The sequence below is a fragment of the Vanellus vanellus genome (genome assembly GCF_965231255.1).
Source record: "Vanellus vanellus genome assembly, contig: HAP1_SCAFFOLD_89, whole genome shotgun sequence".
Lineage (NCBI taxonomy): Eukaryota > Metazoa > Chordata > Aves > Charadriiformes > Charadriidae > Vanellus > Vanellus vanellus.
Window position 1 is genome coordinate 173,804 of NW_028126694.1, and position 141,222 is coordinate 315,025.

At 52.3% G+C, this 141,222-nt stretch overlaps 6 protein-coding genes and 4 pseudogenes across 10 annotated transcripts in view; 5 read left to right on the forward strand and 5 right to left on the reverse strand.

Annotated features, from left to right (window-relative positions):
- LOC309685851 (olfactory receptor 14J1-like) overlaps positions 1-718 on the forward strand; it is a gene marked incomplete at both ends in the record, with an annotated part of 930 nt that extends 212 nt beyond the window's left edge. The window contains one exon of the mRNA XM_082501554.1: positions 1-718. This exon is cut by the window's left edge and continues 212 nt beyond it. Within this exon, the coding sequence (XP_082357680.1) occupies positions 1-718 (718 nt within the window).
- Positions 719-25,819: 25,101 nt separating this feature from the next.
- On the reverse strand, positions 25,820-26,755 carry LOC309685852 (olfactory receptor 14A16-like; the record flags this gene model as incomplete). The annotated part of the gene is made up of 1 exon (XM_082501555.1): positions 25,820-26,755. The coding sequence occupies one exon, from the start codon at positions 26,753-26,755 to the stop codon at positions 25,820-25,822; it is 936 nt and encodes a 311-aa protein (XP_082357681.1).
- Positions 26,756-52,275: 25,520 nt separating this feature from the next.
- Positions 52,276-53,241, forward strand: LOC309685853 (olfactory receptor 14J1-like; the record flags this gene model as incomplete). The annotated part of the gene is made up of 1 exon (XM_082501556.1): positions 52,276-53,241. The coding sequence occupies one exon, from the start codon at positions 52,276-52,278 to the stop codon at positions 53,239-53,241; it is 966 nt and encodes a 321-aa protein (XP_082357682.1).
- An 11,861-nt stretch (positions 53,242-65,102) lies between these two features.
- Positions 65,103-66,032, reverse strand: LOC309685854 (olfactory receptor 14I1-like; annotated as a pseudogene). The gene has a single exon. The product of its transcript is annotated as an olfactory receptor 14I1-like (transcript).
- A 13,992-nt stretch (positions 66,033-80,024) lies between these two features.
- LOC309685855 (olfactory receptor 14J1-like) lies at positions 80,025-113,866 on the reverse strand (annotated as a pseudogene). The gene is made up of 2 exons: positions 113,773-113,866; positions 80,025-80,631 (listed from the first exon to the last, which is right to left on the reverse strand). The product of its transcript is annotated as an olfactory receptor 14J1-like (transcript).
- On the forward strand, positions 80,685-89,872 carry LOC309685836 (olfactory receptor 14J1-like; annotated as a pseudogene). Its single transcript has 3 exons — positions 80,685-80,693; positions 86,706-87,610; positions 89,852-89,872. The product of its transcript is annotated as an olfactory receptor 14J1-like (transcript).
- Positions 99,938-100,873, forward strand: LOC309685837 (olfactory receptor 14I1-like; the record flags this gene model as incomplete). Its single annotated transcript, XM_082501541.1, has 1 exon — positions 99,938-100,873. The coding sequence occupies one exon, from the start codon at positions 99,938-99,940 to the stop codon at positions 100,871-100,873; it is 936 nt and encodes a 311-aa protein (XP_082357667.1).
- Positions 113,867-118,389: 4,523 nt separating the features above from the next.
- On the forward strand, positions 118,390-119,319 carry LOC309685856 (olfactory receptor 14I1-like; the record flags this gene model as incomplete). Its single annotated transcript, XM_082501557.1, has 1 exon — positions 118,390-119,319. The coding sequence occupies one exon, from the start codon at positions 118,390-118,392 to the stop codon at positions 119,317-119,319; it is 930 nt and encodes a 309-aa protein (XP_082357683.1).
- Positions 119,320-130,059: 10,740 nt separating this feature from the next.
- LOC309685858 (olfactory receptor 14C36-like) lies at positions 130,060-130,995 on the reverse strand (annotated as a pseudogene). Its single transcript has one exon. The product of its transcript is annotated as an olfactory receptor 14C36-like (transcript).
- A 5,689-nt stretch (positions 130,996-136,684) lies between these two features.
- Positions 136,685-137,644, reverse strand: LOC309685859 (olfactory receptor 8A1-like; the record flags this gene model as incomplete). The annotated part of the gene is made up of 1 exon (XM_082501558.1): positions 136,685-137,644. One exon carries the CDS (start codon positions 137,642-137,644, stop codon positions 136,685-136,687), a length of 960 nt encoding a protein of 319 aa, XP_082357684.1.
- Between the last annotated feature and the right edge of the window lie 3,578 nt (positions 137,645-141,222).

Below are 141,222 nucleotides of genomic sequence, written 5' to 3' on the forward strand. Positions count from 1 at the left end.
CATCTCCACCACGCTCCCCAAAGCCATGGCCAACTCCCTCTGGAACACCAGGGCCATCTCCTATGCAGGATGTGCTGTCCAGCTCTTTTTCTTTCTCATTTTTATTTCAGCTGAGTATTTTCTCCTCACCGTCATGGCCTATGACCGCTACATTGCCATCTGCCATCCCCTGCACTACGGGACCCTCCTGGGCAGCAGAGCTTGTGTCCACATGGCAGCAGCTGCCTGGGGCAGTGGGTTTCTCAATTCTCTCCTGCACACGGCCAATACATTTTCACTGCCCCTCTGCCAGGGCAATGCCCTGCACCAGTTCTTCTGTGAAATCCCCCACATCCTCAAGCTCTCCTGCTCACACTCCTACCTCAGGGAAGTTGGACTGATTGTAGTTTGTGTCTGTTTAGTATTTTTGTGCTTTGTATTCATTGTGCTGTCCTATGTGCAAATCTTGAAGGCAGTGCTGAGGATCCCCTCTGAGCAGGGACGGCTCAAAGCCTTTTCCACATGCTTCCCTCACCTGGCCGTGGTCTCCCTCTTTATCAGTACTGGAGTGTTTGCCCACCTGAAGCCCCCCTCCATCTCCTCCCCATCTCTGGACCTGGTGGTGGCAGTGCTGTACTCGGTGGTGCCCCCAGCAGTGAACCCCCTCATCTACAGCATGAGGAACCAGGAGCTCAAGGATGCCGTACGGAAACAGGCCCAATGGACACTGTTTCGCTGACAATAACCTGCTGCCCCTTCCATGCACATTGCCCAAGGCTTATCTTAGGCTGTGAGTCTGCTTTTTTTCTCTCGTGATAATCCTGCTTATAGATAATTTTCTGAGTTCACACTGCTTGTCTTAAGGCTTGATCCTACTGTGTCTGACCCTTGCACAACAGTGTGTCAGGTGTGGCCTGACAGATAATAGCTCTTCAATAAAAGGGCATCTCCCAAGTGCCGTGCCTGAAGGATGGGCTGTTCCTCCAAAGTTCCTTCCAAGAACATGTTCAAGGAATCAATATTTTAATGAATCTCTTCTCCTTGTGTTTTCAATGTTTCTGGAGCTAAGCTCATGGTACAATTAGTTTCCACTTCACCAAATATTCTGGATTTAAAAGCGCTCTTCTTAGTAGCCAATAGAAGGGGAGACGGTCCATGAGCTCCCATTATCTCCTCAGTCTTCTTCATGTATGACAGGACTGATGGCATATACTGGACGTTCTGGAAATGTATATCAGGCAGGAAGAGAGGCGGGATTAGGGACTCAACACTTGCCCTTGAGATGGAACGGATGGAGACTCTGAAGGTGAAACACCCTCAAAGTTGAAATCCACTAATATAAAGCACTGAATCAATGTGTCCACGCACAAGGACGCTGCAGTGCCGAGGGAGTCAGCAGGGCCTCATCAGGCACAGGGAGGGGAGAGTGGGGAGACACAGGAGGTGCCTGAGGGAACCCCAGGGCCAGGACTGCTCTGCTGTCCTGGGGCGTGGGGCTGACTGGGGAGAGAAGGGGGCAAATTCAGTCAGGGCTGGGGATCACGCACAACATGAATTCCGGAGAGGCAGAGAGTGACCAGCCTCTTTTTCCTCATTCCCTCGGTACCAGCACGAGCCCCGGGGCTGATGGGCAGGCTGACCTCCTTGTCTGCCCCCCAGGAGCTGCTGTGCCCTTGGGAGGAGCTGGGGCTGTGCGGTGAGTGCCCAGAGCTCTGCATCAGCCTGCGGCGGGCACTGCTGTGGGGCCAGCCCAGACTGGGCTGCTGGGCTGGGCTGTCCTGGGGAGAGGGCTGTGAGGTGGGCAGAGCTGGGGAGGGCTGGGGAGGGCTGGGAAGTGCCTGGGAGAGGACAACGGCAGTGTTAGAGCCCTTTCCAGGGAAGACTGAGGCAAAGAAGTCGTTGAGTACCTCAGCCTTCTCCATGTCCCAGGTGACCAGGTCTCCCGGTTCCTTCCTGGGTGCGCCCACGTGTTCCCTAGTCTTCCTTTGGTAACCCACATACCTATAGAAGGCTTTCTTGTTGCCCCTCATGCTCCTGGCCAGATTCACCTCTACCTGGGCTTTAGCTTTCCTAACCTGATACTTGGCTGCTCAGAAAATACCTCCCAGGCTACCTGTCCTTGCTTCCACCTTCTGTAGGCTTCCTTTGTTTCTGAGATTGACCAGGAGCTGCTTGGTCATCCACACAGGCCTCCTGCTGTCTTTGCCTGACTTCCTCTTTGCCAGGATGTATTGCTCCTGAGCTTGGCAGAGGTAGCGCTTGGATATTAGCCAACTTTCATGGGCCCCTCTTCGTTCCAGGGCTTTGTCCCAATGTAATTCACCAAGCAGATCCCTGAAGAGGCCGAAGTCTGCTCTCCTGAAGTCCAGGATAGCGAGCTTACTGTGTGCTCTCCTAGCCACTTTAAAGATCTCAGAATCTGCCATCTCAAGGTCACTGCAGCCAAGGCTGCCCTGGACCATGACATTCCCCATGGGCCCCTCTTTCTTGGTCAGGACAAAGTCCAGCATGGTACCTCTCCTCATTGGCTCTGCTGTCACTTGGAGAAGGATGTAATCGTTAATGTGTTCCAGGAACCTCCTGGATTGCCTATGCGCTGCTCTGCTTTCCTTCCAACAACTATCAGGGTGGCTAAAGTTCCCTCTGAGGACCAGGGCTTGTGAATGTGAGCCTACTCCAATCTGTCTATAGAGGACCTTATCCACTCGGTCTTCCTAGTACCCCCATGTACTTCTTCCTCCTCAGCCTCTCTGTTCTTGACCTGGGCTCCATCTCCACCACTCTCCCCAAAGTCATGGCCAATTCCCTCTGGGACACCAGGGTCATCTCTTATGCAGGACGTGCTACACGGGCCTTGCTGTTTGTCTTTTTCATTTCAGCAGAGTTTTCTTTTCTCACCATCATGGCCTATGACCGCTACGTTGCCATCTGCCGTCCCCTGCACTACGGGACCCTCCTGGGCAGCAGAGCTTGTGTCCACATGGCAGCAGCTGCCTGGGGCAGTGTTTTCCCTATGCTGTGCTGCACACGGCCAATACATTTTCACTGCCCCTCTGCCAGGGCCATGCCCTGCACCAGTTCTTCTGTGAAATCCCCCACATCCTCAAGCTCTCCTGCTCACATTCAGACTACCTCAGGGAAGTTGGGCTTCTGGTGCTTAGTGTCTTACTAGCATTCGGGGCTTTTGCTTTCATTCTCTTTTCCTATGCGCAGATCTTGAGGGCTGTGCTGAGGATCCCCTCGGAGCAGGGACGGCACAAAGCCTTTTCCACGGGCATCCCTCACCTGGTTGTGATCTCCCTGTTTAACAGCACTGCCATGTTTGCCTACCTGAAGCCCCCCTCCATTTCCTCCCCATCTCTGGACCTGTTGGTGTCATTTCTGTACTCAGTGGTGACTCCAGCAGTGAACCCTCTCATCTACAGCATGAGGAACCAGGAACTCAAGGATGCCCTGTGGAAACTGATGACTGGTATCTTGTCAGAAGCAGCAATGAACTGCCCATCTTCTACATATCACACATGATGTAACTCATTACAGGCCCAGATGGTCTTTAATACATTTTTCCTTTCATTTATGTGTTTTTTAGCTTTTCTGGGGTTTGTTAATGCTGTCAATAAAAGTGAAGAATCATCCTTTATCCTATTGCTATGTCAGGGTCTGTCTGTGTTGTGGGAGCCACAGACTTTGTGTAAATAAGAAGCTTTTCTCTCTTTGTTTTTAAAAAACTGAAGGACCCTGCACTGACTTGTTTGTCTGAGATCCTTTCCCTGAGAACTTCTCTGGAGCTGCAGGGGCCTCATCTGTGTGCTGAGGTGGAGGGGGCAGGAGCCACCCGAGCTGGGTCTGCCTCCCAGCCTGACCAGCATGGCCCTGGGCACCACAGCCCCCGGCTCTGCAGAGCTGCACCACCAGCTCGGGGGCTGTGGGACGCCTGGAGAGGGGTGCAGGAACGGCTGGCCAGGCCAGCACGGATGAGCTGTTTCGGGAAAAGGCTCTGAGGGAAGATGGGCCGTGGCAGGAGAAGAGCAGGGCACCGCGTGTGTGCAGGACAGACATGGTAAGAGGAACTCTTTGCTGCGGTGGGGCAGCTTGGGGCAGGCTGCCCTGTCCCTGGGGCCAAAGGACCTTCCTGAGGGTGCCCTGGGCCAATTCTCTCATGCCATCCTGGGAAGGACATTTGGCAGGGGGGGCTCCAAGCTGCCTGGGGTGGATATCTCCTCAGCATGAAGGCTGGGTGGACCATTGCCAATGGGGCTGCTCTGCTGGTCTGTGCTGGGAGAGAGCAGGAGGTGTCCAGATTCAGGGAGGGTGTGAGCTGGCGGGGCTGGCAAGTGCCCCAGAGAGGAAAAACCTCAGGGAAGAGCTGAAGTGGGGGAGTGTGCAGGGTGGGGGCACATAGCAGTGTGCTGGCACAGCCGGGCTCCTGCGAGAAACATGACAGACCAGACAAGCAGGGTCTGGGCTGTGCCTGTGCTCAATGGACACCCCGGGGAAGTTGTCCCAGGGCCATCATCACAGAATCACAATATCACGGAATTTCCTATATTGGAGAAGACCTGTAAGATCACATAGTCCAATCATTAACCTAACACTGACAAGCCCACCACTAAACCATATCCCTCAGCACTATATCTACACGACCCTTAAACACCTCCAGGGATGGGGACTCCACCACTGCCCTGGGTAACGCATTCCAATGCCTGATGACCCTTTCAGTAAATAAATTATTCTTAATATCCAGTCAAAACTTCCCTTAGCGCAACTTGAAGCCATTTCCTCTTGTTCTAACACCCGTTACCTGACAGAACAGGTGGACCCCCACCTCTCTGCAACCTCCTTTTAGATATGTTTAGAGAGCGATAAGGTCTCCCCTCTGCCTCCTTTTCTCCAGGCTAAACCACCGCAGTTCCCTCAGCCGCTCCTCATAAGACATGTGCTCCAGACCCCTCACCCGTTTCGTTGCCCTTCTCTGGACACGCTCCAGCGCCTCAATGTCCTTTTTGTGGTGAGGGGGCCGAAAGTGAACACAGTACTCAAGATGCGGCCTCCCCAGTGCCCAGTACAGGGGGAAAATCACCTCCCTGGTCCTACTGGCTACAATAGTCCTGATACACGCCAGGATGCCGGTGGGCTTCTTGGCCACCTGGGCACACTGCTGCCTCACTTTCAGCCGCTATCAACGAACAAGAGAGGTCCCTCTCTGTGAGCAGCTTTCCAGACACTCCTCCCCAAGCCTGTAGCGTTGGCGGGGGTTGTTGTGGCCAAAGTGTGAGAGGTGGCGTTTGGCCTCATTGAAACTCCTACAGTCTGCCTTGGCCCATGGGTCCAGTCTGTCCGAATCCCTCTGCAGAGCCTCCCTACCCTCAGGCAGATCAACACTCCCCCCAGCTTGGTGTCATCCGCAAACTGACTGAGGGTGCGCTCCATCCCCTCATCCCGATCATTGATAAAGATGTTAAACAGGACTGGCCCCAGCACTGAGCCCTGGGGGACACCACTCCTGACCGCCCGCCAACTGCAATTAACTCCGTTCACCACCACTCTCTGGGCACGCCCTTCCAGACAGTTTTTTACCCAGCAAAGTGTGTGCCCATCCGAGCCATGAGCAGCCAGTTTCTCCAGGAGAATGCTGTGGGAAACAGTGTCAAAGGCTTTACTAAAGTCCAGATAGACAACATCCACAGCTTTTCCCTCATCCACTGAGCGCGTGACCACGTTGTAGAAGGAGATCAGGTTAGTCAAGCAGGACCTGCCTTTCACAAATGCCTTTGCTAATGTGGCACTGAGTTCAAACTCTCTGTAATAGATTTTATCTCACAGTGAGGGACTGCAAAACTAGAAAGGGCTACTGCGAATGTGCCAAGAGAATTAGAAAAAGCCATTAATGAAGAGGCAGACAGTGTGACAGCCTTAGAAGAAGAAATCAAATTATTATCAAAAATGGTAATATAGAATGGCTTAGCTCTAGAGCACCTTTTAGAAGTGCAGGACAGAGTAGGTGTGTTCTTGAATAACAGCTGCTGGGTTTTTTATGTCAGTCATATATAGCGGCCTTCCAGTATCTGAAGGGGGACTACAGGAAAGCTGGGGAGGGACTTTTCACAAGGGTAAAGAGTACGTTAAAAAAACTTAGGGGTAAGACGAGGGGGAATGTTTTCAAGCTGGAAGAGGGGAGATTTAGAATAGATATTAGGAAAAAAATAAAAAATAAAAAAATCACACGAGGGTGGTGAGACACTGGCCCAGGTTGCCACGGGAAGCTGTGGCTGCCCCATCCCTGGAGGTGTTCAAGGCCAGGTTGCATGGGGCTTGGAGCAATCTGGTCTAGTGGGACATCTCCTTGCCCAGGGCAGTAGGGGTGGGACTTGGTGATCTTTAATTTCTTTTCTAATTAAACTATCCTATGAGTCTATGATTCTACCATTCTACTCACACCGCTCAAGCTGCACCATCTATTTGATGCTGTGCACTTCCCATACTGCCTCTACAGGAGCAAACACAGAAATTTTCCTGCTCCAACCAGATAAAGCATTTTCATCGTGTTTTCTGTAAGCTCCAATTCCAATTCTACTGCCCTTCAGAGTTCCGTTAGTTTGGAGCATCCAGAGAGCCAGACCAAAAGCTGCGTGGTGGGTCATGGTGGTCACCACCATCACCCACAAACCTTCCACTTTGACTGCAGAGAGTATCTCTCAGTCTACAGACCACGGAACAAAGTTGGGATGAGGCTGTTCCTTCAGACGGCTTCCCAGACAAATTGCTGTTTGAGTTGAGCCAAGAATGTGTCAGGGACAATTCCTCGAGACAGCCAACCAAATATTAAATGAACACAAGTTATTTGTGGATGGAATTCCATGTGCAGGAGCAAGGACTGCCATCAATCCAACAGTACAGTTCCCTTATTCTTACTGTCGTTTGGGCCACACTGGCCACTGCAGCAAACAACAGATGCTCTCCCCTAGCTCTCTCTCTATGGACAGGAAGGAGAGAGAGCAACAGACTTGTGAACTTAGAAGGAAGTCAACTACTTTAATGAAATATTAATAATAAAATAAAAAAAGAAATAATGACATACATACTAAACTGGATCAAGCTCCCAGGATGATGATCACGTCACAAGTAGGCATGGGGAAAGTCCCAGGCTCAACTCTGGGACAGATGGGAACTGCATTCAGGAATGCACAGATAGGCATCAAAGGCAAACAAACAACCAGAGTCCTCCCAGAACACCAGCCACTAAAGGAAAAGAGCTGACCCTTTGATCCCTCAGCTTTTATACTGAGCGTGAGGCAGATGGGATGGATTACCCTGATGGTCAGTTTGGGGTCACCTGTCCTGGCCCCTCCTCCCGACAGGTGCGACTCCTCTATGCTCTTCTGCTTCTGACCCTCCAATGGGGCAAAGAACCAAGTCAGCTGGCCTTGGGGGTTATACCAATAAGTATGAGAAAGAGAATTCTGCAGACCATTCCTTGGCATACATTACAACTAATCAGGTTTTATCACTCTGAACAGTGTCACCACAATATGCTGTTAATTTCAGAGAGTTCAGTTAGTTTGAAGAGGCTCAGCTGCAAAGTAAAGTTGCGGAACAGAAGAGGGGTTCTGTTTCACCTCAAACCAGCACAGGTGGGCTGTTCTTTTGGGAGGGTATAAGGAGAAGAAAAGAGAAGCACTTGTGATTTCAGGGAATGACAAGAGAAGCAAAGGATGCTGTTGGCTGTCTTTACTGAGGGCTCCTGTTTTACCAAATGAAACCCCAGGACCACCAGAGTTTTTCCTGTGGAGCTGCTACCCAGCCGCACAGCCCCTGCCATTGACAGCGATGGAGTCACTGCGAAGGTGCAGTAGAAGAAATGAAACAGTTTGTGGTGCTGCAATGGATGGGCACATAGTTCTCAGTACAGACAGGCTGGAAGGCTCAGGGGTGGGGGTCCCCTCTTGTGGCTCCATCTCTGGAGAGAGAGGAGCATTAGGAGGGCTTTGGAAGAAGCTGCACAGGTTATGGGGAACTCATTGGCAAAAGCTCAGAAAAACATAGCTTTGTGTTTGAAGAATTAGTGAAGACAGAGAGTCATGAGTAAAGCTTGGGCCAGCACGGGGTGGGAGTGAGGTGGGGAAGCAGGGGTGGTGGTTGAAATCTGCAGAGAAACAGGAACAGGCAGAGGAAAGTGTAGGACAGCCTGTGGTCAGGATGCAAGACAACCCCCCCACCCCGCCCCAACAGAACTGAAATCCTTGTCCTTTCCACAATGGCTGCAGACTCTTCCACTGGAGCCCCTGAGAGCACTCCAGTTCCCCACAGACACACTGCTTCGCTGCCTCCTCCCCCACCCTCCAGACAGCCCGAGACGTTTCCTACACACACACCCTCATCTCACTGCTCCCAGAAAGAGCCCTGAGCATCCCTTGAAGGAAAAAATCCCCATTGCCAGGGTGTGGGGGTCAGCGCTTCAATATCCTGCTTGATGAGACACATCAAGGGCTTTCACAGACAGTTTCACATTTCATTTCCAACTGGAAGCAGTGCCTCTGGCTTTCTGCTTCAGGTACAGTCAGGGACGGCCCTCAGTGGGGACCGCTGATGCCCTCAGAACCTTGGAGGCTGACTTGCACTGCTCTAGAGACCACTTCAATCCACCCTCAGTACCTGCAGTTCAGGAACTGGGCACCAGAGGGCTCATTAACATGCAAAATGCCATAACGAGCCACGGCTCTGTGCATAATTTTCTTATTATACAATTCTGCTGTAGTTAATTAAAGAGATTTCAGAAGAGGAAAGGTTTCAATAGTAAATAACAAGAAGAAAGGATTTCTTTTTCTTTTTCTTTATTTCTCTGCTTCATTCATGTGTCTGTCTTCATTGATATCAGCAATTTCCAAATGACACTGAAACTGGACCTCTCCAAATGGAGTCTGACTGTATAGGGCAGTCAAGACCCTGTATGTCAGACACTCTGTGGGCAGCCTTTGTCCCCACCTCCAACCCCACCTTTCTCTCATCAGCCACCTGGGACTTACAGCACCTTTCCTCAAATCTCAGCTTTCTCTGCTACACTCTGGAGTTGCAGGTTTCAGCCCTTTGGCACTAGTTTCCACCTGTTTCACGTAGAGAATGAACTGCACCCAGACACAGAATTTTCTTTGTTGCCCAAAAACGAGACCAAAGGAAGGCATGGTTCAATAGAAAATAAAATACTCTGTTGTACATTAAGTCCACCTTTCCTCCTCTGAAGTCCACTCTCCACAGAGGACAGCCTTAGACCAAAGGCAAACACATTTCTGTGCCAGGCACGGATCCTGAGAATCCCCAAAGAACTCATTGCCCCAGAGTCTCTTGGTTCATATGCGCTCACAGCGAGGCACACGCTGAAGTCACGAGCTCCCTCCATTCACAGAGGGAAGCAAAGAGACAAAGTGAACGGCATGCTCTCTTTGGAATGGCCAAAGGTGCACTGACCCCAAGGGGTCTGGGTTACAGGAGCATCTTCAGTCAGACTCTGAAACATCCACACCCACTCCTTGCCCATCCTCCTCCAGCGCTGGACAGCTTGGGTGCAATTGCCCAGGCTTCCTTTTCTCCTGGAGGGAGAGAAATCTGTTGTCTCCACTGAGATGCTTTGCCCTACCCTGCCTGTCCACCAACCGCAGCTCCAGAACTGCTCCCATCAGCCCGGGGTCACATTTCCCAGTCCCACGTCAGGGCTTCAGCTATGCCTGGGAATCTGGGAGGCAGTGGGCACCTCTGTGTGGGCATCACCCCCTAGAATGACGATGTGAGGCAGAAGTTGAAACATATGCAGAAAAGGCCGCAGTGTAATAAGTGTGTAAAAAGTCTTCATTTTCAGAACTTTGATACTGTTCTGTAAATTGTCATATTTTTTTTGCATATGTCTTGGACAAAGACCAGACAGCTGAGGACACTTTGTCTCCCTCTGACTGTTTACCTCTGGAGTCTTGACTTGAGGTACAGTGGCTGAGAAGAACTTGTTTCTGAAACATGAGGCAAAGAGGGTGTGAAGTATACATCTGTCTCCACCTAGTCTTACTGAGATAAGCTGTGACCAGACATTGTCTTTATTTCTTCTTCAAGTGTTCCTGAAATAATGTTGAGTTCTTGAATTCTCTTCCATGTTTCACGCAAATTTTGATAGACAAGCTTGCTGTGTTTGGAGAATGCTGTCCTTGAAGACCAGGTATACTTAGCTTTCCTGCCCACCGGTGCTGCTGACCATGGGATACTGGCTACCTCTCCCCAAAATAAGCCAAAATCTGCTCCACTGATGACCGGCATCTGCAGTCTTTTATTCTCCTTTCTCCCTCTCCTCAGGAGATCGTGCCGCACTATTTCAGTGTCACAACAGACCGTCTTCACATCCCTGAGCAGCTCTTGCTTGCTTGCAAGTATCAGATCTGGGTTTGCATGACCCTTGTTTGCCCATCTGGCAGCTGTGTAAAGAAGCTGTCCCAAAACTGCTGGACTGTTTGCATCCTGCGGTGTTGCCCTTCCAGAAAATGCCAGGTCATTAAAGTCCCCGTGGAGGACCAGGCTTCTACACCCAGAGACTTCTTTGGGGTGCTTAGAAAAGACTATGCCAACTGCCCCACCCTGACTGTGGCTTCCTTATCTCCCACCACAAAAGCACCGTTACTGACACTTCCTCTGACCTCCACTCAAAAGGGCTCACCCAATTTGTCACTTGCCCCATGAAGGAGCTCCATACATCCAAGCAACTTGTTCCCTTTGAGGGAACCCACCCCCGATCCTTCCAGCCTGTCTGTACTGAAAACTATGAACCCATCCATTGCAGCACCCCAAACTCTGTGACTTCTTCTACCACACCTTGGCAGTTACTCCATCGGTGTCAAAAACCACAGGCTCGAGCTCGTCCTGGCTGAGGGCGTCAGTGCCCGTAAGGGCTGTAGCACCTCAGGTGTAGCACCAGGCCAAGCTCTGACTGAGAGAAACCTGGGACCAAGCATTCCAAACCCCCTGTTTGCAAAGGCTTTGCCTCAGAGAAGAGCCATGCCAAAGGGGATGGAAACCCAAAGCTGAAATGACTGGATGTCAAGAGAGTGAGCAAAGCCTGCCGTCCCCAAGGACAGAGAGAAATAGGGCTGGGAAGTGCAGCCCTGGCAAGATACGGGGGTGCTGTCAATGCTGTAGAAGGCATTCAGTGGACGTGGACTCTAGCTCCGTGAACAACAAGGTGCTGCTGAGCACCCCACTGTGAAAATTGTTGGTCTGTTCCTTGACTGTGTCTTCAAGGGGGTGAGTCAAGCGTGGGAGAGAGAAAACCCACCATTCTGAGAGCGTAGGCCCATGTGTGATGTGCCTCGTGTTCCTGCACTGCCTTATATCTACTGAATGGAGAAGGGACACACCTTGCCACGCTGTGGTGGGGGCAATCCGTGGCTGGCACAAAGGCACCGAACCTGTCTGCAGGGCCGTCTGGAGTATTTGTCCCACACTCGGTCGGAACGGGGATGGCTTTCCTGTGCGGTACCCGACGACCACATGTAGCGATGTGTGAGAGCCTTGGCATCTCGCAAAACTACAGGCTTCTTTTGGGACATCAAAGAGAGGAACTGCCCGGAATTTGATTAGGCAACGTGGGGATGAAAACCATCATCGTAGTCAATGGAGATCTAGTCAACCCAGCTGATGGAAAAGAGACAAAGTGAGCTCTCCCTGTGGTACAGGACACCATTTGGGTAGATGGCACATAGGCTGCAAAGGAAACAGTAAATAGGGACAGGTGCAGTTCTCTTCCACTGTCCTTGGACAACCTCTGGCACTCAGATGTCACCAGGTGTTTCATCTGAACAGCCAGCTCCTACCCTACATCTTCATTCATTACCATGGCAGCTGAGACAAGGAGCTCACATGCAGGTGCCTATTTAATGCCCGCCTGAAGTGAGGCAAGAGGAGTGCCACCGCCTGTGGGTTTGTGACAGGCATGGGAGGGAACTGAGTCCCCTTCCAGTGCTACCAATAGAAACGCAGGATGAGATGCCTCCATTGACTCAGCTGAGCCCTATCCCACACCAGGAGTAAAGAAGGTCCCTGCCAGCCACTGTCTGCATGTCCTGCCCAATAATAAGACAAGAAAGTAGTCTGAGTATCCTGGACAGGTCTTCCAGAGCTGGCACATGCCATGGCTGAGAGGAGCTGTCACGGTGTCTGTCTTGGCTCCTCTAGGGTGGAGAAGGAGGACATGCTGCAGAGCAGGGCTTCCCTGCTGCACCGTCAGAGGGAAAGGTCATGATGGCTGCCTTCTCCTGGGGATGGCTTCAGGGGTGGGAAGCTGCGGGTGCAGCTAGGGCTGCCCCGGGCTGTCCTTCACAACAGGGTCCGCGCACTCCAGGGAGCCCCCTGTGTGCCAGGGCAGGGACTTTGCCCCCTGCCAGGATCCCCACTCAGCCTGCCCACAGAGCTCCCCACGCTGCTGTGGGGAGAAGCTGTGAGTGGAAGGAGGGATCCCTTTAAGGGGAGAATCACAGACTCATGGAATGGTCAGAGTAGAAAGGGACTTGAAGATCAACTAGTTCCACCCGCCCTGTCTTGGGCAAGGGCACCTCCATCTAGATCAGGTTGCTCAAAGCCCTGTCTAACCTGGCCTTGAACACTTCCAGGGATGGGGCCTCAACAACCTCTCTGGGCAGCCTCTTCCAGTGTCTCACCACCTCAGAGTGAAGAATTTCTTCCTAAGACCTAATCTAAATCTACGCACTTTCAGTGTAAAATGATTATTCCTTGTCCTATCGCTGCACTCCCTGATAAAGAGTCCCTCTCCAGCTTTCCTCTAGGCCCCGTTTAGGTACTGACAGACTGCTATAAGGTCCCCACAGAGCCTTCCTTCTCCAGGCTGAACAACCCCAACTCCCTCAGTCTGTCTTAACAGAAGAGGTGCTCCAGCCCTCTGATCATCTTTTTGCCCCTCCTATGCACATGCTACAACAGGTCACAGAATCACATAAGAAGAGTGGTTGGAAGGGATGTCTAGAGATCATCTAGTCCAACCCCCCCTTTCCAGAGAAGGTTTAGCTACAGCAGGTTGCACAGGATGGCGTCCAGGTGGGTTTGGAATGTCTCCAGAGTCAGAGACTCCACCACCTCTCTGGGCAGCCTGTGCCAGTGCTCTGACACCCTCAAAGTAAACAAGGTCCTCCTCATGTTTAGATGGAGCTTCCTAGCCTGCAAGACTGTGATCTAATCGGCATTGCAGAGACCTGGTGGGATGGCTCCTATGACTGGAGTGTTGGAATGGATGGGCACAGGCTCTTGAGGAAGGAAGGGCAGCGGAGACGAGGAGGGGGTGTCACCCTCTATGTGAAGGACCAGCTGGAGTGCATGGAGCTCTGCCTGGGGATGGATAAGGAGCTGACCGAGAGGTTATAGGTCAGGACTTAAGGGAGAGCACAGAGAGGTGATGTTACAGGGGGGTTCTGCTACAGGCCCCTGACCAGGAAGACCGAGTGGATAAGATCCTCTCTAGACAGATTGGCGTAGGCTCATGTTCACAAGCCCTGGTCCTCAGAGGGAACTTCAGCCACCCTGATATATGTTGGAAGGAAAGCACAGCAGCGCATAGGCAATCCAGGAGGTACCTGGAACGCATCCTTCTCCAAGTGACAGAGGAGCCAATGAGAAGAGATGCCATGCTGGACGTTGTCCTGACCAACAAAGAGGGGCCGGTAGGGAATGTCAAGGTCAAGGGCAGCCTTGGCTGCAGTGACCTTGAGGTGGCAGAGTCTGAGATCTTTAAGGTGGCCAGGAAGGCACACAGTAAACTCTGGATTTCAGGAGATCAGACTTCGGCCTCTTCAGGGATCTGCTTGGTGGACTACATTGGGACAAATCCCTGGAAGGAAGAGAGGCCCAAGAGAGTTGGCTAATCTCCAAGGGCTACCTCTGCCAAGCTCAGGAGCGATACATCCCAGCAAATAGGAAGTCAGACAAAGACACCAGGAGGCCTGCGTGGATGACCAAGCAGCTCCTGGTCAATCTCAAAGAGACAAAGGAAGCCTACAGAAGGTGGAAGCAAGGACATGTAGCCTGGGAGGAATTGTCCGGGCAGCCAGGGATCAGGTTAGGAAAGCTAAAGCCCAGGTAGAGGTGAATCTGGCCAGGGGCATCAGGGGCAACAAGAAAGCCTTCTATAGGTATGTGGGTGACAAAAGGAAGACTAGGGAACACGTGGGCCCACTCGGGAAGGAACTGGGAGACCTGGTCACCTGGGACATGGAGAAGGCTGAGGTACTCAACGACTTCTTTGCCTCAGTCTTCCCTGGAAAGGGCTCTAACACTGCTGTTGTCCTCTCCAAGGCACTTCCCAGCACTCACCAGCCCCTGCACAGCTCTGCCCACCTCCCCTGCCCTCTCCCCAGGACAACCCAGCCCAGCAGCCCAGTCTGGGCTGGCCCCACAGCACTGTCCGCTGCAGGCTGATGCAGAGCTCTGGGCACTCACCGCACAGCCCCAGCTCCTCCCAAGGGCACAGCAGCTCCTGGGGGGCAGACAAGGAGGTCAGCCTGCCCATCAGCCCCGGGGCTCGTGCTGGTGCCAAGGGAACAAGGAAAAAGAGGCTGGTAACTCTCTGCCTCTCCGGAATTCATGTTGTGCGTGATCCCCAGCCCTGACTGAATTTGCCCCCTTCTCTCCCCAGTCAGCCCCACGCCCCAGGACAGCACAGCAGTCCTGGCCCTGGGGTTCCCTCAGGCACCTCCTGCATCTTCACCGTCTCCCCTCCCTGTGCCTGATGAGGCCCTGCTGACTCCCTCGGCACTGCAGCGTCCTTGTGCGTGGACACATTGATTCAGTGCTTTATATTGGTGGACTTCACCTTTGAGGGTGTTTCACCTTCGGAGTCTCCATCCGTTCCAGTCCAAGGGCAACTGTTGAGTCCCTAATACCGCCTCTCTCCTCCCGCCTAAAAGATGCATTTCAGGAACGTCCAGTATATGCCATCAGTCCTGTCATACATGAAGAAGACTGAGGAGATAATGGGAGCTTATGGATCGTCTCCCCTTCTATTGGCTACTAAGAAGAGCGCTTTTAAATCCAGAATATTTGGTGAAGTGGAAACCAATTGTACCATGAGTTTAGCTCCAGAAACATTGAAAACACAAGGAGAGGAGACTCATTAAAATATTGATTCCTTGAACATGTTCTTGGAAGGAACTTTGGAGGAACAGCCCATCCTTCAGGCACGGCACTTGGGAGATGCCCTTTTATTGAAGAGCTGTTATCTGTCAGGCCACACCTGACTCTGTGTTGTGCAAGGGTCAGACACAGTAGGATCAAGCCTCAGGACAAGCAGCATAAACTCAGAAAATTATCTATAAGCAGGATTATCACAAGAGAAAAAAGCAGACTCACAGTCTAAGATAAGCCTTGGGCAATGTGCATGGAAGGGGCAGCAGGTTATTGTCAGCGAAACAGTGTCCATTGGGCCTGTTTCCGTACGGCATCCTTGAGCTCCTGGTTCCTCATGCTGTAGATGAAGGGGTTCATTGCTGGAGGCACCACCGAGTACAGAAATGACACAACCAGGTCCAGAGATGGGGAGGAGATGGAGGCGGGCTTCAGGTGGGCAAACACTCCAGTGCTGATAAAGAGGCAGACCACGGCCAGGTGAGGGAAGCATGTGGAAAAGGCTTTGTGCCGTCCCTGCTCCGAGGGGATCCTCAGCACAGCCCTCAAGATCTGCACATAGGACACCACAATGAAAACAAAACACGCCAATGCTAAACAGACACCAAACACAAGAAGCCCAACTTCCCTGAGGTAGGAGTGTTTGCAGGCGAGCTTGAGGATGTGGGGGATTTCACAGAAGAACTGGTGCAGGGCATTGCCCTGGCAGAGGGGCAGTGAAAATGTATTGGCCGTGTGCAGGAGAGAATTGAGGAACCCACTGCCCCTGCTGCCATGCGGACACAAGCTCTGCTGCCCAGGAGGGTCCCGTAGTGCAGGGGATGGCAGATGGCAACGTAGCGGTCATAGGCCATGATGGTGAGGAGAAAACAGTCAGCTGAAATAAAAAAGAAAAAGAAAAAGAGCTGGACAGCACATCCTGCATAGGAGATGGCCCTGATGTTCCAGAGGGAATTGGCCATGGCTTTGGGGAGAGTGGTAGACAAGGAGCCTAGGTCAAGAACAGAGAGGTTGAGGAGGAAGAAGTACATGGGGGTGTGGAGGCGGTGGTCGCAGGTGATGGCGGTGATGATGAGGCTGTTTCCCAGGAGGGCAGCCAGGTAGATGCCCAGGAAGAGCCCGAAGGTCAAGAGCTGCAGCTCCCGTGTGTCTGCCAATGCCAGGAGAAGGAAGTGGGTGATGGAGCTGCTGTTGGACATTTGCTGCCTCTGGGCAGTGGGACCTGTCCAAGGAGGAAAAGGCAGTGATAAACTGGGAGAGACTTCTCTGAGGAAATCCCAATGCCATTCCTCACAGAAATGCCCCTCCCACAGCTGAATGAGGAATGATCCAGCTCATTCCCAACCCCACAAACTCAATGACACACTCCCTGATCGACTAAAATACTGCTTCGATACCTACTTTCCATGAGGACACCTCTGGGGCAGGACTCACAGAGTCAGAGGCAGAAGAGAAGCTGACCCGCAACCCCTCCCCAATTCCTGAGATGCAGACTTCAACAGAGGGGTGGGGAAAGAGGAGAAATGCCTCTGTGCTCTGAAAAAAGGAAGCGAGGAGAGGGAGTCAGACAGGTGTGCAGTGAAGCCTTCTCCTCAGTGACAGTGTCTCCAGACAGAGACACTGCAGGGCACTTGCTTTTATGTTGTGCATCACTTGTAGGACACACTCACTTCTCCTGGACTGGAGGTGCAGCTGCTGAGAAGACATCTCGGGCTCTGGACCCTGTGGCTGTGGGGCGGGCGGGAGAGGAGAGCAGAGGCTTCCTGCCGAGAAGTTGTCTGAAGGTCAGGGGATGGCGGGAGGTGCCGGGATCCCCCCTGCCTGGGCACTTCTGGCAGCAGCTCCCTCTCTGTCCCTGCCTGTGTCTGGGCTGCCAGGAGCTGCCCCTGCCTGGAGCTGCTTCTCTGCCCCCGGGTCTCCTCCCTGCCAGTGCCCCAGAGCCCATCCCACCCGCTGTGTGCTCAGCTCTGCCCTGCAGACCCCTCCTGGCAGCACAGCGCTGCCCGGGGGCATCTCTGGGTGTGTGGGGGCTCAGGAGGGGTTCAGGGAAGTGCTATCGAGAATGAGGGTCTCTGTGCCTTCTCCACAAAGGAGAAATCCACTCCCACCTCCCACTGCCCACCCAGCAGCTGAGAGGAGAAATCCCACAGCACAGACTTGTTCCCCTTCAGGGGAAAGGTGCCTCGATGTCCTTCTTCAAAAGGACTCTGTGCAAATGTCCTGGGAGTGATGGGGATCCGGGAGCAGCCCTGACCCACACAGGTCCATCTCAGCAACAGAAGGCATCTGCCTTGCTGGCAGTCACTCCTTCCACCCACTGCTTCTCCCCACAGAAGCTCCATGGGAACTCCCCAGGCAGGCGCAGAGCTGACCCTGGCAAAGTCCCTGCCCTGGCACACAGCCCCGGGGTGCAGGGACCCTGCTGGCAAGGACAGCCCTGCCCACCCCTGCCTGCACACCCCTACACACACCTCCACAACCATCCCCAGCAGAAGGCAGCCCTCGGGCCCTGTCCCTCTCAATGGGCAGCAGGGAAGCCCTGCTCTGGAGCACATCCTCCTCCTCTACAGCACAGAAACTGAGAGAGTCCTCCTGACAGAGCCCAGCAGCTCTCAGATGGACCAGCTTGAGGAGATCCCTCCAGGAACTGGAGCTGCATTGCCCGGCACCCCGAGACTTACCACACAGAGGGCGGTGAAGATTTCTGCCCCAGTGAGCTCTCAGCACCACCCACTCCCAACTGCCTTTAAGCTCTCTCTGCCTCGCAGGTCTCCCCTCTCTGCCTGCAGGCAGTGCCCCCAGCCCTGCTCCTGGGCAGAGCTGTCTCTCTGCAGCGCTGCCCGCTTGCCAGGAGCTCCCTCCATCCCAGAACCCTGGCCCAGCTCAGCAGCAGAGGACCAGCCCACGGTGGCACTCTCTCTGTCCCCTCTGGGCTCCCTGGAGGTGTCCCTGGGGCTCCAGGGGAACTGTGAAAAAGGCTGATGCAATCTCTGATGTTCCCTCCCTCAGCTGCGCAGAGACATTTACTTCCAGCAGTATTATTTCTCGCAGCAGAAGAAGAGATGGCCCTCTCTTCTTGTCCCATTAATAGCACACACTGGGTGTTGGACTCTTGGTACCAGGATTCCTTATGGCAAGTCACCGCTTGCCTGGTGCCACAGCTCGGGGGGCTTCCGCCCAAACGTGCAGCAATGATCTCAGCCAGGGGCACAGACAGGAGGAGCTGGAGCCGTTCCTGTGGCAGACAGAGCTGTGACATGGTGGCAGAGCTCAGTCCAGCTGGTCTTCAAGGACAGCCTCCTCCAAGCTCTGCTATAGTCCAGATCGCAATTCTATCTAACCCCCAAAGGCAATTCAAGGGCACCAGAATGAGTGTTTACACCTTCAGGAACAGTTTGAGGAGAAACAAAGCCACTGTGTGGCCACTGCTGAGTTTCAGAGAGCGGGTGGAGCTATATCGGAGATTCTCTACATCCTCTTTGCCTCAGTCTGCCCCAGCAAGGTCTCCCAGAGCTCTGAGACTCGGGGCAGGAATCTGGAGGAACGCCACCAGCAGTGGATTGTTCCCAAGTCACCTTAACTAAGACAATCCTTACCAGTCTATGGGACAGGAGGGGTGGCAGCTGAGGGAGATGACAGGGTAAGCCAATGTGCCAGCGTGTTCAATGACACTCCGTAATCATTGAAAGGCCATGGAGGTTGAGGGAGGGAACATAGAGGTACATAGACAGGCCAGAGGGATGGGCCAAAAGTAATATCATGATGTCCGATAAAGAGAACTCTGAAGTTCTGCCCTTGAGGTGCACTAACCCCGTGCAATGACAGAGGGCAGGGGCGGTGTGGCTGGGTGGCAGCTTTGCGGGAAATGCTCTGCTGGTCCTTCAGTTTCATTAGGCAAAACAGGAGCCAGGGGCAAAGAAGGCCAACAGCATCCTTTGCTTCTCTTTCCATTCCCTGAAATCCCGAGTGCTTCTCTTTTATTCTCCTAATACCCTCCCAAAAGAACAGCCCACCTGTGCTGGTTTGAGGTCAAATAGAACCCTTTTTCTGTTCAGTAATTTGACTTTGCAGCCAAGCCTCCTCGAACTAACTGAACTCTCTGAAATTTAATGCATATCGTCCATAAGCTGTTGGCTCTCAGAGTGACAAAACCTGATTATCTATAATTGATGCCAAGGCATGGTATGCAGAGAGGCTCTTGCTTAGACTTTTTGCTATAACAACCAAGGGCAGCTCACTTTGTTATATGCCCCGTTGGAGGGTCGGAAGCCGAAAAGTGTAGAGGGGATGCACCTTTGGATAGGAGCAGACAGGACAGGTGACCCAAAACCGACTAACTTATCTAAACTGACAAGTCCTTTCTCTCTCTCCTTCCTCTCCTTGGAAAGAGAGGTGAGGGAGAGCATCTGTCGTTTGTCGCAGTGGCCACGCCGGACCAAACCATAACAAGAGTGAAGGAACTGCACTGTTGGACTGAAGGCAGTCCTTGCTCCTGCACACAGAATTCCAGCCACAAGTAGCTCTGTGCTCATTTAATATTTGGTTGGCTGCCTCGAGGAATTGTCCCCGACACACCCTTGGCTGGGCTCAAGCAGCATCTTGTCTGGGAAGCTCTCCTAACAAACAGCCTCATCCCAACTTCATTGCGTGGTCTGTAAATGGAGAGGCAAGCCCTGCAGTCAAAGTGGAAGGTTTGTGGGTGATGGTGGTGACTGAAATGACCCACAATGCATCTTTGGTGTGGCTTTCTGGATGCTCAGAACCAATGGACCTCTGAAGGAAAGTTAATCTGGAATTGGAGCTTACGGAAAACACATTTAAAACTCTTCTACTGAGTCGCTTGGAGCAGCAAAATTCCTGTTAGTGTTTGCGTGTGTAAAGGCTGTATGGGAAGTGCACAGCATAAAACAGACCACGCAGCTTGAGCTAAAATATGCGTTAAGGAGGAAAAGGATGTTACAAACTCAATAAGCAGGTGATTGAACCAGGGCAATGCCCTAGGAGATCCCACTGTCTTAAAGTAGCAGATCCCACTTCTCCAACCTGTCAAGTTTACGTTAGTCATTGCAAAGTGAAAAAGGAAGCCGGTGCCATTGGAACCCTGTGGTGTGGCATGTATGATTCACAGGATCTCCTGAGAGAAATGGATGAGAAGGTAAAGAATGTGCAAAAAAACCCATCTGTAAATTGAAGGAGGAGGAATTTCCCAAAATAAAGACAATCATCTTAATCAAAATTTGAGAGGAAGATCTCAAGGTAAACAGACATAGACCCTGGTTACAAATCAAACAGCTGGACTTAGAAGTTGGACAAGCACAAGATTTAGAAACAGAACTAAAGGTTTTAGAAAATGAGCTACAGAAAGCTGGAACAGCAGCTCAGCTTCCAGCAGAGTAACATATCATCACGAACAGAAGTCACAACCAATCTTGACCCAAGGTGGGAAAATGTCATCTTCCAACCAAGGCAATGAAAGGGATTAATGTGAAAAGACCCATCAGGTCAGCCTGCACAGTAAGGGAAAGCAATATTTATTATGCTGTAGATGCAGAAGGCAATAGGCATTGGATTTTGCCTCAGAATATTCAAGGAGAGTTTATCGAAGTTCATGCGTGAGCTCAGACAAACACTCTGAGCAGCGGGTGGGGGCCTAACTTGAAGAAGGATGTATATCTCTGGTGTAGGAACTGCCTTTCTTGTGCCATGACCCATGCAGACAACCCTGGATCAAAAGCCCAACTCCAGCACCAACATATTGGAAGCCCACGGGCACAACTGCAGATCAATTTTGTGGGACCTCTGTAAGTGACAGCTTGAAACACCAAACACATCTTGGTAGTAGGAGATCCTTTTAGTATATAGACAGAAGCCCCCCCTTGCAAAACCAACATGATGGCCACCACTGCCAATCTGCTCTTTTAACTGCTCCACACCATAGAGTCTGATCTCAGCACTCACTTTATCACAAGAATTATGCATGAGCACTGCAAAGCTTAAACGTAAGATGTGCCACCCTGTCTCTGGCAACCCGTGGGGCAGAGGAGAGGGAAAAGCCAGTAACAGGGTTTAGACGTTGAAGTTGGGGTCTAGCAGAGATGAGGAGTCAATAGTGTAGATGGGGAGAGATAGGCAAAGGTGAGACAAGTTCTGATCTTGATTGCGGGGCCACTACTGTTGTAGGAGCATGACTGTCCAGCAGTTGGCCCCAGCAGTTTGGGGACAAGAGGTTTATCACAAAACCGCTCTACCCAGTAGAGCCAAGATAGGGTCAGAGGGAAAGGGGAGCAGCAGGCCAAAGGGAGATGGCTGGCATGGTGATGATTCTGAGGGCACTTCCACAGCAGCAGCCTGGTTGGCCCTCAGGAGACATGCTGGCCAGCAGGCATGCTGAGATCATTCAGCGCATCAGAGACCCCACCCAAGAGGGACTCCGTCCTTGGGGAGGGGAGGGGGTGAGGCAGGTGGAAGAGGCCCACCTGGGTTCTGATCCTGGGGGCACCTCTGTTACAGCAACCTGACCAACCATGGCAGACAGAAGGGCAGGCAGGGCTCATGGCCACCCGGCTCAGGACGAGCCCTGACACTGGGGGAAAATCTCCTTATCTCCAGGTTGAACATCCCCTGTTTCACCCAACACTTGTCTTTCATCCTCCTAATATGCACCGTGGTGGAGAGCCTATCTCCGCATTTTTATGACCTCCTCCTAGGTTCTGACAGGCTGCAAGGAGGTCCCCGTAACCCTTCTTTCTGCTCTTGACCTTCCTTGCAACCACTGGCTCAAGGGGAGCTTTGCCTTCCTAAAAACAATGACGTCAACAGAGATAAGTTTCTTCCTTGTCATGTCCTTGCTGTCACCTCCGGGCAGCTGCTTCATGGCCCCTGTCAGAGCCAGCCTCGTCCCTCTACTCACCCAGCCTCCCTCCCCCCCCCCAAATGCATTATCATCACTGGAGGACTTGTGGTACACAAAGAGGTGTCTAGGGCAATCAAAACCACAGTCAGTGGAGAGAGGGAAACAAGGGTGGGCTCTTTGTGTGCTGTATTATGTTAGTGTAAGATATCTACCCATATAGACACACAGCAAAAACGGATCCTTCCAAGAGCTGGTCTGACACCTTCCATCTATCCAGAACCTGTCCCCGGGATCCCCTCGTCCCCCTGATCCCCCCAGGCACAGACAAGCACATGCTCACACAAATGGCTCTCTCCAGCACAGAGTCAAAGAATCATTGAGGCCAGGAGCAGGTCAGCGTCCACCTTCTCTGGGCTGCCCCTTCATGCTTCATTTTAGTCAGGACCTCCTTTCTCACCCATGCCAGGCTCCTGCCAGCTTTGACAGACTTCCTATATGATGGGGTGGACTGTTCTGGAGCTGCAAGAGTCCATCCTTGACTAGCAAAGAGCTCTCTGCCCCCCTCTTCTCTGCAGGGCCCTATCCCATGGGATTCTTCTGATCAGGTCCCTCAGAAGGCCAAAGCCTGCTCTCCTGAACTCCTGCTCTTGGCCTTGTTCCCTTCTTTCAGGAGCCTCAACTCTACCTTCTCACCCCTGACTGTGACATCCCTGACAGTGGGAGATGGGAAATTTTTTGTCTCCACTCTGGAGCAGGTACGGAGACCCCAGTTCTTGTTAGCATTTGTCTGAGCCTCTTCTTATCCCCTTGGCATGTAGAGATGTCCCTGGGCAGTGCCCTGCTGCCAGGAGGGATCTGCAGGGTAGAGCTGAGCACACAGCGGGAGGGATGGGGTCAGTGAGCACTGGCAGGGAGGAGATGTTGGGACAGAGAAACAGCTCCCGGCAGGGACAGCTCCAGGCAGCCCAGACGTGGGCAGGGAGTCAGAGGGACCTGCTCCCACAAACACCTTGGGAGAGGGGACTTGGGCACCCTCCCTGCCATCCCCTGCAGTGCAGACACCCACTGATAATCATTTCATAGAGTGCTCAACCAAATATCCCAGCTGGTAAATAGTGCGGACTCCCAACCTGTACCGACCAGCGTTTTGGCAATTGAAGAAAAACGCTTTCCTAATAAACCTGTTTGAGAGAAACAATACACACCTGTCCTGGTGTGAGGTAAAACAGAACCAATTTTGTTCAGTAACTTCGCTTCTTAGCCGGGCTTCTTCTAACTACTGAAATTAACAGTATATTTTGCAGACAGTGTGCACTCTCTCAGAGTGATCAGACCTATGTTTACAGCGGATGCCCAGGCACGGTGTGCAGAGAGGCTCTTGCTTATACTTATTGCTATAACACCCACGGCCAACCAACTTTGTGATTTCCCCCTTGGACGGTTGGAAGTGGAAAAGCATAGTGGGGTCCCACCTGCGGGGAGGAGTGGACAGGACAGGTGACCAACGGGGTATTCCATCCCATCTGCCTCATGCTCAGTATAAAAGCTGAGGGATCAAAGGGTCAGCTCTCTTTCTTCAATGGCCAACGTCTGAGGAGGACTCTGTCTGTTCGTCTGCCTTTGATCCTGATCTTGAATCCTTATCTGGAATCCAGTTCCCATCCAGCACTGAGTCCAGTCTGGGACTGCCCCAGCGCCAGCCAGTGACGTGATCATCATTCTGGGAGCTTGATATGGTTTTGTATATATTTCATTATGGACTTTTTATTTTATTATTAATATTTCATTAACATAGTTTAGGTCCTTCTAAACTCGTAAGTCCCTTTCTCTCTCTCCTGCCTCTCCTCGGTAGGGGAGAGCATCTGCCGTTCTGCCTGAGTGGCCAGTCCAGCCCAAACCTCAATACCTACACATTCACCCTCCATTTGGAGAGGTCCAGTTTCAATATCATTTGGAAATTGCTGATATCACTTAATGCGTAAGCAGATAAACAAAGACAAGTGGAAGAAAAAGGAATCTTTTTTTCTTTTCTTTTCTTTTCTTTCATTTTTAAAATCATTTCACTTCTGAAATCTCTCGAATAAGAATTGTAAAGTGAAGAAAGTTATGCTCAGAGCCTTGGCTTGTTAGGGCATTTTGCATGTTAATGAACTGGCCTCTTGAGAAGTAAAAGGCAGCAACAAAGCTTCAAGTTTCTGAGCATGTCAGTGGGCTGCACTGAGGGCCACCCCTGAAAAGACCTTGGAGAGAATGACCAGAAAAGGGACTGTCCCTGGAGGCTGGTGAAGCAGGAAGTCAGAGGCACTGCTTACAGGTTGAAAATCAAACATGGAAGTGGTTGTGAAAGCCCTTGAACTGTCTCATCAAGCGGGATGTCCAAGCACTGACCCCCACACCCTGGGAATGGGGATCCTTTCCCACACAGGAAGCTCAGGGCTCTTCCTGGGAGCAGTGAGATGAAGGGGTGTGTGATGCCAAGGGCAAGACACCTCTCAAGCCCTCTGGAGGGTGGGGTGGAGGCAAGAAGGCCCCGTTGATGTAAGTAACTGGAGTGCTCTCAGGGGCCTCAGTGGAAGAGACCACAACCATAGTCAAAAGGACAAGGATTTCAGTTCTGTTGAGGGGTCCCAGCCCCAACAAAGGGACCATACCCCCCACAGGCTGTTCGACACTTCCCTATGCCTGTGGCTGTTTCCCTGCAGATGTCAACCACCACCCCTGCTTCCCCACCCCACTCTGACCCTATGCTGTCCCAAGCTCTACTGATGACTCTGTCTTCACTATTTCTTCAAACACAAGGCTGTCATTTTCTGAGGTTTTCCTAATGGCTGTGAGTTCCCCATAACCTGTGCGGCTTCTTCCAAAGCCCTCCTAATGCTCCTCAGATGCCAAAGATGTCTCAGCCCATAGACTCATTTGAATCCTCTATTTAGCTTCATGTCACCACACGGAACTGCACATCCTCCTTCTGCTGCTGCCTCAAAGTCAAAACTAGATCTATTTCACTTCAGTATGAAACCCTCCTGTTATCCCAAATCTGGGTTTGTTACACGGTGTGCAAGCCAATAACACACAGAGCAGAGGTATTTCCAAGTTTATTCCATTAATGCGCGGAAATGGGGTGCTCAGCCCAAAACGGGAGCACAACTTAGCTTCAAAAGACTCCACTTCTATGCATTGATATTTACATATTCAAACAATTCATATATATACTCATAGTTACTCATTGTTATTCTCTTCAAGGATTGGTTGAGATTTCTTTGTTTCCCATGTAAATTAGTGCACAGACTCTGTCTTCTTCTTCCATTGTTCTCTTTTGAGTAGGTGGTATCATTTGGGTAGGTGGTCAGTGAGTCAGTGGTCGCGATCTCCCCCTGGCAGAATTACCTTTTACCACTTCTCTGATCTTGGCAGTTCCAAGAGGTTTTCTTGGTTCGCTGACCCGCCCTACAGTTCATCACTCTCTTGACAGGAATCCCCTGCTTCTCAACAATGCTACATTGTCTGGTGGTAGTTCCTTAACTGAGTCATAGATAAATCATGTCTAGTTACTCTTTCTCTATTTTCATATTAGGAAAATTATTAAATAGGCTTGGGGCAGTACAGGGGACTTGAAAAGCAGCAGGTGTCCTTGGTTGCTTCAATTACAATGACATTTTATATTTCGTTTTCTTAGTTTATGTCAATTTTCCTGCAACAGAGAGAGCTGCCCTGTTATTACAGAGATGCTCCTCAGGAAGGCAGTTCTGATGCTGTGATGACACATTTACCGAAGGCCTCACTATTATCCAGCACAGTAGGGACAGCCTGTGAGGAGACATGGGCAGCTTACTGCTGCTGAAGGTGAACCCATTGAATCCCTTTCTTCAATGCTTCTTTGAGCTCCTGGTTCCTCATGCTGTAGATAAGGGGGTTCACTGCTGGGGGCACCACCGAGTACAGCACTGCCACCACCAGGTCCAGGGATGATGAGGAGATGGAGGGGGGCTTCATGTAGGCAAACATGCCAGTGCTGATAAAGAGGGAGACAACCATCAGATGAGGGAGGCACGTGGAAAAGGCTTTGTGCCGTCCCTGCTCAGAGGGGATCCTCAGCACCGCCCTCAATATGTGCACGTAGGACATCACAATAAAAACAAAACATGCAAAGAAGAGACAGGCACTAACCACAATTAGCCCAACTTCCCTGAGGTACGAGTCTGAGCAAGAGAGCCTGAGGATGTGGGGGACTTCACAGAAGAACTGGTGCAGGGCATTGCCCTGGCAGAGGGGGAGTGAAAATGTATTGGCCGTGTGCAGGAGAGAATTGAGGAACCCACTGGCCCAGGCAGCTGCTGCCATGTGGACACAAACTCTGCTGCCCAGGAGGATCCCATAGTGCAGGGGTTGGCAGATGGCAATGTAGCGGTCATAGGCCATGACGGTGAGGAGAGAATACTCAGCTGAAATAAAAATGAGAAAGAAAAAGAGCTGGACAGCACATTCTGCATAGGAGATGGCCCTGGTGTTCCAGAGGGAATTGGCCATGGCTTTGGGGAGAGTGGTGGAGATGCAGCCCAGGTCCAGAACAGAGAGGTTGAGAAGGAAGAAGTACATGGGGGTGTGGAGGCGGTGGTCGCAGGCGATAGCGGTGATGATGAGGCCGTTTCCCAGGAGGGCAGCCAGGTAGATGCCCAGGAAGAGCCCGAAGGTCAAGAGCTGCAGCTCCCGTGTGTCTGCGAATGCCAGGAGGAAGAAGTGGGTGATGGAGCTGCTGTTGGACATTTCCTGCCTCTGGGTATCTCTTATTCTTATCTGTGACTATCTGTTAAGGAGGAAAAGACAGTACTGAGTCAGAGCAGACTTCTCCTGGCAAAATGGATTGCATATGTCTTTGCAGCCCCACATTCAGACCCTCTTTTCAGGAGCACCTCTCTGCAGCTCCCTCACTTGAGCTCCGGCTTTTGCTGGCTGAGGCTGCCACTGGGAGCAGGGACTTCACAATGGGCTCCCGAGGAGTCCTCCTTGCTGTGCAGCAAGAGGGAACTAGGACAGAAGGGCTGTCTCCAATTAAATGTAATCGTGTTATATCAAAGAGCTTTTCAGTGTTGTTGTCAGCAATTTGCCCAACTGCACAGCAGAGGAGAGGGGATTTTGTTTTCTCTGTTTTGTTCTGGTTGTACCTGCCACATTTTGGAGCGGTTTGGGATGGCCGAAATCCCTGACATTTCTAATGCACTCCAGGTGAAGTCTTGTGGGTCCTGAGAGGCAAAGGGAGAGTCCCTTAGTGCAGAGAGAGGAGAGCAGCTCTGCCCATCAGTCCTCTTCTCCGCTGCCCTGTGCTGGCAGCTTGCAGCTGGAGGAGGATCCCTCTCAGGTGTTGCGATCAAAAGAAGCAGGACACTGCGGAGAAGAGAGGAATGCAGGTTCAAAGGGGAGATATACAGGCTCATTGCCTTTTCTCATCTCTCCCCTCCCAGACTGGGACCAGGAGGGATCATTGCAGCTGCCCACGTACAGCTGCCCAGCAGCATTTCCATGGCCTGAGCACCGAGATGTCTTCTCCATGTGGATCCGAGGGAGCACGGAGATACTATGGGAGAGCTGTGCCCTTCTGGAGAGCACCCTGCAGCCCCACAGGACTCCTCAGGGAAATAGTTAATGTCCTGAAGTTGCCTGGAGGAGTCCTGGGCACATTGCTCCCACAGACACGACTGCAGAGCAGGACCCAAAGGGTTGGCATCTGAACAGGAGCTGAATCTGCCACCCGCAACCCCCACCCCCCGCACTGACTCAGTTTATCCTCAGTTTATCCAACGGTGAGAACAAGGGCAGCTCAGGCAGGAGGGGACGGCAGTGAAATGCCACAACACTCCTGACAAGGGAGGAGGGACATGCTAGGCAGACGGCAATCCGGGGTTCGTCCTTTGCTGGGCTCTGGCTGCTGCAGGGTCAATGCGTGCCCGAGACCCCGTGGGCTGGAGAGCAGAGATGTGCCCTGGCTGGGAATGGAGACCAGGCAGGAGCTGCCCAGGGGAAGGTGTCTGTGCTTCAGGGACAGCACAGATGGGCCCACATCCCCCTCACCAGTGTTTCAGGCAGCAGCTCCCTCTCACTCCCTGCCCGTGTCTCTGCTGCTGGCAGCTGTCCCCCTGTCCCCGGCTCAACTCCTGCTCAGGGCTCACAAACCCCATCCCACTGCTGTGCGCCCACCTCTGCCTGCCAACACCTCCAGGGACGGGGCACTGCCCAGGGGCATCTCTGAGTGTGTGGGGGCTAAAGACCAGTTCACAGTGAACCTGATGTGGCTGCTAACAGGAAGATGCTGCTGAGTTGGTGTGCTGCTGAAGAGGTCCTCTGAAAAAAATCATGAGGTAGAGCTCACCTGTGCTGCTGCACTCTCTTGAGAGCAGAAGCACCATGCCCTGACCTGCTCATCCCTACCCTACCATGCTGGGGTCACTCCTTCCTCCCACAGCTTCTCCCTACAACGCCGTGGGAGCTCGCGAGGCAGGCGCAGAGCTGACCCTGGCAGAGTCCCTGCCCCAGCACACAGCCCCCGGGGTGCAGGAACCCTGCTGGCAAGGACAGCCCTGCCCACCCCTGCCTGCACACCGATCTGCAAACCCCGGAGCCATCCCTGGGAGAAGGCAGCTGTCCGTCATTGTCTCTCTGAAGGTGCAGCAGGACATCCATGCTCTGAAGCACATCCTTCTGCTCCACACCAAACAAGCCAGGAGAGCCGTCCTGACAGCTCCTATCAGCCATGGCATGTGCCAGCTCTAGGAGACACTGCCAGGAACTCATCTGCATTGCCCCACAGCCAGAGACTTACCATGTGAAAGGCTGCGAAGGTTTGTCCCCCGGTGAGCTCTCTCCTGTCCTCCCACCCCAGACTGCCTTTACCTCTTCTCTTCTCTTCTCTTCTCTTCTCTTCTCTTCTCTTCTCTTCTCTTCTCTTCTCTTCTCTTCTCTTCTCTTCTCTTCTCTTCTCTTCTCTTCTCTTCTCTTCTCTTCTCTTCTCTTCTCTTCTCTTCTCTTCCCTCGCTGCCTGCAGGCACTGCCCTCAGTCCTGCTTCTGGGCAGAGCTGTCTCTCTGCAGCGCTGCCCGCTTGCCAGAAGCTCCCTCCGGCCCAGCAGCCCGGCCCAGCTCAGAAGCAGAGGACCAGCCCACGGTGGCACTGCCTCTGTCCCCTCTGGGCTCCCTCAGAGATGTCCCTGGGGCTCCAGGGGAACCACCTGGGAAACAAGCTGAAGTCATCACTGATCTTTTCTCCCTCTGCTGAGCAGAGAAACTTCTTCCCTGCAGTGCCATTTCCCTTTCGGAGACAGAGTTATGTCCAAGAATCCCCTCGTCTTGCCCCACTAGGAGACAGCACACCCAGGCAGTGAAAGGCAGGAGTCTCCTGTACCTCCTGTACCCATGCAAAGCACAGGTGACACATGAGGTGCCAGAGGTGGTCTAAGACACGTGCTCGTAACTGATGGAAATATTAAGAGGGACAGGGCAGTGTCTGGAGTCATCATTTTGAGGCTGGTGGGGCATGGTGGTGACACTCTCCCTCCTCCACCAGCTGTCTTTACCTCATCTCCTTTGGCACCCATGGCCCGTTTCTCACAGACACCCCTACAGTGCCCAACCTCATTCAGGGCAGCTGCTCCATTGGAAGGTGACCTACACCCTGTGGCACTACGGGAGGTGCCAGGGCTCTCCTGCACAGCCGCATGCAGCCAGCAGGGACAGCACAATACCTGCAGGATGACGACCACCATTCAGAGCAGCCGTGTAACACACCCCAAGAGAACCTCTGGGACGTTCAGTACCTTTGTTCATGCAGCTGCAGTGAGGCAAGTCCTGTCCCATCTCCATCCAGCAGATGTCGGCACTGCTCCTCCAACAGCCTTTAGTCACCCCTTTTTGATGCAATCAAGGAATAGAGCAATGATTTTCCCAGTGTTCTTGGATCACGGGATGCCCATCGCTGAGGACATTTTCCAAAGCACCGTGTCCTTCCTGGAGATCAGCTTCCCCTGCACCACAGGCTCTGCAGGGCTGCAGAGACATCCCAGAGAGCAACGCCCTCTCCTGCCACGGCTGCACAGTCCAGCCCTGCGTCTCTCTGGTCCTGAGGGTTTGCTCTCCTTCGGGTCACCTCATTTCATCTTTCCATTGCCATCTGCCATCCACCCCTGCATGCTCTGAAGAAAACTTTTTCCTTGCATGGGACCTTGGGCACTTGGTACTGCCTTTCTTTGTTACACATCTGAGCGTGGTTCTGGTGCTTGGCTGAGGTCCAGTGTATCTGCTCTGATTTATTAATTAGGCAGGACATGATACGATGAGGGGGAATGGCTTCATACTGGAAGAAGGAAGATTTAGATTAGTTTTTAGGGAGAAATTTTTCACTTTGAGAGTGGTAAGGCACTGGAACAGGTTGCCCAGAGAATTTGTGGGAGGTCTTGCCAGCACATCCAGCAGCTCCTTCAATACCCTGGGATGAACCCCATCAGGCCCCATGGACTTGTGAACATTCAGCTGATACAGCTGTTCTCTGACAATTTCCGTCCCACAAATGGAAAGTCTTTGTTTCCACACTCGTGGTCCTCCGATTCAGGGGACCGGGCAGCCCAAGCTCTAGATGCGTGATTAACGAGTGAGGCAAAAAAAAGCATTGCACACTGCTGGTTTTTCTTCATCCCTATCAGTCAGTTGACCACCTTCAACAACTATCGGTCCAGCGTTTTCTTTAGACCTCCTCTTGCTATTAATGTACTTAAAAAAGCACTTCTTGGTTTACAGAATGCTTTAGGTTGGAAGGGGCCTTGAAGATCATCAAGTTTCAACCCCCCTGCCATAGGCAGGGACACCTCCCACTAGACCAATTTGCTCAAAGCCCCATCCAGCCTGGCCTTAAACACCTCCAGGGATGGGACCTCAACAACTTCTCTGGGCAACCTCCACCAGTGCCTTACCACCCTTAAAGTCAAAAATTTCTTCCTAATATTTAATCTAAATCCACCCACTTCCAGTTAAAAGCCATTGCCCCTCATCCTATCACTACATGCCCTAGTATAAAGTCCTTCCTCAGCTCCCCTGTAGGCACCCTTTAGGTACTGGAAGGGGCTATAAGGTCTCCCCGGAGCCTTCTCTTCTCCAGGCTGAACAACCCCAACTCTCTTAGCCTGTCCTCATAGGAGAGCTGCTCCAGACCGTTGATCATCTTCAGGGCCTCCTCTGAACCTGCCCTAACACATCCATGTTCTTCTTATGTTGAGGGTATCAGAGCTGGATGCAATATTGCAGGCTTGGTCTCACGAAAGCAGAGTAGAGGGGCAGAATCACCTCCCTTGACCTGCTGGCCATGCTGCTTTTTATGGACACCAGGATCTGGTTGGCCTTCTGGGCTGCAGTCTCACACTGCTGGCTCATGTTGAGCTTCTCGTCAATCAGCACACCCAGGTCCTTCTCCTCAGGGCTGCTCTCCAGCCATTCCCCGCCGAGCCTGTATTTGTGCTTGGGATTGCCCCAACCCAGATGTAGGACCTTGCACCGGCCTCGTGGAACTGCATGAGGTTGGCTTGGGCCCACCTCTCCAGCCTGTCCAGGTCCCTCTGGATGGCATCCCTCCCCTCCAGCATGTCAACCTCGCCAAACAGCTTGGTTTCATCAGCAAACTTGCTGAGGGTGCACTCGATCTCCCTCTCCGTGTCGCTGACAAAGATGTTGTACAGCACTTGAGGAATGCCACTCATCACTGCTCTCCATTTGGACACGGAGCAATTGACCACAACACTTTGAGTGCGACCGTCCAGCCAATTCTTTATCTACTGAGTGGTCCATCTGTCGAATCCATGTGTCTCCAATTTAGAGACCAGGATATTGTGTGGAACAGTGTCAAACACTTTGCATAAGTCCAGGTAGATGACATCAGTTGCTCTTCCCTTGTCCACTGCCGCTGCAAGGCCTTTCGTAGAAGGCCTCCAAATTTGTCAGGCATGACTTGCCCTGGCTGAAGCCATCTTAGTTGCTACCAATCACCTCCTTATTTTCCATCTGCCTCAGCAGAGTTTCCAGGAGGATCTGCTCCATGATCTTGCCAGGCACAGAGGTGAGACTGACTGGCCTGTAGTTCCCTGGGGTTTCATTTCTTTCCTCTTTGAAAACAGGGGTTATTCTTCCAATTTTTCCAGTCAGCGGGAACCTCACCAGACTGCCACGACTTCTCAAATATGAGGGACAGTGGCTTAGCAACTTCATCTGCCAGTTCCCTCAAGACCCGCGGATGTGTCTGATCAGGTCCCATGGACTTGTGCACCTTCAGGTTCCTCAGGTGGTCTTGTACTTGATCTTCACCTACAGTGGGCAGTTCTTCATTTTCCAGCTCCTTGCCTTTGCCTTATGTATCATGGGTAGTGTGGCTGCAGTCTTTGCCAGTGAAGACTGAGGCAAGTAAGTCACTGAGGACCTCAGCTTTGTCTCTGTCCCAGGTGACCAGTTCTTGCATTTCCTTCCGGAGAGGGCCCACATCTTCCCTAGTCTTTCTTTTCTCGCTGACATACTTAAAGAAGGATTTTTTGTTTGTCTTGATGCTCCTGGCCAGATTTAGTTCAATCTGGGCATTAGCTTGCCTAACCCAAACGCTGGCTGCTTGAACAATTTCTCTGTATTCCTCCCAGGCTTCCCGCCCCTGTTTCCACCCCCTATAGGCCTCCTTTTCACTTGTGAGCATGTCCAGGAGCTCTTTGTTCATCCATGCAGGCCTCCTGGCTTTTCTGCCTGCCTTCTTCTTTGTAGGGATGCATGACTCCTGAGCTTGGAGGAGGTGAACCTTGAATATTAACTGGCTTACTTGGGCCCTTCTTCCCTCCAGTGCTTCATCCAAGCTTGGCACTATACCAAGCAGATTCTTCAAGAAGACACAGTCAGCTCTGCTAAAGCCCAGGGTGGTCAGCTTGCTGCGCACCTTCCTCGCTGCCTTGAGGATCTCAAATTCGATCATTTCATGGTTATGGCAGCCCAGGCTGCCCTTGAGCTTGAGACAATGCCTACCAACCCTTCCTTGTTGTAAGGACAAGGTCCAGCAGAGATCCTCTCCTTCTTTGCTCCTCTACCACTGGGAGAAAAAAGTTGTCGTCAATACAATTCAAGAACCTCCTGGACTGCCTATGCCCTGCTGTGTTACCCTTCCAACAGATGTCATCAAACTTGCTGAGGGTACACTCTGTGCCCTCATCCAGGACGTTGATTAACATGTTGAACAAGACTGGCCAGTACTGACCCCTGGGGAGCACTGCTACTTACAGGCCTCCAACTAGACTCTGCACCGAACACTATGCTATCAGCCTCATTCCCCACAGTATTCTTGTGTCCAGTTAGGACATTGTGGTCTGATTGGGTGGATAAGTAGATGGGTAATAACTGAGATGAGTACTCGGGCCTGGAAGAACATGGTGAATGCATAGTGTTCTGCCCATACGGATGTATCTAGTCGGGTTCCACCATGTTTCAAGGGCTTTTAATTACCCAAAGGAGATGAGAAAATGCTTTTTTCATAACATTAGTAGCTGACACCTCATTGAGGAGAGCAGACACTATATTAGAGGGCAGGGTTGCCATCCCAAGGGACCTAGACAGGCTTGAAGGACAGGCCAACAGTAACATCATGTTATCCAACAAGGACAGATCTAAAGTTCTTTCGCTGAGGTTGACTAAGGGCCTGAAGTGACAGAGGGCAGGGACTGCATAGGTTGGTATCAGCACTGCAGGAAAGGCTCTGGTGGTCCTTTGGTTTCATTAGGCAAAATATGGAGCCGTCAGCAAAGGCCAAAAGCATCCTGGGTGGTAGGAACAGGAGCACAGCCAGTGGGAGTGATTACCGCCCTGGGCTCAGAACATTTGAGAACAGATCCAGAACACTCCCCCAGGTTCTGACCACCTGCAATGCCTGAGAGACACTGGTAAACTGGAGCCCGTTCAGTGGAGGGCCACCAAGGTTGTCAGGGTTGGAGCACTTGTGCTGTGAGAAGAAGCTGAAAAAGCTGGGCTTGTCCAGCTGGAAGAAAGGAAGATCTTGGGGGAACATGCAGCAGCATGTCCCAGTGGACAACAGGATGACGATGAGCCAGCAATGTGCCTTGGTGGCCGAGAAGGCCAATGGCATGCTGGGGTGCATCAAGCAGAGTGTGGCCAGCAGGTCGAGGGAGGCCATCCTCCCCCTCTACTCTGCCCTGGTGAGACCTCATCTGGAGTACTGTGTCCAGATCTGGGCTCCCAGTTCAAGAAGGACAGGGAACTGCTGGAGAGGGTCCAGAAAAGGGCTACGAAGATGATGAGGGGATTGGAACATCTGTCTTATGAGGAAAGGCTGAGGGACTTGGGACTTTTTAGTCTGGAGAAAAGGAGACTGAGGGGGGACCCTATCTATGCTTATATATACTTAAAGGGAGGGTGCCAGGGGGATGGGAACAGTCTTTTGTCAGTGGTGCCCAGTGATAGGACTATAGGGAACAGGCACAAACTTGAATGTAGGAAGTTCCATCTTAACATGAGGAGTAACTTCTTTCCTTTGAGGGTGGCAGAGCACTGGCACAGGCTGCCCAGAGAGGTGGGGGAATCTCCCACTCTGGAGACATTCCAAACTCGCCTGGTTGCCATCCTGTGCAACCTGCTGTAGGTGACCCTGCTCTGGGAGGGGGCTTGGACTAGCTGATCTCCAGAAGTCCCTTCCAACCCTGACCACTCTGTGATTCTGTGAAACTGGAGAGACATGGATTTGAAGGGTGGATTGTTTGGTGGATGAGGAACTGGTTGGATGGTCCCATCCAGTAGTGGTCAACGGCCTCACATCCAGATGGAGATTTGTGCTGATGACACGACGCTGAGTATTGCGATTGACACTCCCAGGGAACAGGATGTCATCCAGAGGGACTGGGAAAGGCTCAAGAAGTGGGCCCGTATGAACAGCATGAGGTTCAGCAAGGCCAAGTGAAGGGTCCTGCACCTGGGTCGGGGCAATCCCTGATATCAATACAGCCTGGGGGATGACAGGATGGAGAGCAGCCCTGCTGAGAAGGACTTGGGTATACTGGGGGATGAAAAGCTGGACATGAGCTGGCAATTTGTGCTCGCAGCCCAGAAAGCCAAAAGAAGCATCACCAGCAGATCGAGGGAGGGCATTCTGCCCCTCTGCTCTGCTTTGGTGAGACCCCACCTGGAGTGCTGCTCCAGCTCTGGAGCCCTCAACACAGGAGAGACATGGACCTATTGGAGTGGGTCCAGAGGAGGCCACAAAGATGCTCCGAGGGCTGGAGCACCTCTGCTGTGAGGAAAGGCTGAGAGAGTTGGGGTTGTTCAGCCTGGAGAAGAGAATGCTCTGGGGAGACCTTATTGTGGCCTTCCAGTACCTAAAGGGGGCCTACAGGAGAGCTGGGGACAGAGTTTTTAGCAGGGCCTGTTGCGATAGGACAAAGGGTGAGGGCTTTAAACTAAAAGGGGGGAAATTTACACTCGATATAAAGAACCTTTTAACAATGAGGATTGTGAGACACTGGCCCAGGTTGCCCAGAGAGACAGGAGATGCCCCATCCCTGGAAACATTCCAGGCCAGGTTGGCCGGGGCTTGGAGACAGCTCATCCAGTTGAAGGTGTCCCTGCTCATGGCAGGGGGTCTGCACTAGATGACCTTTAATGGTCCCTTCCAACCCAGACCATTCCATGATGCTAAACAGAGCCCGTTTTTACTGGGAGGGGACCAAGTCTGTACTGGAAGGGTTTAATGAAATCCAGTTTGAAATGGCACAGTGCCCAGTCGTACTGGGAGGGGATGAGAGGATGCAGTTTATACTGGGAGCGTGCTCAGCCTATACTTGGAGGGGTTAAAGAGGACTAGTTTGTAGTGGGAGGGGCCAAGTTTGTACTGGCAGGGGTTAGAGCGATCCAGTTTGTACTGTGACAGAGCCCAGACTGTAGTGGGAAGGGGCCAGGGGCTCCAGTGTGGACTGGGAGGGTGGCCCAGTATACCCTGGGAGGGTCTAAAGGGATAAAGTTTGTACTGGGACAGGGCCCAGTCTGTTTGTACTGAGACGAGGCCCAGACTCTGCTGGGATTGGCTCAGAGGATCCCGTTTCTACGTGGAGAGGGCCCAGACTGTACTGGGAGGAAACTGGGGGATCCAGTCTGTACTGAGATGAGGCCCAGTCTGTACAGGGCAGTGTTAAAGCGATCCATTTTGTACTGGTACACAGAGTAGTCTGCACTGGGAGCTGTGCTGGGATCCACTTTGGACTAGGAAGAGGCTCTTTCTCCGCTGGGAGGAATTAAAGGGATTCTCTTCATACTGGGACAAGGCCCTATCTGTACTGGGAGGGAATCAGGGGATGCAGTTTGGACTGGGACAGGGCCCAGTCTGTCCTGGCATAAGTTAGAGGATCCAGACTGTATTGGAGGTGGCCAGTTGGTAGTGGGTGGGGACCGGGGAGTCCATTTTGGACTCGGCATTGACCCAGTCTGTACTCGAAGGGGTTAAATGGAGTAATCTCTATTTGTTGACAGTCTGTTCTGTATTGGGAGTGGAGCAAGAGATCCAGTTTGTACCAGGAGGGAACCCAGTCTGTACTGGGAGGGGACCACAGCATCTAGTTCGTACTGCCACAGGGATCAGTCTGTAGTGGGAGGGGTTAAAGGGGTGCAGTTTATACTGTGAGAAGGCTCAGTCTGTACTGGATTGGGGATCCAGTTTGTACAGGGACGGGGCCCAGTCTTCTTGGGCTTGGTTCAAAGGGACCCATTTTGGACTTGAAAGGGCCAAGTCTGTGCTGGGAGGTTGCCAGGAGATGCAATTTGTACTTGGATGGTGCCCACTCTGCGTTCCAAGGGGATCAGGGGATCCCACTGCTACTGGGATGGGGCCCAGTCTATGCTGGGACACGTTAAAATAATCCACTTTGTACTGGGACAGGACCCAGTCTGTACTGGGAGGTGTTAAACACCAAGAAGGCAGATATCATGGTGGGAGTCTGTTATAGACCACCCAACCAGGATGAAGAGACAGTTGAAATATTCTAGAAGCAGCTGGGACAAGTGTCACGATAGCCATCCCTTGTCCTCATGGGGGACTTCAGCTTACTGGATGTCTGCTGGAAATGCAATACAGTGGAGAGGAAACAGCCCAGGAGGTTCCTGGAGTGTGTTGAGGATAACTTCCTGACACAGCTGGGGAGGGAGCAGAGGAGGGAAGCACCCCACTGGGCCTGTTGTTTGCCAACAGAGAAGGGCTTGTGGGGGATGTGAGGATTGGAGGCCGTCTTGGGCATAGTGATCATGAAATGACAGAATTTTCAATTCTTGGAGAAGTCAGGAGGGGGGTCAGCAGAACTGCCACCTGGGACTTCTGGAGGGTGGGCTTTGGCCTGTTTAGGGGTGTGGTTAACAGAGTCCCTTGGGAGGAAGTCCTGAAGGGCAAAGGAGTCCAGGAAGGCTGGACATTCATCAAGAAGGAACTTGTAAAGGCACGGGAGCAGGCTGTCACCATGTGCCAAAAGATGAGCCATAAGGGAAGAAGACCTGGCTGAACAGAGAGCTTTGGCTGGAACTGAGGGGAAAAAAGGGGTTTATGACAGTTGGAAGAAGTGGCAGGCAACTCGGTTGGACTGCAAGGATGTCATGAGGTTATGCAGGGAGAAAAGTAGAAGGGCTAAAACCCAACTAGAAATTAATCTGGCCATGCCATAAAAGACAATGAAAAATGTTTCATAAATACATCATCAACAAAAGGAGGGCTAAGAAGAATCTCCATCCTTTATTGGATGTGGAGGGAAACACAGTGACCAGGGATGAGGAAAAGGCTGACGTACTTAATGCCTTCTTTGCCTCAGTCTTTAAGAGTAAGACCAGTTGCTCTCTGGGTACCCAGCCCCCTGAGCTGGAAGACAGGGTTGGGGAGCAGAATGAAGCCCCCACAATCCAAGGGGAAATGGTGAGGAACCTGCTACATCACTTAGAAATACACAAGTCTATGGCGCCGCATGAGATCCACCCAAGGGTACTGAGGGAACTGGTGGGAGTGCTCACCAAGCCACTTTCCATCATCTATCAGCATTCCTGGCTAACTGGGGTGGTCCCAGTTGACTGGAAGATAACAAACGTGGTGCCCATCTACAAGAAGGACCAGAAGGAGGACCTGGGGAATTACAGGCCTATAAGTCCAACCTCGGTGCTGGGGAAGGTTACGGAGGAGATCATCCCGAGTTCCATCATGCAGCACATACAGGACAACCAGGCGATCAGACCCAGCCAGCATGGGTTTATGAAAGGCAAGTCCTGCCTGAGAAACCTGACCTCCTTCTATGACAAGGTGACCGGCTTAGTGGATGAGGAAAAGGCTGTGGATGTTGTTTACCTGCGCTTCATTAAAGCCTTTGACACGTTTTCCCACGGCATTCTCCTGGAGAAACTGGCTGCTCATGGCTTGGACAGGTGTACACTCTGCTGGGTAAAACACTGGCTGGACAGCCTGGACCAAAGAGTGGTGCTGAATGGAGTTCAATCCATTTGGCGGCCGGTCACAAGTGACGTTCCCCGGGGCTCAGTACTGGAACCGGTTCTCTTTAATATCTTTATCAATGATCTAGACAAGGGGGTGGAGTGCCCCCTCAGTAAGTTTGCAGATGACACCAATTAAGGTGGCAGTGTTGATCTGCCTGAGTGTCGGAAGGCTCTGCAGAGGGATCTGGACAAGCTGGATCCATGGGCCGAGGCAAATGGTGTGGGGTTCAACAAGGCCAAGAGCCGGGTCCTGCCCTTGGGTCACAACAACCTCACGCAGCGCTACATGCTTGGGGCAGAGTGGCTGGAAAGATGCCCAGCAGAAAAGGACCTGGGGGTGTTGGTGGCTGAATATGAGCTGGCAGTGTACCCAGGTGGCGAAGAAGGCCCACAGCATCCAGGCTTGTACCAGTAATAGTGTGGTGAGCAGGACTAGGAAAGTGATCGTCCCCCTGTACTCGGCACTGGTGAGGCCCCACCTCGAGTACTGTGTTCAGTTTTGGGCCACTCATGACAAGAAGGACACTGAGGTGTTGGAGCGTGTCCAGAGAAGGGCAACGAAGCTGGTGAGGGGTCTGGAGGACAAGTCTTGTGGGGAGCGGCTGAGGGAACTGGGGTTGTTCAGACAGGAGGAGGCTGAGGGGAGACTTTCTCACTCTCTACGGTTCCCTGAAAGGACGTTGTAGCAAGGTGGGGGTTGGTCTCTTCTCCCAAGTAATGAGAGAGAGGACTTGAGGGAAATGGCCTCAAGTTTCTCCAGGGGAGATTTACATTGCGTATTAGGAAAAATTTCTTCAGCTAAAGGGCTTTTGAGCACTGGAACAGGCGGCCCAGGGAAGTGGTTGAGTCACCATCCCTGGAGGTATTTAATGGATGTGCAGATGTGGCACATAGGGACATGGTTTAGTGGTGGACACGGCAGTGTTAGGTTTACAGTTGGACTCTATGATCTTAAAGGTCTTTTGCAATTCTCAATGATTCTACGATTCTTTTGGGACTCTGGATTTTGTTTTTTCCTTGCCCCTTTTTGGGAGGGCAGGAGTTGTCACAGAATTTTCCTACACTCGACCTCACTCACCCTCACACCCCACTGCCCCCAGGAAGAGCCCTGAGCCACCAGTGAGGGGCAGGACCTGCCTTCCCAGGGCCTGATGGTCAAGGTTTGGCCTTTCTGCTGCATCAACCAAGCCAAGGGGTTCCTCAGCGTTACAGCCACCTGCACAGTGCCTTTGCCTACCTGCAGCCACAGCCTCCAGTTATCTCCTCTAACGAGTCCCTGGGGAGACTTTGGCAGTAAGGACCCTCAGTGGGGCCAATCAAGGCTTCAAGGTACTTTGCTTCTGACTTGGACTTCTGGAGCACTTTGTTCAATCTTCTCTCAGTGCCCGAGGCTCATGGACTCAGCACCAAATACACCGTGGGGCTCATTAAAAGACAGAAAGCTCTAACAAGGTGTTCATAGTTCTTGTAATTTTCTTCGAATCTTCAAGACTTGTACAGCCAATTAGAGAGGTTTCAGAGTGTAATTAAGGAGGAGATTTCAAAGCGCACCTAAGAAAAATGTCTTTTTTATTTTTAAGGATATAATGTATTACTCCCGATTATCACTTATGATTAGGATAGAAGCATTCTCTGATTGTTCTGGATACAGGCTGTCCCTTCAGGGGGTCTGGACAGGGAGGAGAAGCAGTCCCTGGAGGTCTGACACTGTAGGACAGCTTTGCTCCTCACCTCCCCACCCTCCCCATTTCTGACATTGGCCACCTGGGACTGACACCCCTGGTCCTTGCATCAGACTTCTCCACTGAAGTCTGCAGCTGGATGTCACAGCTCCATTGCCCCATCTCCCACCTGCGCTCCTCAGAGCCCTGGCTGCACCCAGGCGCAGGAGAACTTTTCCTGTTTGTAAGAAAAGAAAAGTAAAGCATAATCAGATTTCCTAAACAATAACACACAGTCCGCAATCACACGCTCAGGACAAGCTACCTCTAATGAGGCTGCCTTTCTACAAGGGAGTTCTTATGAGAAAGAGTTTAGGAAGGTAGATAGACAAGACATATAAACACAATTAAGGAGTTGGCTGAGGAGACAATTAGATTGTTTAAAGACAGGCAAACTCTGAACTCCTTGAAAGTCAAAGCAGCAGCACAGGTGAGAGGTATCTGAGTGAAGAAAGAGTAAGGGGAGGAGAAAACTGGCGAAGAATGGAAAGGGCCTTTGCCCAGAGAGTCTACATCTGCAAAAATGACTTTAGAAATGAACATTGTCTCAGGAGAAGGGTAAGCATCTGAAAGATTAGAGAAAGTACACACAGTGTGTAACAGGGAGAAGAGTGGTAATGAGGTTACAGGGGAAGATCAATATTTCTTTGGAGTATCCCTCTTGAAAGGTCATGGGATTGGCAGAGGTCTCTGGTGAGAGAGGACAAGCAAGTGTAGCACCTGTCTTTGAAAGAGTCCAAATGTGCAACCCAGGGAGCCAGTGCCTGTACAAGCTCACTTTGGTGAGGAGTGTTGTGCCATCAGTCAGAGCCCTCCTTGGTGACATTTCTGGGCACCGATAACAGAAGAACATGTCCAAGAAACATCAGCATGGATTTCATAGAATAGAATCATAGAATCATAGAATTGTTGAGGCTGGAAGGCACGTTTAGGATCATGAAATCCAACCATTAACCTACCCTGACAGAACCACTTCTAAACCATGTCCCCAGGTACCACATCTACCCCCTTTTTTAAAACACCTCCAGGCATGGCAAATCCACCACCTCCCTGGGCAGCCTATTCCAATGCTTGATAACCCTTTCAGTGAAACAAAAATTCCTAATATCCAATCTAAACCTTGCCTGGCATAACTTGAACCCATTTCCTCTTGTCCTATCACTTGTCACCAGGGAGAAGAGGTCAGCCCCCACCTCTCTACAAGCTCCTTTCAGGGAACTATAGAGAGCAATAAGGTCTCCCCTCAGCCTCCTCTTCTCCAGGCTAAACAACCCCAGTTCCCTCAGCCGCTCCTCATAAGATTTGTCCTCCAGACCCCTCACCAGCTTCGTTGCCTTTCTCTGGACACGCTCCAACACCTCAATGTCCTTCTTGTAGTGAGGGACCCAAACCTGAACACAGTACTCGAGGTGGGGCCTCACCAGTGCCAAGTACAGGGGTATGGCCAGTTCCCTAGTCCTGCTGGCCACACTATTCCTGATACAGGCCAGGATGCTGTTGGCCTTCTTGGCCACCTGGGCACACTGCCGGCTCATATTCAGTCAGCTGTAAACCAACACCCCCGGGTCCTTTTCTGCCGGGCATCTTTTCAACCCCTCTGCCCCAAGCCTGTAGTGTCCATGGGGTTGTTGTGACCCAAGTGCAGGACCTGGCACTTGGCCTTGTTGAACCTGAAACCTTGTTGAACCTAAAGCCTTGTTGAACCTGTTCTTATGGAAATAAGAACAAATGAAGAGATGTCCTAAACCCAGAATTTAACAGACTACTGAAAGACAAATTTTAACTGCCTGAAGCTCAATGCAGCAGTGGGATTGTTGAGAGGTGTCTGAATGATGAAAGAGGAAGGGGAAGGGAAATGTAGAGAGCAATCACAAGTGCTTCTGTGCACGTGCACGGCTGGAAAGGTGCCTTCAGACATGGTCACTTCCTTTAGGATAGGTGGAAATACGTGAAAGGTGAGGGAGATTAAATTCAGAGGCTGAAAGAGAGAGTCCTGACAATGCAAAGAGAGGGAAAGGTCAGTAGCTCTCGTCTTGCTGTCAATGGACATCCTGAAAACTCCTCATCTACATCTCATGGGAGAACACCAAATGTTTATTAAAAGTATTCTCTTGTTTCAGCTGATGAGGTCGTGCTCATACACATGTCAAAATGTCTCAGGCTTCCAGGCAGCGCTCCGCTGTCTGACCATCAGTACCCAGTGGTACCTCCAGAGGTACCTGCCTCTCCGAAGCACCTGCCTGGGCCTGGCTGCAGTCCCAGAGGAGCTGCTGGAGACCAGAGCCCCTGGGAAGCTGCAGCTGGAGCCTGGGCAGAGGGTCCCAGGCACCTACACTGGCACCGCGCTCCCGTGTCCCTCTCACTGCATCCCACCCCAATTTTATGATCACTTGCCTTTGCAAACAGAGCACAAAAAATCGCTGAGAAATCACTTATTAAAACAAGACAAAACCAAGCAAAGAGAATAACAACACCAAAAATGTTTGAAGTTTAGAGTTGCAAGAGGAAATCAACCAAAGCACAAATACAGGCTGGGTGCAGAATGGATAGAGAGAAACCCTGAGGAGAAGGACTGAGGTGGATGAGAAGCTCAACATGAGCCAGAAATGTGTGCCTGCATCCTAGAAAGCCAAGCACATCCTGAGCTTCATTAAAAGCAGCATGGCCAGCAGGTCGAGGGAGGTGATTCTTCCCCTCTACTCTGCTCTTGTGAGACTCCACCTGGAGTACTGCATCCAGCTCTGGAGCTTCCAACAGAAAAAGGACATGGACCTGTTGGAGTGAGTCCAGAGGAGGGTCACAAAGATGATTAGAGGGCTGGAGCACCTCTCTTCTGAAGACAGGCTGAGAGAGTTGGGGTTGTTCAGCCTGGAGAAGAAAAGGCTTCAAGGAGACGTTATAGACCCTTCCAGTACCTAAAGGGGGCCTACAGTAGAGCTGGGGAGGCACTGTTTTCAGGGAGTGTAGCGATAGGATGATGAGTAACGGTTTTAAACTGAAAGAGGAGAGATTGAAATTAGATATTAAGAACAAATTCATTACTCCAAGGGTGGTGAGACACTGGAACATGTTGCCCAGGGAAGTGGTGGATGACCCGTCCCTGGAGGTGTTCAAGGCTAGGCTGGATGGGGCTTTGAGCAAGCTGGTCTAGTGGGAGGTGTCCCTGCCTATGGCAGTAGGGTTGGAAGTAGATGGTTTTTAAATTCCCCTCCAACCTAAACCATTCTATGATTCCATGAAATATAGAGATGACATAAGCTCTCTGAGAGATCTCCTCCAGTGCTTGACTATCTTGATGGGGAGAAAGATTTTCTTCATGTTTTTCAGCTGATGCCCATTGGCCTTCCTCCTCCCATCATGCACAACAAGGAAGAGCCTGGCAGCCTTTTAATGCAGGAAGATACTGGGCAAGTCATGAAAGAGGATGAAGAGATTTGTCAAAGTGTTGGTGATGTTCCCCATTTGCAGGAGGGGAAACTGCATCAAGGAGGTTTGATTGTCCCCCTCCCCTTTCTTGGCCAGAAAGCCAAGGAGGGATAACATAGCAGACAGAGGAATTGGTAATGAGCCTGTCCAAGGCAGGTGAGATGAACCTCACTGGGACAGTGTGGGTTGTTCCTGGAGTCAGTCACACAAATGTCAGGGCTGTGAGGTGTCCCCACCTCATTTGGCCTCATGCACTCCTCGTACACCTCGTACACACCTCATACACACAGGGGTGTTTGGAGAAACGAGTCCTTCCCTTCCACAGGCAGAGGCAGAGCATTGCAGCAGTCGTAGTGTCTCCCTGGCCTCCTGTTGCCAGTCCCAGAGGCTGGCTGGCACCTCAGCCCTGTGGTGTGTCCTCCTGCTCTTCACTCATCTGAGATGCCCCAAATCATGAAGAATGAACAGGGGTACCTCAGTTCAAGGATGCACATTCCAGTGCTGCATTAAGGGGGTTTCCCAGGGGACCTTACTCTCCAGGTGAAGTGACCTCAAGACACCGTCTGTCCCACAGTCCTTCATGGCACCCCTAAGAACAGCTGGTGGCGTTTGTGCTCACTTGGGTTCATCTTACCACCCGCACGCAATGTGTATGCTTCTGTCTCCTCTGTACAACGCAAACATGGTCTTCACACCTCGTCTTTCAATGTGCCTCTGTGGAGGGAAGAAGAACCTCTCTGAGCTGGGCGAGAGGGCAGTGCTGGAAACGGTGCTTGTTAGTGGCTGCCCTGTGACGATTGCCCCGGGGCAGCTTCCCTGGGGTGTCCCATCAACAAAGGCAGAGACATCACCCTGCTCTGCTGCTCCTGTGTGTCTCTCCCAGGAGCCCGGGCTGTGTGAGGACACTGCTGTGTGCCCCTACCCTGCACGCTCACACACTTTAGCTGTACATTGGTGTTTCTCCCTCCCCAGCGTTTCCGAGCCCAGCCGTCCCAGGCCCTTCCCAGCAATCCCCACTCCTCTACCTTCTCCCCAGCCGAGCAGAGCAGCCCGGTCTGGTTGGGCCCTGCAGCAAGGAGGAAACAGAGGTAAGTAGCAGTGTCTCTTCTGCTGTCATGTCCTGGAGATCCCATCCCAGGAAGCGTGCAGCCCCCGTTACCAGCGGCGCTCCCCAGGAAAGCACAGAGTCCTGGCCCCGGCGCTCCTCTGGCAGCTTCTGCTGTCCCAGCCGCAGGGCAACCTGGCCCAAGCTGGCACTCACAGCCAAGTGTTTCTCTTTCCATGTCTCCCCTGCACACACACCGTTCCCTGCTCTTCTCCCAGGACATCCCACCTGCCCACAGAGCCTTTCCCAAGGTCAGCACGCCTGTGCTGGCTCAGCCAGTCATTGCTGCGCCCTGTCCCCATGGTCCCCACAGCCCTCGAGCTGGTGATGCTGCTCTGCAGAGCAAGTGGGCTGTGGTGCCCAGGACCAATGGGCTGATTCTGCTGGGCTGTGCTGGTCAGGCTGGGAGGCAGACCCAGCTGATGGTGGTCACTGCCACTGAGCACCTCCCACACAAGCTCTTATGTGGCCATGGAAGGTGCTCAGAGGTACCCTGCCTTACTCCAGTGCTGTGAGATGTGTTTGGGTGCTGCGCTGGATCCAGTCTGTGAAAGTTCACTGAGGGTAAAATGAATCACTTGCCAGACTCCTTTCCCTGTGCCAGCTGTCTCCCTCGCGGCTGCAGAGCTCTCATTTGCAGGCTCATACACAGATTTGGTGTGTTGTCTGTGGGTGACACCACAATGGACAGGTTCATGCTCAGTCGGCACCATTCACTGCTGACTCCCTGGCACACGCTGTCCCTGCAGATCCCTTGTGCTCTTCTGGCAGCTCCCAAGTCCCTCTAGAAAAACGCTGCTCTGCCATCAGCCCTATGAACTGCTGCAGAGCCCCAGGCAGGTTCGTTGGAGACCATTCACTGTCTGCATGGGCCCTGGCCACCAACAAGCAACACCTGAACCAGCCCTAAGTCCCTAGAAGGCCATCCTGGGACCACAGTCTCATCACACTGAGCCCACAGAGAACAAACAAAGCAACAAGGCTCTTTAGAGTCTATTCCTTGGGCATGTTCTTGAGAGCAACTTTGGAAGAAGACCGAAGCCTTCAAGCACTGTGCTGAGGACATGCCCTGTCATGATGGAGATGCCGTTATAGAGGTCAGCTGTGTCACAGAAGTGCTCATGGCCTGTCCCTGCCTGCAGTCACAGGACTACCACACAGCAGGACTGTGACCCCTGAGGCCTTACACCTACACAAGGGCTCCAAAGGAGGGCGTGGGAGTGGCAAGAGAGAAGCTCTGGCAAGACCGAGGCTGGTGCGCCCTGGCAGTGCTGCTGTGCTGGGACTCGTTCCCCTCCACCTCTGCACACAGGCACTGCCCTGTGTCTTTACAGAGGTCTCAGAGGAAGGATCTAAGACAAACAAGTCACTGCAGGGTCCTTTCTTTTGTTTGAATACACAGAGAGCACTGCACCTGATTTACACAGTCTGTGGGTCAAATTCTACAGGTACACAATGAATTAGAAGTGGGAAGAATAATACAATTTTGCTGAGCACAACATTATAACAAGAAAAACAAAGAAACACACACACACAGCAAAAACCTGAGAAAACATTCTGGGCCTGTAATGAGTTACACTGAATGCTGTGCAGAAGAAAACAGGCACTCTGTTGCTTCTGAAAAACATCCAACCATCGTTTTTCTCAGAGCATCCTTGAGCTCCTGGTTCCTCATGCTGTAGATGAGGGGTTCTCTGCTGGAGGCACCACTGAGTACAGCACTGACACCACCAGGTCAAGGGATAGGGAGGCGAGATTGACAGGGGCTTCAGGTGGGTAAACGCTGATGTGCTGACAAACAGAGGCCATGAGGAGGTGAGAGAGGAACATGGGAAAGACTTTATGCTGCCCCTGCTCCGAGGGGATCCTCAGCACAGCCCTGAATATCTGCACATAGGACACCACAATCAAAACAAAACCACCAAATCCAAAAACAATACTAATCACAAGTACTGCATCTTCTCTGTGGTAGGTGTCTGAGCACGCGAACTTGTGGATGTGGGGGATTTCACAGAAGAACTGGTGCAGGGCATTGCCCTGGCAGAGGGGCAGTGAAAATGTATTGGCCGTGTGCAGGAGAGAATTGAGAAACCCACTGCCCCAGGCAGCTGCTGCCATGCGGACACAAGCTCTGCTGCCCAGGAGGGTCCCGTAGTGCAGGGGATGGCAGATGGAGACGTAGCGGTCATAGGCCATGATGGTGAGGAGAAAACACTCTGTTGACATAAAAAAGGAAAAGAAAAAGAGCTGGACAGCACAGCCAGAGTAAGAGATATCCTGGGTGTTCCAGAGGGAATTGGCCATGGCTTTGGGGACAATGGTGGAGATGCAGCCCAGGTCAAGAATAGAGAGGTTGAGGAGGAAGAAGTACATGGGGATGTGGAGGCGGTGGTCGCAGGTGATGGCGGTGATGATGAGGCCATTTCCCAGGAGGGCAGCCAGGTAGATGCCCAGGAAGAGCCCGAAGGTCAAGAGCTGCAGCTCCCGAGTGTCAGCACATGCCAGAAGGAGGAACTGGGTATTGGAGCTGCTATTGAACAGCTACTCTGGGCATGGCGCACTGCTGAAAGAGAAGACATTGACAAGATAAGGGAGACATCTTTGAGCCCATCCTGTGCTGTTTCCCAACAAATCCCCTGATAATGACTTCTTTTTCTTTGGCATATTTTCCTCCATTTCTGGGAGGAGATGTGTTTAAGGACATATGTCTGAAGGACATGTGTTGGGTACAAGGACTGAAGGACAGCAGTAAAATGATGAGGCTTCTGGGTCAATACTTCCTTCAGTGAAAACCCTGACACAGTGTCCCAGCCTTCCTTTCCACAAAACCCTTCCAGAGGGGATGATGGCCACAGGGCCATGGTCTCATTGCAATTACAGAGACATGGTGGGATAGCTCTCAGGACTGGAATGCTGTCACGGATGGCTATGTACTGTTTTGGAAAGACAGGTCAGCAGTGTGAGGTGGTGGAGTTGCTTTCTACAAGACAGAGCAACTGGTACTCATTGAGCTCTGCCTGCAGCTGGATGAAGAATGTGCTGAGAGCTTATCGTTAAGAATTAAGGGACAGGGAAATGTGGGAGACACTGCTGTGGGTGTTTACTACAGACCACCAGATCAGGAAGAGGAAGTTGATGAGGCCTTCTACAGACAACTGGAAATAGCCTCATGGTCACAGGCCCTGGTTCTCACGGGGGACCTCAGCCACCCCGATATTTGCTGGAAACAACAGGCAAACACAGTCCCGGAGGTTTCTGCAGAGTATTGATGAGAACTTTTTGACACAGTTGGTGGGGAAACCAATGAGGAGAGGTGCACTGCTGGACGTATTACTGACAAATAAAGGAGGACTAGTTGGGGATGTGAAGGCTGGGGGTAGCCTTGGCTGCAGTGACCATGAGATGGTGGAGTTCCGGATCCTGCGTGGAAGAAGCAGGGCAAAAAGTAGAATTACAAGCCCGGACTTCAGGAGAGCTGACTTTGGCCTCTTCAAAGACATACTTGGAGGAATCCCACGGATAAAGGCTGTTACAGGAAGGGGGGTGCAGGAGAGCTGGTTAATAGAAAAGCTCCACTTCCTCCAAGCTCAACATCAGTGCATGCCTATGAGTAATAAATCAGGCAGAGGAGGCAGGAAATCTGCATGGACAAGCAAGTACCTTCTGGAAAAACTCAGGTGCGAGAGGGAAGTTTAAAGAATGTCGAAAAAGGGAGTGGCGACTTGGGAGGAGTATATAAACATTGTGAGAGTATGTAGGGATGCAACGAGGAAGGCTGAAGCCCACTTGGAATTAAACCTGGCAAGGGATGTCAAGGACAATAAGAAGGGCTTCTCCAAGTACATCAGTAGTAAAAGGCAGACCAGGGAAAATGTGGGCCTGCTACTGAATGAGGTGGGTGCCCTGGTGACGGAAGATGCAGAGAAGGCAGAATTACTGATACCTTCTTTGCTTCAGTCTTTACTGCTAAGGCCGGCCCTCAGCAATCCCAGACCCAGGAGCGAAGAGAAAGAATCTGAGATAATGAAGACTTTCCCTTGGTCGAGGAAGATCGGGCTAGAGATCATTTAGGCAAACTTGACACCCACCGCCCTGATGGGTCATTCCCAGGAGTGCTGAGGGACCTGACAGATGTTATTACGAAGGCGCTCTACATCATCTTTGAAAGGTCAGGGTGACAGGAGAGGTGCCTGAAGACTGGAGGAAAGCCAAAGTCACGCCAGTCTTCAAAAAGAGCAAGAAGGAGGACCCAGGAAACGGCAGGCTTGTCAGTGAGACCTGGAAAGGCTGGAGAGCTGGGTGGAGAGGAACATAATGAAGTTCAACCAGGGCAAGTGTAGGGTCCTGCACCTGGGGAGGAAAAACCCCATGCACCAGTAAAGGTTGGGGGTTCACCTGCTGCAAAGCAGCTTTGCCGAGAGGGACTTGGGAGTCCTGGTGGACAATAAGTTGACCATAAGCCAGCAATGTGCCCTGGTGGGCAAGAAGGCCTATGGTCTCCTGGGGTGCATTACAAAAGAGCGTGGGCAGCAGGTGGAGGGAGGTCTTCCTTCCTCTCTGCTCTGCCCTGCTGAGGCCGAATCTGGAGTAGTGTGGCCAGTTCTAGGTACCCCAGTGAAAGAAACACAGGGAACTGCTGGAGAGAGTCCAGTAGAGGGCTACAAAGATGTTCAGGGGTCTGGAGCACCTCTCTTATGAGAAACAGCTGAGAGAGCTGCGTCTGTTGAGCCTGGAGAAGAGAAGGCTGAGAGGGGATCTCCTCAATGCTTATCAATATCTAAATGGAGGGTGTCAAGAAGATGGGGCCAGACTGTGCTGCCCAGTGACAGGACAAGGGGAAATGGGCACAAACTGGAACACAGGAAATTCCATCTGAACACAGGAAATTCAATCTGAACACAAGGAAAAATGTCTTTACTTTGAGGGCACCAAAGCACTGGAAGAGGCTGTCCAGAGAGGCTGTGGAGTCTCCTTCTGTGGAGATATTCAAAAGCCGTCCAGCTGCATTCCTGTCCAACCTGCTTTAGGTGACCCTACTTTGGCAGGCTGGTTGCACTAGATGATCTCCGAGGGTTCCTTCCAACACCTACCATTCTGTGATTCTGTGATCTTCTATGTTTTCCGTTGGCCAAAGGGATTGCCCACCAGTGCACACGGATACTGCCCTGTCTCTCAAAATTGCTCCATTAGAGCATGCAGTTCCCTGCATGTGTCCTGAACCACCTCTGGCACCTCAAATGTCACCCGGTGTTTGCATCGGAAAAGCTCCCTCCTGGCCTCTGTCTCCATTGATCACAGGGTAGCTCAGAGAAGCAGCTCACACCAATTTTGGGCAGCTGAGCTGAGGCAAGAGGAATTCCCCCTCTGGTTGGTCTGTGGGGTGCACTGGAGAAGATGAATGTCCCTCCGGCCTCAGGAACACTGCTGAGAGCTGAGATGCCTCATTGACTTGGCTCAATCCCTGCCCTGCACCGGTGGGTGTGATCCCCGGCTCATCACTGCCTCCGTGCCCTGCCTGGCAATGGGACAGGACTGGGGGTTTCCAGAGGGGAACATGGACACCTCCTGTAGGTCCGCACAACCTGGCAGACAATTCCACCTGCAGGAATCAGTCCATTCAGGGTTCAGAAAGAGACAGTCAGTGATGACTTCATTGTGCTTCAAACTCTGCTCCCCAGGAGAGACCCCGCTGCCTTGGAGGAGCTGTCAGCCCTGGAGGCGCAGGGACACCTCGAGGGATTGGGGCAGTGCGGGGAGGAGGCAGAGAAAGCCACAGCTGGTCCTCTGCTGCTGAGCTGGGCCGGGCTGCTGGGATGGAGGGAGCTCCTGGCAAGCTTGCAGCGCTGCAGAGAGACAGCTCTGCCCAGGAGCAGCTCCTCTGCACAGCGCAGCAGGGCTGAGGGCACTGCCTGCAGGCAGCGAGGGCAGAGCAGGGAGGCAGAGAGAGGTTGAAGGCAGTCTGGAGAGGGAGGATGCTGAGGGTGAGTCGGGGGAGAGCTCTTCCCAAAGCAGAGCAGCTGCAGTAGCTGGAGAGTTCTCCAACAGCTGGCACCTCCCACAGCCCGTGGGATCTTTCAGAAGGACGCTCATAATTTCTCTGCTGTGGAAGAAGAGGACATTCTCTAGATTGGGGCTTCCCTGCCTTCACCATCAGAGGCACAGGGCATGACAGCTGCCTTCTCCCAGGAACGGTCGAAGGGCTGTGAAGGTCGGTGTGCAGGCAGGGGTGGTCAGGGCTGTCCTTGCCAGCAGGGTCCCTGCAGCCTGGGGGCCGTGTGCCGGGCAGGCTGGGCAATGTCCTTCTGCTTTGAAGAGGGTGCTGTGTGGGTCAGGGCTCTTTACACCTCCAGATGACCTCTGGTCATTCCTGGAGGGACTTTTCAAGATGTTCCCTTAATGAGTTCCCCTAATGTGAAGGTAAATTTCTTTTGCTGTTTCTTCTCTTGGTTGGCTGGGTGGGCAGTGGCACATGACCAAGAGGACCTTCAAATGAAAGATCAAAGGAGGGACCCTGTAGAGATAAGGAGCTTTCCTGAGTCTGTGTCTTTGGTTTCCATCTCTGGGGGCTACAGACAGAACCAGCATCCCTGTTCCAGTCTCAGCGGGATCTGTGGCACCTGCTCTTTAGCCCCTGCAAAATCTCTCACTGAGATCACCAAAATTGGGTAAGTCCTTTGGGTGTCCATGGAAGCTGTGAGCTGCCCTCCAGGATGCCAACCTGTCCCATAGCACCTTTGTGTTATCGGAAAGCCCCACAGAGAAACACAGAGACTCTGTGACTGAGGAAATGCTGTTGGGTGGGTGAAATGAGCCGTGGGTGTCCTTGGCTAGAGGTGGGCTGCTGAGACCTTGAGAAAGGGTGAGACATTTCATAGTCTGAGATGGATCCTTCTGCTCTCAGCACTGTCTGATGGCATAATACAAGAGGGTAATCCCCCTCCACCTCATGACGGTGCAAGACGGAGGGACAAACCATCTCCCCTGTCTCTGCTCTCTGCCCCAGGCAATCCTCATGTCTCACAGCACTCACTCTGTTCTCCTGGAGTGCAGCAGAAATGCTGAGGTTTTCTGAAATCCAAGAACAATGCCCAGGTGAGATGGGGCAGCTTTAAAATACTCCAAACCTCTCCAACTGCCTTCTTCTTTTCCTGTTCCATAGCAGTGAGAGTTCAGATGTTGAAAAGCCCATCTGCATTAGGTGTGGGTTCCTCAGCCAAAGCAGAACACCAGGACTGGCTCCTGCCACCACCCTCCCTATGAACTCCCTGCTGCAGAGCAGGGCTGACTCCGTGGCAGCCACTGGGCAGCGCCCTGCTCCTCACGGCAGAGGCAGCCAACGCCAACCAGAACTCCAGCCATGGACGTGAGGAAGGTCTCCTGGAAAATGAAAAGGGAGTGTATGCAACAGAAATAGAGCCTACGGGAAATGGCTTTCATTTTTCTTACAGAAGTCTCCATTGACTTACTCTGTTTCCCTCCTTGGACAGGTGCCCCTGCCCAGAAGCAGCAAATGTCCAACAGCAGCTCCATCACCCACTTCCTCCTCCTGGCATTTGCAGACACACGAGAACTCCAGCTCTTGACCTTCTGGCTCTTCCTGGGCCTCTACCTGGCTGCCCTCCTGGGAAACGGCCTCATCATCACTGCCATCGCCTGTGACCACCGCCTCCACACCCCCATGTACTTCTTCCTCCTCAACCTCTCTCTCTTTGACCTGGGCTCCATCTCCACCACTCTCCCCAAAGCCATGGCCAATTCCCTCTGGAACACCAGGGCCATCTCCTATGCAGATTGTTCTGTCCAGCTCTTTTTCTTTGTCTTTTTCATTTCAGCGGAGTTTTCTCTTCTCACCGTCATGGCCTATGACCGCTACATTGCCATCTGCCAACCCCTGCTCTACAGGACCCTCCTGGGCAGCAGAGCTTGTGTCCACATGGCAGCAGCTGCCTGGGGCAGTGGGTTTCTCAATTCTCTCATGCACACAGCCAATACATTCTCACTGCCCCTCTGCCAGGGCAATGCCCTGCACCAGTTCTTCTGTGAAATCCCCCACATCCTCAAGCTCTCCTGCTCACACTCCTACCTCAGGGAATTTGGACTTCTTGTGGTTAGTGCTTGTTTAGTCTTTGGGTGTTTTGTATTCATTGTACTGTCCTATGTGCAGATCTTGAGGGCGGTGCTGAGGATCCCCTCTGAGCAGGGACGGCACAAAGCCTTTTCCACATGCCTCCCTCACCTGGCCGTGGTCTCCCTCTTTCTCAGCACTGGAGTGTTTGCCCACCTGAAGCCCCCCTGCATCTCCTCCCCATCTCTGGACCTGGTGGTGGCAGTGTTGTACTCGGTGGTGCCTCCAGCAGTGAACCCTCTCATCTACAGCATGAGGAACCAGGAACTCAAGGATGCCCTGTGGAAACTGATGACTGGTATCTTGTCAGAAGCAGCAATGAACTGCCCACCTTCTACATATTACACATGATGTAACTCATCACAGGCCCATATTGTCTTTAGTACTTTTTTTTCCTTTCATTTGTTTGTTTTTTGGCTTTTCTGGGTTTTGTTAATGCTGTCAATAAATGTGAAGAATCATCGTTTATCCAATTGCTATGTCAGGATCTGTCTGTGTTGTGGGAGTCACAGACTTAGTGTAAATAAGAAACTGTTCTCTCTTTGTTTTTAAAAAACTAAAGGACCCTGCACTGACTTGTTTGTCTGAGATCCTTTCTCCGAGAACTTCTCTATAGATGCAGGGGCCACGTCTGTGTGCTGAGGTGGAGGGGGCAGGAGCCACCTGAGCTGGGTCTGCCTCCCAGCCTGACCAGCATGGCCCTGGGCACCACAGCCCCCGGCTCTGCAGAGCTGCACCACCAGCTCGGGGGCTGTGGGACGCCTGGGGAGGGGGTGCAGGAACGGCTGGCCAGGCCAGCACGGATGAACTGTCTCAGGAAAAGGCTGTGAGGGCAGATGGTCTGTGGCGGGAGAAGAGCAGGGCACCGTGTGTGTGCAGGGCAGACATGGCAAGAGGAACTCTTTGCTGCGGTGAGGCAGCTTGGGGCAGGCTGCCCTGTCCCTGGGGCCAAAGGACCTTCCTGAGGGTGCCCTGGGCCAATTCTCTCATGCCATCCTGGGAAGGACGTTTGGCACGGGGGGCTGCAAGCTGCCTGGGGTGGATATCTCCTCAGCATGAAGGCTGGGTGGACCATTGCCAATGGGGCTGCTCTGCTGGTCTGTGCTGGGAGAGAGCAGGAGGTGGCCAGATTCAGGGAGTGTCTGGGCTGGCGGGGCTGGCAAGTGCCCTAGAGAAGAGAACCCCAGGGAAGAGCTGAAGTGTGGGAATGTGCAGGGTGGGGGCACACAGCAGTGTCCTGGCACAGCCGGGCTCCTGCGAGAGACATGAGGGACCAGCAGAGCAGGGTCTGGGCTGTGCCTGTGCTCACTGGACACCCCGGGGAAGTTGTCCCAGCGCCATCATCACAGAATCACAGTATCACGGAATTTCCTAGATTGGAGAAGACCTGTAAGATCACATAGTCTAATCATTAACCTAACACAGACAAGCCCACCACTAAACCATGTCCCTCAGCACAATAACTACATGACCCTTAAACACCTGCAGGGATGGGGACTCCACCACTGCCCTGGGTAACGCATTCCAATGCCTGATGACCCTTTCAGTAAAGAAATTCTTCCTAATACCCAGTCAAAACTTCCCTTGGCTCAACTTGAACCATTTCTTCTTGTTCTAACACCCGTTACCTGACAGAACACGTCGACACCCACCTCTCTGCCACCTCCTTTCAGATATGTTTAGAGAGCGATAAGGTCTCCAATCAGCCTCTTTTTCTCCAGGCTAAACCACCGCAGTTCCCTCAGCCGCTCCTCATAAGATATGTGCTCCAGACCCCTCACCCGTTTCGTTGCCCTTCTCTGGACACGCTCCAGCGCCTCAACGTCCTTTTTGTGGTGAGGGGGCCGAAAGTGAACACAGTACTCAAGATGCAGCCTCCCCAGTGCCCAATACAGGGGGAAAATCACCTCCCTGGTCCTACTGGCTACACTAGTCCTGATACACGCCACGATGCCGGTGGCCTTCCTGGCCACCTGGGCACACTGCTGGCTCATGTTCAGCCGCTATCAACCAACAACAGAGGTCCCTCTCTGTGAGCAGCTTTCCAGACACTCCTCCCCAAGCCTGTAGCATTGGCGGGGGTTGTTGTGGCCAAAGTGTGAGATGTGGCAATTGGCCTCATTAAAACACCTATGGTTTGTTTTGGCCCATGGGTCCAGTCTGTCTGAATCCCTCTGCAGAGCCTCCCTACCCTCAGGCAGATCAACACTCCCACCCAGCTTAGTGTCATGCGCAAACTGACTGAGGGAGCACTCCATCCCCTCATCCCGATCATTGATAAAGATGTTAAACAGGACTGGCCCCAGCACTGAGCCCTGGGGGACACCACTCCTGACCGCCCGCCAACTGCAATTAACTCCATTCACCACCACTCTCTGGGCACGGCCTTCCAGACAGTTTTTTACCCCGCAAAGCGTGTGCCCATCCGAGCCATGAGCAGCCAGTTTCTCCAGGAGAATGCTGTGGGAAACGGTGTCAAAGGCTTTACTAAAGTCCAGATAGACAACCTCCACAGCTTTTCCCTCATCCACTGAGCGGGTGACCACGTTGTAGAAGGAGATCAGGTTAGTCAAGCAGGACCTGCCTTTCATAAATGCCTTTGATAATGTGGCACTGAGTTCAAACTCTCTGTAATAGATTTTATCTCACAGTGAGGGACTGCAAAACTAGAAAGGGCTACTGCGAATGTGCCAAGAGAATTAGAAAAAGCCATTAATGAAGAGGCAGACAGTATGACAGCCTTAGAGGAAGAAATCAAATTATTATCAAAAATGGTAATATAGAATGGCTTAGCTCTAGAGCACCTTTTAGAAGTGCAGGACAGAGTAGGTGTGTTCTTGAATAACAGCTGCTGGGGTTTTTATGTCAGTCATATATAGCGGCTTTCCAGTATCTGAAGGGGGGCTACAGGAAAGCTGGGGAGGGACTTTTCACAAGGGTAAAGAGTACGTTAAAAAAATGTAGGGGTAGGACGAGGGGGGATGTTTTCAAACTGGAAGAGGGGAGATTTAGAATAGATATTTGGAAAAAAAAAATTCACATGAGGGTGTTGAGCCCCTGGCCCGGGTTGCCCAGAGAAGCTGTGGCTGCCCCATCCCTGGAGGTGTTCAAGGCCAGGTTGCATGGGGCTTGGAGCAATCTGATCTAGTGGGACATGTCCTTGCCCAGGGCAGTGGGGGTGGGACTTGGTGATCTTTAATTTCCTTTCCAATCTAAACTATCCTATGAGTCTTAGATTCTACCATTCTACTCACACCACTCAAGCTGCACTGTCTATTTGATGCTGTGCACTTCCCATACTGCCTCTACAGGGGCAAACACTCACAGAAATTTTCCTGCTCCAACCAGATAAAGCATTTTCATCGTGTTGTCTGTAAAGTCCAATTCCAGATTTACTGCCCTTCAGAGTTCTGTTGGTTCGGAGCATCCAGAGAGCCAGACCAAAAGCTGCATGGTGGGTCATTATGGTCACCGCCATCACCCACAAACCTTCCACTTTGACTGCAGAGAGTGTCCCTCAGTTTACAGACCACAGAACAAAGTTGGGATGAGGCTGTTCCTTCAAACGGCTTCCCAGACAAAATGCTGTTTGAGTTGAGCCAAGTTTGTGTCAGGGACAATTCCTGGAGGCAGCCAACCAAATATTAAATGAACACAAGTTATTTGTGGATGGAATTCCGTGTGCAGGAGCAAGGACTGCCTTCAGTCTAACAGTACAGTTTCCTTATTCTTACCGTGCTTTGGGCCACACTGGCCACTGCAGCAAACAACACATGCTATCCCCTACCTCTCTCTCTAGGGAGAGGAAGAAGAGAGAGCAAGAGACTTGTGAACTTAACAGGAAGTCAACTACTTTAATGCAATATTAATAATAAAATAAAAAAGAAATAATGACATACATACTAAACTGGATCAAGCTCCCAGGATGATAATCACGTCAACAGCAGGCCTGGGGAAAGTCCCAGGCTCAACTCTGGGACGGATGAGAACTGCATTCAGGAATGCACAGATAGGCATCAAAGTCCAACAAACAACCAGAGTCCTCCAAGGACACCAGCCACTAAAGGAAAAAAGCTGACTCTTTGATCCCTCAGCTTTTATACTGAGCGTGAGGCAGATGGGATGGATTACCCTGATGGTCAGTTTGGGGTCACCTGTCCTGGCCCCTCCTCCCGACAGGTGCAACTCCTCTATGCTCTTCTGCTTCTGACCTTCCAATGGGGCAAAGAACCAAGTCAGCTGGCCTTGGGGGTTATACCAATAAGTATGAGAAAGAGAATTCTGCAGACCATTCTTTGGCATAAATTACAACTAATCAGGTTTTATCACTCTGAACAGTGTCACCACAATATGCTGTTAATTTCAGAGAGTTCAGTTAGTTTGAAGAGGCTCAGCTGCAAAGTAAAGTTGCTGAACAGAAGAGGGGTTCTGTTTCACCTCAAACCAGCACGGGTAGGCTGTTCTTTTGGGAGGGTATAAGGAGAATAAAAGAGAAGCACGTGTGATTTCAGGGAATGAAAAGAGAAGCAAAGGATGCTGTTGGCTGTCTTTACTGATGGCTCCTGTTTTACCAAATGAAACCCAAGGACCACCACAGCCTTTCCTGTGGAGCTGCTACCCAGCCGCACAGCCCCTGCCATTGACAGCGATGGAGTCACTGTGAAGGTGCAGTAGAAGAAATGAAACAGTTTGTGGTGCTGCAATGGATGGGCACATAGTTCTCAGTACAGACGGGCTGGAAGGCTCAGGGGTGGGGTTCCCTCTTGTGGCTCCATCTCTGGAGACAGAGGAGCATTAGGAGGGCTTTCGAAGAAGCTGCACAGGTTATGGGGAACTCATTGGCAAAAGCTCAGAAAAATATGGCTTTGTGTTTGAAGAATTAGTGAAGACAGAGAGTCATGAGTAAAGCTTGGGCCAGCACGGGGTGGGAGTGAGGTGGGGAAGCAGGGGTGGTGGTTGAAATCTGCAGAGAAACAGGAACAGGCAGAGGAAAGTGTAGGACAACCTGTGGTCAGGACGCCCCCCCCAATAAAACCAAAATCCTTGTCCTTTCCACTATGGCTGCGGACTCTTCCACTGGAACCCCTGAGAGCACTCCAGTTCCTCACAGACACACTGCTTCTCTGCCTCTTCCCCCACCCTCCAGACAGCCCGAGAGGTTTCCTACACACACCCCCTCATCTCACTGCTCCCAGGAAGAGCCCTGAGTATCCCTTGAAGGAAAAAATGCCCATTGCCAGAGTGTGGGGGTCAGCGCTTGAATATCCTGCTTGATGAGACACGGCAAGGGCTTTCACAGACACTTTCACAATTCATTTCCAACTGGAAGCAGTGCCTCTGGCTTTCTGCTTCAGGGACAGTCAGGGATGACCCTCAGTGGGGACCGCTGACGCCCTTAGAACCTTGGAGGCTGACTTGCACTGCTCTAGAGACCACTTCAATCCACTCTCAGTACCTGCAGTTCAGGAACTGGGCACCAGAGGGCTCATTAACATGCAAAATGCCATAACGAGCCATGGTTCTGGGCATAATTTTCTTATTATACAATTCTGCTGTGGTTAATTAGAGAGATTTCAGAAGTTAAAAGGTTTCATTAGTAAATGACGAGAAGAAAGGATTTATTTTTCTTTCTTTTTTTTTTTTTTATTTCTCTGCTTCATTTCTCTGTCTATTGATATCAGCAATTTCCAAATGACACTGAAACTGGACCTCTCCAAACAGAGTCTGACTGAGTAGGGCAGTCAAGACCCTGTATGTCAGACACTCTGTGGGCAGGCTTTGTCCCGAACTCCAACCCCGCCTTTCTCTCATCAGCCACCTGGGACTTACACCACCTTTCCTCAAATCTCAGCTTTCTCTGCTACACTCTGGAGTTGCAGGTTTCAGCCCTTTGGAAACAGTTTCCACCTGTTTCACTTAGAGAATGAACTGCACCCACACACAGAATTTTATTTGTAGCCAAAAAATGAGCCCAAAGGAAGGCATGGTTCAATAGAAAATAAAATACTCTGTTGTACATTAAGTCCACCTTTCCTCCTCTGAAGTCCACTCTCCACAGAGGACAGCCTTAGACCAAAGGCAAACACATTTCTGTGCCAAGCACGGATCCCGAGAACCCCCAAAGCACTCCCTGCCCCAGAGTCTCTCGGTTCATATGCGCTCACAGCGAGGCACACGCTGAAGTCACGAGCTCCCTCCATTCACAGAGGGAAGCAAAGAGACAAAGTGAACGGCATGCTGTCTTTGGAATGGCCAAAGGTGCACTGACCCCAAGGAGTCTGGGTTACAGGAGCATCTTCAAGCAGAATCTGAAACGTCCACACCCACTCCTTGCCCATCCTCCTCCAGCGCTGGACAGCTTGAGTGCAATTGCCCAGGCTTCCTTTTCTCCCGGAGGGAGAGAAATCAGTTGTCTCCACTCAGATGCATTGCCCTACCCTGCCTGTCCACCAGCTGTGGCTCCAGAACTGGTCCCATCAGCCCGGGGTCACACTTCCTAGTCCCACATCGGGTCTTCACCTATGCCTGGGAATCTGGGAGGCAGTGGGCACCTCTGTGTGGGCATCAGCTCCTGAATGATGAAGTGAGGCAGAAGTTGAAACATGCAGAAAAGACCTCAGTGTAATAAGTGTATCAGAAGTCTTCATTTTCAGAACTTTGATACTGTTCTGTAAATTGTCATTTTTTTTTTGCATATGTCCTGGACAAAGACCAGACAGCTGAGGACACTTTGTCTCCCTCTGGCTGTTTACCTCTGGAGTCTTGCCTTGAGGCACAGTGGCTGAGAAGAACTTGTTTCTGAAACACGAGGCAAAGAGGGTGTGAAGTATACATCTGTCTCCACCTAGTCTTACTGAGATAAGCTGTGACCAGACATTATCTTTATTTCTTCTTCAAGTGTTCCTGAAATAATGTTGAGTTCTTGAATTCTCTTCCATGTTTCAAGCAAATTTTGATAGACAAGCTTGCTGTGTTTGGAGGATGCTGTCCTTGAAGACCAGGTATACTTAGCTTTCCTGCCCACCAGTGCTGCTGACCATGGGATACTGGCTACCTCTCCCCAAAATAAGCCAAAATCTGCTCCACTGACGACCGGCATCTGCAGTCTTCTATTCTCCTTTCTCCCTCTCCTCAGGAGATCGTGCCGCACTATTTCAGGGTCACAACAGACCGTCTTCACATCCCTGAGCAGCTCTTGCTTGCTTGCAAGTATCAGATACTGGATTGCATGACCCTTGTTGGCCCATCTGGCAGCTGTGCTCAGAAGCTGTCCCAAAACTGCCTGGACTGTTTGCATCCTGCGGTGTTGCCCTTCCAGAAAATGCCAGGTCATTAAAGTCCCCGTGGAGGACCAGGCTTCTACACCCCGAGACTTCTTTGGGGTGCTTAGAAAAGACTATGCCAACTGCCCCACCCTGACTGTGGCTTCCTTATCTCCCACCACAAAAGCCCCGTTACTGACACTTCCTCTGACCTCCACTCACAAGGGCTCACCCAATTTGTCACTTGCCCCATGAAGGAACTCCATACATCCAAGCAATTTGTTCCCTTTGAGGGAACCCACCCCCGATCCTTCCAGCCTGTCTGTACTGAAAACTATGAACCCATCCATTGCAGCACCCCAAACTCTGTGACTTCTTCTACCACGCCTTGGCAGTTACTCCATCGGTGTCAAAAACCAGAGGCTCCAGCTTGTCCTGGCTGAGGGCGTAAGTGCCTGTAAGGGGTGTAGCACCTCAGGTGTAGCACCAGGCCAAGCTCTGACTGAGAGAAACCTGGGACCAAGCGTTCCAGACCCCCTATTTGCAAAGGCTTTGCCTCAGAGAAGAGCCATGCCAAAGGGGATGGAAACCCAAAGTTGAAATGATTGGATGTCAAGAGAGTGAGCAAAGCCTGCCGTCCCCAAGGACAGAGAGAAACAGGGCTGGGAAGTGCAGCCCTGGCAATATACAGGGGTTCTATCAATGCTGTCTCTGCTGCTCCAGAAGGCCTTCCGTGCACGTGAAGGCTATCTCTATGAGCAACAAGGTGCTGCTGAGCACCCCACTGTGAAAACTGTCGTTCTGTTCCTTGACTGTGTCTTCAAGGGGGTGAGTCAAGCATGGGAGAGAGAAAGCCCACAATTCTGAGAGCGTAAGCCCACGTGTGACGTGCCTCGTGTTCCTGCACTGCCCTATGTCTACTGAATGGAGAAGGGACAGACCTTGCCACGCTGTGGTGGGGGCAATCCGTGGCTGGCACAAAGGCACTGAACCTGTCTGCAGGGCCGTCTGGAGTGTCTGTCCCACACTCGCTCGGAACGGGGATGGCTTTCCTGTGCGGTACCTGCCGGCCACATGTAGCGATGTGTGAGAGCCTTGGCATCTCGCAAAACTACAGGCTTCTGTTGGGACATGAAAGAGAGGAACTGCCTGGAATCTATTTAGGCAACATGGGGATGAAAACCATCATCGTAGTCAATGGAGATCTAGTCAACCCAGCTGATGGAAAAGAGACAAAGTGAGCTCTCCCTGTGGTACAGGACACCATTTGGGTAGATGTCACATAGGCTGCAAAGGAAACAGTAAATAGGGACAGATGCAGTTCTCTTCCACTGTCCTTGGACAACCTCTGTCACTCAGATGTCACCAGGTGTTTCATCTGAACAGCCAGCTCCTGCCCTACATCTTCATTCATTACCATGGCAGCTGAGACAAGGAGCTCACATGCAGGTGGCTATTTAATGCCCGCCTGAAGTGAGGCAAGAGGAGTGCCACCGCCTGTGGCTTTGTGACAGGCATGGGAGGGAGCTGAGTCCCCTTCTAGTGCTAGCAATAGAAACGCAGGATGAGATGCCTCCGTTGACTCAGCTGAGCCCTATCCCACACCAGGAGTAAAGAAGGTCCCTGCCTGCCACTGTCTGCATGTCCTGCCCAATAATAAGACAAGAAAGTAGTCTGAGTATCCTGGACAGGTCTTCCAGAGCTGGCACATGCCATGGCTGACAGGAGCTGTCACGGTGTCTGTCTTGGCCTCTCTGGGGTGGAGAAGGAGGACGTGCTGCAGAGCAGGGCTTCCCTGCTGCACCGTCAGAGGGAAAGGTCATGATGGCTGCCTTCTCCTGGGGATGGCTTCAGGGGTGGGAAGCTGCGGGTGCAGCTAGGGCTGCCCCGGGCTGTCCTTCACAACAGGGTCCGCGCACTCCAGGGAGCCCCCTGTGTGCCAGGGCAGGGACTTTGCCCCCTGTCAGGATCCCCACTCAGCCTGCCCACAGAGCTCCCCATGCTGTTGTGGGGAGAAGATGTGAGTGGAAGGAGGGATCCCTTTAAGGGGAGAATCACAGACTCATGGAATGGTCAGAGTAGGAAGGGACTTGAAGATCAACTAGTTCCACCCGCCCTGTCTTGGGCAAGGGCACCTCCATCTAGATGAGGTTGCTCAAAGCCCTGTCCAACCTGGCCTTGAACACTTCCAGGGATGGGGCATCAACAACCTCTCCAGCCAGCCTCTTCCAGTGTCTCACCATCTCAGAGTGAAGAATTTCTTCCTAAGACCTAATCTAAATCTATGCACTTTCAGTGTAAAATGATTACTCCTTGTCCTATCGCTGCACTCCCTGATAAAGAGTCCCTCTCCAGCTTTCCTGTAGGCCCCGTTTAGGTACTGACAGACTGCTATAAGGTCCCCACAGAGCCTTCCTTCTCCAGGCTGAACAATCCCAACTCCCTCAGTCTGTCTTCACAGGAGAGGTGCTCCAGCCCTTGGTCATCTTTGTGGCCCTCCTATGCACATGCTCCAACAGGTCATAGAATCACAGAACATTAGGTTTGGAAAGGACCTCTGGAGATCATCTAGTCCAACCTGCTGCCCGAGCAAGGGCACCTACAGCAGTTGCACAGGACGGCATCCAGCTGGGTTTGGAATGTCTCCAGAGTCAGAGATTCCACCACCTCTCTGGGCAGCCTGTGCCAGTGCTCTGACACCCTCAAAGTAAACAAGTTCCTCCTCATGTTTAGATGGAGCTTCCTAGCCTGCAAGACTATGATCTAATCGGCATTGTGGAGACATTGTGGGATGGGTCCTATGACTGGAGTGTTGGAATGGATGGGCACAGGCTCTTGAGGAAGGAAGGGCAGCGGAGACGAGGAAGGGGTGTCACCCTCTATGTCAAGGACCAGCTGGAGTGCATGGAGCTCTGCCTGGGGATGGATAAGGAGCTGACTGAGAGCTTATAGGTCAAGATTTAAGGGAGAGCACAGAGAGGTGATGTCACAGGTGGGTTCTGCTACAGGCCCCTGACCAGTAAGGCCGAGTGGATAAGATCCTCTATAGACAGATTGGAGTAGGCTCATGTTCACAAGCCCTGGTCCTCAGAGGGAACTTCAGCCACCCTGATAGCTGTTGGAATAAAAAAGCACAGCAGCGCATAGGCAATCCAGGAGGTACCTGGAACGCATCCTTCTCCAAGTGACAGAGGAGCCAATGAGAAGAGGTGCCATGCTGGACTTTGTCCTGACCAAAAAAGACGGGCCGGTGGGGAATGTCAAGGTCAAGGGCAGCCTTGGCTGCAGTGACCTTGAGATGGCAGATTCTGAGATCTTTAAGGTGGCCAGGAGGGCGCACAGTAAACTCTGGATTTCAGGAGATCAGACTTTGGCCTCTTCAGGGATCTCTTCCCTGGAAGGAAGAGAGGCCCAAGAGAGTTGGCTAATCTCCAAGGGCTACCTCTGCCAAGCTCAGGAGCGATACATCCCAGCAAAGAGGAAGTCAGGCAAAGACAGCAGGAGGCCTGCGTTGATGACCAAGCAGCTCCTGGTCAATCTCAAATAAACAAAGGAAGCCTACAGAGGGTGGAAGCAAGGACAGGTATCCTGGGAGGAATTGTCCGAGCAGCCAGGGATCAGGTTAGGAAAGCTAAAGCCCAGGTAGAGGTGAATCTGGCCAGGGGCATGAGGGGCAACAAGAAAGCCTTCTATAGGTATGTGGGTGACAAAAGGAAGACTAGGGAACACATGGTCCCACTCGGGAAGGAACTGGGAGACCTGGTCACCCGGGACATGGAGAAGGCTGAGATACTCAACGACTTCTTTGCCTCAGCCTTCCCTGGAAAGGGCTCTAACACTGACGTTGTCCTCTCCCAGGCACTTCCCAGCCCTCACCAGCCCCTGCCCAACTCTGCCCACCTCCCCTGCCCTCTCCCCAGGACAGCCCAGCCCAGCAGCCCAGTCTGGACTGGCCCCACAGCACTGCCCACCGCAGGCTGATGCAGAGCTCTGGGCACTCACCGCACAGCCCCAGCTCCTCCCAAGGGCACAGCAGCTCCTGGGGGGCAGACAAGGAGGTCAGCCTGCCCATCAGCCCCGGGGCTCATGCTGGCGCCGACGGAACGAGGAAAAAGAGGCAGGTCACTCTCTGCTTCTCTGGCAGGTCACTCTCTGCTTCTCATCCCCAGCCCTTACTGAATTTGCCCCCTGCTCTCCCCATTCAGCGCCATACCCCAGGACAGCACAGCAGTCCTGGCCCTGGGGTTCCCTCAGGCACCTCCTGTGTCTCCCCACTCTCCCCTCCCTGTGCCTGATGAGTCCCTGCTGACTCCCTCGGCACTGCAGCGTCCTTGTGCGTGGACACATTGATTCAGTGCTTTATATTGGTGGACTTGACCTTTGAGGGTGTTTCACCTTCAGAGTCTCCATCTGTTCCAGCGCAAGGGCACGTGTCGAGTCCCTAATCCTGCCTCTCCTCCCCCTAAAAAATGCATTTCCAGAACATTCGGTATATGCCATCAGTCCTGTCATACATGAAGAAGACTGAGGAGATAATGGGAGTCTCCCCTTCTATTGGGCAGAAGGAAGAGTGCTTTTAAATCCAGAATATTTGGTGCAGTGGAACCCAATAGTACCATCGGCTTAGCTCGAAAAGCACTGAAAAGACAAGCAGAAGAGACTCATTAAAAGACCAATTCCTTGAAAATGTTCTTGGAAGCAACTTTGGAGGCACAGTCCATCCTTCAGGCACTGCACTTGGGAGGTGCCCTTTATTGAAGAGCTGTTATCTGTCAGGCCACACCTGACACACTGTTGTACAAGGGTCAGACACAGTAGGATCAAGCCTCAAGACAAGCAGTGTAAACTCAGAAAATTATCTACAAGCAGGATTATCACGAGAGAAAAAAGCATAATCATAGCCTAAGATAAGCCTTGGGCAATGTGCATGGAAGGGGCAGCAGGTTATTGTCAGTGAAACAGCGTCCATTGGGCCTGTTTCCACAGGGCATCCTTGAGCTCCTGGTTCCTCATGCTGTAGATGAGGGGGTTCACTGCTGGAGGCACCACTGAGTACAACACTGCCACCACCAGGTCCAGAGATGGGGAGGAGATGGAGGGGGGCTTCAGGTGGGCAAATGTTCCAGTGCTGAGAAAGAGGGAGACCACGGCCAGGTGAGGGACACACGTGGAAAAGGCTTTGTGCCGTCCCTGCTCAGAGGGGATCCTCAGCACCGCCCTCAGGATCTGCACATAGGACACCACAATGAAAACAAAACACCCAAAGACTAAACAGGCACTAACCACAAGAAACCCATCTTCCCTGAGGTAGGAGTGTGAGCAGGTGAGCTTGAGGATGTGGGGGATTTCACAGAAGAACTGGTGCAGGGCATTGCCCTGGCAGAGGGGCAGTGAAAATGTATTGGCCGTGTGCAGGAGAGAATTGAGGAACCCACTGCCCCAGGCAGCTGCTGCCATGCGGACACAAGCTCTGCTGCCCAGGAGGGTCCCGTAGTGCAGGGGTTGGCAGATGGCAACGTAGCGGTCATAGGCCATGACTGTGAGGAGAGAACACTCTGTTGACATAAAAAATTAAAAGAAAAAGAGCTGGACAGCACAGCCAAAGTAAGAGATATCCTGGGTGTTCCAGAGGGAATTGGCCATGGCTTTGGGGAGAGTGGTGGAGATGCAGCCCAGGTCTATGAGGGAGAGGTTGAGGAGGAAGAAGTACATGGGGGTGTGGAGGCGGTGGTCACAAGCGATGGCAGTGATGATGAGTCCGTTTCCCAGGACGGCAGCCAGGTAGATGCCCAGAAAGAGCCCAAAGGTCAAGAGCTGCAGCTCCCGTGTGTCTGCGAATTCCATGAGGAGGAAGTGGGTGATGGAGCTGCTGTTGGACATTTGCTGCCTCTGGGCAGGGGCACCTGTCAAAGGAGGGAAACAGTGTAAGTCAATGGAGTTCATAGGGAGGCTGGCGGCAGGAGCCAGTCCTGGTGTTCTCCTTTGGCTGAGGAACCCACACCTAATGCAGATGGGCTTTTCAACATCTGAACTCTCACTGCTATGGAACAGGGATGGCAGAAGGCAGTTGGAGAGGCTTTGGGTATTTTACAGCTCTCCCACCTCCCCTGGGCACTGTTCTGGGATGTCAGAAACCCTCAGCATTTCTGCTGCACTCCAGGAGAACAGAGTGAGTGCTGTGAGACATGAGGATTGCCTGGGGCAGAGAGCAGAGTCAGGGGAGATGGTTTGTCCCTCCATCTTGCACCGTCATGAGATGGAGGGGGATTACCCTCTTGTATTATGCCATCAGACAGTGCTGAGAGCAGAAGGATCCATCTCAGACCACTAAATGTCTCACCCTTTCTCAAGGTCTCAGATGCCCACCTCTAGCCAAGGACACATATGACTCATTTCACCCACCCAACAGCATTTCCTCAGTCACAGAGTCTCTGTGTTTCTCTGTGGGGCTTTCCGATAACACAAAAGTTCTATGGGACAGGTTGTCATCCTGGATGGCAGCTCACAGCTTCCATGGACACCCAAAGGACATACCCAGTTTTTGGCATCTCAGTGAGAGAAAATGGACTCCTTCCCCACCCCCACGGCCTGCATTGCCCACAGCCCCACAGGTCAGAGGAAAGCTGGGACACTGCTTCCCATGGACACATAGTCAGGAGTGGATGAACAAGATCAGTGTGGGACTCTGCAGCTGAAATTCCCATCCCAGGGAGGCTGACAGCAATAAAAAGATAACTCTAAAGGAGACATGTGGAGAAACCAGGAGAAATGTCGTGAGGGTCTGACTGGGAGAGGCACGGGGAGAGGCAGCCGGGCACTCAGGTCAGCATTACCCTCACCCTGCTGGGCACGCCACCACCCAGACACTGATCATGCAGGGCAGGTACCCTCAGCCCCACCGCTGGGCAGCAGTAATGGGGCACATGGCAGGAGGGATGCCCTTCGCCTCTCCTGCTGCTCTGCCGGGCACAGAGCTGACTCCCACCCCAGAGCCCATGGCCGTGAGGGCTGAGGGCGGTGCTGGGTGGCTCAGGGAAGGCATCTGCACTGCAGGGGTGGCTGGAGGTGCCCCTATCTCCCCTGCAGCAGGGCTTCCAGGAGCAGCTCCCTCCTTCCCTGCCCATCTCCACTGCCTGGAGCTCTCCCTGCCAGCAGCCTTTTCCCTGCCCCCACATCTCTTCCCTGCCAGTGCTCGCAGACCCCATGGCAGCCCCCGTGTGCCCAGCTCTGCCCTGCAGCCTCTGCGTGTGTGCAGGGGCTAAAGGGCAGGTGCCACAGACCCTGGTGAGACTGGAAAGGGGATGCTGGTGCTGTCTGTAGCCCCCAGAGCTGGAAACCGAAGACACAGACTTAGGAAAGCTCCTTATCTCTACAGGGATCCCTCCTTTGACCTTTCTTTTAATGTCCCTTTATACATCTGCCACTGCCCACCCAGCCAACCAAGATGGGAAACATCAAAAGACAGACCCTCTACTGTTCAGGGAACTCAAACATGAAATGTGCCCTCAGGAATGCCCAGAGGTCATCTGGAGGTGTAAAGAGCCCTGACCCACACAGCACCCTCTTCAAAGCAGAATGACCCTGCCCTGCCAGGGGTTGCTCCTTCCACCCACAGCTTCTCCCCACAGAAGCTATGTGGGAGCTCCCCGGGCAGGCGGAGAGCTGACCCTGGCAGGCGGCAGAGTCCCTGCCCTGGCACACAGCCCCCGGGGTGCAGAGACCCTGCTGGCAAGGACAGCCTTGCCCACCCCTGCCTGCACACCCACCTTCACAGCCCTTCGACCGTTCCTGGGAGAAGGCAGCCGTCATGCTCGTGCCTCTGATGGTGAAGCAGGGAAGCCCCAATCTAGAGAATGTCCTCTTCTTCCACAGCAGAGATGTGTGAGCGTCCTCCTGAAAGATCCCATGGGCTGTGGGAGGTGCCAGCTGTTGGAGATCTCTCCATCTACTGCAGCTGCTCTGCTTTGGGAAGAGTTCTCCCCTCATTCACCCTCAGCATCCTCCCTCTCCAGACTGCCTTTAATGTCTCTCCGCCTCCCTGCTCTGCCCTCGCTGCCTGCAGGCAGTGCCCTCAGCCCTGCTGCGCTGTGCAGAGGAGCTGCTCCTGGGCAGAGCTGTCTCTCTGCAGCGCTGCCCGCTTGCCAGGAGCTCCCTCCGTCCCAGCAGCCCGGCCCAGCTCAGCAGCAGAGGACCACTGGGCCTTTCTCTGCCTCCTCCCCGCACTGCCCCAATCCCTCGAGGTGTCCCTGCGCCTCCAGGGCTGACAGCTCCTCCAAGGCAGCGGGGTCTCTCCTGGGGAGCAGAGTTTGAAGCACAATGAAGTCATCACTGACTGTCTCTTTCTGAACCCTGGACGGATTGATTCCTGTGGTGGGAATTGCTCTGCCAGATTGTGCGGACCTACAGGAGGTTTCTGTGTTCCCCTCTGGAAACCCCCATTCCTGCCCCATTGCCAGGCAGGGCACGGAGGCAGTGACGGGCTGGGGATCATTCCCACCGGTGCAGGGCAGGGATTGAGCCAAGTCAATGAGGCATCTCAGCTCTCAGCAGTGTTCCTGAGGCCGGAGGGACATTCAGCTTCTCCAGTGCACTGCACAGACCCACCAGAGGGAGGATTCCTCTTGCCTCAGCTCAGCTGCCCTAAATCGGAGTGAGCTCCTTCTCTGAGCTACCCTGTGAGTAATGGAGACATAGGCCAGGAGGGAGCTTTTCCAATGCAAACACCAGGTGACATTTGAGGTGCCAGAGGTGGTTCAGGACACGTGCAGGGAACTGCAAGCTCTAATGGAGCAATTTTGAGAGACAGGGCAGCATCGGTGGGCACTGGTGGGGAATCCCTTTGGCCAACGGAAAACATAGAAGATCACAGAATCACAGGATCACAGAATCACAGGATGGTAGGTGTTGGAAGCAACCCTTGGAGATTGTCTAGTGCAACCCCCCTGCCAAAGTAGGGTCACCTACAGCACGTTGGACAGGAATACAGCCAGGCGGCTTTTGAATATCTCCACAGAAGGAGACTCCACAGCCTCTCTGGACAGCCTGTTCCAGTGCTTTGGTGCCCTCAAAGTAAAGACGTTTTTCCTTGTGTTCAGATGGAATTTCCTGTGTTCCAGTTTGTGCCCGTTTCTCCTTGTCCTGTCACTGGGCAGCACAGAAAAGAGTCTGGCCCCATCCTCTTGACACCCGTCCTTTAGATATTGATAAGCATTGAGGAGATCCCCTCTCACCCTTCTCTTCTCCATGCTCAACAGACGCAGCTCTCTCATCTGTTTCTCATAAGAGAGGTGCTCCAGTCCCCTCATCATCTTTGTAGCCCTCTACTGGACTCTTTCCAGTAGTTCCCTGTGTTTCTTGAACTGGACACAGTACTCCAGATGTGGCCTCAGCAGGGCAGAGCAGAGGGGAAGGATGGCCTCCCTCCACCTGCTGCCCACGCTCTTTTGTAATGCACCCCAGGAGACCATAGGCCTTCTTGGCTACCAGGGCTGGCTTATGGTCAACTTATTGTCCACCAGGACTCCCAGGTCTCTCTCGGCAAAGCTGCTTTGCAGCAGGTGAACCCCCAACCTTTACTGGTGCATGGGGTTTTTCCTCCCAGGGTGCAGGACTCTACATTTGCCCTTGTTGAATTTCATTATGTTCCTCTCCACCCAACTCTCCAGCCTTTCCAGGTCTCGCTGACCAGCCTGCCGTTTCCTGGGTCCTCCTTCTTGCCCTTTTTGAAGATAGGCATGACTTTGGCTCTCCTCCAGTCCTCAGGCACCTCTCCTGTCCCCTGTGACCTTTCAAAGATCATAGAATCATAGAATGGTTTAGGTTTGAAAGGACCTTAAAGATTATCAAGTTGCAACCCCCCTGCCATAGCAGGGACATTTCTCACTAGAACAGGTTGCCCAAGGCCACGTCCAGCCTAGCCTTCAACACCTCCAGGGATGGGGCCTCAACAACCTCTCTGGGCAACGTGTTCAAGTGCCTTACCACCCTTAAAGTGAAAATCTTCTTCCTAATGTTCAATCTGAACTTGCCCTCTTCCAGTTTAAAGCCAAGATGATGGAGAGCACCTTTGCAATAATATCTGCCAGGTCCCTCAACACTCCCGGGTGCGTCCCTTCAGGGTCCATGGATTTGTGGGTGTCAAGTTTGCCTAAATGATCTCTAACCCTATCCACCTTGACCAAGGGAAAATCTTCCCTTTTCCAGGCTTTTTCTCTTCCTCCAAGGTCTTGGATTGCTGAGGGCCGGCTTCAGCCTTCCTCGCTCCATCCCTACATACTCTCGCAATTTTTATATACTCCTCCCAAGTGGCCAGTCCCTTTTTCCACTTTCTGTAAACTTCCCTCTTGCACCTGAGTTTTTTCCAGAAGGTCCTTGCAGATTTCCTGCCTCCTCTTCCCGATTGCTTATTCCTAGGAATGCACTGATCTTGAGCTTGGAGGTAGTGGACCTTTTCTATGGGAAAATCCCATGGGATTCCTCCAAGTATGTCTTTGAGGTGTCCAAAGGCAGCTCTCCTTAAGTCCAGTTCTACTTTTTGCCCTGCTTCTTCCACACAGGATTCGGAACTCCACCATCTCATGGTCACTGCAGCCAAGGCTACCCCCAGCCTTCACATCCCCAACTAGTCCTCCTTTATTTGTCAGTAATATGTCCAGCAGCGCACCTCTCCTCGTTGGTTTCCCCACCAACTGTGTCAGAATGTTCTCATCAATGCTCTGCAGAAACCTCTGGGACTGCGTGTGCCTGGCTGTGTTGTTTATCCAGCAAATACCAGGGTGGCTGAGGTCCCCCATGAGAACCAGGGCCTGTGACCATGAGGCTATTTCCAGCTGTCTGTAGAAGGCCTCATCAATTCAGGCATTTCAGAGAGGTCATCAAGCATGCAGGTTTTCCTGGAGGAGAGCGAGAGGATCCATCACAGTCGTACGCACCGTGGAGGTGGTTGGCTTTCTGGATATCACCTTGGGAGTCCACCTAGGAATATTTGTCACTGTTCTGGTTGGCCGGGCTTATTCCCCAGTAAGCTGTGATGGCATGAGCATTGTCCCCTTCACCCCAGCCCCAAGTCTTTTGGATTCAAGCCCGCCTCACCAAGCTGGCCAGCCTGCTGCCAAAGATGTAGTCTAAATCGACCCTCTTTTGCCTTAAAACATCTACCCATAACCCTGTCGCAGCAGGCACTGCCCAAAGGGCAATGATGCCACACTTGGTTTGTTCCTGCGAGCTGTCAGCAGGCAGTGCTTGGAGCCAGGCGCTGCTGCCTGCCACAGGGCCTGCACACCCTCATCCCACAGGCAGAGCATTCAGTGGGGTCTCTCAGAGGTGTCCCATCCCAGCTTCTGCCTCTCCTCCTGCTTGGAACCCCCCAGGCTGCCCCTCCTTCCCCCTGAGAGGCCACCGTGCCCAGTGCCCGGAACCAGCGACTCTGTGACATCAGCCCCGGGAACAAGGTCACCGCAGGCACTGTGAGGACTGTGGGCAATACGTCGGCTTCTTCACTGGTGGGGACGACCCCTCGGCTCTTGCAGCTGCCATGTGCCGCTTCTGGCAATGATGAATGTGCTCCCTGTCGTTGTCCTGACGGCCCTGTGCTGGCCCATGAACAGCACATGGGACAGCAGTGGGTAAGCGGCCCGAGGTTCTGAGAGGGAGCTTGGGCAACACTTATGGGCTTCACTGGAGGGTGCCTGCTTGTCCCCTGTGGCCGTACCACAGCTTCCCAAACCCCACATGGGAGCCTGAGACCCTTGCCAGCACCCAGGATGCTGGTCCAGCTCGCCTGTGGGGCTCAAGCAGAAACAGAGGTGGGCGTACGCACGCCCCACATGGCTGCCTGGCCCTGCTGTCCATGCAGCGTCTTGAGGGGAGGGGAGAAGGCTGACCTTCAACCTGAACCACAGCAAGCCATCCAGAAGGGCAGTCATGAGTTTCTGGTAACAGAGGGATCTGCAGGCTCCAGCGCCCATGGCTTGCGACTACGACACGGCGCACGTGGTGGGTGGCACAGATGCCCGGCCAGGCATTTGGCCCTGGATCATCAGCATCCAGCCTGGAGAAGAGAAGGCTCTTTGGGAGACCTTATAGCGGCCTTCCAGTATCTGAAGGGGGGCAACAGGAAAGCTGGAGAGGGACTTTTTACAAGGGTAAAAAGTATGTTAAGAAAATGTAGGGGTAGGACAAGGGGGAATGCTTTCAAGCTGGAAGAGGGGAGATTTAGAGTAGATATTAGGAAAAAAAGGGTGGTGAGCCCCTGGCCAAGGTTGCCAAGGGAAGCGGTGGCTGCCCCATCCCTGGAGGTGTTCAAGGCCAGGTTCGACAGGGCTTGGAGAAACCTGGTCTAGTGGGACGTGTCCCTGCCCACGGCAGGGGGGTTGGGACTTGGTCACCTTTAGTCTCCTTTCCAATCTAAACTATCATATGAGTCCACCATTCTACTCACACGTCTCAAGCTGCACCGTCTATTTGATGCTGTGCACTTCCCATACTGCCTCTACAGGGGCAAACACTCACAGAATTTTGCTGCCTCAATCAGATTAAACATTTTCATGGTGTTTTCCATACGCTCCAAATCCAGCTTTACTGCACTTCAGTGTTCCATTGGTTCGGAGTGTCCAGAGAGCCAGACCAAAAGCTGCATGACGTGTCATTGCAGTCACCACCATCACCCACGAACCTTCCACTTCAACTGCAGCGCGTGGCCCTAAGTTTACAGACCACGGAATGAAGTTGATATGAGGCAGTTCCTCCAGACAGCTTCCCAGAGAAAACACTGTTTGAGTCCAGCCAAGGGAGTGTCAGGGACAATTCCTTGAGGCAGCCAACCAAATATTAAATGAACACAAGTTATTTGTTGACGGAATTCCATGTGCAGGATCAAGGACTGCCTTCAGTCCAACAGTACAGTTCCTTTATTATTACTGTGGTTTGGAGCACACTGGCCATTGCAGCAAACAATAGACGCTCTCCCCTACCTCTCTCTCCATGGACAGGAGGGAGAGAAAAATACTTATGAACTTAGAAAGAAGTCTGGTACTTTAACACAATATTAATAACAAAATAAAAAAGAAATAATGACATACATACTAAACTGGACGAAGCTCCTAAGATGATAATCACGTCACAAGCAGGCATGGGGAAAGTCCCAGGCTCAACTCTGGGATGGATGAGAACTGCATTCAGGAATGCACAGATAGCAATCAAAGACAGACAAACAGCCAGAAATCTCCCAAAACAACAGCCATTGAAGGAAAAAACTGACCCTTTGATCCCTCAGCTTTTATACTGAGCATGAAACAGATGGGATGAATTACCCTTATGGTCAGTTTGGGGTCACCTGTCCTGGCCCCTCCTCCCGACAGGTGCGACTCCTCTATGCTCTTCTGCTTCTGACCTTCCAATGGGGCAAAGAACCAAGTCAGCTGGCCTTGGGGGTTATACCAATAAGTATGAGAAAGAGAATTCTGCATACCATTCCTCGGCATACATTACAACTAATCAGGCTTGATCGCTCTGAACAGTGTCACCACAATATGCTGTTAATTTCAGAGAGTTCAGTTAGTTCCAAGAGGCTCAGCTACAAAGTAAAGTTGCTGCACTTTACTGTTTCACCTCAAACCAGCACAGATGGGCTGTTCTTTTGGGAGGGTATAAGGAGAATAAAAGAGAAGCACTTGTGATTTCAGGGAATGACAAGAGAAGCAAAGGATGCTGTTGGCTGTCTTTGCTGAGGGCTCATGTGTTGCCTTATGAAACCCAATGATCACCAGAGCCTTTCCTGTGGAGCTGCTACCCATCCACACAGCCCCTGCCCTCTGCCATTGACAGCGATGGAGTCACTGCGAAGATGCAGTAGAAGAAATGAAACAGTTTGTGGTGCTGCAATGGATGGGCACATAGTTCTCAGTACAGACAGGCTGGAAGGCTCAGGGGTGGGGTTCCCTCTTGTGGCTCCATCTCTGGAGAGAGATGAGCATTAGGAGGGCTTTGGAAGAAGCTGCACAGGTTATGGGGAACTCATTAGCAAAAGCTCAGAAAAACATGGCTTTGTGTTTGAAGAATTAGTGAAGACAGAGAGTCATGAGTAAAGCTTGGGCCAGCACGGGGTGGGAGTGAGGTGGGGAAGCAGGGGTGGTGGTTGAAATCTGCAGAAAAATGGGCACAGGCAGAGGACAGTGTAGGACAACCTGTGGTCAGGATGCCCCCCCCCCCCCCACCCCAGCAGAACTGAAATCCTTGTCCTTTCCACTATGGCTGCGGACTCTTCCACTGGAGCCCCTGAGAGCACTCCAGTTCCTCACACACACACTGCTTCGCTGCCTCCTCCCCCACCCTCCAGACAGCCCGAGAGGTTTCCTACACACACCCCCTTATCTCACTGCTCCCAGGAAGAGCCCTGAGCATCCCTTGAAGGAAGAAGTCCCCATTGCCAGAGTGTGGGGGTCAGCGCTTGAATATCCTGCTTGATGAAACACATCAAGGGCTTTCACAGACACTTTCACATTTCATTTCCAACTGGAAGCAGTGCCTCTGGCTTTCTGCTTCAGGGACAGTCAGGGATGGCCCTCAGTGGGGACCGCTGACGCCCTCAGAACCTTGGAGGCTGACTTGCACTGCTCTAGAGAACACTTCAATCCACCCTCAGTACCTGCAGTTCAGGAACTGGGCACCAGAGGGCTCATTAACATGCAAAATGCCATAACGAGCCATGGTTCTGGGCATAATTTTCTTATTATACAATTCTGCTGTGGTTAATTAGAGAGATTTCAGAAGTTAAAAGGTTTCATTAGTAAATGACGAGAAGAAAGGATTTATTTTTCTTTCTTTTTTTTTTTTTTATTTCTCTGCTTCATTTCTCTGTCTATTGATATCAGCAATTTCCAAATGACACTGAAACTGGACCTCTCCAAACGGAGTCTGATGGTGTAGGGCAGTCAAGACCCTGTATGTCAGACACTCTGTGGGCAGCCTTTGTCCCCACCTCCAACCCCGCCTTTCTCTCATCAGCCACCTGGGACTTACACCACCTTTCCTCAAATCTGAGCTTTCTCTGCTACACTCTGGAGTTGCAGGTTTCAGCCCTTTGGCACCAGTTTCCACCTGTTTCACTTAGAGAATGAACTGCACCCACACACAGAATTTTCTTTGTAGCCAAAAAACGAGACCAAAGGAAGGCATGGTTCAATAGAAAATAAAATACTCTGTTGTACATTAAGTCCACCTTTCCTCCTCTGAAGTCCACTCTCCACAGCGGACAGCCTTAGACCAAAGGCAAACACATTTCTGTGCCAAGCACGGATCCCGAGAATCCCCAAAGCACTCCCTGCCCCAGAGTCTCTTGGTTCATATGCGCTCACAGCGAGTCACACGCTGAAGTCACGAGCTCCCTCCATTCACAGAGGGAAGCAAAGAGACAAAGTGAACGGCATGCTGTCTTTGGAATGGCCAAAGGTGCACTAACCCCAAGGAGTCTGGGTTACAGGAGCATCTTCAGGCAGACTCTGAAACATCCACACCCACTCCTTGCCTATCCTCCTCCAGCGCTGGACAGCTTGGGTGCAATTGTCCAGGCTTCATTTTCTCCCGGAGGGAGAGAAATCAGTTGTCTCCACTCAGATGCTTTGCCCTACCCTGCCTGTCCACCAGCCATGGCTCCACAACTGCTCCCATCAGCCCGGGGTCACACTTCCCAGTCCCACATCGGGTCTTCAGCTATGCCTGGGAATCTGGGAGGCAGTGGGCACCTCTGTGTGGGCATCACCTCCTGAATGATGATGTGAGGTGGAAGTTGAAACATATGCAGAAAATACCGTGGTTTAATAAGTGTGTAAGAAGTCTTCATTTTCACAACTTTGACACCGTTCAATAAAATCTCATTATTTTTTTTGCGTATGTCCTCGGCAAGGACCAGACAGCTGAGGACACTTTGTCTCCCTCTGTGTAAATACAGATCTATACATCTGGATCCTTTTGACTGCTACCAGTGGAGTTTGCTCAAGTGGCCCCTGGTTTAGTTCCTGTCCACAGTTGGCTGCTTTCCTCTAGAGTCCTGTCTTAAGGCACAACAGCTAAGGAGAACTTGTTGGTGAAATATGAGGCAAAGAGGATGTGAATTATCTCAGATCTGTCTCAACCTACTCTTACTGAGTTGAGCTGTGACCACACATTCCCTTTATTTCTTCTTCAACTGTTCGTGAAATAGTATTGAATTATATTCTTGCACCTTCCTTGGACAACCTCTGGAACCTCAAATGTCACCAGGTGTTTCATCTGAACAGCCAGCTCCTGCACTACATCTTCATTCATTACCATGGCAGCTGAGACAAGGAGCTCACATGCAGGTGGCTATTTAATGCCCACCTGAAGTGAGGCAAGAGGAGTGCCACCGCCTGTGGCTTTGTGACAGGCATGGGAGGGAGCTGAGTCCCCTTCCGGTGCTAGCAATAGAAACGCAGGATGAGATGCCTCCATTGACTCAGCTGAGCCCTATCCCCCACCAGGAGTAAAGAAGGTCCCTGCCTGCCACTGTCTGCATGTCCTGCCCAATAATAAGACAAGAAAGTAGTCTGAGTATCCTGGACAGGTCTTCCAGAGCTGGCACATGCCATGGCTGAGAGGAGCTGTCACGGTGTCTGTCTTGGCCTCTCTGGGGTGGAGAAGGAGGACGTGCTGCAGAGCAGGGCTTCCCTGCTGCACCGTCAGAGGGAAAGGTCATGATGGCTGCCTTCTCCTGGGGATGGCTACAGGGGTGGGAAGTTGCGGGTGCAGCCAGGGCTGGCCCGGGCTGTCCTTCACAACAGGGTCCGTGCACTCCAGGGAGCCCCCTGTGTGCCAGGGCAGGGACTTTGCCCCCTGCCAGGATCCCCACTCAGCCTGCCCACAGAGCTCCCCACACTGCTGTGGGGAGAAGCTGTGAGTGGAAGGAGAGATCCCTGCAAGGGGAGAATCACAGACTCATGGAATGGTCAGAGTAGGAAGGGTCCTTGAAGATCAAAGAGTTCCACCCCCCCTGTCTTGGGCAAGGGCACCTCCATCTAGATGAGGTTGCTCAAAGCCCTGTCCAACCTGGCCTTGAACACTTCCAGGGATGGGGCCTCAACAACCTCTCTGGGCAGCCTCATCCAGTGTCTCACCACCTCAGAGTGAAGAATTTCTTCCTAAGACCTAATCTAAAACTACGCACTTTCAGTGTAAAATGATTACTCCTTGTCCTATCGCTGCACTCCCTGAAAAAGAGTCCCTCTCCAACTTTCCTCTAGGCCCCGTTTAGGTACTGACAGACAGCTATGAGGTCCCCACAGAGCCTTCTCTTCTCCAGGCTGAACAACCCCAACTCCCTCAGTCTGTCTTCTCAGGAGAGGTGCTCCAGCCCTCTGATCATCTTTGGGCCCCTCCTATGAACATGCTCCAACAGGTCACAGAATCAGATAACAAGAGCGGTTGGAAGGGATGTGCAGAGATCATCTAGTCCAACCCCTTTCCAGAGAAGGTTCACCTACAGCAGGTTGCACAGGATGGCATCCAGGTAGGTTTGGAATGTCTCCAGAGTGGGAGACTCCACCACCTCTCTGGGCAGCCTGTGACAGTGCTCTGACACCCTCAAAGTAAACAAGTTCCTCCTCATGTTTAGATGGAGCTTCCTAGCCTGCAAGACTATGATCTAATCGGCATTGCGGAGACATTGTGGGATGGCTCCTATGTCTGGAGTGTTGGAATGGATGGGTACAGGCTCTTCAGGAAGGACAGGGAGGGGAGACGAGGAGGGGGTGCCACCCTCTATGTCAAGGACCAGCTGGAGTGCATGGAGCTCTGCCTGGGGATGGATAAGGAAACGACCAAGAGAATATAGGTCAAGATTTAAGGGAGAGCATAGAGAGGTCATGTTACAGGCGTGTTCTGCTACAGGCCCCGGACCAGGAAGACCAAGTGGATAAGGCCCTCTATAGACAGATTGGAGTAGCCTCATGTTCACAAGCCCTGGTCCTCAGAGGGAACTTCAGCCACCCTGATAGCTGTTGGAAGGAAAGCACAGCAGCGCATAGGCAATCCAGGAGGTTCCTGGAACGCATTGACGATTACATCCTTCTCTAAGTGACAGAGGAGCCAATGAAGAGAGGTTCCATGCTGGATTTGTTCTCACCAACAAAGAGGAGGCAGTGGGGAATGCCATTGTCAAGGACAGCCTTGGCTGCAGTGACCTTGAGATGGCAGATTCTGAGATCTTTAAGGTGGCGAGGAGGGCACGCAGTAAGCTCTGGACTTCAGGAGAGCAGACTTAGGCCTCTTCAGGGATCTGCTTGGTGAACTACATTGGGACAAAGCCCTGGAAGAAAGAGGGGCCCACGAAAGTTGGCTAATATTCAAGGGCTACCTCTGCCAAGCTCAGGAGCAATACATCCTGGCAAAGAGGAAGTCAGGCAAAGCAGGAGGCTTGCGTGGATGACCAAGGAGCTCCTGGTCAATCTCAAAGAGACAAAGGAAGCCTACAGAGGGTGGAAGCAAGGACGGGTAGCCTGGGAGGAATTGTCCGAGCAGCGAGAGATCAGGTTAGGAAAGCTAAAGCCCAGGTAGAGGTGAATCTGGCCAGGGGCATGAGGGGCAACAAGAAAGCCTTTTATAGGTATGTGGGTGACAAAAGAAAGACTAGGGAACACGTGGGCCCACTCGGGAAGGAAGTGGGAGACCTGGTCACCCGGGACATGGAGAAGGCTGAGATACTCAACAACTTCTTTGCCTCAGTCTTCCCTGGAAAGGGCTCTAACACTGCCATTGTCCTCTCCCAGGCACTTCCCAGCCCTCCCCAGCCCCTGCCCAGCTCTGCCCACCTCCCCTGCCCTCTCCCCAGGACAGCCCAGCCCAGCAGCCCAGTCTGGGCTGGCCCCACAGCACTGCCCACCGCAGGCTGATGCAGAGCTCTGGGCACTCACTGCACAGCCCCAGCTCCTCCCAAGGGTGATCCTGGGGGGCAGACAAGGAGGTCAGCCTGCCCATCAGCCCCAGGGCTCGTGCTGGCACCGAGGAAATGAGGAAAAAGAGTCTAGTCACTCTCTGCCTCTCCGGAATTCATGTTGTGCGTGATCCCCAGCCCTGACTGAATTTGCCCCCTTCTCTCCCCAGGCAGCCCCACATCCCAGGACAGCACAGCAGTCCTGGCCCTGGGGTTCCCTCAAGCACCTCCTGCGTCTCCCCACTCTCCCCTCCCTGTGCCTGATGAGGCCCTGCTGACTCCCTCGGCACTGCAGCGTCCTTGTGCGTGGACACATTGATTCAGTGTTTTATGTTAGTGAACTTCACCTTTGAGGGTGGTTCCACCTTCGGAGTCTCCATCCGTTCTAGTCCAAGGGCAAGTGTCGAGTCCCTAATCCTGGCTCCCCTCCCCCTAAAAAATGCATTTCCAGAACGTCCGGTATATGCCATCAGTCCTGTCATACATGAAGAAGACTGAGGAGATAATGGGAGCTCATGGACCATCTCCCCTTCCACTGGGCACCAAGAAGAGTGCTTTTAAATCCAGAATATTTGGTGCAGTGGAACCCAATAGTACCGTGAGCTTACCTCCAGAAACATTGAAAACACAAGAAGAGACTCATTAAAATATTGATTCCTTGAATATGTTCTTGGAAGGTACTTTGGAGGAACAGCCCATGCTTCAGGCACGGCACTTGGGAGGTGCCCTTTTATTGAAGAGCTGTTATCTGTCAGGCCACACCTGACTCAGTGTTGTGCAAGGGTCAGACACAGTAGGATCAAGCCTCAAAACAAGCAGCGTAAACTCAGAAAAATATCTTTAAGCGGGATTATCACAAGAGAAAAAAGCAGACTCACAGCCTAAGATAAGCCTTTGGCAATGTGCATGGAAGGGGCGGCAGGTTATTGTCAGTGAAACAGTGTCCATTGGGCCTGTTTCCGCAGGGCAGCCTTGAGCTCCTGGTTCCTCATGCTGTAGATGAGGGGGTTCACTGCTGGAGGCACCACCGAGTACAACACTGCCACAACCAGGTCCAGAGATGGGGAGGAGATGGAGGGGGGCTTCAGGTGGGCAAACACTCCAGTGCTGATAAAGAGGGAGACCACGGCCAGGTGAGGGAAGCATGTGGAAAAGGCTTTGTGCCGTCCCTGCTCAGAGGGGATCCTCAGCACCACCCTCAGGATCTGCACATAGGACACCACAAGAAAACAAAACACCCAAAGGCTAAACAGGCACTAACCACAAGAAGCTCAACTTCCCTGAGGTAGGAGTGTGAGCAGGAGAGCTTGAGGATGTGGGGGATTTCACAGAAGAACTGGTCCATGGCATTGCCATGGCAGAGGGGCAGTGAAAATGTATTGGCCGTGTGCAGGAGAGAATTGAGGAACCCGCTGCCCCAGGCAGCTGCTGCCATGCGGACACAAGCTCTGCTGCCCAGGAGGGTCCCGTAGTGCAGGGGATGGCAGATGGCAACGTAGCGGTCGTAGGACATGATGGTGAGAAGATAAAACTCTGCTGAAATGAAGAAGCCAAAAAGAAAGAGTTGAGCGGCACATCTTAAGTAAGAGATGGCCCTGGTGTTCCAGAGGGAATTGGCCATGGCTTTGGGGAGAGTGGTGGAGATGGAGCCCAGGTCTATGAGGGAGAGGTTGAGGAGGAAGAAGTACATGGGGGTGTGGAGGCGGTGGTCGCGGGCGATGGTGGTGATGATGAGGCCGTTTCCCAGGAGAGCAGCCAGGTAGATGCCCAGGAAGAGCCAGAAGTTCAAGAGATGCAGCTCCCGTGTGTCTGCAAACTCCATGAGGAGGAAGTAGGTGATGGAGCTGCTGTTGGACATTTGCTGCCTCTGGGCAGGGGCACCTGTCCAAGGAGGGAAACAGAGTAAGTCAATGCAGACTTCTGTAAGAAAAATGAAAGCCATTTCCCGTAGGCTCTGTCTCTGTTGCATACACTCCCTTTTCATTTTCCAGGAGACCTTCCTCACCTCCATGGCTGGAGCTCTGATTGGCGTTGGCTGCCTGTGCCGTGAGGAGCAGGGCGCTGCCCAGTGGCTGCCGAGGAGTCAGCCCTGCTCTGCAGCAGGGAGTTCATAGGGAGGGTGGCGGCAGGAGCCAGTCCTGGTGTTCTGCTTTGGCTGAGGAACCCACACCTAATGCAGATGGGCTTTTCAACATCTGAACTCTCACTGCTATGGAACAGGGATGGCAGAAGGCAGTTGGAGAGGCTTTGGGTATTTTACAGCTCCCCCACCTCCCCTGAGCAGTGTTCTTGGATGTCAGAAACCCTCAGCATTTGTGCTGCACTCCAGGAGAACAGAGTGAGTGCTGTGAGACATGAGGATTGCCTGGGCCAGAGAGCAGAGTCAGGGGAGATGGTTTGTCCCTCCATCTTGCACCTTCATGAGATGGAGGGGGATTACCCTCTTGTATTATGCCATCAGACAGTGCTGAGAGCGGAAGGATCCATCTCAGACTATGAAACGTCTCACCCTTTCTCAAGGTCTCAGCAGCCCACCTCTAGCCAAGGACACTCACAGCTCATTTCACCCACCCAACAGCGTTTCCTCAGTCACAGAGTCTCTGTGTTTCTCTGTGGGGCTTTGCGATAACACAAAGGTGCTATGGGACAGGTTGGCATCCTGGAGGGCAGCTCACAGCTTCCATGGACACCCAAAGGACATACCCAGTTTTTGGCATCTCAGTGAGAGAAAATGGACTCCTTCCCCACCCCCACAGCCTGCATTGCCCACAGTCCCACAGGTCAGAGGAAAGCTGGAACACTGGTTCCCATGGACACACAGGCAGGAGTGGATGAACAAGGTCAGTGTGGGACTCTGCAGCTGAAATTCCCATCCCAGGGAGGCTGACAGCAATAAAATGTAACTTTAAAGGAGACACGTGGAGAAACCAGGAGAAATCCCGTGAGGGTCTGGCTGGGAGAGGCACAGGGAGAGGCAGCCGGGCACTCAGGTCAGCATTACCCTCACCCTGCTGGGCACGCCACCACCCAGACACTGATCATGCAGGGCAGGTGCCCTCAGCCCCACCGCTGGGCAGCAGCAATGGGGCACGTGGCAGGAGGGATGCCCTTCGCCTCTCCTGCTGCTCTGCCGGGCACAGAGCTGACTCCCACCCCAGAGCCCATGGCCGTGAGGGCTGAGGGCTGTGCTGGGTGGCTCAGGGAAGGCATCTGCACTGCAGGGGTGGCTGGAGGTGCCCCTATCTCCCCTGCAGCAGGGCTTACAGGAGCAGCTCCCTCCTTCCCTGCCCATCTCCACTGCCTGGAGCTCTCCCTGCCAGCAGCTTTTTCCCTGCCGCCACGTCTCTTCCCTGCAAGTGCTCGCAGACCCCATGGCAGCCCCCGTGTGCCCAGCTCTGCCCTGCAGTCTCTGCGTGTGTGCAGGGGCTAAAGAGCAGGTGCCACAGACCCTTGTGAGACTGGAAAGGGGATGCTGGTGCTGTCTGTAGCCCCCAGAGCTGGAAACCGAAGACACAGACTCAGGAAAGCTCCTTATCTCTACAGGGATCCCTCCTTTGATCTTTCATTTGAAAGTCCTCTTGGACATGTGCCACTGCCCACCCAGCCAACCAAGAGAAGAAACAGCAAAAGAAATTTACCTTCATATTAAGGGAACTCCATCTTGAAAAGTCCCTCCAGGAATGACCAGAGGTCATCTGGAGGTGTAAAGAACCCTGACCCACACAGCGCCCTCTTCAAGGTGAAGGACATTGCCCAGCCAGGAGTCACTCCTTCCACCCACAGCTTCTCCCCACAGAAGCTACGTGGGACTTCTCTGGGCAGGCGGAGAGCTGACCCTGGCAGATGGCAGAGTCCCTGCCCTGGCACACAGCCCCCGGGGTGCAGGGACCCTGCTGGCAAGGACAGCCCTGCCCATCCCTGCCTGCACACCCACCTTCACAGCCCTTTGGCCATTCCTGGGAGAAGGCAGCTGTCATGTCCTGATCCTCTGATGGTGAAGCAGGGAAGCCCCAATCTAGAGAATGTCCTCTTCTTCCACAGCAGAGAAATTATAAGCGTCCTTCTGAAAGATCCCACGGGCTGTGGGAGGTGCTAGCTGTTGGAGATCTCTCCAGCTACTGCAGCTGCTTGGCTTTACGAAGAGTTCTCCCCCCATTCGCCCTCAGCATCCTCCCTCTCCAGACTGCCTTCAACCTCTCTCTGCCTCCCTGCTCTGCCCTCGCTGCCTGCAGGCAGTGCCCTCAGCCCTGCTGCGCTGTGCAGAGGAGCTGCTCCTGGGCAGAGCTGTCTCTCTGCAGCGCTGCCCGCTTGCCAGGAGCTCCCTCCATCCCAGCAGCCCGGCCCAGCTCAGCAGCAGAGGACCAGCTGTGGCTTTCTCTGCCTCCTCCCCGCACTGCCCCAATCCCTCGAGGTGTCCCTGCGCCTCCAGGGCTGACAGCTCCTCCAAGGCAGCGGGGTCTCTCCTGGGGAGCAGAGTTTGAAGCACAATGAAGTCATCACCGACTGTCCCTCTCTGAACCCTGGACGGACTGATCCCTGTGGTGGAAAGTGCTCTGCCAGGGTGTGCGGACCTACAGGAGGTATCCGTGTGCCCCTCTGGAAACCCCCATTCCTGCCCCATTGCCAGGCAGGGCACGGAGGCAGTGATGGGCCGGGGATCATTCCCACCGGTGCAGGGCAGGGATTGAGCCAAGTCAATGAGGCATCTCAGCTCTCAGCAGTGTTTCTGAGGCCGGAGGGACATTCAGCTTCTCCAGTGCAGCGCACAGACCCACCAGAGGGAGGATTCCTCTTGCCTCAGCTCAGCTGCCCTAAATCGGAGTGAGCTCCTTCTCTGAGCTGCCCTGTGAGTAATGGAGACAGAGGCCAGGAGGGAGCTTTTCCAATGCAAACACCGGGTGACATCTGAGGTGCCAGAGGTGGTTCAGGACACGTGCAGGGAACTGCAAGCTCTAATGGCGTAATTTTGAGAGACAGGGCAGCATCTGGGGGCACTGGTGGGGAATCCCTTTGGCCAACAGAAAACATAGAAGATCACAGAATCACAGGATCACAGAATGGTAGGGGTTGGAAGCAACCCTTGGAGATTGTCTAGTGCAACCCCCCTGCCAAAGTAGCCTCACCTACAGCATGTTGGACAGGAATGCAGCCGGGCAGCTTTTGAATATCTCCACAGAAGGACACTCCACAGCCTCTCTGGACAGCCTGTTCCAGTGCTTTGTTGCCCTCAAAGTAAAGACATTTTTCTTTGTGTTCAGATGGAATTTCCTGTGTTCCAGTTTGTGCCCATTTCCCCTTGTCCTGTCACTGGGCAGCACAGAAAAGAGTCTGGCCCCATCCTCTGGACACCCTCCCTTTAGACACTGATAAGCATGGAGGAGATCCCCTCTCAGCCTTCTCTTCCCCAGGCTAAACGTACCCACCTCTCTCACCTGATTCTCATAAGAGAGGTGCTCCAGTCCCCTGATCATCTTTGTAGCCCTCTACTGGACTCTCTCCAGCAGTTGCCTGTCTTTCTCGCACTGGCGTACCTAGAACTAGACACAGTACTTCAGATGCAGACTCAGCAGGGCAGAGCAGAGAGGGAGGAAGACATCTCTCCACCTGCTGGTCACTGTCTTTTGTAATGCACCCCAGGAGACCATAGGCCTTCTTGCCCACCAGGGCACATTGCTGGCTTATGGTCAACTTATTGTCCACCAGGACTCCCAGGTCCCTCTCGGCAAAGCTGCTTTGCAGCAGGTGAACCCCCGACCTTTACTGGTGCATGGGGTTTTTCCTCCCTGGATGCAGGACCCCACACTTACCCTTGAACTTTATCATGTTCCTCTCCACCCAGCTCTCCAGCCTTTCCAGGTCTCACTGACCGGCCTGCTGTTTCCTGGGTCCTCCTTCCTGCCCTTTTTCAAGATAGGCATGACTTTGGCTTTCCTCCAGTCCTCAGGCAGTTCTCCTGTCCCTCCTGACCATTCAAAGATGATGGAGAGCACCTTCGCAATAACATCTGCCAGGTCCCTCAACACTCCTGGGTGTGAGCCATCAGGGCCCATGGATTTGCGGGTGTCAAGTTTGCCTAAATGATCTCTAACCTGATTCTCCTTAACCAAGGGAAAATCTTTCTTTTTCCAGACTCTTTCTCTTCTCTCCAAAGTCTGGGATTGCTGAGGGCCGGCCTTAGCAGTAAAGACTCAAGCAAAGAAGGCATTCAGTAATTCTGCCTTCTCTGCATCTTCCGTCACCAGGGCACCCACCTCATTCAGTAGCAGGCCCACATTTTCCCTGGTCTGCCTTTTACTACTGATGTACTTGGAGAAGCCCTTCTTATTGTCCTTGACATCCCTGGCCAGGTTTAATTCCAAGTGGGCTTCAGCCTTCCTCGTTGCATCCCTACGTACTCTCGCAATGTTTATATACTCCTCCCAAGTCGCCACTCCCTTTTTCCACATTCTGTAAACTTCCCTCTCGCACCTGAGTTTTTCCAGAAGGTCCTTGCTTATCCATGCAGATTTCCTGCCTCCTCTGCCTGATTTATTACTCATAGGCATGCACTCATCTTGAGCTTGGAGGAAGTGGAGCTTTTCTATTAATCAGCTCTCCTGCACCCCCCTTCCTGCCAAAGCCTTTGCCCATGGGATTCCTCCAAGTATGTCTTTGAAGAGGCCAAAGTCAGCCCTCCTGAAGTCCAGGCTTGTAATTCTACTTTTTGCCCTGCTTCTTCCACACAGGATCCAGAACTCCGCCGTCTCATGGTCACTGCAGCCAAGGCTACCCCCAGCCTTCACATCCCCAACTAGTCCTCCTTTATTTGTCAGTAATACGTCCTGCAGCGCACCTCTCCTCGTTGGTTTCCCCACCAACTGTGTCAGAATGTTCTCATCATTGCTCTGCAGAAACCTCCAGGACTCTGTGTGCCTAGCTGTGTTGTTTCCAGCAAATATTGGGGTGGCTGAGGTCCCCCGTGAGAACCAGGGCCTGTGACCATGAGGCTATTTCCAGCAGTCTGTAGAAGGCCTCATCAACTTCCTCTTCCTGATCTGGTGGTCTGTAGTAAACACCCACAGCAGTGTCTCCCACATCGCCTGTCCCTTAATTCTTAAAGATAAGCACTCAGCACATTCTTCATCCAGCTGCAGGCAGAGCTCAAGACATTCCAGTTGCTCTGTCCCATAGAAAGAAACTCCACCACCTCACCGTGCTGGCCTGTCTTTCCGAAACAGTACATAGCCGTCCGTGACAGCATTCCAGTCCTGCGAGCTATCCCACCATGTCTCTGTAATTGCAATGAGACCATGGCCCTGTGGCCATCATCCCCTCCGGAAGGGTTTTGTGGAAAGGAAGGCTGGGACACTGTGTCAGGGTTTTCACTGAAGGAAGTATTGACCCAGAAGCCTCATCATTTTACTGCTGTCCTTCAGTCCTTGTGCCCAACACATATTGTTCAGACACATGTCCTTCAACACATGTCGTCCCAGAAATGGAGGAAATTATGCCAAAGAAAAAAGAAGTCATTATTGGGGGATTTGTTGGGAAACAGCACAGGATGGGCTCAAATATGTCTCCCTTAACTTGTCAATGTCTTCTCTTTCAGCAGTGTGCCATGCCCAGAGTAGCTGTTCAATAGCAGCTCCATCACCCAGTTCCTCCTTCTGGCATGTGCAGACACTCGGGAGCTGCAGCTCTTGACCTTCTGGCTCTTCCTGGGCATCTACCTGGCTGCCCTCCTGGGAAACGGCCTCACCATCACCGCCATCGCCTGCGACCACCGCCTCCACACCCCCATGTACTTCTTCCTCCTCCACCTCTCTCTTCTTGACCTGGGCTCCATCACCACTCTCCCCAAAGCCATGGCCAATTCCCTCTGGGGCACCAGGGCCATCTCCTACTGGGGATGTGTTGTCCAGCTCTTTTTCTTTGTCTTCTTGATTGTAGGGGAGTATTGCCTTCTCACCGTCATGGCCTATGACCGCTACGTTGCCATCTGCCATCCCCTGCACTACGGGACCCTCCTGGGCAGCAGAGCTTGTGTCCACATGGCAGCAGCTGCCTGGGGCAGTGGGTTTCTCAATTCTCTCCTGCACACGGCCAATACATTTTCACTTCCCCTCTGCCAGGGCACTGTCCTGCACCAGTTCTTCTGTGAAATCCCCCACATCCTCAAGCTCTCCTGCTCACACTCCTACCTCAGGGAAGTTCGGCTTATTGTAGTTAGTATCTGTTTAGCATTGGGTTGTTTTGTTTTCATTGTGGTGTCCTATGTGCAGATATTCAGGGCTGTGATGAGGATCCCCTCACAGCAGGGGCAGCACAAAGTCTTTTCCATGTTCCTCTCTCACCTCCTCATGGCCTCTGTTTGTCCGCACATAATCGTTTACCCACCTGAAGCCCCTGACTATCTCACCTCCCTATCCCTTGACCTGGTGGTGTCAGTGCTGTACTCGGTGGTGCCTCCAGCAGAGAACCCCTCATCTACAGCATGACGAACCAGGAGCTGAGGGATGCTCTGAGAAAAATGATGGTTGGATGTTTTTCAGAAGCAACAGAGTGCCTGTTTTCTTCTGCACAGCATTCAGAGTGTAACTCATAGCAGGCCCAGAATGTCTTCTCAGGTTTTTGCTGTGTGTATGTGTGTTTCTTTGTTTTTCTTGTTATAATGTTGTGCTCAGCAAAATTGTATTATTCTTCCCACTTCTAATTCATTGTGTACCTGTAGAATTTGACCCACAGACTGTGTAAATCAGGTGCAGTGCTCTCTGTGTATTCAAACAAAAGGAAGGACCCTGCAGTGACTTGTTTGTCTTAGATCCTTCCTCTGAGACCTCTGTAAAGACACAGGGCAGTGCCTGCGTGCAGAGGTGGAGGGGAACGAGTCCCAGCACAGCAGCACTGCCAGGGCGCACCAGCCTCGGTCTTGCCAGAGCTGCTCTCTTGCCACTCCCACGCCCTCATTTGGAGCCCTTGTGTAGGTGTAAGGCCTCAGGGGTCACAGTCCTGCTGTGTGGTAGTCCTGTGACTGCAGGCAGGGACAGGCCATGAGCACTTCTGTGACACAGCTGACCTCTATAACGGCATCTCCATCATGACAGGGGATGTCCTCAGCACAGTGCTTGAAATCTTCAGTCTTCTTCCAAAGTTGCTCTCAAGAACATGCCCAAGGAATAGACTCTAAAGAGCCTTGTTGCTTTGTTTGTTCTCTGTGGGCTCAGTGCGATGAGACTGTGGTCCCAGGATGGCCTTCTAGGGACTTAGGGCTGGTTCAGGTGTTGCTTGTCGGTGGCCAGGGCCCATGCAGACAGTGAATGGTCTCCAACAAACCTGCCTGGGGCTCTGCAGCAGTTCATAGGGCTGATGGCAGAGCAGCGTTTTTCTGGAGGGACTTGGGAGCTGCCAGAAGAGCACAAGGGATCTGCAGGGACAGCGTGTGCCAGGGAGTCAGCAGTGAATGGTGCCGACTGAGCACGAGCTTGTCTGTTGTGGTGTCACCCACAGACAACACACCAAATCTGTGTATGAGCCTGCAAATGAGAGCTCTGCAGCCGCGAGGGAGACAGCTGGCACAGGGAAAGGAGTCTGGCAAGTGATTCATTTTACCCTCAGTGAACTTTCACAGACTGGATCCAGCGCAGCACCCAAACACATCTCACAGCACTGGAGTAAGGCAGAGTACCTCTGAGCACCTTCCATGGCCACATAAGAGCTTGTGTGGGAGGTGCTCAGTGGCAGTGACCACCATCAGCTGGGTCTGCCTCCCAGCCTGACCAGCACAGCCCAGCAGAATCACCCCATTGGTCCTGGGCGCCACAGCTCACTTGCTCTGCAGAGCAGCATCACCAGCTCGAGGGCTGTGGGGACCATGGGGACAGGGCGCAGCAATGACTGGCTGAGCCAGCACAGGCGTGCTGACCTTGGGAAAGGCTCTGTGGGCAGGTGGGATGTCCTGGGAGAAGAGCAGGGAACGGTGTGTGTGCAGGGGAGACATGGAAAGAGAAACACTTGGCTGTGAGTGCCAGCTTGGGCCAGGCTGCCCTGCGGCTGGGACAGCAGAAGCTGCCAGAGGAGCACCGGGGCCAGGACTCTGTGCTTTCCTGGGGAGCGCCACTGGTAACGGGGGCTGCACGCTTCCTGGGATGGGATCTCCAGGACATGACAGCAGAAGAGACACTGCTACTTACCTCTGTTTCCTCCTTGCTGCAGGGCCCAACCAGACCGGGCTGCTCTGCTCGGCTGGGGAGAAGGTAGAGGAGTGGGGATTGCTGGGAAGGGCCTGGGACGGCTGGGCTCGGAAACGCTGGGGAGGGAGAAACACCAATGTACAGCTAAAGTGTGTGAGCGTGCAGGGTAGGGGCACATAGCAGTGTCCTCACACAGCCCGGGCTCCTGGGAGAGACACACAGGAGCAGCAGAGCAGGGTGATGTCTCTGCCTTTGTTCATGGGACACCCCAGGGAAGCTGCCCCGGGGCAATCGTCACAGGGAAGCCACTAACAAGCACCGTTTCCAGCACTGCCCTCTCGCCCAGCTCAGAGAGCTTGTTCTTCCCTCCACAGAGGGACATTGAAAGACGAGGTGTGAAGACCATGTTTGCGTTGCACAGAGGAGACAGAAGCATACACATTGGTTGTGGGTGGTAAGATGAACCCAAGTGAGCACAAGCGCCATCAGCTGTTCTTAGGGGTGCCATGAAGGACTGTGGGACAGACGGTGTCTTGAGGTCACTTCACCTGGAGAGTAAGGTCCCCTGGGAAACCCCCTTAATGCAGCACTGGAATGTGCATCCTTGAACTGAGGTACCCCTGTTCATTCTTCATGATTTGGGGCATCTCAGATGAGTGAAGAGCAGGAGGACACACCACAGGGCTGAGGTGCCGGCCAGCCTCTGGGACTGGCAACAGGAGGCCAGGGAGACACTACGACTGCTGCAATGCTCTGCCTCTGCCTGTGGAAGGGAAGGACTCGTTTCTCCAAACACCCCTGTGTGTATGAGGTGTGTACGAGGTGTACGAGGAGTGCATGAGGCCAAATGAGGTGGGGACACCTCACAGCCCTGACATTTGTGTGACTGACTCCAGGAACAACCCCCACCATCCCAGTGAGGTTCATCTCACCTGCCTTGGACAGGCTCATTACCAATTCCTCTGTCTGCTATGTTATCCCTCCTTGGCTTTCTGGCCAAGAAAGGGGAGGGGGACAATCGAACCTCCTTGATGCAGTTTCCCCTCCTGCAAATGGGGAACATCACCAACACTTTGACAAATCTCTTCATCCTCTTTCATGACTTGCCCAGTATCTTCCTGCATTAAAAGGCTGCCAGGCTCTTCCTTGTTGTGCATGATGGGAGGAGGAAGGCCAAGGGGCATCAGCTGAAAAACATGAAGAAAATCTTTCTCCCCATCAAGATAGTCAAGCACTGGAGGAGATCTCTCAGAGAGCTTATGTCATCTCTATATTTCATGGAATCATAGAATGGTTTAGGTTGGAGGGGAATTTAAAAACCATCTACTTCCAACCCTACTGCCATAGGCAGGGACACCTCCCACTAGACCAGCTTGCTCAAAGCCCCATCCAGCCTAGCCTTGAACACCTCCAGGGACGGGTCATCCACCACTTCCCTGGGCAACATGTTCCAGTGTCCCACCACCCTTGGAGTAATGAATTTGTTCTTAATATCTAATTTCAATCTCTCCTCTTTCAGTTTAAAACCGTTACTCATCATCCTATCGCTACACTCCCTGAAAACAGTGCCTCCCCAGCTCTACTGTAGGCCCCCTTTAGGTACTGGAAGGGTCTATAACGTCTCCTTGAAGCCTTTTCTTCTCCAGGCTGAACAACCCCAACTCTCTCAGCCTGTCTTCAGAAGAGAGGTGCTCCAGCCCTCTAATCATCTTTGTGACCCTCCTCTGGACTCACTCCAACAGGTCCATGTCCTTTTTCTGTTGGAGGCTCCAGAGCTGGATGCAGTACTCCAGGTGGAGTCTCACAAGAGTAGAGTAGAGGGGAAGAATCACCTCCCTCGACCTGCTGGCCATGCTGCTTTTAATGAAGCTCAGGATGTGCTTGGCTTTCTAGGATGCAGGCACACATTTCTGGCTCATGTTGAGCTTCTCATCCACCTCAGTCCTTCTCCTCAGGGTTTCTCTCTATCCATTCTGCACCCAGCCTGTATTTGTGCTTTGGTTGATTTCCTCTTGCAACTCTAAACTTCAAACATTTTTGGTGTTGTTATTTTCTTTGCTTGGTTTTGTCTTGTTTTAATAAGTGATTTCTCAGCGATTTTTTGTGCTCTGTTTGCAAAGGCAAGTGATCATAAAATTGGGGTGGGATGCAGTGAGAGGGACACGGGAGCGCGGTGCCAGTGTAGGTGCCTGGGACCCTCTGCCCAGGCTCCAGCTGCAGCTTCCCAGGGGCTCTGGTCTCCAGCAGCTCCTCTGGGACAGCAGCCAGGCCCAGGCAGGTGCTTCGGAGAGGCAGGTACCTCTGGAGGTACCACTGGGTACTGATGGTCAGACAGCGGAGCGCTGCCTGGAAGCCTGAGACATTTTGACATGTGTATGAGCACGACCTCATCAGCTGAAACAAGAGAATACTTTTAATAAACATTTGGTGTTCTCCCATGAGATGTAGATGAGGAGTTTTCAGGATGTCCATTGACAGCAAGACGAGAGCTACTGACCTTTCCCTCTCTTTGCATTGTCAGGACTCTCTCTTTCAGCCTCTGAATTTAATCTCCCTCACCTTTCACGTATTTCCACCTATCCTAAAGGAAGTGACCATGTCTGAAGGCACCTTTCCAGCCGTGCACGTGCACAGAAGCACTTGTGATTGCTCTCTACATTTCCCTTCCCCTTCCTCTTTCATCATTCAGACACCTCTCAACAATCCCACTGCTGCTTTGAGCTTCAGGCAGTTAAAATTTGTCTTTCAGTAGTCTGTTAAATTCTGGGTTTAGGACATCTCTTCATTTGTTCTTATTTCCATAAGAACAGGTTCAACAAGGCTTTAGGTTCAACAAGGTTTCAGGTTCAACAAGGCCAACTGCCAGGTCCCGCACTTGGGTCACAACAACCCCATGGACACTACAGGCTTGGGGGAGAGGGGTTGGAAAGATGCCCGGCAGAAAAGGACCTGGGGGTGTTGGTGGCTGAATATGAGCTGGCAGTGTGCCCAGGTGGCCAAGAAGGCCAACAGCATCCTGGCCTGTATCAGGAATAGTGTGGCCAGCAGGACTAGGGAACTGACCATACCCCTGTACTTGGCACTGGTGAGGCCCCACCTCGAGTACTGTGTTCAGTTTTGGGCCCCTCACTACAAGAAGGACATTGAAGTGTTGGAGCATGTCCAGAGAAAGGCAACGAAGCTGGTGAGGGGTCTGGAGGACAAATCTTATGAGGAGCGGCTGAGGGAACTGGGGTTGTTTAGCCTGGAGAAGAGGAGGCTGAGGGGAGACCTTATTGCTCTCTACAGTTCCCTGAAAGGAGCTTGTAGAGAGGTGGGGGCTGACCTCTTCTCCCTGGTGACAAGTGATAGGACAAGAGGAAATGGGTTCAAGTTATGCCAGGCAAGGTTTAGATTGGATATTAGGAATTTTTGTTTCACTGAAAGGGTTATCAAGCATTGGAATAGGCTGCCCAGGGAGGTGGTGGATTCGCCATGCCTGGAGGTGTTTAAAAGGGGGTAGATGTGGTACTTGGGGACATGGTTTAGAAGTGGTTCTGCCAGGGTAGGTTAATGGTTGGATTTTATGATCCTAAACGTGCCTTCCAACCTCAACAATTCTATGATTCTATGATTCTATTCTATGAAATCCATGCTGATGTTTCTTGGACGTGTTCTTCTGTTATCGGTGCCCAGAAATGTCACCAAGGAGGGCTCTGACTGATGGCACAACACTCCTCAGCAAAGTGAGCTTGTACAGGCACTGGCTCCCTGGGTTGCACATTTGGACTCTTTCAAAGACGGGTGCTACACTTGCTTGTCCTCTTTCACCAGAGACCTCTGCAATCACATGACCTTTCAAAAGGGATATTCCAAAGAAATATTGATCTTCCCCTGTAACCTCATTACCACTCTTCTCCCTGTTACACGCTGCGTGTACTATCTCTAATCTTTCAGATGCTTACCCTTCTCCTGAGACAATGTTCATTTCTAAAGTCATCTTTGCAGATGCAGACTCTCTGGGCAAAGGCCCTTTCCTTTCTTTGCCAGTTTTCTCCTCCCCTTACTCTTTCTTCACTCAGATACCTCTCACCTGTGCTGCTGCTTTGACTTTCAAGGAGTTCAGAGCTTGCCTGTCTTTCAACAATCTAATTGTCTCCTCAGCCAACTCCTTAATTGTGTTTATATCTGTCTTGTCTATCTACCTTCCTAAACTCTTTCTCATAAGAACTCCCTTGTAGAAAGGCAGCCTCATTAGAGGTAGCTTGTCCTGAGCCTGTGATTGCGGACTGTGTGTTATTGTTTAGGAAATCTGATTATGCTTTACTTTTCTTGTCTTACAAACAGGAAAAGTTCTCCTGCGCCTGGGTGCAGCCAGGGCTCTGAGGAGCGCAGGTGGGAGATGGGGCAATGGGGCTGTGACATCCAGCTGCAGACTTCAGTGGAGAAGTCTGATGCAAGGACCAGGGGTGTCAGTCCCATGTGGCCAATGTCAGAAATGGGGAGGGTGGGGAGGTGAGGAGCAAAGCTGTCCTACAGTGTCAGACCTCCAGGGACTGCTTCTCCTCCCTGTCCAGACCCCCTGAAGGGACAGCCTGTATCCAGAACAATCCGAGAATGCTTCTATCCTAATCTTAAGTGATAATCAGGAGTATAGTATAGTATATCCTTTAAAATAAAAAAGACATTTTTCTTAGGTGCGCTTTGAAATCTCCTCCTTAACTACACTCTGAAACCTCTCTAATTGGCTGTACAAGTCTTGAAGATTTGAAGAAAATTACAAGAACGATGAACACCTTGTTAGGGCTTTCTGTCTTTTAATGAGCCCCACGGTGTATTTGGTGCTGAGTCCATGAGCCTCAGGCACTGAGAGAAGATTGAACAAAGTGCTCCAGAAGTCCAAGTCAGAAGCAAAGTACCTTGAAGCCTTGATTGGCCCCACTGAGGGTCGTTACTGCCAAAGCCTCCCCATGGGCTCGTTAGAGGAGATAACTGGAGGCTGTGGCTGCAGGTAGGCAAAGGCACTGTGCAGGTGGCTGTAATGCTGAGGAACCCCTTGGCTTGGTTGATGCAGCAGAAAGGCCAACCCCTGACCCCCAGGCCCTGGGAAGGCAGGTCCTGCCCCTCACTGGTGGCTCAGGGCTCTTCCTGGGGGCCGTGGGGTGTGAGGGTGAGCGAGGCTGAGTGTAGGAAAATTCTGTGACACCTCCTGCCCTCCCAAAAAGGGGCAAGGACAAAACAAAATCCAGAGTCCCAAAAGAATCACAGAATCATTGAGAATTGCAAAAGACCTTTAGGATCATAGAGTCCAACTGTAAACCTAACACTGCCAAGTCCACCACTAAACCATGTCCCTATGTGCCACGTCTACACATCCGTTAAATACCTCCAGGGATGGTGACTCAACCACTTCCCTGGGCCGCCTGTTCCAGTGCTCGAAAGCCCTTTAGCTGAAGAAATTTTTCCTAATACGCAATGTAAATCTCCCCTGGAGAAACTTGAGGCCATTTCCCTCAAGTCCTCTCTCTCATTACTTGGGAGAAGAGACCAACCCCCACCTCGCTACAACGTCCTTTCAGGGAACCGTAGCGAGCGAGAAAGTCTCCCCTCAGCCTCCTCTTCTCCAGTCTGAACAACCCCAGTTCCCTCAGCCGCTCCCCACAAGACTTGTCCTCCAGACCCCTCACCAGCTTCGTTGCCTTTCTCTGGACACGCTCCAACACCTCAATGTCCTTCTTGTCATGAGGGGCCCAAAACCGAACACAGTACTCGAGGTGGGGCCTCACCAGTGCAGAGTACAGGGGGACGATCACTTTCCTAGTCCTGCTCACCACACTCTTACTGGTACAAGCCCGGATGCTGTGGGCCTTCATGGCCACCTGGGCACACTGCCAGCTCATATTCAGCCACCAACACCCCCAGGTCCTTTTCTGCTGGGCATCTTTCCAGCCACTCTGCCCCAAGCATGTAGCACTGCGTGAGGTTGTTGTGACCCAAGGGCAGGACCGGGCTCTTGGCCTTGTTAAACCCCACACCATTTGCCTCGGCCCATGGATCCAGCTTGTGCAGATCCCTCTGCAGAGCCTTCTGACACTCAGGCAGATCAACACTCCCACCTTAATTGGTGTCATCTGCAAACTTACTGAGGGGGCACTCCACCCCCTTGTCTAGATCATTGATAAAGTTGATAAAATGTTATGAAAAAAGCATTTTCTCATCTCCTTTGGGTAATTAAAAGCCCTTGAAACATGGTGGAACCCGACTAGATACATCCCTCTGGGCAGAACGCTATGCGTTCACCAAGTTCCTTCAAGCCCAACTACTCATCTCAGTTATTACCCATCTACTTATCCACCCAATCAGACCATAATGTCCTAACTGGACACAAGAATACTGTGGGGAATGAGGCTGATAGCATAGTGTTCGGCGCACAGTCTAGTTGGAGGCCTGTAAGTAGCAGTGCTCCCCAGGGGTCAGTACTGGCCAGTCTTGTTCAACATGTTAATCAACGTCCTGGATGAGGGCACAGAGTGTACCCTCAGCAAGTTTGCTGACATCTGTTGGAAGGGTAACACAGCAGGGCATAGGCAGTCCAGGAGTTTCTTGGATTGTATTGCCAATGTCTTTCTCCCAGTGGTAGGGGAGCCAACGAGGAGAGGAGCTCTGCTGGACCTTGTCCTTACCAACAAGGAGGGGCTGGTAGGCAGTGTCAAGCTCAAGGGCAGCCTGGGCTGCCATGACCATGAAATGGTCGAGTTTGAGATCCTCAAGGCAGTGAGGAAGGTGTGCAGCAAGCTGACCACCCTGGGCTTTAGCAGAGCTGGCTGTGGCTCCTTGATGCAACTGCTCAGTATAGTGCCATGGGATGAAGCGCTGGAGGGAAGAAGGGCCCAAGTAAGCCAGTTAATATTCAAGGCTCACCTCCTCCAAGCTCAGGAGTCATGCATCCCTACAAAGAAGAAGGCAGGCAGAAAAGCCAGGAGTCCTACATGGATGAACAAGTTGCTCCTGGACATGCTCACAAGTGAAAAGGAGGCCTATAGGGGGTGGAAACAGGGGCGGGAAGCCTGGGAGGAATACAGAGAAATTGTTCAAGCAGCCCCGGATCAGGTTAGGCAAGCTAAAGCCCAGATTGAACTAAATCTGTCCAGGGGCATCAAGACAAACAAAAAATCCTTCTTTAAGTATGTCGGTGAGAAAATAAAGACTAGGGAAGATGTGGGCCCTCTCCGGAAGGAAATGCAAGAACTGGTCACCCGGGACAGAGACAAAGCTGAGGTCCTCAATGACTTTCTTGCCTCAGTCTTCACTGGCAAAGACTGCAGCCACAATGCCCATGATGCAGAGGGCAAAGGCAAGGAGTGGGAAAATGAAGAACTGCCAACTGTAGGTGAAGATCATGTATAAACCACCTGAGGAACCTGAAAGTGCACAAGTCCATGGGACCTGATGAGACACATCCGCGGGTCCCGAGGGAACTGGCAGATGAAGTTGCTAAGCCACTGTCCCTCATATTTGAGAAGTCGTGGCAGTCTGGTGAGCTTCCTGCTGACTGGCCAAGGGGAAACATAAGCCCTGTTTTCAAAAAGGGAAATAAGGAAGAGCTGGGAGACTACAGGCCAGTCAGTCTCACTCCTGTGCCTGGCCCGATCATGGAGCGGATCCTCCTGGAAACTCTGCTGAGGCACATAGAAAATAAGGAGGTGATAGGTAGCATCCAGCATGGCTTCACCAAGGGCAAGTCATGTCTGACAAAATTTGATGCCTTTCTATGAACGGGTTACATAGTCTATGTTACATGTCTATGTCCTTTGCCATGCCAGCCTTTCCTACCAGGGTAGTGTCTGCAAATCCTATGAAAAAGAACACTTGCATCTTCTCCAGGTCCTTAAAAACATGATAAACAGGGCAGGTGGCAGGACAAACCCTTGCAGGAGCTTTCAAGCTAGATGCCTCAAGGCAGAGTACCACGCATTGACCACACACCTCTGAGCCCAAACAGCCATCTGGTTAGTTACCCATCTACTTATCTACCCATGCAAGCCATGACATCCTAATTTGGGCACAAGCATACTGTGGGGGAAGATGCTGAAAACTTTGCTAACTTCCAACTTAAAAGACCAGCACTGCTCTCCCTGCGCTGAGCAATCGTTTTCTTCCATCACAGGAAGCAGAGAACGGTGGGACACAAGCTGCCCTGGGTAAATCCAGGGTTTCAGACACCCACAAATGGGTTCTGAGCGGACACACTCTGGGGCACAGCCTTGAGTTCCTCTGCTTATCCGTGGGCCATTTTTCTAAAAGAGCATGCAATATTTGGATGCTGCCAGTCATCAGGGAGTTCCCTCCCTCAACCTCCATGGCCTTTCAATGATTACGGAGTGTCATTGAATACGCTGGCACATTGGCTTACCCTGTCATCTCCCTCAGCTGCCACCCCTCCTGTCCCATAGACTGGTAAGGATTGTCTTAGTTAAGGTGACTTGGGAACAATCCACTGCTGGTGGCGTTCCTCCAGATTCCTGCCCTGAGTCTCAGAGCTCTGGGAGACCTTGCTGGGGCAGAATGAGGCAAAGAGGATGTAGAGAATCTCCGATATAGCTCCACCTGCTCTATGAAACTCAGCAGTGGCCACACAGTGGCTTTGTTTCTCCTTGAACACTTCCTGAAGGAGTAAACACTCATTCTGGTGCCCTTGAATTGCCTTTCAGGGTTAGATTGAATTGCGATGTGGACTATAGCAGAGCTTGGAGGAGGCTGTCCTTGAAGACCAGCTGGACTGAGCTCTGCCACCATGTCACAGCTCTGTCTGCCACAGGAACGGCTCCAGCTTGTCCTGTCTGTGCCCCTGGCTGAGATCATTGCTGCACGTTTGGGCTGAAGCCCCCCAGCTGTGGCACCAGTCAGCTGGTGACTTGCCATAAGGAATCCTGGTACCAAGAGTCCAAGACCCCATGTGTGCTACTGATGGAACAAGAAGAGGAGGTACTCATGGCCAGCTCTTCTTCTGCTGGGAGAAATAACACTGCTGGAAGTAAGTGTCTCTGCACAGCTGAGGGAGGGAACATCAGAGATTGCATCATTTTTTTTCACAGGCGGTTCCCCTGGAGCCCCAGGGACACCTCCAGGGAGCCCAGAGGGGACAGAGAGAGTGCCACCGTGGGCTGGACCTCTGCTGCTGAGCTTGGCTGGGCTGCTGGGCCGGAGGGAGCTCCTGACAAGCAGGCAGTGCTGCAGAGAGACAGCTCTGCCCAGGAGCAGGGCTGGGGACACTGCCTGCAGGCAGAGAGGGGAGACCTGCGAGGCAGAGTGAGCTTAAAGGCAGTTGGGAGTGGGGGGTGGTGAGAGCTCACTGGGGCAGAAATCTTCACCAGCCTCTGTGTGGTAAGTCTCAGGGTGCCGGGCAATGCAGCTCCAGTTCCTGGAGGGATCTCCTCAAGCTGGTCCATCTGAGAGCTGCTGGGCTCTGTCAGGAGGACTGCACCCCGGGGCTGTGTGCCGGGGCAGGGACTCTGCCAGGGTCAGCTCTGCGCCTGCCTGGGGAGTTCCCACGGAGCTTCTGTGGGGAGAAGCAGTGGGTGGAAGGAGTGACTGCCAGCAAGGCAGATGCCTTCTGTTGCTGAGATGGACCTGTGTGGGTCAGGGCTGCTCCCGGATCCCCATCACTCCCAGGACATTTGCACAGAGTCCTTTTGAAGAAGGACATCGAGGCACCTTTCCCCTGAAAGAGAACAAGTCTGTGCTGTGGGATTTCTCCTCTCGGGTGCTGGGTGGGCAGTGGGAGGTGGGAGTGGATTTCTCCTTTGTGGAGAAGGCACAGAGACCCCCGTTCTCGATAGCACTTCCCTGAACCCCTCCTGAGCCCCCACACACCCAGAGATGCCCCCGGACAGCGCTGTGCTGCCAGGAGGGGTCTGCAGGGCAGAGCTGAACACACAGCAGGTGGGATGGGCTCTGGGGCACTGGCAGGGAGGAGACCCGGGGGCAGAGAAGCAGCTCCAGGCAGGGGCAGCTCCTGGCAGCCCAGACACAGGCAGGGACAGAGAGGGAGCTGCTGCCAGAAGTGCCCAGGCAGGGGGGATCCCGGCACCTCCTCCCACCCCCTGAACTTCAGACAACTTCTCCGCAGCAAGCCTCTGCTCTCCTCTCCCGCCCGCCCCACAGCCACAGGGTCCAGAGCCCGAGATGCCTTCTCGGCAGCTGCACCTCCAGTCCAGGAGAAGTGTTTGTGTCCTACAAGTGATGCACAACATAAAAGCAAGTGCCCTTCAGTGTCTCTGTCTGGAGACACTGTCACTGAGGAGAAGGCTTCACTGCACGCCTGTCTGACTCCCTCTCCTCGCTTCCTTTTTTCAGAGCACAGACGCATTTCTCCTCGTTTCCCCACCCCTCTGTTGAACTCTGCATCTCAGGAGTTTGGGAGGGGTTGCGGGTCAGCTTCTCTACTGTCTCTGACTCTGGGAGTCCTGCCCCAGAGCTGTCCTCGTGGAAAGGAGGTGTTGAAGCAGTATTTTAATCGATCAGGGAGCGTGTCATTGAGTTTGTGGGGTTGAGAATGAGCTGGGTCATTCCTCATTCAGCTGTGGGAGGGGGATTTCTGTGAGGAATGGCATTGGGATTTCCTCAGAGAAGTCTCTCCCAGTTTATGACTGCCTTTTCCTCCTTGGACAGGTCCCCCTGCCCAGAGGCAGCAAATGTCCAACAGCAGCTCCATCACCCACTTCTTCCTCCTGGCATTCGCAGACACACGGGAGCTGCAGCTCTTGACCTTCGGGCTCTTCCTGGGCATCTACCTGGCTGCCCTCCTGGGAAACGGCCTCATCATCACTGCCATCGCTTGCGACCACCGCCTCCACATCCCCATGTACTTCTTCCTCCTCAACCTCTCTATTCTTGACCTGGGCTGCATCTCCACCATTGTCCCCAAAGCCATGGCCAATTCCCTCTGGAACACCCAGGATATCTCTTACTCTGGCTGTGCTGTCCAGCTCTTTTTCTTTTCCTTTTTTATGTCAACAGAGTGTTTTCTCCTCACCATCATGGCCTATGACCGCTACGTCTCCATCTGCCATCCCCTGCACTACGGGACCCTCCTGGGCAGCAGAGCTTGTGTCCGCATGGCAGCAGCTGCCTGGGGCAGTGGGTTCCTCAATTCTCTCCTGCACACGGCCAATACATTTTCACTGCCCCTCTGCCAGGGCAATGCCCTGCACCAGTTCTTCTGTGAAATCCCCCACATCCTCAAGCTCGCCTGCACACACTCCTACGACTGGGAAGTTGGACTTCTTGTGGTTAGTGCCTGTTTAGCCTTTGGGTGTTTTGTTTTCATTGTGCTGTCCTATGTGCAGATCCTGAGGGTGGTGCTGAGGATCCCCTCTGAGCAGGGACGGCACAAAGCCCTTTCCACGTGCCTCCCTCACCTGGCCGTGGTATCCCTCTTTATCAGTACTGGAGTGTTTGCCCACCTGAAGCCCCCCTCCATCTCTTCCCCATCTCTGGACCCAGTGGTGGCAGTGTTGTACTCGGTGGTTCCTCCAGCAGTGAACCCCCTCATCTACAGCATGAGGAACCAGGAGCTTAAGGATGCCCTGTGGAAACAGGCCCAATGGACACTGTTTCACCGACAATAACCTGCCACCCCTTCTCTGCACATTGCCCAGGGTTTATCTTAGGCTGTGATTATGCTTTTTTCTCTTGTGATAATCCTACTTATAGATAATTTTCTGAGTTTACGCTGCTTGTCTTGAGGCTTGATCCTACTGTGTCTGACCCTTGCACAACACTGTGTCAGGTGTGGCCTGACAGATAACAGCTCTTCAATAAAAGGGCACCTCCCAAGTGCAGTGCCTGAAAGATGGGCTGTTCCTCCAAAGTTCCTTCCAAGAACATGTTCAAGGAATCAATATTTTAAGGAGTCTCTTCTCCTTGTGTTTTCAAAGTTTCTGGAGCTAAGCTCATGGTATAATTGGTTTCCACTTCACCAAATATTCTGGATTTAAAGGCGCTCTTCTTGGTGCCCAATAGAAGGGGAGACGGTCCATGAGCTCCCATTATCTCCTCAGTCTTCTTCATGTGTGACAGGACTGATGGCATATACTGGACGTTCTGGAAATGTATCTCAGGCGGGAAGAGAGGCGGGATTAGGGACTCAACACTTGCCCTTGGACTGGAACGGATGGAGACTCCGAAGGTGAAACACCCTCAAAGGTGAAGTCCACTAATATAAAGCACTGAATCAATGTGTCCACGCACAAGGACGCTGCAGTGCCGAGGGAGTCAGCAGGGACTCATCAGGCACAGGGAGGGGAGAGTGGGGAGACGCAGGAGGTGCCTGAGGGAACCCCAGGGCCAGGACTGCTGTGCTGTCCTGGGGCGTGGGGCTGACTGGGGAGAGAAGGGGGCAAATTCAGTCAGGGCTGGGGATCACGCACAACATGAATTCCGGAGAGGCCGAGAGTGACCAGCCTCTTTTTCCTCGTTCCCTCAGCACCAGCACGAGCCCCGGGGCTGATGGGCAGGCTGACCTCCTTGTCTGCCCCCCAGGAGCTGCTGTGCCCTTGGGAGGAGCTGGGGCTGTGCGGTGAGTGCCCAGAGCTCTGCATCAGCCTGCAGCGGGCAGTGCTGTGGGGCCAGCCCAGACTGGGCTGCTGGGCTGGGCTGTCCTGGGGAGAGGGCAGGGGAGGTGGGCAGAGCTGGGGAGGGCTGGGGAGTGCTGGGAAGTGCCTGGGAGAGGACAACGGCAGTGTTAGAGCCCTTTCCAGGGAAGATTGAGGCAAAGAAGTCGTTGAGTATCTCAGCCTTCTCCATGTCCCAGGTGACCAGGTCTCCCGGTTCCTTCCTGGGTGCGCCCACGTGTTCCCTAGTCTTCCTTTGGTAACCCACATACCTATAGAAGGCTTTCTTGTTGCCCCTCATGCTCCTGGCCAGATTCACCTCTACCTGGGCTTTAGCTTTCCTAACCTGATACTTGGCTGCTCAGAAAATACCTCCCAGGCTACCTGTCCTTGCTTCCACCTTCTGTAGGCTTCCTTTGTTTCTGAGATTGACCAGGAGCTGCTTGGTCATCCACACAGGCCTCCTGCTGTCTTTGCCTGACTTCCTCTTTGCCAGGATGTATTGCTCCTGAGCTTGGCAGAGGTAGCGCTTGGATATTAGCCAACTTTCATGGGCCCCTCTTCCTTCCAGGGCTTTGTCCCAATGTAATTCACCAAGCAGATCCCTGAAGAGGCCGAAGTCTGCTCTCCTGAAGTCCAGGATAGAGAGCTTACTGTGTGCTCTCCTAGCCGCTTTAAAGATCTCAGAATCTGCCATCTCAAGGTCACTGCAGCCAAGGCTGCCCTGGACCATGACATTCCCCATGGGCCCCTCTTTCTTGGTCAGGACAAAGTCCAGCATGGTACCTCTCCTCATTGGCTCTGCTGTCACTTGGAGAAGGATGTAATCGTTAATGTGTTCCAGGAACCTCCTGGATTGCCTATGCGCTGCTCTGCTTTCCTTCCAACAACTATCAGGGTGGCTAAAGTTCCCTCTGAGGACCAGGGCTTGTGAATGTGAGCCTACTCCAATCTGTCTATAGAGGACCTTATCCACTCGGTCTTCTTGGTACCCCCATGTACTTCTTCCTCCTCAGCCTCTCTGTTCTTGACCTGGGCTCCATCTCCACCACTCTCCCCAAAGTCATGGCCAATTCCCTCTGGGACACCAGGGTCATCTCTTATGCAGGACTTGCTACACGGGCCTTGCTGTTTGTCTTTTTCATTTCAGCAGAGTTTTCTTTTCTCACCATCATGGCCTATGACCGCTACGTTGCCATCTGCCATCCCCTGCACTACGGGACCCTCCTGGGCAGCAGAGCTTGTGTCCGCATGGCAGCAGCTGTCTGGGGCAGTGTTTTCCCTATGCTGTGCTGCACACGGCCAATACATTTTCACTGCCCCTCTGCCAAGGCCATGCCCTGGACCAGTTCTTCTGTGAAATCCCCCACATCCTCAAGCTCTCCTGCTCACATTCAGACTACCTCAGGGAAGTTGGGCTTCTGGTGCTTAGTGTCTTACTAGCATTTGGGGCTTTTGCTTTCATTCTCTTTTCCTATGCGCAGATCTTGAGGGCTGTGCTGAGGATCCCATCGGATTAGGGACGGCACAAAGCCTTTTCCACTGGCATCCCTCACCTGGTTGTGATCTCCCTGTTTAACAGCACTGCCATGTTTGCCTACCTGAACCCCCCCTCCATTTACTCCCCATCTCTGGACCTTTGGTGTCATTTCTGTACTCAGTGGTGACTCCAGCAGTGAACCCCCTCATCTACAGCATGAGGAACCAGGAGCTCAAGGATGCCCTGTGGAAACTGATGACTGGTATCTTGTCAGAAGCAGCAATGAACTGCCCATCTTCTGCATATCACACATGATGTAACTCATTACAGGCCCAGATTGTCTTTAATACATTTTTCCTTTCATTTATGTGTTTTTTAGCTTTTCTGGGTTTTGTTAATGCTGTCAATAAAAGTGAAGAATCATCCTTTATCCTATTGCTATGTCAGGGTCTGTCTGTGTTGTGGGAGCCACAGACTTTGTGTAAATAAGAAGCTCTTCTCTCTTTGTTTTTAAAAAACTGAAGGACCCTGCACTGACTTGTTTGTCTGAGATCCTTTCCCTGAGAACTTCTCTGGAGCTGCAGGGGCCTCATCTGTGTGCTGAGGTGGAGGGGGCAGGAGCCACCCGAGCTGGGTCTGCCTCCCAGCCTGACCAGCATGGCCCTGGGCACCACAGCCCCCGGCTCTGCAGAGCTGCACCACCAGCTCGGGGGCTGTGGGACACCTGGGGAGGGGGTGCAGGAACGGCTGGCCAGGCCAGCACGGATGAGCTGTTTCGGGAAAAGGCTCTGAGGGAAGATGGGCTGTGGTGGGAGAAGAGCAGGGCACCGCGTGTGTGCAGGACAGACATGGTAAGAGGAACTCTTTGCTGCGGTGGGGCAGCTTGGGGCAGGCTGCCCTGTCCCTGGGGCCAAAGGACCTTCCTGAGGGTGCCCTGGGCCAATTCTCTCATGCCATCCTGGGAAAGACATTTGGCACGGGGGGCTCCAAGCTGCCTGGGGTGGATATCTCCTCAGCATGAAGGCTGGGTGGACCATTGCCAATGGGGCTGCTCTGCTGGTCTGTGCTGGGAGAGAGCAGGAGGTGGCCAGATTCAGGGAGGGTGTGGGCTGGCGGGGCTGGCAAGTGCCCCAGAGAGGAATACCTCAGGGAAGACCTGCAGTGTGGGAGTGTGCAGGGTGGGGACACATAGCAGTGTCCTGGCACAGCCGGGCTCCTGCGAGAGACATGAGGGACCAGACGAGCAGGGTCTGGGCTGTGCCTGTGCCCACTGGACACCCCGGCGAGGTTGCCCCAGGGCCATCATCACAGAATCACAGTATCACAGAAACTCCTAGATTGGAAAAGTCCTGTAAGATCACATAGTCCAATCATTAACCTAACACTGACAAGCTCATCACTAAACCATGTCCCTCAGCACTATATCTACACAACCCTTAAACACCTCCAGGGATGGGGACTCCACCACTGCCCTGGGTAACGCATTCCAATGCCTGATGACCCTTTCAATAAAGAAATTATTCCTAATATCCAGTTGAAACTTCCCTTGGTGCAAATTGAACCATTTCCTCTTGTTCTAACACCTGTTACCTGACAGAACAGGTGGACCCCCACCTCTCTGCCACCTCCTTTCAGATCGTTTTAGAGAGCGATAAGGTCTCCCCTCAACCTCCTTTTCTCCAGGCTAAACAACCCCAGTTCCCTCAGCTGCTCCTCATAAGACATGTGCTCCTGACCACTCACCCATTTTGTTGCCCTTCTCTGGACACGCTCCAGCGCCTCAATGTCCTTTTTGTGGTGAGGGGGCCGAAAGTGAACACAGTACTCAAGATGCGGCCTCCCCAGTGCCCAGTACAGGGGGAAAATCACCTCCCTGGTCCTACTGACTACACTAGTCCTGATACACTCCAGGATGCCATTGGGCTTCTTGGCCACCTGGGCACACTGCTGGCTCATGTTCAGCTGCTATCAACCAACAACAGAGGTGCTTCTCTGCTGAGTAGCTTTCCAGCCACTCCTCCCCAAGCCTGTAGCGTTGGCGGGGGTTGTTGTGGCCAAAGTGTGAGAGGTGGCATTTGGCCTCATTGAAACTCCTACAGTCTGCCTTAGCCCATGGTTCCATTCTGTCCGAATCCCTCTGCAGAGCCTCCCTACCCTCAGGCAGATCAACACTCCCACCCAGCTTAGTGTCATCCGCAAACTGACTGAGGGTGCACTCCATCCCCTCATCCCGATCATTGATAAAGAGGTTAAACAGGACTGGCCCCAGTACTGAGCCCTGGGGGACACCACTCCTGACCGCCCGCCATCTGCAATTAACTCCATTCACCACCACTCTCTGGGCACGCCCTTCCAGACAGCTTTTTACCCAGCAAAGCGCGTGCCCATCCGAGCCATGAGCAGCCAGTTTCTCCAGGAGAATGCTGTGGGAAACAGTGTCAAAGGCTTTACTAAAGTCCAGATAGACAACATCCACAGCTTTTCCCTCATCCACTGAGCGCGTGACCACGTTGTAGAAGGAGATCAGGTTAGTCAAGCAGGACCTGCCTTTCACAAATGCCTTTGCTAATGTGGCACTGAGTTCCACTTGTCTGTATCAGATTTTATCCCACAGTGAGGGACCGCAAAACTAGAAAGGGCTACTGCAAATGTGCCAAGAGAATTAGAAAAAGCCATTAATGAAGAGGCAGGCAGTATGACAGCCTTATAGGAAGAAATAAAATTATTATCAAAAATGGTAATATAGAATGGCTTAGCTCTAGAGCACCTTTTAGAAGTACAGGACAGAGTAGGTGTGTTCTTGAGTAATAGCTGCTGGGGTTTTTATGTCAGTCATATATAGCGGCCTTCCAGTATCTGAAGGGGGACTACAGGAAAGCTGGGGAGGGACTTTTCACAAGGGTAAAGGTACATTAAAAAAATGTAGGGGTAGGACAAGGGGGAATGTTTTCAAGCTGGAAGAGGGGAGATTTAGAATAGGTATTAGAAAAAAATAAAATAATCACATGAGGGTGGTGAGCCCCTGGCCCAGGTTGCCACGGGAAGCTGTGGCTGCCCCATCCCTGGAGGTGTTCAAGGCCAGGTTGCATGGGGCTTGGAGCAATCTGGTCTAGTGGGTGTCGTGGTTTGGCCTCAGCCAGCAACAGAGAACCACGCAGCCGCTCACTCGACTCCCACAGCTGTGGGAAAAATCAGCAGAAAAGGGCAAAACTCGTGGGTTGAAATATTATAATTTAACAGAACAGACAAAGGGAAAAAGAAAGAAAAGAAAGAAAGAAAACCAATAACACCGGTAAAGGAATACAAGAACGCGATTACAGTACCGCCGCGAAGCGCACCGACCGGACCCGCACCTCCGCAATCCACCCCCAGTGGCGACTGACTCCCCTGCCCCGGCTAGCTCCTTTTATAGCGGGGCATGGGTCACGTGGTATGGAATACGTGCCTCCCCTGCCGGCTCCTTGGAAATTAACCCCATCCTTGCCGGAACCAGGACATTATCCACCCCTTATTCCATACCATCTATGTCATGCCCAGATCTTTCAGTTCCCATAGTCTATGAGCCATCCCTTAAAAATGTCCATTAAGCTCACGTAGTCCATGACGGTAGGCTCCAGCAGTGAGAACAGTCTCTCAGGGCACATAAGATGATGTGTAGTGCTGAACTGGTGGGTGCTGTATTTGAAGCTCATGACTGGGGAATGCAATACAGTCCATGCCCACGGTCCACAGGTTGAAGATGTCGATCTCAAGGAAAATTGCTGGGCGCCAGATACTGAGATCAGTTCTTATTACATCATCACGCACTTTACTCAGTCTCATCAAAGTCCATCTGTCATTGATTTGGGCGATTCTTCTGTAATACCATTGATAGCAATAATAATGATAACATACACCAGCAAGGTTATTTAACATTTAACATCATAAAATTATTCACTGGCTATTCTCACCCAAAATCAAATCCCCATGAGGTACACATCGGACCTCCCCATCCTCTCGCATCACCCACCAAGTGCACCCGGGTCCTTGTGCAAAAGCAATCCCACGGATGGGTTTGCCTTTGCCTGAGGCAGGGCTAACCCAGACTGTCTTTCCTAACATATTCTTCATATGCACTACAGGGACTTTATCCCCTTCTACTGTACGTGGAAGTTTCGATTGGGCAGGGCCAGCTCGATTGGCAGATCCCCTAGTGTTAACTAACCAGGTGGCTTTTGCTAAATGGGTATCCCAATGTTTGAAGGTCCCACCCCCCATGGCTCTCAGGGTAGTCTTTAGCAGTCCATTATATCGTTCTATCTTACCCGAGGCTGGTGCGTGATAAGGAATGTGATATACCCACTCAATGCCATGCTCTTTGGCCCAGGTGTCTATGAGGCTGTTTTGGAAGTGAGTCCCGTTGTCCGACTCAATTCTTTCTGGGGTGCCATGTCGCCATAGGATTTGCTGTTCAAGGCCCAGGATAGTGTTACGGGCGGTGGCATGGGGCACAGGGTATGTCTCCAGCCATCCAGTGGTTGCTTCCACCATTGTGAGCACGTGGCGCTTGCCTTGGCGAGTTTGTGGGAGTGTGATATAATCAATCTGCCAGGCCTCCCCATATTTATATATTAGCCATCGTCCTCCGTACCAAAGAGGCTTTAACCGCTTGGCTTGCTTAATGGCAGCACACGTTTCACATTCGTGGATAACCTGTGCAATAGTGTCCATGGTCAAGTCCACCCCTCGGTCACGAGCCCATCTATATGTTGCACCTCTTCCTTGATGGCTTGAGGCGTCATGGGCCCACCGAGCTATGAATAGTTCACCCTTACGTTGCCAGTCCAGATCCACCTCAGCCACTTCAATTTTAGCAGCCTGATCTACCTGCTGGTTGTTTTGATGTTCCTCAGTGGCCCGATTCTTGGGGATGTGGGCATCTACATGACGTACTTTCACAACCAAATTCTCAATCCGGGCAGCTATATCTTGCCACAGTTCAGCAGCCCAGATGGGCTTACCTCTGCGCTGCCAGTTGTTCTGCTTCCACTGCTGTAACCACCCCCACAGAGCATTTGCCACCATCCATGAATCAGTATAGAGGTAAAGTACCGGCCATTTCTCTCGCTCAGCAATGTCCAAAGCCAGCTGGATGGCTTTTACCTCTGCAAACTGACTCGACTCACCTTGTCCTTCGGTGGCTTCTGCAACTCGTCGTGTCGGACTCCACACAGCAGCCTTCCACTTTCGATGCTTTCCCACAATTCGGCAGGACCCATCAGTGAACAGGGCATGTTTCTTCTCATTTTCTGGCAGTTCATTATACGGTGGGGCCTCTTCTGCACGCGTCACCTCTTCCTCTAGTGATATTCCGAAATCTTTGCCTTCTGGCCAGTCCATGATCACTTCCAGTATGCCTGGACGACTGGGGTTTCCCATTCGAGTTCGCTGGGTGATCAGTGCAATCCACTTACTCCACGTAGCATCAGTTGCATGATGTGTGGCAGGGACCCTTTCTTTGAACATCCAGCCCAGCACTGGCAGTCGAGGTGCTAAGAGGAGCTGTGCTTCAGTGCCAACCACCTCCGAAGCAGCTCGAACCCCCTCATATGCTGCCAATATCTCCTTTTCTGTTGGGGTATAGCGGGCTTCGGATCCTCTGTATCCCCGACTCCAGAACCCCAGGGGTCGACCTCGAGTCTCCCCTGGTGCTTTTTGCCAGAGGCTCCAGGTAGGGCCATTCTCCCCGGCTGCAGTGTAGAGCACATTTTTAACGTCTTGTCCTGCCCTGACTGGCCCCAGCGCTACTGCATGAACTATTTCCTGCTTAATTTGTTCGAAAGCTTGTCGTTGCTCAGGACCCCACTTAAAATCATTCTTTTTCCACGTCACTTGATATAGAGGGCTCACAATCAGACTGTAATTTGGAATATGCATCCTCCAAAAACCCACAACACCTAAGAAAGCTTGTGTTTCCTTTTTACTAGTCGGTGGGGACATAGCTGCTATTTTGTTGATCACATCCATTGGGATCTGACGGCGTCCATCTTGCCACTTTATTCCTAAAAATTGTATCTCCTGTGCAGGTCCCTTAACCTTACTTCGTTTTATGGCAAAGCCAGCTTTCAGAAGAATTTGAACTATTTTATTCCCTTTCTCAAAAACTTCTTCTGCTGTGTCGCCCCATACAATGATGTCAATGTACTGCAAATGTTCTGGAGCTTCACCCTGTTCCAGTGTGGTCTGGATCAGTCCATGACAAATGGTGGGGCTGTGTTTCCACCCCTGGGGCAGTCGATTCCAGGTGTACTGGACACCCCTCCAGGTGAAAGCAAACTGTGGCCTGCACTCTGCCGCCAAAGGGATTGAGAAGAACGCATTGGCGATATCAGTCGTTGCATACCACTTGGCTGCCTTCGACTCCAGTTCGTATTGAAGCTCTAGCATGTCTGGCACAGCAGCGCTCAGCGGTGGTGTGACTTCATTCAGGCCACGATAATCCACTGTTAGCCTCCACTCTCCATTAGATTTTCGCACTGGCCATATGGGACTGTTAAAGGGTGAGCGAGTCTTGCTAATCACTCCTTGAGTCTCTAGTTGACGAATCAACTTATGGATGGGAATCACAGAGTCTCGGTTAGTATGATATTGCCGTCGATGCACCGTTGTGGTAGCAATCGGCACCTGTTGTTCTTTGACCCTCAACAACCCTACCACAGAGGGGTCCTCTGAGAGACCAGGCAAGGTGGATACTGTTCAATTTCTTCTGTCTCCAAGGCAGCTATGCCAAAAGCCCACCGGTATCCTTTTGGGTCCTTGAAGTATCCTCTCCTGAGATAGTCTATGCCAAGGATGCATGGAGCCTCTGGGCCAGTCGCAATGGGATGCTTTTGCCACTCATTTCCAGTTAGGCTTACTTCAGCTTCCAGTACAGTCAACTCTTGGGATCCCCCTGTCACTCCAGAAATACAAATGGGTTCTGCTCCTCTGTAATTTGATGGTATTAAGGTGCATTGTGCACCAGTGTCCACCAGAGCCTTATACTCCTGTGGCTCAGATGTGCCAGGCCATCGAATCCACACAGTCCAATAAATCCGGTTGTCCCTTTCCCCCACCTGGCTGGAGGCAGGGCCCCTCTAATCCTGATCATAGTATACATTACTCACTTGTTGCAAAAATGATTTGGAAGTCCCTTCAAGAGGATCGGAGGTTAGATCAGGCCTTCTATTCTGTCTGGGGAACTGTCTGCTGGAAACAGGAGCTGCACTTTATCTGGAGGGATCCCCTTTTGTGTTTGTTCTTCCTTGCAGCTCACGTACCCGTGTCCGTAGTGTTGAGGTAGGTTGTCCATCCCACCTCCTCATGTCCTCTCCGTGGTCACGCAGGTAAAACCACAGGGTGCCTCGTTGTGTGTACCCCCTATACTCTTCCTCTTGAGTAGGGAAACGCCTGCTCCTAATAGCTGAGATGCTGGCCTGTACAGGTGGGGAGTAGGACATACTCTCTTCAAGTTGCTGGACCTTCTGGGACAGTTTCTCCACAGCTGAAACGAGGGGGGAAGATAGGCTTTCTTCATATTGACGGAGTCGTCCAGCCACCTCATCCACCGTTGGTCCCTATTCACCTCTCCATTCCATCACTGCCAAGGAGTTGGCATATGATGATGGTGCGCTCCGTACAAACTTCCGCCATATGGGCCTTGTGCACTGGACTTCATCAGGATCTGTGGGTAACTGCGCATTATCTGGGTCAAAGTAAATCATCTCTCGTACGGCTAATTCCCTTAGGTACTGGATACCTTTTTCCATGGTGGTCCACTTGCTTGGACGACATACAACATCTTCACTGAAAGGATACCTTTCCCTTACACCTGCCAGGAGTTGCCTCCAGAGGCTGAGGGCTTGTGTCTTTTTCCCAATTGCCTTGACAATGCCTGCCTCCCTAGACAAGGATCCCAGCTGCTTAGCTTCCCTGCCCTCTAATTCCAAGCTACTGGCCCCGTTATCCCAGCATCGGAGCAGCCAGGTGACAATGTGCTCACCAGGAAGTCGACTGAAATCTTTTCGCATATCTCGCAGCTCACTCAGGGATAGGGGTCGGGTTATTACCTCTGGTTCTGTCTCTTCCTCCTGTTCCTTTGATGGCCCTGGTTCATCATCATCCTTTACTATGTAAACTGATTTCTTGGTGTATTTCTTCTTCTGTATAGGAGCAACTCATACTGGCACAGGTTGGTTGTCCGGTTCAGCTGCAGTGCCTGCCACTGGGGTTTGAGTGGCTGCATTGCCTGTCACCAGGGTTTGAGTAACCACAGTGCCTGCCACTGGAGTTAGAGTAGCCTCATTGTCTGCCACCAGAGTTGGAGTAGGCATAGTGCCTGCCACTGGAGTTGGAGTAGCCTCCTTGTCTGCCGGTCTGGCTTTCCCCTCTTTCCCCTGAGGGTCCTGCATAGTACTGAGCAGTGTTTGGTAGATACTGGCCAGGGCCCAACACAGTGCCGTAAGTTGTGCCTCTCTGGAATAGCCACAGCATTTTCCTTTGAAATATTCTATTACTTTATCAGGGTCCTGTAGTTGTTCAAGGGTGAAGTCCCAAACCATTGGAGGTGAGAAGTTTTCTAGATACCTGCCCATGTTCTCCCACATCCCATGCCACCCCTGACTATCTGGCCTTGGGACAGATTTCTGAGTGGTAGTCTTAAACAGCTGTTTTACCCTAAACAAGACTTGAAAAACATTCAGGAGACATAGGAATAGGAACACGCTGGTTTGAGCTTCCCAAGGATATTCAAAATTCTCAAGAGGTGTTATACCTGACCCAAAGGAGAAAAAGGAGGCAAAAGAGCTGGGGAAAGTATCTCCCCCTGTTTCTCCCATAGATTGGGTGTGATTATTGATAACTTCTGAGAGACGGTAACCAAGGTATGGACAGGACAGCAATACTACATAGAAACCCCAACAAAGCCACTTGAATAGTGATGTTGCCACATCATAAGCTGATATTGCACAGGACAGCAAAATTATAGTCCTGATCCCTCTCCCTGAGATAACAAACAGCATCACAGGGAGTACATACAGCATATAAGAATTTACATAACACAGCCATGTAAACAAACGAAGCAACATTGTAACCGGCAACTATTTAACTAATAGGAGAAATACATATAAGAAATCCGTTTTAACAAGCTCTGGTCAGATCTGTCGTTATTACAACCCTTCGAGCCCCATGTTGGGCGCCAAAAAGGACTGTCGTGGTTTGGCCTCAGCCAGCAACAGAGAACCACACAGCCACTCACTCGACTCCCACAGCCGTGGGAAAAATCAGCAGAAAAGGGCAAAACTCATGGGTTGAAATATTATAATTTAACAGAACAGACAAAGGGAAAAAAGAAAGAAAAGAAAGAAAGAAAAAGAATAAAACCAGTAAAGGAATACAAGAAAGCGATTACAGTACCGCCGCAAAGCGCACCGACCGGACCCGCACCTCCCCAATCCACCCCCAGTGGCGACTGACTCCCCCCCCCCCCCCCCCCCCCCCCCCCCCCCCCCCCCCCCCCGGCTAGCTCCTTTTATAGCGGGGCATGGGTCACGTGGTATGGAATACGTGCCTCCCCTGCCGGCTCCTTGGAAATTAACCCCATCCTTGCCGGAACCAGGACAGTGGGTCAAATTCTACAGGTACACAATGAATTAGAAGTGGGAAGAATAATACAATTTTGCTGAGCACAACATTATAACAAGAAAAACAAAAAAACACACACACACACAGCAAAAACCTGAGAAGACAGGCTGGGCCTGTAATGAGTTACACTCTGAATGCTGTGCAGAAGAAAACAGGCAATCTATTGCTTCTGAAAAACATCCAACCATCATTTTTTTGAGCATCCTTGAGCTCCTGGTTCCTCATGCTGTAGATGAGGGGTTCACTGCTGGAGGCACCACTGAGTACAGCACTGACACCACCAGGTCAAGGGATAGGGAGGCGAGATAGACAGGGGCTTCAGGTGGGTAAACGCTGATGTGCTGACAAACAGAGGCCATGAGGAGGTGAGAGAGGAACATGGAAAAGACTTTGTGCTGCCCCTGCTCAGAGGGGATCCTCAGCACAGCCCTCAAGATCTGCACATAGGACACCACAATGAAAACAAAACATCCCAATGCTAAACAGATACTAAGTACAAGAAGCCCAACTTCCCTGAGGTAGGAGTGTGAGCAGGAGAGCTTGAGGATGTGGGGGATTTCACAGAAGAACTGGTGCAGGGCATTGCCCTGGCAGAGGGGCAGTGAAATGTATTGGCCGTGTGCAGCACAGCATAGGGAAAAACACTGCCCCAGGCAGCTGCTGCCATGTGGACACAAGCTCTGCTGCCCAGGAGGGTCCCGTAGTGCAGGGGATGGCAGATGGCAACGTACTGTTTGTAAGCCATGACAGTGAGAAGAGAAAACCCTGCTGCAACACAGAAAAAAAAAAAAAAACCAAAAACAACCAAACACCTGAAGAGCACATCCTGAGTAAGAGATGGCCCTTGTGTCCCACAGAGAATTGGCCATGGCTTTGGGGAGAGTGGTGATGGAGCCCAGGTCAAGAACAGAGAGGTTGAGGAGGAAGAAGTACATGGGGGTGTGGAGGCGGTGGTCGCAGGAGATGGCGCTGATGATGAAGCCATTTCCCAGGAGGGCAGCCAGGTAGATGCCCAGGAAGAGCCCGAAGGTCAAGAGCTGCAGCTCCCCAGTGTCTGCATATGCCAGGAGGAGGAAGTGGGTGATGGAGCTGCTATTGAACAGCTACTCTGGGCATGGCGTACTGCTGAAAGAGAAGACATTGACAAGTTAAGGGAGACATATTTGAGCCCATCCTGTGCTCTTTCCCAACAAATCCCCTGATAATTTTTTCTTTGGCATACTTTCCTCCATTTCTGGGAGGAGATGTGTTGAAGGACATTTGTCTGAGCAACATGTGCATGGTACAAGGACTAAAGGACAGCAGTAAAATGATGAGGCTTCTGGGTCAATACTTCCTTCAGTGAAAACCCTGACACAGTGTCCCAGCCTTCCTTTCCACAAAACCCATCCGGAGGGGATGATGGCCACAGGGCCATGGTCTCATTGCAATTACAGAGACATGGTGGGATAGCTCGCAGGACTGGAATGCTGTCACGGACGGCTATGTACTGTTTCGGAAAGACAGGCCAGCAGGGTGAGATGGTGGAGTTGCTTTCTACAAGACAGAGCAACTGGAATGTCTTGAGCTCTGCCTGCAGCTGGATGAAGAACGTGTTGGGAGCTTATCGTTAAGAATTAAGGGACAGGCTATGTGGGAGACACTGCTGTGGGTGTTTACTACAGACCACCAGATCAGGAAGAGGAAGTTGATGAGGCCTTCTACAGACTGCTGGAAATAGCCTCATGGTCACAGGCCCTGGTTCTCACGGGGGACGTCAGCCACCCCGATATTTGCTGGAAACAACACAGCCAGGCACACACAGTCCCGGAAGTTTCTGCAGAGCATTGATGAGAACTTTCTGACACAGTTGGTGGGGAAACCAACGAGGAGAGGTGCACTGCTGGACGTATTACTGACAAATAAAGAAGGACTAGTTGGGGATGTGAAGGCTGGGGGTAGCCTTGGCTGCAGTGACCATGAGATGGTGGAGTTCTGGATCCTGTGTGGAAGAAGCAGGGCAAAAAGTAGAATTACAAGCCCGGACTTCAGGAGAGCTGACTTTGGCCTCTTCAAAGACATACTTGGAGGAATCCCATGGGCAAAGACTCTAGCAGGAAGGGGGGTGCAGGAGAGCTGGTTAATAGAAAAGCTCCACTTCCTCCAAGCTCAACATCAGTGCATCCCTATTAGTAATAAAGTAGACAGAGGAGGCAGGAAATCTGCATGGATAAGCAAGGACCTTCTGGAAAATCTCAGGTGCAAGAGGGAAGTTTACAGAATGTGGAAGAAGGGACTGGCCACTTGGGAGGAGTATATAAACATTGCGAGAGTATGTAGGGGTGCAACGAGGAAGGCTGAAGCGCACGTGGAAATAAACCTGGCCAGGGATGTCAAGGACAATAAGAAGGGCTTCTCCAAGTACATCAGTAGTAAAAGGCAGACCGGGGAAAATGTGGGCCTGCTACTGAATGAGGTGGGTGCCCCGGTGACGGAGGATGCAGAGAAGGCAGAATTACTGATACCTTCTTTGCTTCAGTCTTTACTGGTAAGGCCAGCCCTCAGCAATCCCAGACTCTGGAGTGAAGAAAAGGATCTGAGAAAATGAAGACTTTCCCTTGGTCGAGGAAGATCGGGTTAGAGATCATTTAGGCAAACTTGACACCCAGCGCCCTGATGGGTCACTCCCAGGAGTGTTGAGGGACCTGGCACATGTTATTGCGAAGGTGCTCTCCATCATCTTTGAAAGGTCAGGGGGACAGGAGAGGTGCCTGAGGACTGGAGGAAAGCCAAAGTCACGGGAGTCTTCAAAAAGGGCAAGAAGGAGGACCCAGGAAATGGCAGGCCGGTCAGCGAGACCTGGAAAGTCTGGAGAGCTGGGTGGAGAGGAACATAATAAAGTTCAAGGGTAAGTGTAGGGTCCTGCACCTGTGGAGGAAAAAACCCATGCACCAGTAAAGGTTGGGGGTTCACTTGCTACAAAGCAGCTTTGCTAAGAGGGACCTGGGAGTCCTGGTGGACAATAAGTTGACCATAAGCCAGCAATGTGCCCTGGTGGCCAAGAAGGCCTATGGTCTCCTGGGGTGCATTACAAAAGAGCGTGGGCAGCAGGTGGAGGGAGGTCTTCCTCCCCCTCTGCTCTCTCCCTGCATCTGGAATACTGTGTCTAGTTCTAAATACCCAAGTTCAAGAAAGACAGGCAACTGTTGGAGAGAGTCCAGTAGAGGGGGAGCTGAATGTCCCTCCGGCCTCAGGAACACTGCTGAGAGCTGAGATGCCTCATCGACTTGGCTCCATCCCTGCCCTGCACCAGTGGGCATGATCCCCGGCCCGTCACTGCCTCCGTGCTCTGCCTGGCAATGCGGCAGGAATGGGGGTTTCCAGAGGGGAACACGGATACCTCCTGTAGGTCTGCACACCCTGGCAGAGCAATTTCCACCACAGGGATCAGTCTGTCCAGGGTTCAGAGAGGGACAGTCGGTGATGACTTCATTGTGCTTCAAACACTGCTCCCCAGGAGAGACCCCGCTGCCTTGGAGGAGCTGTCAGCCCTGGAGGCGCAGGGACACCTCGAGGGATTGGGGCAGTGTGGGGAGGAGGCAGAGAAAGCCACAGCTGGTCCTCTGCTGCTGAGCTGGGCCGGGCTGCTGGGCCGGAGGGAGCTCCTGGCAAGCGGGCAGCACTGCAGAGAGACAGCTCTGCCCAGGAGCAGCTCCTCTGCACAGCGCAGCAGGGCTGAGGGCACTGCCTGCAGGCAGCGAGGGCAGAGCAGGGAGGCAGAGAGAGGTTAAAGGCAGTCTGGAGAGGGAGGGTGCTGAGGGCGAGTGGGGGGAGAACTCTTCCCAAAGCAGAGCAGCTGCAGTAGCTGGAGAGATCTCCAACAGCTGGCACCTCCCACAGCCCGTGGGATCTTTCAGGAGGACGCTCACACTTCTCTGCTGTGGAAGAAGAGGACATTCTCTAGATTGGGGCTTCCCTGCTTCACCATCAGAGGCACAGGGCATGACTGTTGCCTTCTCCCAGGACCAGCCAAAGGACTGTGAAGGTGGGTGTGCAGGCAGGGGTTGGCAGGGCTGTCCTTGCCAGCAGGGTCCCTGCACCCCGGGGGCTGTGTGCCGGGGCAGGGACTCTGCCGCCTGCCAGGGTCAGCTCTCCGCCTGCCAGGGCAGCTCCCCACAACGCTGTGGGGAGAAGCTGTGGGTGGAAGGAGTGACTACTGGCAGGGCAGGGTCCTTCTGCTTTGAAGAGGGTGCTGTGTGGGTCAGGGCTCTTTACACCTCCAGATGACCTCTGGTCATTCCTGGAGGGACTTTTCAAGATGGAGTTCCCTTAATATGAAGTTAAATTTCTTTTGCTGTTTCTTCTCTTGGTTGGCTGGGTGGGCAGTGGCACATGTCCAAGAGGACTTTCAAATGAAAGATCAAAGGAGGGACCCTGTAGAGATAAGGAGCTTTCCTGAGTCTGTGTCTTTGGTTTCCAGCTCTGGGGGCTACAGACAGCACCAGCATCCCTGTTCCAGTCTCACCGGGATCTGTGGCACCTGCTCTTTAGCCCCTGCAAAATCTCTCACTGAGATCACCAAAATTGGGTAAGTCCTTTGGGTGTTTATGGAAGCTGTGAGCTGCCCTCCAGGATGCCAACCTGTCCCATAGCACCTTTGTGTTATCGGAAAGCCCCACAGAGAAACACAGAGACTCTGTGACTGAGGAAATGCTGTTGGGTGGGTGAAATGAGCCGTGGGTGTCCTTGGCTAGAGGTGGGCTGCTGAGACCTTGAGAAAGGGTGAGACATTTCATAGTCTGAGATGGATCCTTCTGCTCTCAGCAGTGTCTGATTGCATAATAGAAGAGGGTGATCCCCCTCCATCTCATGACGGTGCAAGATGGAGGGACAAACCATCTCCCCTGACTCTGCTCTCTGCCCCAGGCAATCCTCATGTCTCACAGCACTCACTCTGTTCTCCTGGAGTGAAGCAGAAATGCTGAGGGTTTCTGACATCCCAGAACAGTGCCCAGCTGAGATGGGGGAGCTTTAAAATACCCCAAACCTCTCCAACTGCCTTCGGCCATCCCTGTTCCGTAGCAGTGGGTGTTCAGATGTTGAGAAGCCCATCTGCGTAAGAAGTGGATTCATCAGCCAAAGCAGAACACCAGGACTGGCTCCTGCCGCCACTCTCCCTATGAAGTCCCTGCTGCAGAGCAGGGCTGACTCCTTGGCAGCCACTGGGCAGCGCCCTGCTCCTCACGGCACAGGCAGCCAACGCCAAATAGAGCTCCAGCCATGGACGTGAGGAAGGGAGTGTATGCAGCCGGGACTGAGCCCACCGAAAATGGCTTTGATTTTGCTTACAGAAGTCTGCATTGACTTACTCTGTTTCCCTCCTTGAACAGGTCGCCCTGCCCAGAGGCAGCAAATGTGCAACAGCAGCTCCATCACCCACTTCCTCCTCCTGACATTCTCAGACACTCGGGAGCTGCAGCTCTTGACCTTCGGGCTCTTCCTGGGCATCTACCTGGCTGCCCTCCTGGGAAACGGCCTCATCATCACCGCCATCGCCTGCGACCACCGCCTCCACACGCCCATGTACTTCTTCCTCCTCAACCTCTCTGTTCTTGACCTGGGCTCCATCTCCACCACTCTCCCCAAAGCTATGGCTAATTCCCTCTGGGACACCAGGGACATTTCCTATGCAGGATGTGCTGCACAGGTCTTTTTTTTTTCCTTCTTGTTTGGTGCAGATTTTTCTCTTCTCACAGTCATGGCCTATGACCGCTACGTTGCCATCTGCCAACCCCTGCACTACGGGACCCTCCTGGGCAGCAGAGCTTGTGTCCGCATGGCAGCAGCTGCCTGGGGAAGTGGGTTCCTCAATTCTCTCCTGCACACGGCCAATACATTTTCACTCCCCCTCTGCCAGGGCAATGCCCTGCACCAGTTCTTCTGTGAAATCCCCCACATCCTCAAGCTCTCCTGCTCACACTCCTACATCAGGGAAGTTGGGCTGATTGTGGTTAGTGCCTGTTTAGCCTTTGGGTGTTTTGTTTTCATTGTGGTGTCCTATGTGCAGATCCTGAGGGTGGTGCTGAGGATCCCCTCACAGCAGGGACGGCACAAAGCCTTTTCCACATGCTTCCCTCACCTGGCTGTGGTCTCCCTCTTTATCAGCACTGGAGTGTTTGCCCACCTGAAGCCCCCCTCCATCTCCTCCCCATCTCTGGACCCAGTAGTGGCAGTGTTGTACTCGGTGGTGCCTCCAGCAGTGAACCCTTTCATCTACAGCATGAGGAACCAGGAGCTCAAGGATGCCCTGTGGAAACTGGCCCAATGGACATTGTTTCACTGACAATAACCTGCCGCCCCTTCTCCGCACATTGCCAAAGGCTTATCTTAGTCTGTGAGTCTGCTTTTTTCTCTTGTGATAATCCTGGTTATAGATGTTTTTCTGAGTTTACGCTGCTTGTTTTGAGGCTTGATCCTACTGTGTCTGACCCTTGCACAGATAACAGCTCTTTAATAAAAGGGCACCTCCCAAGTGCCGTGCCTGAAGCATGGGCTGTTCCTCCAAAGTACCTTCCAAGAACATATTCAAGGAATCAATATTTTAATGAATCTCTTCTCCTTGTGTTTTCAATGTTTCTGGAGCTAAGCTCACGGTACTATTGGGTTCCACTGCACCAAATATTCTGGATTTAAAAGCACTCTTCTTGGTGCCCAGTGGAAGGGGAGATGGTCCATGAGCTCCCATTATCTCCTCAGTCTTCTTCATGTATGACAGGACTGATGGCATATACCGAATGTTCTGGAAATGCATTTTTTAGGGGGAGGAGAGGCAGGATTAGGGACTCGACACGTGCCCTTGCGCTGGAACAGATGGAGACTCTGAAGGTGAAACACCCTCAAAGGTAAAGTCCACCAATATAAAGCACTGAATCAATGTGTCCACGCACAAGGACGCTGCAGTGCCGAGGGAGTCAGCAGGGACTCATCAGGCACAGGGAGGGGAGAGTGGGAGACACAGGAGGTGCCTGAGGGAACCCCAGGGCCAGGACTGCTGTGCTGTCCTGGGGCGTGGGACTGACTGGGGAGAGAAGGGGGCGAATTCAGTCAGGGCTGGGGATCACGCACAACATGAATTCCAGAGAAGCAGAGAGTGACCAGCCTCTTTTTCCTCGTTCCCTCAGCACCAGCACGAGCCCTGGGGCTGATGGGCAGGCTGACCTCCTTGTCTGCCCCCCAGGAGCTGCTGCGCCCTTGGGAGGAGCTGGGGCTGTGCGGTGAGTGCCCAGAGCTCTGCATCACCCTGCGGCGGACAGAGCTGTGGGGCCAGTCCAGACTGGGCTGCTGGGCTTGGCTGTCCTGGGGAGAGGGCTGGGGAGGTGGGCAGAGCTGGGCAGGGGCTGGGGAGCTATCAGGGTGGCTGAAGTTCCCTCTGAGGACCAGGACTTGTGAATGTGAGCCTACTCCAATCTGTCTATAGAGGACCTTATGCACTCGGTCTCCTTGGTACCCCCATGTACTTCTCCCTCCTCAACCTCTCTGTTCTTGACCTGGGCTCCATCTCCACAACTCTCCCCAAAATCATGGCCAATTCCCTCTGGGACACCAGGGTCATCTCTTATGCAGGACGTGCTACACGGGCCTTGCTGTTTGTCTTTTTCATTTCAGCAGAGTTTTCTTTTCTCACCATCATGGCCTATGACCGCTACGTTGCCATCTGCCAACCCCTGCACTACGGGACCCTCCTGGGCAGCAGAGCTTGTGTCCACATGGCAGCAGCTGTCTGGGGCAGTGTTTTTCCCTATGCTGTGCTGCACATGGCCAATACATTTTCACTGCCCCTCTGCCAGGGCAATGTCCTGCACCAGTTCTTCTGTGAAATCCCCCACATCCTCAAGCTCTCCTGCTCACATTCAGACTACCTCAGGGAAGTTGGGCTTCTGGTGCTTAGTGTCTTACTAGCATTCAGGGCTTTTGCTTTCATTCTCTTTTCCTATGTGCAGATCTTGAGGGCTGTGCTGAGGATCCCCTCGGAGCAGGGATGGCACAAAGCCTTTTTCATGTGCCTCCCTCACCTGGTTGTGATCTCCCTGTTTAACAGCACTGCCATGTTTGCCTACCTGAAGCCCCCCACCATTTCCTCCCCATCTCTGGACCTGTTGGTGTCATTTCTGTACTCAGTGGTGCCTCCAGCAGTGAACCCTCTCATCTACAGCATGAGGAACCAGGAACTAAAGGATGCCCTGTGGAAAGTGATGACTGGTATCTTGTCAGAAGCAGCACTGAACTGCCCATCTTCTACATATCACACATGATGTAACTCATTACAGGCCCAGATTGTCTTTAGTACTTTTTTTCCTTTCATTTATTTGTTTTTTAGCTTTTCTGGGTTTTGTTAATGCTGTCAATAAAAGTGAAGAATTCTCCTTTATCCTATTGCTATGTCAGGATCTGTCTGTGTTGTCAGAACCACAGACTTTGTGTAAATAAGAAGCTCTTCTCTCTTTGTTTTTAAAAAACTGAAGGACCCTACACTGACTTGTTTGTCTGAGATCCTTTTCCCGAGAACTTCTCTGGAGGTGCAGGGGCCACGTCTGTGTGCTGAGGTGAAGGGGGCAGGAGCCACCCGAGCTGGGTCTGCCTCCCAGCCTGACCAGCATGGCCCTGGGCACCACAGCCCCCGGCTCTGCAGAGCCACACCACCAGCTCGGGGGCTGTGGGACGCCTGAAGAGGGGTGCAGGAACGGCTGGCCGGGCCAGCACGGATGAGCTCTCTCGGGAAAAGGCTCTGAGGGAAGATGGGCTGTGGCGGGAGAAGAGCAGGGCACCGTGTGTGTGCAGGGCAGCCATGGCAAGAGGAACCCTTTGCTCTGGTGGGACAGCTCACGGCAGGCTGCCCTGTCCCTGGGGCCAAAGGACCTTCCTGAGGGTGCCCTGGGCCAATTCTCTCATGCCATCCTGGAAGGATATTTGGCATGGGGGGCTGCAAGCTGCCTGGGGTGGATATCTCCTCAGCATGAAGGCTGGCTGGACCATTGCCAATGAGGCTGCTCTGCTGGTCTGTGCTGGGAGAGAGCAGGAGGTGGCCGGATTCAGGGAGGGTGTGGGCTGGCGGGGCTGGCAAGTGCCCCAGAGAGGAAAAACCTCAGGGAAGAGCTGAAGTGGGGGAGTGTGCAGGGTGGGGGCACATAGCAGTGTCCTGGCACAGCCGGGCTCCTGCGAGAGACATGAGGGACCAGCAGAGCAGGGTCTGGGCTGTGCCTGTGCTCACTGGACACCCCGGGGAAGTTGTCCCAGCGCCATCATCACAGAATCGCACTATCACGGAATTTCCTATATTGGAGAAGACCTGTAAGATCACATAGTCTAATCATTAACTTAACACAGACAAGCCCACCACTAAACCATATCCCTCAGCACTATAACTACACAACCCTTAAACACCTGCAGGGATGGGGACTCCACCACTGCCCTGGGTAACGCATTCTAATGCCTGATGACCCTTTCAGTAAAGAAATTATTCTTAATATCCAGTCGAAACTTCCCTTAGCGCAACTTGAAGCCATTTCCTCTTGTTCTAACACCGGTTACCTGACAGAACAGGTGGACCCCCACCTCTCTGCAACCTCCTTTTAGATATGTTTAGAGAGCGATAAGGTCTCCAATCTGCCTCCTTTTCTCCAGGCTAAACAACCCCAGTTTCCCCAGCCGCTCCTCATAAGATATGTGCTCCAGACCCCTCACCGGTTTCATTGCCCTTCTCTGGACACGCTCCAGCGCCTCAATGTCCTTTTTGTGGTGAGGGGGCCGAAAGTGAACACAGTACTCAAGATGCGCCCTCCCCAGTGCCCAGTACAGGGGGAAAATCACTTCCCTGGTCCTACTGGCTACACTAGTCCTCATACACTCCAGGATGCCATTGGGCTTCTTGGCCACCTGGGCACACTGCTGGCTCACGTTCAGCCGCTATCAACCAACAACAAAGGTCCCTCTCTGCTGAGCAGCTTTCCAGCCACTCCTCCCCAAGCCTGTAGCATTGGCAGGGGTTGTTGTAGCCAAAGTGTGAGACGCAGCACTTGGCCTCATTGAAACTCCTACAGTCTGCCTTGGCCCATGGGTCCAGTCTGTCCGAATCCCTCTGCAGAGCCTCCCTACCCTCAGGCAGATCAACACTCCCACCCAGCTTAGTGTCATCCGCAAACTGACTGAGGGTGCGCTCCATCCCCTCATCCCGATCATTGATAAAGACGTTAAACAGGACTGGCCCCAGCACTGAGCCCTGGGGGACACCACTCCTGACCGCCCGCCATCTGCAATTAACTCCGTTTACCACCACTCTCTGGGCACGGCCTTCCAGACATTTTTTTACTCAGCAAAGCGTGTGCCCATCCGAGCCATGAGCAGCCAGTTTCTCCAGGAGAATGCTGTGGGAAATGATGTCAAAGGCTTTACTAAAGTCCAGATAGACAACATCCACAGCTTTTCCCTCATCCACTGAGCGGGTGACCACGTTGTAGAAGGAGATCAGGTTAGTCAAGCAGGACCTGCCTTTCACAAATATCTTTGCTAATGTGGCACTGAGTTCAAACTCTCTGTAATAGATTTTATCTCACAGTGAGGGACCGCAAAACTAGAAAGGGCTACTGCAAATGTGTCAAGAGAATTAGAAAAAGCCATTAATGAAGAGGCAGACAGTATGACAGCCTTAGAGGAAGAAATCAAATTATTATCAAAAATGGTAATATAGAATGGCTTAGCTCTAGAGCACCTTTTAGAAGTACAGGAAGTAGGTGTGTTCTTGAATAACAGCTGCTGGGGTTTTTATGTCAGTGATATATAGCGGCCTTCCAGTATCTGAAGGGGGGCTACAGGAAATCTGGGGAGGGACTTTTCACAAGGGTAAAGAGTACGTTAAAAAAATGTAGGGGTAGGACGAGGGGGGATGTTTTCAAACTGGAAGAGGGGAGATTTAGAATAGATATTTGGAAAAAAAAAATTCGCATGAGGGTGGTGAGCCCCTGGCCCGGGTTGCCCAGAGAAGCTGTGGCTGCCCCATCCCTGGAGGTGTTCAAGGCCACGTTGCACGGGGCTTGGAGCAATCTGATCTAGAGGGACATGTCCTTGCCCAGGGCAGTGGGGGTGGGACTTGGTGATCTTTAATTTCCTTTCCAATCTAAACTATCCTATGAGTCTTAGATTCTACCATTCTACTCACACCACTCAAGCTGCACCATCTATTTGATGCTGTGCACTTCCCATACTGCCTCTACAGGAGCAAACACTCACAGAAATTTTCCTGCTCCAACCAGATAAAGCATTTTCATCGTGTTTTCTGTAAGCTCCAATTCCAGATTTACTGCCCTTCAGAGTTCCATTGGTTCGGAGCATCCAGAGAGCCAGACCAAAAGCTGCATGGTGGGTCATTATGGTCACCACCATCACCCACGAACCTTCCACTTTGACTGCAGAGAGTGTCCCTCAGTTTACAGACCACAGAACAAAGTTGGGATGAGGCTGTTCCTTCAGACGGCTTCCCAGACAAAATGCTGTTTGAGTTGAGCCAAGGTTGCGTCAGGGACAATTCCTCGAGGCAGCCAACCAAATATTAAATGAACACAAGTAATTTGTGGATGGAATTCCGTGTGCAGGAGCAAGGACTGCCTTCAGTCTAACAGTACAGCTTCCTTATTCTTACTGTGGTTTGGGCCACACTGGCCACTGCAGCAAACAACAGATGCTCTCCCCTACCTCTCTCTCTAGGGAGAGGAAGAAGAGAGAGCAAGAGACTTGTGAACTTAACAGGAAGTCAACTACTTTAATGCAATATTAATAATAAAATAAAAAAGAAATAATGACATACATACAAAACTGGATCAAGCTCCCAGGATGATAATCACGTCACCAGCAGGCATGGGGAAAGTCCCAGGCTCAACTCTGGGACGGATGGGAACTGCATTCAGGAATGCACAGATAGGCATCATAGGCAGACAAACAGCCAGAGTCCTCCTGGGACACCAGCCACTAAAGGAAAAGAGCTGACCCTTTGATCCTCAGCTTTTATACTGAGCGTGAGGCAGATGGGATGGATTACCCTGATGGTCAGTTTGGGGTCATCTGTCCTGGCCTCTCCTCCCGACAGGTGCGACTCCTCTATGCTCTTCTGCTCCTGACCCTCCAATGGGGCAAAGAACCAAATCAGCTGGCCTTGGGGGATATACCAATAAGTATGAGAAAGAGAATTCTGCATACCATTCCTCGGCATACATTACAACTAATCAGGTTTCATTGCTCTGAACAGTGTCACCACAATATGCTGTTAATTTCAGAGAGTTCAGTTAGTTCCAAGAGGCTCAGCTGCAAAGGAAAAATGCTGAACAGAAGAGGGGTTCTGTTTCACCTCAAACCAGCACAGGTGGGCTGTTCTTTTGGGAGGGTATAAGGAGAATAAAAGAGAAGCACTTGTGATTTCAGGGAATGACAAGAGAAGCAAAGGATGCTGTTGGCTGTCTTTACTGAGGGCTCCTGTTTTACCAAATGAAACCCAAAGACCACCAGAGCTTTTCCTGTGGAGCTGCTACCCAGCCGCACAGCCCCTGCCATTGACAGCGATGGAGTCACTGCGAAGGTGCAGTAGAAGAAATGAAACAGTTTGTGATGCTGTAATGGATGGGCACATAGTTCTCAGAACAGACAGGATGGAAGGCTCAGGGGTGGGGTTCCCTCTTGTGGCTCCATCTCTGGAGAGAGATGAGCATTAGGAGGGCTTTGGAAGAAGATGCACAGGTTATGGGGAACTCATTGGCAAAAGCTCAGAAAAACACGGCTTTGTGTTTGAAGAATTAGTGAAGACAGAGAGTCATGAGTAAAGCTTGGGCCAGCACGGGGTGGGAGTGAGGTGGGGAAGCAGGGGTGGTGGTTGAAATCTGCAGAGAAACGGGCACAGGCAGAGGAAAGTGTAGGACAGTCTGTGGTCAGGATGTCGTGTGTGTCCGTCCGCCCGCCCCCCAAGCACAACTGAAATCCTTGTCCTTTCCACTATGGCTGTGGACTCTTCCACTGGAGCCCCTGAGAGCACTCCAGTTCCTCACACACACACTGCTTCGCTGCCTCCTCCCCCACCCTCCAGACAGCCCGAGACGTTTCCTACACACACCCCCTCATCGCACTGCTCCCAGAAGGAGTTCTGAGCATCCCTTGAAGGAAGAAGTCCCCATTGTCAGGGTGTGGGGGTCAGCGCTTGAATATCCTGCTTGATGAGACACGGCAAGGGCTTTCACAGACACTTTCACAATTCATTTCCAACTGGAAGCAGTGCCTCTGGCTTTCTGCTTCAGGGACAGTCAGGGATGGCCCTCAGTGGGGACCGCTGACGCCCTCAGAACCTTGGAGGCTGACTTGCACTGCTCTAGAGACCACTTCAATCCACCCTCAGTACCTGCAGTTCAGGAACTGGGCACCAGAGGGCTCATTAACATGCAAAATGCCATAACGAGCAATGGCTCTGGGCATAATTTTCTTATTATACAATTCTGCTGTAGTTAATTAAAGGGATTTCAGAAGAGGAAAGGTTTCAATAGTAAACAACAAGAAGAAAGGATTTATTTTTCTTTCTGTTTCTTTATTTGTCTGCTTCATTCATGTGTCTGTCTTCATTGATATCAGCAATTTCCAAATGACACTGAAACTGGACCTCTCCAAACAGAGTCTGACTGAGTAGGGCAGTCAAGACCCTGTATGTCAGACACTCTGTGGGCAGCCTTTGTCCCCACCTCCAACCCCGCCTTTCTCTCATCAGCCACCTGGGACTTACACCACCTTTCCTCAAATCTGAGCTTTCTCTGCTACACTCTGGAGTTGCAGGTTTCAGCCCTTTGGCACCAGTTTCCACCTGTTTCACTTAGGGAATGAACTGCACCCAGACACAGAATTTTCTTTGTAGCCCAAAAACAAGCCCAAAGGAAGGCATGGTTGAATAGAAAAATACAATATACAAAATGCAAAATACACTCCTCTGCTGTACATTAAGTCCACCTTACCTCCGCTGAAGTCCACTCTCCACAGTGGATAGCCTTAGACCAAAGGAAAACACATTTTTGTGCCAAACTGGGATCCCACGAACACCAAAGCACTCCCTGCCCTGGACTCGGTTCACATGGGCTCACAGCGAGTCACACGCTAAGGTCACGAGCTCCCTCCATTCACAGAGGGAAGCAAAGAGAGAAAGTGAACGGCGTGCTCTTTTGAAGGGGTCTGGGTTACGGGAACATCTCCAAGCAGACTCTGCAACATTCGCACCCACTCCTTGCCCATCCTCCTCCAGCGATGGACAGCTTGGGTGCAATTGTCCAGGCTGCCTTTTCTCCCGGAGGGAGAGAAATCAGTTGTCTCAGCTGAGATGCTTTGGCCTACCTTGACTGTCCACCAGCTCCAGCTCCACAACTACCACTTGTAAAAAGTCCCTCTCCAGCTTTCCTTTAGGCCCCCTTCAGCTACTCGGTCTGCTATAAGGTCTCCCGGAGCCTTCTCTTCTCCAGGCTCAACAACCCCAACTCTCTCAGCCTGTCCTCACAGCAGAGGTGCTCCACCCCTCTGATCACCTTTGTGGCCTCCTCTTTTCCCACTCCAACAGATCCATGTCCTCCTTATGCTGGGGCCCAGCAGCTGGATGAAGCACTGCGGGGTCTCCCCAGAGAGAGTAGAGGGGCAGAACCACCTCCCTCGCCCTGCTCGCCATGCTGCTGGTGATGCAGCCCATGATGCGGTTGGCTTTTTGGGCTGCCAGCACACATTGCAAGCTCATCTTGAGCTTCTCATCCACCAGCACCTCCAAGTCCTTTTTCTCAGGGCTGCTCTCAAGCCATTCTTCACCCAGCCTGGATTTGTTCACAGGATTGCCCTGACCCACATGCAGGACCTTGCCCTTGGCATAGTAGAACTTCACGAGGTTTGCACAGGCCCACCTCTCAAGCCTGTCCAGGTCCCTCTGGATGGCATCCCTCCCCTCCAGAATGTCGACCGCTCCACACAGCTTGGTGCCATTGGCAAACTTGCTGAGGGTGCACTCCATCCCAACATCCATGTCACCAACAATGATGTTAAACAGCACCAGACCCAGTACGGACCTCTGAGGAACACCACTCGTCACTGCCCACCATTTGGACAGGGAGACCTTGACCACAACTCTAATTTTCTTTCCAGTGGCTGCTGTGTTTCAGATTTGGTAGGAAAAGAATGTTAGTAATGCATATTGTTTTAGTTGTTGCCAGGTGTTGTTCATATTTTTCAAGGACTTTTCTTTCAGCTTTCCGTAGGAGCTCAAAGGGGCCGAGAGAGAATGATGGAATGGGCAATGAAATATTCCATTCCACAGAGGTCATGCTCAGTATTTGGATGGGTTTAACCAGGGGGCGGGTACGTGCAAACGCTGCTCGGGAAGGCACCAATTCACTGAGTGGTGACAGTGACTTGTATTGTCATTAGTAGCAGTAGTAATATTGTTGTTGCTGTTGTTGTTGTTTTCCTTTTCTGTTATTGTTCTATTAAGCTCTCTTTACCTCAACGCATGACTTTGGGTTTTTTTTTTTTGTTTGCTTATTTGTTTTCTTTCCCTTTCCACTCTTTTTCACCCTCTTCTCCCTTTCCTCCTGGGGGAAGGGGGAGAACTGCACCAGTGGGTGCATGGTCCTAGCTGCTGGCTGGGGTTAAACCACGACACCTGTGCTGAGGGCTCCAGAGCTGGAGGCAGCACTCCATGTGGGGTCCCACGAGAGCAGAATAGAGGGGCAGAACCACCTCCCTTTCCCTGCTGGCCATGCTTCTTTTGATGGAACCCAGGACACAGCTGGATTTCTGGGCTGTGAGTGCACATTGTCAGCTTGTCGTGGTTTGGCCTCAGCCAGCAACAGAGAACCACGCAGCCACTCGCTCGACTCCCACAGCCGTGGGAAAAATCAGCAGAAAAGGGCAAAACTCGTGGGTTGAAATATTATAATTTAACAGAACAGACAAAGGGAAAAAGAAAGAAAAGAAAGAAAGAAAACCAATAACACCGGTAAAGGAATACAAGAACGCGATTACAGTACCGCCGCGAAGCGCACCGACCGGACCCACACCGCCGCAACCCGCCCCCAAGTGGCGACTGACTCCCCCGCCCCGGCTAGCTCCTTTTATAGTGGGGCATGGGTCACGTGGTATGGAATACGTGCCTCCCCTGCCGGCTCCTTGGAAATTAACCCCATCCTTGCCGAAACCAGGACACAGCTCATGTCCAGCTTTTCATTGCCCCATACCCCCAGGTCCTCCTCAGCGGGGCTGCTCTCAATCCCTTCATCCCCCCGACCTATACTGATATGGGAGGTTGCCCCAACCCATGTGCAGGACCCCGCACTTGGCCTTGTTGAACTTCATGAGGTTCAAATGGGCCCACTTCTCCATCTTGTCCAGGTCCCTCTGGATGCCATCCCATCCCTCAGGCAAGTCAACAGCACCACTCAACTTGGTGTCTCCATCTTGGGTGATTTCTCACTTTGTGGGGCTCCATTCCGTGCCTACCCCAGGCAAATGCTGCTTGTGGAGAGCCCAGGGGATCTCCAGGAAACTCCATTTCCCCCTTGAGAATAAAGTTGTCTGTCACGGCTTGTATGTGACAACCTTGGCTATGTCACTCAGTGACCAGCCATTGCTTCCACTGTCACTACATGCTGACGAGTGAGTCCTAAATCCAATCCTCGAGCTCTAAAAGAACCCAAAAGCAACAGTCCTTTTGGGGATGCCATTGCTCAAGCCTTCTCCTGAGACCAGCTTTAGAAGTAAGGACCAGTGTTTCTGCATAGCACAAAGTAGATCCCATTTTGTTATAGGGATGCTGTGAGAGTTTCAGTCCTGACCTGGTGTTAGACATTGTTATAGAGGCACTAGTGGAGAGATAGTGGGTTAATGCCTCTTTTGAAGTGGAAGGCATCGAAACCTTTCTGCAGGAAAAATCTAAAAAAAAAAGTAAGAATGAAAGTAAGAATTAAGAGAAGAAAGAGAGCTCAGGACTGGCGTAGAACATCCTATGAGTCATCTGTGGAGAGAGATGGTAATTTTACTGCTGCTTAGAAGGTGACCATGAAATCAGTTTCTGAATGGAATCTTTGAGCTCCTGGTTCCTCATGCTGTAGAGGAGGGGGTTCACTGCTGGAGTCACCACCGAGTACAGAAATGACACAACCAGGTCCAGAGATGGGGAGGAGATGTTGGGGGGCTTCAGGTGGGCAAACACTCCAGTGCTGAGAAAGAGGGAGACCACAGCCAGGTGAGGGACACACGTGGAAAAGGCTTTGTGCCGTCCTTGCTCTGAGGGGATCCTCAGCACCGCCCTCAGGATCTGCACATAGGACACCACAATGAAAACAAAACACCCCAATGCTAACCAGGCACTGACCACAAGAAGCCCAACTTCCCTGAGGTAGGAGTGTGAGCAGGAGAGCTTGAGGATGTGGGGGACTTCACAGAAGAACTGGTCGAGGGCATTGCCCTGTCAGAGGGGCAGTGAAAATGTATTGGCCGTGTGCAGGAGAGAACTGAGGAACCCACTGCCCCAGGCAGCTGCTGCCATGCAGACACAAGCTCTGCTGCCCAGGAGGGTCCCGTAGTGCAGGGGATGGCAGATGGCAATGTAGCGGTCATAGGCCATGACAGTGAGAAGAGAAAACTCCGCTCCGAGCAAGAAGAAAAGCAGAAATACCTGTGCAGCACATCCCAAAAAGGAGATGTCCCTTGTGTCCCAGAGGGAATTGACCATGGCTTTGGGGAGAGTGGTGGAGATGGAGCCCAGGTCGAGGAGGGAGAGGTTGAGGAGGAAGAAGTACATGGGGGTGTGGAGGCGGTGGTCGCAGGCGATGGCAGTGATGATGAGGCCGTTTCCCAGGAGGGCAGCCAGGTAGATGCCCAGGAAGAGCCAGAAGGTTAAGAGCTGCAGCTCCCATGTGTCTGCAAATGCCAGGAGGAGGAAGTGGGTGATGGAGCTGCCATTGGGCATCTTTTTCTTCTGGGCAGGGGGACCTTTTCAAAATGTAAAGACAGTGACAAGTTAGGGTAGAATTCATAGAATCATAGAATGGTTTAGGTTGGAAGGGACCTTGAAGATCACTGAGTTGCAACCCCCTTGCCATGGGCAGGGACACCTCCAACCACACCAGGTTGCTCAAAGCTCCATCCAGCCTGGCCTTGAACACCTCCAGGGTTGTAGCTTCCGCAACTTCTTTGGGACACCTGCTCCAGTGCCTTAACACCATAAAAGTGAAAAATTTCTTCCTAATATAAATCTACCTTCTTCCAGTTGAAAGCCATTCCCCCTCAGCCTGTCACTACATGCCCCTGTAAAATGTCCTTCCCCAGCTCTCCTGTAGCCCCTTTAGTTACTGGAGGGCCGCAGTAAGTTCTCCATGGAACCGTCTCTTCTCCAGGCTGAGAAACTCTAACTCTCCCAGCCTGTCCTCATCGGAGAGGGCCTCCAGCCCTCTGATCATCTTTGTGGCCATCCTCTGGACCCACTCCAACAGGCCCATGCCCTTCTTTTGTTTGGGGCTCCAGAGCTGGAATTCTCTGAGTATAATCTATTCAATTTCTCATAAAACACCCCCAAACCACTTTTACCTTTCCAGGAAGACCTTTTGTGAGCTGAGATTGGTGCTGTCTGAGGGTGCCCCAGAGAACAGGAGGTTCTGCTGTTGGCTCTGCAGGACTTAGACCCGCCCTACAGCAAAAGGAAAATAGGAACTTGGGGTGATCTCAGATTAAATCCACTTTTGATAGCAAAGAGCTGTTCAGCATTGTGGCTCCCAATGCACCCGGCTGCAGAGCAGAGCTGTGGGGATGTTGTTGTGTTCGTACTGTTTTAGTTGCCCCAACACACCTTGGGAGTGTTTTTAAGACAGAAATCCTGCTGCGCCTTGTGGGTCCTGAGACACAAACGGGCTGTCATTGCAGGGGGTTGACTAGGTGACCCGTAAAGGCCCCTTCCAACCACACCATTCTAGGAGTCTACGATTCTGTGGCACTGGTGCGAGCAGAGGAATGCGCCTTCCAAGTGCATCTCTCTAAAGCCCTCAGCCCCTCTAATCATACCTGAGGAAGACCTCAGCTCTGCCCTCCCAGCCAGGGACACAGAGGGCTCATTACAGCTGCCCACAGACAGCTGCCCAGCAGCGTTTCCATGGCTTTAGCACCACGATGTCTTCTCTGTGGGACTGCTAGATAACACAGAGATGCCGTGGGAGAACTGTGTCCTTCTGGAGGGCAGCCTGCAGCCCAGCAGGACCCCTCAAAGAAGGAATCACTTATCTTAAATTTGCTTATCCTGAAGGCACGATCAGGTCATTTCCAGCCACATACACTGTGATTCCCAGAGCGCCAAAGGCAGACAGGATGCAAGTTGGCTGCTTTTCCTCCATGGACATACGTGCACGAAAGGACGTGCAGTGTTGGTGTCTCAGCTGCGCTTCAATCCTTAGCCCCCCCCACCAGGGAGTGTAACAGTAAGAACAAGGGCAGACGGGAGAAGAGGGAATGCCAAAGTACATCTGCCAGGGCAGGCAGGAGAGGGAGACACAGTCGGACACTTGAGCAAATCTCCTCTGTGGTGGTCAGGTTGCTGGAAAGGCAACTCGTGACCAAACCCGCATGACACGAAGGGCAGAGGCTCTGCTGTGTGAGCGAGGGGACCAGGGGTTGCTCCAGGGAAGGCATCTGCACTGTCGGGGAGGGCAGGGAGATGCCTGTATCCCCCTTCCCACAGCATTTCTGGGAGCCCGGCTCTCTTCCTCCCTGCCCATGACTCTCTTACCTGGAGCTTGTCTTGGCCAGGACCTGTTTCTCTCTCCCCATATCTCCTCCCTCTTCATGCTCACGGACCTCATTCCGCCTGCTGCGTGCACAGCTCTGCCCTGCAGACCCCTCCTGGCATCAGGGCACTGCCCAGGGACATCTTCGTGTGCAGGGGTTAACGAGAACCTCAGACAAGTCCTATCAACAAATGGGGTCTCAGAGCCTTGTGCACGGTGGAGAAATCCGTTCCCATCTCTCCCTGCCCATCCAGCCGACCAAGAGGAGAAAACTCACAGCATAGACTTGTTCCCTTGCAGGTGAATAGTTCCTTGACATTGTTTTTCAAAAGAACCCTCTGCAAATGTCCTTGGGGTGACCTGGAGCTGGGACCAGTCCTCAACCCTGCAGTTCCCTTGCAAAAGCAGAAGTAATCTGCCTCACTGGCGGTCACTCCTTCCACCCACAGCTTCTCCCCACAGTGCCGTGGGAGCTCCCCGGGCAGGCTGAGAGCATACCCTAGCAGGCGGCAGAGTCCCTGCCCCGGCACACAGCCCCCGGGGGGCAGGGACCCTGCTGGCAAGGACAGCCCTGCCCACCCCTGCCTGCACACCCAGTGTCACCTCCTGCAGACGTCTCCAGAAGCAGGCAGCCATCGTGCCCTGTGCCTCTGATGGTGGGGCAGGGAAGCCCTACTCTGGAGCACGTCCTTCTCCTTTGCCCCAGCCATGGAAGGTGCCAGCTGTAGATGGTGCCAGGAGCTGCAGCTGCACTGCCCCGCAGCCAGAGACTTACTGTGCCGAAGGCTGTGGAGATGCCTCCCCTGGTGAACACTCTGCTCTGCCCTCGCTGCCTGCAGGCAGTGCCCTCAGCCCTGCTGCGCTGTGCAGAGGAGCTGCTCCTGGGCAGACCTGTCTCTCTGCAGCGCTGCCCGCTTGCCAGGAGCTCCCTCCTTCCCAGCACCTCAGCCCAGCTCAGCAGCAGAGGACCAGCCCACAGTGGCACTCTCTCTGTCCCCTCTGGGCTCCCTGGAGGTGTCCCTGGGGCTCCAGGGGAACCGCCTGTGAAAAAGGCTGATGCAATCTCTGATGTTCCCTCCCTCAGCTGCGCAGAGACACTTACTTCCAGCAGTGGTATTTCTCCCAGCTGAAGAAGAGCTGGCCATGAGTACCTCCTCTTCTTGTTCCATCAGTAGCACACACGGGGTCTTGGACTCTTGGTACCAGGATTCCTTATGGCAAGTCACCGCTTGCCTGGTGCCACAGCTGGGGGGCTTCAGCCCAAATGTGCAACAATGAACTCAGCCAGTGTCTGAAGGAACTGGGCTTTTTTAGCCTGGAGAAAAGCAGGCTGAGGGGAGACCTTATTGCTCTCTACAACTACCTGAAAGGAGGTTGTAGCCAGGTGGGGCTTGGTCTCTTCTACTAAGTAACAAGCAATAGGACAAGAGGAATTGGGCTCGAGTTGCACCGGGGGAGGTTTACATTAGACATTAGGAAAAACGTCTTGACTGAGAGGATTATCAAGCATTAGACCAGGCTACCCGGGAAGGGCTTGAGTCACCATCCCTGGAGGTATTGAAAAGACATGTAGGGGTGGTGCTGAGGGACATGGTTTAGTGGTGGACTTGGTTAACAGTAAAGTCAATGATCCTAAAGGTCCCTTCCAACCTAAACGATTCCATGATTTTATGATTCTATGATTCTATGATTCCATGATTCTATTCTACATAAATTCTGAGAGCCAAGTTACAAAGAGAGAGGGAAAAATAGGTGAAGCTGTATTTTCTAGACTCACTAATTCTCTGTCAGTAAAGAGAAGGTCCCACAGCCTGTGGCACGTTTTCATTAGTTGGCCCTATGGGAAGTTTTGTTTCTTGGGTCTCTTGGCTCGAGCCTGCTGCGTTCCTATTTCCAGCAAGGGCAAAAGTTCCCGTTCAGGTATCAAACTTTTGCCCATCCTGCCCGGAGAGCCAGGACAGTTGTGTCACACAACATTCAGTGTCAGAGTGAAGATGGAAAAGAAGTGTGAATTGAAATGATTTGTCCTCCAATGGAAACTCAAATCCTGAGCTGGCTGGACCACATTGGCTGCAGTTAGACATAAGTTACCTGAGACAAATGTGAGTTCAGACCTGGTTGGCAGAGTTTCTCACAGCCCTCACTGAGGAGAGCAGGGTGTTGCGAGAGGGGAGCACATATCTTTTCGCCAAATCCCCAGGTAGTGCCCAAACCATCTTGCCTTTGGCCTCTGGCATCTCATGCCTTGAGATGCAAGAAATGCTGGGCCTTCTGTCAGTAATCCTCCAACAATCCTTCAGGCGGTTGTGTGAGTTCCCTATCAGTATCTAAAAAAGTAACACCCTCCCCCAAAACTAAACAAGCAAAAGCCCCACCAATCACAAAAAAAACAATCCAAAGCCACCAACAAACATTAATCTGCCTAAATCTAAATGCAGCAGTTTGCATCTTGGACAGCCGCTCTGGGCAGTGCCAGTGAAATCAGTATTTGCAGCGTGAGCCGTGATACCCCATCCTCAAGAACAAATCCAAAGCAGTTCAGAGGAAGGGTGGTCTTTCAAAAGTTACTGTGTGTGTCCCCAGGTGGCATGGACACTGCTGATTCCCCACTCCAGAGCGGCAGAGGCTGGAGCCCCTTTGTAGGACGGGCTTCTTGCCAGGAAGCCACAGCTATGGGGGTGTCTCACCTGGTTCTTACTGTCCCTTAGCTCAGCATCCATTTCCGTGTATTTCACTCTTTTCTATGTCTACTCTTTCTACATGTCGGAATGACAGAAAAGCAAACATTTCCTAAAAGTTTGTCATAATGTCCTTGCTATAGACAAGAAACCCATCAACCCTGGAGGCAGCCAAGAACATTGCCATGAGCACCAAGAAGATCCAAGAAGCTCAAGGCCTCTTCTGAAGGGCAGCAAATTCTTGCAACTGTGATTTGAGCCTGGAAGTGGGAAGGAATTTTCGTCTGTGCTTGGAGGAGGAATAAGTGTGTTGTGGCAGTATGTCAGGGCCGAAGGCCCTTGCGCAAATCAGGGATGATGGAGACATTTCCATCTTGTGTGCATGCCTCAGGGCAGGAAATGGGGCATGCCCGCTGCTGGGGGTGTGTGTAGTCAGTCAAGCCTCATGAGCTGACCTTGTTCTCTCATGCAAGAAAGAAGAAAACAGGAGGACTGAGTTTGCCATACCTCAGTCAGCCAGTGGGAAACAAAAAAGTAAAGACATTGGGAGAGGAGGGTTGGAGAGGGGGAGACAGATGAGGAGAAGGAAAGAGGGGGAAAAGTGATGATTGCTGTGTTAAAACATCGGGAAGCCAAGACCCAGCTTGTTTGCCTGTCTTCTGAAGATGGATCTTGTTTTTTCTTTTGGGGGGGTGACCCTGTCAGACTAGCTTTCACAGTTGTCCTCTGCTAGGAAGCCCAGAGAACACGAGGGCTGGCATGCATCTACTGGAATTTAGACGTGTCCACTAGCGGGGCTTGATTCAGCTGCCCACTTCTCACTGCCAATAGGGAGGTGCCCTGAGGAGTCCCAGGCATGCAAGAATGGCAGCCCTCAGCTTGGCTGGGTAACGGAAGAGGAAACAGCATGTTTAGCGTAAGTTTTCTCCCACTCCTGGGCAGGTGTGGCATTTCACAGCTCCCACCTGCAGGATCACAATCGTGTTTACTTTAAAGAAGGAAGAAAGCCAGGGAAGATTTGACACTCTTCAACACCAGACCTGTATTTCTTTAAGACACAAATTCCCCTCTCCCACTTCTCATTCCACAACCAGTCCACAGATTCTGCACTTCTAAAGATAGACCTGGGACACAAAATATGCACTTACGAATTGTCCATGCTTGGTCAAAGGAGACCCACAACCTGTGTCTTCCTGGTGGATCTCAACTAGTATGAGCTCTCGACGCAGGCCACAGTTTTTCTGAGTGCATTTCCTAGAGCCCCCTTGACCTCCCTGTTCCGCAGGCTGTAGAGGAGAGGATTGACCATGGGCGTGAGGATGGTGTAGAAAAAGGAGAGCACTTGATTGAGCTGCCTCAGTGAGGCTGTCCTGGGTATCATATAGACAACGACGAGGGTGCCATAGAAAACAGTGACCACCATGAGGTGAGAGGAGCAGGTGGAGAAGGCCTTCTGCCTCCCCATGGTGGTGGGGATCCTCAGGATCGCAGCTATGATGCAGATGTAGGATACCAAAGTGACTACAAACGGGACGACTACATCCAGAAAACAGATTATGAAAGTCACCAGTCTAAGCACGGTGGTGTCACTGCAGGTGAGCTCTAGCAACGGGGCAAAATCACAGAAGAAGTGATCAATTGCATTGGGACCACAGAAGTGTAACTTGGAAAATTGTCCAGTGACTATGGTAGACATCAGTAATCCTGCTAGCCAGGACCCAGCCGCCAGCTGGAGACAGAGCTTCCAGTTCATGAGGCTTGCATAGAGCAGGGGTTGACATACGGCCAAGTACCGATCATAGGACATGGTGGCCAGCAGGTAGCACTCAGCACCTGCAAAACAGCCAAAGAAAAAGAACTGCGTCATGCAGCTTTGAGCAGAAATGGTTCTGTCCCTGGTTAGGAAGCTGGCCAGCAGCCTGGGCAGGATAGTGGAGGTATAGCAGATTTCTACACTGGATAAATTCCCCAGGAAGAAGTACATGGGAGTGTGAAGATGCCGATGTGCCACCACCAGCACAACAACGAGGATGTTGCCAAACATGGTCACCGTGTAGATCATGAGAGAGAGGATGAAGAGAGGCACCTGAAGCTTGGGGACGTTACTCAATCCCAGCAGGAGGAACACCACTGGTGAGGTCTGGTTGTCCCATTCTTCTTTCTCCATGAAGTGCCGTAGGACCTTCTTTTCCCCATGAGGCAGGAAGGGAACCTGGGGAAGGGCATGCGTTTCTGTGCTTTTTGTGAAAATGAACTGGGAAGAAGTCACTGCCAGAGACAACATGGAGGTTTTCCCCCATTTGACTGAATTCCGACTTGGTTTAGGGGCACTATTCCTGGCGAAAGGGCAAGAAAAGGTTCTTTGAGAGGGCCAAACTGCTCTTCTTTGAAGAATCTCCTCTGATTAGAGAGGTGAGTTGCCGCATCGAGGTGCCTATTTCTGTGGAATGAAAGAGAACGTTCATTTGATCACATTAGATTGTGATGCATGAAGTTATTGCCAGGACTCCCCAGCATAGGTTTTAGCCAAATCCTGCTTTCAAGCAACAGAAAGATGGGCCAGAGAGGAAAACTCCATCATGCAAAAAAGCCTTTAGGGGAACGCATCGTGCCATAGACAGCTTCTTTCCACTGAGGAAGAATGGACAGCGAAGAGGGCTAGAGGTCTCAACTCCCTGAAACATTTGCTTTTTGATGACGCAATTCTGTCCCTGGACAGTCCATCTCTTTCCACTGACCAAGAGTGGCCAGGACTTACTAGCTTGGTAGCTGAAGGCACTGCAAAGGGTCTGTTAGCCAGGACACTCACAAGCAGATATGAACTTTGGAGAGAAGGGTGGGAAAAACGGGATTCCAGAGAAGAGGTACCTGAGGTTCTAAGCCAAATGAGGAAAAGCGATGTTGCACAAGGAGGAGGCAAAAAGGACAGGGGTGACGATCATTTGCTGGACATCTCTTCCTCCTCACCTTACATTTCTGGGTGCATTTGGGCTGCCTCCCTGCAGCAGCGCAGCACCTGGACCTCAGCATTGCCACCTGAGTGCTCAGGGCTCCCTGTTCAGCACTGCAATGAAGACACAAGAGTGTCCTGGGGGTGAGTGGGGGCTGAGGAGGTGCAGGATCCTTATGAAGCACGGGTTTCCAGTAAATGCCTGATACACACCTGATTGCCTGCCCAGGGAACGCCTGTGGCTGAAAGAGAAAGCCCACACCACCTCTCCGGGCTTCCATAACACTCGGGTCAGACAAAATACTGTCTCTGATGATGCTCTGCCTCAAACTTCACACATTTGACAGAGAGTTCCTGGGACGGAGGAGCCCTTTGACTCAGTGATTCAGCGCACCTACACTGGGATGCATTGTTCCAGAAGGTGCTTCCATGGGGAGGGTGCCCCAGAGTCAGTGCTCTCAGTAAATCACACCCCATGTGGATGGCTGAGAGACAGCTGTGAGAGAGCTGAGGCATTGAGGTGAAGCCCTAAGACACAAGCAAGATGGAGAAAGAGACAGAGAGAGAATAAGAGTTGAGACATTAAAGGACGTGTGTTGGCACGCTGGCCCCATACCCTCCTCTCCAACCTCTTCATGTCCACGGAGGTGTCCGAGTGCCCATCAGCTGATGCCCCGCAGCTCTGTCTCTGCACTGACAACCACGCTGCCTGTATCTGTTCAGTGGTGTCAAGGACCCAGGGAGGGTATCCAGAGGAAAGAGTGGGCTGGAATAAGAAGATGTGCAGGACAGGGCTGTACCAAGACACATGGTCCCACTTCCTAGTGGCCGCTGTGCAAAGAGCCATTGGCACATTAATGACACCCACCTCAGCAAACGCAGCACCTACCTGTAGTCCCCAGCAGGATGTCACAGCCCTTCCTCTGAGGGGAATGGAGCATGAAAGGCAAGGTCTGGGGGCTATCTCCTGCCTCTTCCCCATTCCACCCTCCCCTTTCCAATTCTGCCTGCAGACCCTGGCCCATGGCTTAGTGGCTGCTCTGTCCTTGCACTCAACTGTCACCATCTCCTTCTGAGAGTCTTCAGCAGCACCTGAATATCCACTTCTCTGCAGTGCCTCCCGGGTTTATAGAAGAGGCTCCTGAAGGTTCCTGCTGCAGCTCAACTCTCTGTGTCACAGCAAGTGAGCCCTGTGCAAGTGAAGCCCCGGGGGGATGAAAGCCCTGAGCTGCCCTCCCTTGGATCTCTGTGCTTTTCGGAGGCGGGAAACGAGCTGGGGAATGAGCTGTGATCTCTTCCAGCTCACGGAGCAGAACTATAATGAGATGCTCCTCACGGATCTCCTTCTAGACTCCACGAATGGTCAGTGGGGAGGAAGGAGTGATTTCCTCCAAGCTAAGGAGACTGGGAATGTGGAACAGGATAAGTCCCCCACAGGGGTGCCAGGCTCTGCCCTTTAAGGAGAGAGGAAACCCAAACCTTCCCCAGAGGTCAAGGTGCTTCACTTGCTGGGGGCTAAAGTGAGCTCAGCTGCTGATCTAGAGTGACAGTTAGGACTCCACCCTCCTAGAGGAATGGTGCACAGGGTTCTGCTTGGCTCCAGCTTTAGGTTGAGGGAGCTGACTTAGGTTCAGCTCTGCTGACTTGCTCCTCATGACAGGTGGACCCCTCAGGTCTCTCCTCTGAGTGCAAAGGGAGAGAAGGACCCTGGGACATCATTTAGGGTAGCAACTGCACAGAGCATTGTCTCCAGTGGAGTCAGACTTGGTGGTCAGGGCTGTGTCCCAGTAGGGTCTTGAAAACTGCAAAGGGTAGACATTCCATAGCCTGTCTGGACAACTTGTTCCAGTGTCTGTCTGTCTGATGTTCTTCCTGTTCCAGGTCAGAATCTCCCATTTCAGGTTATAGAATCATAGACTCCTAGGATGGTTAGAGTTGGAAGGGACCTTAAAAATCATCTTGTTCCAACCCCCTGTCATGGGCACCTTCCATCAGTCCAGGTTGCTCAAAGCCCCATCCAGCCTGGCCTTGAACACCTCAAGGGATGGAACAGCCACAGCTTCTCTGGGCAACCTGTGCCAGTGTCTCACCACCCTCAGAGTGAAGAATTTCTTTTCCCATATCCAATCTAAATCTCCCCTTTTCCAGTTTGAAGCCATTCCCCCTCGTCCTATCACTACATGCCCTTGTAAAAAGTCCCTCTCCAGCTTTCTTGTAGGTCCCCTTTAAGTACTGGAAGGCCACTGTAAGGTCTCCCTGGAGCCTTCTCTTCTGCAGACTGAAGAACCCCAACTCTCTCAGCCTTTCTTCATAAGAGAGGTCTCCATCCACCTGCATCATAAGAATGGAACCACCTAGTTACCAAGGCTAATGGTTTCTTCACAAGCAGAGTCCTTTTGTAACTGTAAGGTTGCAGCCATTCCTGGTGGGGGTCTCTGCAGATCCATCTCTGATCACACATGAAGCCTTGCTCCAGATGTGCCCCAGCTGTTGGTCGCTCTTGATGTGTGTGAGGCCAGAGCGGGGGGACGAGGGGCCCATGAGCAGCCTTCCCTGAGCAGATCCCACCACCCTTCAGGCACATTAACTGAAGGGGGGTTTAGCAGGTGGGTGAGACAAGACAATCTCCACAGACCACCTCCAAAACCCTACCAGTGTGATCCTGGGATTCTGTGAGTGATCTGGTTTGAGCCAGTGCACCTGAAGGAATTTTTTCCTGGATGATATTTACGTTCACTCTTGGCTCTAGTTAAGGTCTGACCCACGCTTTGACTCCAGGTGAGCTTTTCTGTCAA